Source organism: Puma concolor, chromosome A1 (assembly GCF_028749965.1).
Source record: "Puma concolor isolate L17-30 chromosome A1, mPumCon1.1.hap2, whole genome shotgun sequence".
In the NCBI taxonomy this organism is placed as follows: Eukaryota; Metazoa; Chordata; class Mammalia; order Carnivora; family Felidae; genus Puma; species Puma concolor.
Window position 1 is genome coordinate 104,128,867 of NC_141667.1, and position 144,179 is coordinate 104,273,045.

A 144,179-nucleotide genomic window follows, 5' to 3' on the forward strand; every position below is an offset into this window, starting at 1 on the left:
TAAACAAGGGGAGCCCAAAGGCTGCAACTCCGCAGCTTGATACCTGGCGGTGCTCTGGTGGGAAACGTGAATCCCCAGGAACAGAGTGGGGTCCGGGAGGTTCTTGGGCCACACGGGAAAAAGCGGTTCCATTGCTGGAAGGACATTTGGTAGAGACTGTTGAAGCCACCTGGCCCCAGCAGACCCCAGAAAGCAGCCACATTCGCTGGTGCTGGGGCAAGGTTGTTGAGGGTGATGCCTGGTGCCAGATGTGTGTTGCGATTTTCCATGGTCCCTGAAACACGGGCTACACTGTCTCGCGATTTTTTTTGGGGGGGGGGTGTGGGCTGGCACCTGGCCACAGTCTCGGGGCACCGGCAACAGCAGGGTCCAGTGGGTGTTCCTGGATGCAGCTGACATTCGGCCATTGCTCATTCGGCCATTGCTCAGTGAGACCCTCCTGCAGAGGGGCGGAGCGGGTCAAAGCCACAGTCCTTCGGAAGTAAGGGGCCAGGGAAAACAGCCGCAACTGAGATAAAACTTGGGAAAGAGGTACTGCCTGGAACCTGGTCACGGAGAATGGAAACCCGGGGAGTGGATGAGAGCTGAAGATGGAGGACTGGTGCATGATTGCTGATCCAGGAGAACAGACTGGGTGGCTGGGTAGCGCCATTTTTCACTGCTTCCACGCATGCGCACCTATAAGCACCGCAACAATCCACCCCAGTAGGCTAGCAGCGCCATGTAGTGGAGAGCAGAACTGTTACGCCAAGCCCTGCCCAACTGGGCCAACTTCGCTCTTCAAGAACACAAACCTCACCGCTGGCTTAATTTATGGACTATAAAGAGTCACATGGACTGACCTCTAGGGGAAAACGAAGCAATTTCAGTCCTACTTCAATCTGTTAGCAGGTTCATCTATTCAATTTTTTTCTGTCTCTTTTTCCTTTTTCTCTTTTTCATTCTTGAATACAGAAAGAGAAAAAACTCATTTTTATTTTCAATTTTTATTAAAAATATGTCTTTAATTTTTATTACTGTATTTTTTACTTTTGTGTAAAGTTTTTCAAATTCTACTTTACTTCCATCATTTTATTTTAGTCTCAGTGTACTCACCTTTTCAAATTTTCAAACAATTTCTTTTTTCTTTCTTTTTCTTTTTTCTCTTTTTCATTTCTTTTCTTTTTCTTGAATGCAGAAAGAGAAAAACTTCATTTTTATTTTCAATTTCTTTTAAAAATATTTTTATTTAATTTTTACTACTATATTTTTTGCTTTTATGTAATTTTTTTCAAATTCTATCTTATTCCCATCATTTTATTTCAGTCTACTACAGTGTATTCACTTTTTCAAATTTTCAAACCATTTCTTTTTTGTCTTTTCTTTTTTTTATCTTTTTTCTCGTTTTCATTTTTTTCTTAGATACAGAAACTGAAAAAATTCATATTTCCTTTTTAATTTTTATTAAAAATATTTTTCTATAATTTTTTTCTACTATATTCTCTACTTTTGTGTTTTTAGTCTAATTTAGTGTATTCATTTTTTCAAATTCTCAAACGATTTCCTTTTTTGTTTTTCTCTCCCCTCCTTTTTTTGTTTTTTTTTTTTTCTTTTTGTCTCTCTAATCTGTCAAACCACTTTTTACACCCAGACCAAAACACACCTAGGATCTAGCATCATCTGTTTGATTTTTGTGTGTGTGAATGTTTAATTTTTAATTTTAATAGTTTTTAATTTTAATTTTCTTAATTTCAATTTTTCTACCTCATTAATTCCTTTTCTCCCTTCAAAATGACAAAACGAAGGAATTCACCCCAAAAGAAAGAGCACGAAGAAACAGCAGCCAAGGATTTAACCAACATAGACACAAGCAAGATGTCTGAACCAGAATTTAGAATCACAATAGTAAGAATACTAGGGGAGTCGAAAATAGATTAGAATCCCTTTCTGCAGAGATAAAAGAAGTAAAAAATAGCCAGAATGAAATTAAAAATGCTATAACTGAGCTGCAATCACGGATGGATGCAGTGGCGGTAAGGTTGGACGAGGCAGAACAGAGAATCAGAGATATAGAGGACAAACTTATAGAGAATAATGAAGCAGGAAAAAAAGAGGGAGATTAAGGCAAAAGAGCACGATTTAAGAATTAGAGAAATCAGTGAGTCATTAAAAAGAAACAACATCAGAATCATAGGGGTCCCAGAGGAGGAAGAGAGAGAAATAGGGGTAGAGGGTTATGTGAGCAAATCATAGCAGAAAACTTTCCTAACCTGGGGAAAGACACAGACATCAAAATCTAGGAAGCACACAGGACTCCCATTAGATTCAACAAAAAACGACCATCAACAAGTCAAATTCATAGTCAAAGTCATATCATAGTCAAATTCACAAAATACTCAGGCAAGGAGAGAATCATGAAAGCAGCAAGGGAAGAAAAGTCCCTAACCTACAAGGGAAGACAAATCAGATTTGTAGCAGACCTATCCACAGAAACTTGGCAGGCCAGAAAGGAGTGGTGGGATATATTCAGTGTGCTGAATCAGAAAAATATGCAGCCAAGAATTCTTTATCAACAAGGCTGTCATTCAAAATAGGAGAGATAAAAAGGTTCCCAGACAAAAATTAAAGGAGTTTGTGACCACTAAACCAGCCCTGCAAGAAATTTTAAGGGGGACTCTCTGAGGGGAGAAAAGATGAAAAAAAAAAGTATATATATATATACTAAAAGCAACAAAAGATTAGAAAGGACCAGAGAACACCACCAGAAACTCCACTCTACAAGCATCATAATGGCAATAAATTCATATCTTTCAGTACTCACTCTAAATGTCAATGGACTCAATGCTCCAATCAAAAAACATAGGGTAACAGAATAGATAAGAAAACAAGACCCATCTATATGCTGTTTATAAGAGACGCATTTTAGACCTAACGACACCTACAGATTAAAAATAAGGGGATGGAGAACCATCCATCATACTAATGGTCAACAAAAGACAGCTGGAGTAGCCATACTGATATCAGACAATCTAGACTTTAAAATAAAGACTGTATCAAGAGATGCAGAAGGGCATTATATCATAATCAAGGGATCTATCCACGAAGAAGACCTAACAATTATAAACATTTATGCTCCAAATGTGCAAGCACCCAAATATATAAATCAATTAATCACAAACATAAAGAAACTCATCGATAGTAATACCATAATAGTAGGAGACTTCAACACCCCACTCACAACAATGGACAGATCATCTAATCAAAAAATCAACAAGGAAACAATAGCTTTGAATGACACATTGGACCAGATGGACTTAACAGATATATTCAGAACATTTCATCCTAAAGCAGAATATACATTCTTCTCCAATGCACATGGAACATTCTCCAGAATAGACCATATACTGGGACACAAATCCGCCCTAAGTAAGTACAAAAAGATCAAGATCATACCGTGCATATTTTCAGACCACAATGCTATGAAACTCAAAATCAACCACAAGAAAAAATTTGGAAAGGTAACAGATACTTGGAGACTGAAGAAAATCCTACTAAAGAATGAATGGGCTAACCAAGCAGTTAAGAAACTAAAAATTATACGGAAGTCAATGAAAATGATAGCACCACAACCCAAAACCTCTGGGACACAGCAAAGGCAGTCATAAGAGGAAAGTATATAGCAATACAGGCCTTCCTAAAAAAGGAATAAAGATTTCAGATACACAATCTAACCTTACACCTTAAGGAGCTGAAAAAGAACAGCAAATAAAACCCAAAACCAGCAAAAGACAGGAAATAATAAAGATTAGAGCAGAAATTAATGCTATCGAAACCAAAAAAACAGTAGAATAGATCAATGAAACCAGAAGCTGTTTCTTTGAAAGAATTAATAAAATCGATAAACCACTAGCCAGTTTGATCAAGAAGAAAAAGGAAAGGACCCAAATAAGTAAAATCAAGAATGAAAGAGGAGAAATCACAACCAACACAACAGAAATAAAAACAATAATAAGAGAATATTATGAGCAATTATATGCCAATAAAATGGGCAATCTGGAAGAAATGGACAAATTGCTAGAAACATATACACTACCAAAACTGAAACAGGAAGAAATAGAAAATTTGAACAGACCCATAACCAGTAAGGAAATCGAACTAGTAATAAAAAAATCTGCCAAAAAACAAGAGTCCAGGGCCAGATGGCTTTCCAGGGGAATTCTACCAAACATTTAAGGAAGAGTTAACACCTATTCTCTTGAAACTGTTCCAAAAAATAGAAATGGAAGGAAAACTTCCAAACTCTTTCTATGAAGCCAGCATTACCCTGATTCCAAAACCAGACAGAAACCCCACTAAAAAGGAGAACTATAGACCAATTTCCCTGATGAACATGGATGCAACAATCCTCAACAAGATATTAGCCAACCAGATCCAACAATACATTAAAAAAATTATTCACCACAACCAAGTGGGATTTATAACTGGGATGCAGGGCTGGCTCAATATCCGCAAAACAAGTAACGTGATTCATCACATCAATAAAAGAAAGGGCAAGAACCATATGATCCTCTCGATAGATGCAGAGAAAGCATTTGATAAAATACAGCATCCTTTCTTGATAAAAACCCTCAAGAAAGTAGGGATAGAAGGAGCATACCTTGAGATCATAAAGCCGTATATAAACGACCCAATGCTAATATCATCCTCAATGGAGAAAAACAGCTTTTCCCCTAAGGTCAGGAACAAGACAAGGATGTTCACTCTCGCCACTGTTACTCAACATAGTATTGGAAATCTTAGCCTTTGCAATCAGACAACACAAAGAAATAAAAGGCATCCAAATTGGCCAGGAAGAGGTCAAACTTTCACTCTTTGCAGATGACATGATACTCTATATGGAAAACCCGAAAGATTCCACCAAAAACTGCTAGAACTGATTCATGAATTCAGCAAAGTTGCAGGATATAAAACCAATGCAAAGAAATCGGTTGCATTCCTATTCACCAACAATGAAGGAACAGAAAGAGAAATCAAGCAATCGATCCCATTTACAGTTACACCAAAACCCATAAAATACCTATGAATAAATCTAACCAAAGAGGTGAAAAATCTATATGCTGAAAACCATAGAAAGCTTATGAAAGAAATTGAAGAAGACACAAAAAAATGGAAAAAGATTCCATGCTCCTGGATAGGAAGAACAAATATTGTTAAAATGTTGATACTACCCAAAGCAATTTACATATTTAATGCAATCCCTATCAAAGTAACACCAGCGTTCGTCACAGAGCTAGAACAAATAATCCTAAAATTTGTATGGAACCAGAAAAGACCCTGAATAGCCACAGCAATCTGGAAAAAGAAAACCAAAGCAGGAGGCATCACAATCCCAGACTTCAAGCTATACTACAAAGTTGTAATCATCAAGACAGTATGGTACTGTCACAAGAACAGACACTCAAATCAATGGAATAGAACAGAGAACCCAGAAATGGACCCACAAACATATGGGCAACTAATCTTTGACAAAGCAGGAAAGACTATCCAATGGAATAAAGACAGTCTCTTCAGCAAGTGGTACTGGGAAAACTGGACAGTGATATGCAGAAGAATGGACCTGGGCCACTTTCTTACACCATACACAAAAATAAACTCAAAGTGAATGAAAGACCTCAATGTAAGACAGGAAGCCATCAAAATCCTCGAGGAGAAAGCAGGCAAAAACCTCTTTGATCTCGGCCGCAGCAACTCCTTACTCAACGTGTCTCTGGAGGCAAGGGAAACAAAAGCAAAAATGAACTACTGGGACCTCATCAAAATAAAAAGCTTCTGCACAGTGAAGGAAACAATCAGCAAAACTAAAAGGCAACTGACGAAATGGGAGAAGATATTTGCAAATGACAAAGCATATAAAGGGTTAGTATCCAAAATCTACAAAGAACTTATCAAACTCAACACCTAAAAAACAAATAATCCAGTGAAGAAATGGGCAAAAGACATGAATAGACACTTCTCCAAAGAGCACATCAGATGGTCAACCGACACATGAAAAAATGCTCAATATCACTCATCATCAGGGAAATACAAATCAAAACCACAATGAGATACCACCTCACACATGTCAGAATGGCTAACATTAACAACTCAGGCAACAACAAATGTTGGCAAGGATGCGGAGAAAGAGGATCTCTTTTGCATTGTTGGTGGGAATGCAAGCTGGTGCAGCCACTCTGGAAAACAGTATGGAGGTTCCTCAAAAAACTAAAAATAGAATTATCTTATAACCCAGCAATTGCACTACTAGGTATTTATCCAAGGGATACAGGTGTGCTGTTTTGAAGGGACACATGCACCCTCATGTTTATAGCAGCACTATCAACAATAGCCAAAGTATGGAAAGAGCCCAAATGTCCATCGATGGATGAATGGATAAAGAAGATGTGGTATATATACACAATGGAGTATTACTTGGCAATCAAAAAGAAGGAAATCTTGTCATTTGCAACCACGTGGATGGAACTGGAGGGTATTATGCTAAGTGAAATTAGTCAGAGAAAGACAAATATCATATGACTTCACTCATATGAGGAATTTAAGAGACAAAACAGAGGAACATAAGGGAAGGGAAACAAAAATAATATAAAAACAGGGAGGGGGACAAAACAAAAGAGACTCATAAATATGGAGAACAAACTGAGGGTTGCCGGAGGGGTTGTGGGAGAGGGGATGGGCTAAATGGGTAAGGGGCATTAAGGAATCTACTCCCGAAATCATTGCTTCACTATATACTAATTTGGATGTAAATTTTAAAAAATAAAAACGTTAAATTATAAAAAAAAAAAGATCTCCTCAACTTGGAGGAGTATAAGAAGTCAGTGTGCTGCCCTTTCAGTTTTCCCAAGAGTCTCACAAAAGGTACCCATTTCTCCCCATCATTCATATTTGCAAAGCCCAGAACCCACACACATGCTTTAATTTTATTCTTTTTTTTTAATTTTTTTTTAACGTTTATTTATTTTTGAGACAGAGAGAGACAGAGCATGAACGGGGGAGGGGCAGAGAGAGAGGGAGACAGAATCGGAAGCAGGCTCCATGCTCTGAGCCATCAGCCCAGAGCCCGACGCGGGGCTCAAACTCACGGACCGCAAGATCGTGACCTGAGCTGAAGTCAGACGCTTAACCGACTGAGCCACCCAGGCGCCCCAATTTTATTCTTACCTATTAACATTTGCATTAAGATACAGCTTAAATGACATTTACTTTTAAGCCAATTTTATTAAGCTGTGCATTTTAGCGGTGTGAGATCAGAAGGAAAAAGCCAAATAAGTTAAAGCAAACACATTTACTTTCTTATGATAAAAGGGATACAGGTTCATTTTAGCAACTTCCGAAAATGCCAGTGTATGCAAAAAGAGGACATATCACTGACATACCACTGTTTACATTCCCAGGTATACTGCTCCGGAGTTATTCTATGATTAAATATACATAGAATTTGGATTAAAAAAATGACATTATATGTATATCCATGTCCAAAAACTGCCATTTTCCACCTAATAAAGACCAAACGTCTTTATTTTTTTTCCTGCATTATTTTTTGATGTTTTATTTGTTTTTGAAAGAGAAAGAAAGAGAGTCCATAAATGGGGGAGGAGCAGAGAGAAAGAGGGAGACCGAGAATGGGAAGCAGGCTCCAGGCTCTGAGCTCTGGCTGCAGAGCTCAATGTGGAGTTCGAACTCACCAACGGGGAGATCATGACCTGAGCCAAAGTCAGATGCTGAACTGACTAAGCCACCCGGGAGTCCCTATTGTATTGTATTGTATTTATTTTTATTTATTTATTTTGAGAGAGAGAGAGCACGCACGCAAGCGAGAGGGGGAGAGAGAAACAAACTCCAAGCAGGCTCTGCACTGTCAGCACTGAGCCCGATGCAGGGCTCGAACCCACAAAATGAGAACATGACATGAGCTGAAGTCGGACACTTAACCGACTGAGCCACCCAGGGGCCCCGCTGCATTATTTCAAGCAGTTGCATGTATTTCATTCTCTCAATGCACGTATTTGACCAACAGTTATTGTACAACCCCCGCCCCCCCCCCCCCCCCCCCCCGCCAACAAAGGTGAATTAAAGACATTTTCAGAAATATGAAAGCTGGGGCAATCTGTTGCTAGCAGATCTACACTACAAAAAATGTTAAAGGAAGTTCTGGGGCTGAAGGAAATCATTCCAGATCTGCACAAAGGAGTGAACAGCATCATATGGTAAATATGTGGGTAACCAGCTTTCCTGTTGTTTTTTCTTTAAGAGAAGTCTGCAAAAATAACTCATTGAAAGCCAAAAGGACTAACAATGGACTGTAGGTTTTGTAGCAAATGTAAATTTCAAAGGCATGACAGTCATAGCACAAAAGATGGCAGGAGAAAATGGAAGCAAACTGTTGTCGGGCTCTAATGTTATTCATGAAGCAGTGTAATGTGATTTGAAGGAAAATGTGATGAGATGTGCACTGTAAACTCTAGAACCATTACTTTTTTTTTTTTTTTTTTAGTGTTTATCTCTGAGAGAGAGGGGGGGGGGGAGAGAGAATGTGAGCAGGGGAGGGGCAGAGAGAGAGGGAGACACAGAATCTGAAGCAGACTCCAGGCTCTGAGCCATCAGCACAGAGCCCAAGGCGGGGCTCGAACTCACGGACTGTGACATTATGCCCCAAGCTGAAGTCGGACGCTTAACCAACTGAGCCACCCAGGTGCCCCTGACCCACTAAATATTTAAAACAAAACATATGACGGGGTGACTGGGTGGCTCAGTTAGTGAAGTGTCTGACTCTTGATTTCAGCTCAGGTCATGATCTCACGGTTCACCAGTTCGAGCCCCACATTGGTCTCTGTGCTGACAGCACAGGGCCTGCTTGGGAATCTCTCTCTCTCCCTCTCTTTCTGCCCCTCCCCTGCTCTCTGTCTCTCTCTCCCTCAAAAAATAAACTAAAAAAATTTTTTTAAACAAAAAATATGAAATGGCAGTAAATGCCCAATTCAAAGCCACAACTGGTATTTCAAGGAAGGAACGACCCATCCCTGAGAGGTTCAGGCAGACTCTTCCACTATTTCCAACTGCTGCTGTTCCAGAAATAAAAATATCATTTAACAACTTGACTCTGGTCTAATTCCTTAGTCCCACCTTTCAACTCAAAATATAGAGGCATCCAAATCCACCTGCTCAAACTGCTAAAGAAACCAGACATCGACAAATACTCCACAGAGGGAAGTGAACTAGAGAAGTTTCCTCCTCATAAACCCAAGGCCTAACCAGAGAAGCTGGGATCCTGAAGCTTTTTTTTTTTTTTTTTTTCTGAAGCTTTGACATTAATCACCCGACTTTCCATTTTACCATTATCACTATTGAAGAAATATTTTCAGAGTCACTTTTTAATACAGTTTGATGTATAATAACCACAGTGGAGCTGCACTGGCATTTTCAGTACCAAGGGATCAGTTTTTCTAAGCTCAGTTCCTTTTTGCATCTGTGTGTCCACAGAGACAAAAACACAGTGACTTGGGCTTGAATGAGCCCTTTAGGGAACATCCAGCTGTTGATGCCAAATACATATCAGGGCTCCAGTGATGGAAATCAAACAGACTTTCTGATTCATCCCATCCTGCTGCCTGGACACAGGCATAGCTCTGAGTGTCTCTGGCACATCCTTCTGCTCAGTGAGGTGCAGCCAGTTGCCACAGGCCTCTGGCAACTCGGATTTTTAAAAGTCTTTGAATCTCTAAATATATGGTTATTATCCTTAGACCCACCCCAGACTTCCTTTGTGACTGTGGGGAAGCCACCGGACCTAAAATCTTACATTAATCACCGGGTAATTATTAATATCTAACAGTTAAGGCTTACAACATGCTCTCTATGGGCTCTAAGTGACTACATATAGCATATACTTACAAAATATAATAAACAGTATGTTACAAATAAATATATAATATATACTCACTTAACGGATTATGAAACTGGGACAGAGAGAATTTGAGTGACTTGCCCCCAAATTATGAAACTAACAACTGAGGGGGACACCTGGGTGGCTCAGTTGGTTACACGTCTGTTGATTTTGGTTCAGGTCATGATCTCACGGTTCATGAGATTGAGCCCTGCATCGGCTCTGCACTGACAGCAGATTCTCTCCCTCTCTCTATGCCCCCCCACCTTCAAAATAAATAAATAAATTTTTAAAAGATAAAACTAACAAGTGAGCATGCCCAAGACTCAGCTCCAGCTCATCTCCATACCATACAACCTCAGGTAAAGGAATGGTGGGGGGTTGACATCTCACGAAATTAACTTCCTTCCAGGAACAATATCAAGGTGACAATAGACAGACTCTGGGACAAAACACAGTAACCTCACTTCGTGCTCCTGTCTCTACCATCAACCTGCTGCCCCCACAAACTCCCTTTGACTGCCCCAAAGTTTCATCTTGCAAGATCTTCGAACCAAGGGTAGTTGGAGATAAGCAGCTACCTCCCCTACAACCGCCCTGGAGAGGTTCATCTGTGGGCCCCTCCCCATGCTATGTGTGCCGGGTCCAGCCACGTCGACTTCCTTACCATTAAGGAACGCATTCACCTATTCATTCAACAGATATTTATCAAGCACCTATTTTGTGCCAGGCCAGGCACGGTGCCAGAGCCTGGGAATACAGTGATGAACAAGAGGTATGGTCCTTCCCCTGCAGAACGCACAACCAAGTAAAGAGACAGACAGTGAATTCATAATTATCAACTACCTGAAGAGAGAGGGGAAATTAAAGGAGATAGAACAGGAGCTCCCATTTGAACAGAACTTTGAAGAAGAAATGAGAGTTCGTCAGTCAGACAAGAGGAATAAAACGCCAGGCAGAGGGAGAATGTGTGCGAAGGAGGGAAGGAGGGAAACAGATCTGAGGGTTCCTTGACTGTAGGGTTACAGGCGAATACAACGGAACAGGAAATCTGGTTACAGGCATCAGGCAGGCTTCGCCTGCAGAAGGCCAGAGAAGCCAGCATAAATGCCTCCTCCTAGTCAGATGAGGAAGGAGCCCCAAAGGAAGAAACCATCAACAGCAGAGGTTGTCAGTGGATGTGCAAAAGAGCTCATGGAGCATGAAAACACTGGAAAGGATGCTGACCCATGAAGTGGAACAGAGGAAGCCACACCGTGCACAGAGTAACGGCCACTAAGGACAGAGCCCTTGACAGCCGGCTAAGGTTGGAGTTTCCCAAAGCAGACCCTGAGACAAAGACTTGTGTGCAGGTAGTTTATTGGGGGGGTGGGGGGCGCATCCCAAAAAAAGCAGAATGATGGAGAGCGCAAAGTGAGAAGGGAAAGAAAGGGAGAAAAGGCTATCAAGTGCAGGTTAATATGAAGGTTCCTGCTATGGGCAGCCAGGGCTCAATCCCGTGCGGATGTAAAACAGACCTCACAGCTAAAATATTTATAGAAAAAATTTCATTCCCCCCCCCCCCCCCCGGTGGAGGGTTGCCCCCGTGGCACTGAGTCACCAGCCCTCTCACACTGCCCGGCACACTGAGCTAACCTCTCCGGGTGTAGGAGGAAGAATACGAATGGGGCACAAATCAACTGGAAATTAACTGAAATTCAGTTCACCAAGCAGACAGTCTCCCATGCATGGTAGACTCTGCAATCAGATGATTACCGTTCTCGTGCTCTATTATCCATCCCAAACTGAAAGGTTATAAGGTAAAGGAGTAGAAACACCATGCTCAAATAGGTTCCCTCCAAAATCCCAAAGGCCTATCAGATATTGTGCCTCCTTTTATTGGTAGGCCATTAAAGATACAGCAACAAATTCTTCACATTTTAGGAGCTGCTTCAACTGGACCTCCTCCTCCCCCTGCAGAAACTTCACTAAGCAGACAGACCTTTAAATGTTCACAGGCTGCATCTCCCACCCTGTGGTCCACACAGGTTTCATTAAGGCATCTTAAGTCCTTGCTCCTTGCTGCTCATCAGCTCTAACATAGTCATCAAAAATAGGGATCCACGGTCATGTTGTATGGAGTATCAAAACGTCCAAGTCTTGTGCGGACTCACATTGTGGCAGAGAGCCGGACAGGTGGCATAGTCCTGAAGCAAGACTGAAGTATACCATTGGTTGTGCTCAGTAAAAGCAAACTGCTTCCCGGTGATACTTGCAAATTGGTAAAGAGAAAATAGCATTTTGTGAGCCAGTATCTGCATACCAGTTACCAGGGGCTGCATTAATCTATTCCAGTATGTATATCATACCCGACAAAACAGATCAAATTGAAGTGAAGTTTCCAATCGTCTATAGTCATCCTCCAAGATTCTTCCGCCTCCTGCAAAGGCCAAACAGGCAAGTTCCAGGAGGATGCAGTAAGTATCAGCACCTCACATCTTGCATCCATTCAACCATAACCCAGCAATTCCTCTGCAGGGTTAGCGATTTCCTCCCATGGCACACTTTGTGCTGGTCTCCCCAGTTATGGGTCTACTGACAAGAAGAAGAGATTGGGGCGACTCAAGGACAACAGGCATCCTCTTGTAAGGCAGCTTCCCCAAGTAAGAGGATTAGTGTCCAAGCTAGAGAAGGCTAGTCTACCCAGATGCAGAAAAACAGCCATCTTCTACCAACAAAGCAAGTTCTGAGTAACTGGGGAAGTCACCACTGTCAGTTCCATCTCATCCCATCAGATGGTCCCATTCTAAGACTTAAGGTCCTATTCCTTCTCAGTAAATGTCCTAAGTCTCCCAAGAGAGTCATGGCAAGGCCACGAATTCAGTGAAAGTTTGTGTTTCATTTTCAGCAAGATTGGCTGTGTAGCTCTAAGAAATAATTCACAGCCACCGTAGAGGCTCTCTGGTTCTCTTTAACTAGAGCTGAGAATTTAAACATCCAATCTCATCACTTTCCTTCTCTAAGTGATCTGAAAGACCCAGAAGAATCCATCCCAGGCTACTGTCCTTTTTAGTCATCACTGCTGCCACAGTGGTCAAGTACAGCAGCTACTTGTTTCCTGAAGGTATCTGCTTCAGTGGACGCTTCCTCACAATCAACCACACGCGAGATAGTTTACAGAGAGACTGGATTTACCACTAAATGGGTTTTGACACCAAACTTTCAAGAAAAAAGATACAAAAAGACTTCAGATTTCATAGCACTTAAAAATTTTAAACTGTAGATAAAAGATGAGGAAGGGTAGACAAACTATTCTGAAAGGATAAGGGGCTGTGTAAATGCGCTCAAATTCTGATTTCTTATAGCAAGAATTAAATAGACAACTTCTAAAGTTGAAAAGAAAAGAAATTGATAGGCGAGCGTATCTTTTTGGGGGGATATCACCAAAAGAACAAAACAGAATTGGCTAGAAGTGCCGGTCTCTGTGGAATAAGGATGGATGACACATGTGGACTATGATAAGCCCCTTTGTTCTATTTCTTTTTCTACCATTTGTAAATATTATTTGATTTTTTTTTTAATTTTAAAGAATTTAAGCCAGGCCCAGAACACTCAGAGATGCCAAGGAAAGACATTTAAATTTCAACCCTAAGTGACAGGGAGCCAACACAAGTACTTAAGAGAGTGGTACAATCAAAAAGTGTTTTTAGGGGCACCTGGGTGGCTCAGTTGCTTAAGCATCCGACTTTGGCCCAGGTCATGATCTCACAGGACTCTGTGCTGACAGTCCGGAGCCTGGAGCCTGCGTCACATCCTGTGTCTCCCTCTCTCTCTGCCTCTCCCTGGCTCACACTCTCTCTCTGTCTCTCTCTCTCTCTCAAAAATAAATAAATATTTTTAAAAAGGGTTTTTTAGAAAAGGTCAGGGGGATTGGCTATCTCAGGAGTGCACAGCATGATCTCATATGTGGAATCTAAACAAGTTGAACGCATAGAAACAGTTGAATAGTGGTTCCCAGGGGCTGAGGGGTAGGGGGGGAAATGGGAGATGTTGGTCAAAGGGCACAGACTTAAGTTAGAAATGAATATATTCTAGAGACCTAATGTATAGCATTGTGACTATGGTTAATAATGATGTATTGTATTCTGGAAATTTGCTACAGAGTAAATCTTAAGTGCTCTCACTACATGCAAAAGAAAAGAAAAAGGAACGTGAGGTAATGAATGTTAATTAGCTCCATTGTGGTAATCATCTCCACAGTGTACACATTTATCAAAACATGTTGTGCACCTTAAATATATATAATTTCTTGTCAACCATACTGGAAAAAAATAAAGATATTTGCTTAAAGAGCGTATCAGAGGCCTACAGGAGGGGCAGGGCACAGGGCTGTACGGAGACTGGTCAGAGGGAAACTTTCCACACTCATGGTTCCCAGAGCTGAACAGTTCAGAATCTATTTCGACTGCAATTTCGAGGTCCAGCAGTGAGGATACACACGCTAAACCCTCACACAGGCAGCACACTAATACAGGCCTTTTCTTTTATTCATTATTCCATCAGTTATCTCCATCACCTTGGGGATATAAAGACCTACATGTGGCCTCATACTACACTAAGACCCAATCTAGATGATTAGAGGAGAGGAACTTCCGCTAACAACCAAAGAGTCAGGGCAGACGCCTGGGATTTAAGAGCCGGGTAATAATGGTGTGGACAGAATGGGGATCTGAATGGCAAGTTCGCGTCTCCTCTGGCACCCTGCGGACACCTCCATGCCCCCACTTCCCTGCTGGCATGTGCACTTGACACTTGGAGGGGGTCATCAAAGTTGAACATACTCAGTCTTTGAAATGATCCTGAATTTACAAATTGTGTTTTAAAATATTCCCCGTTAAAATTTATCCCACGCGTTTATGTAGACTGTATGGATAAGAAGAAGAAGGAACAGCTTCAGAATGGTGGTTCTGTGGCTCAATGATGTGACCGAAGACCCGGACCCTTGCATCATGCTCTGGGACCCTCGATAACAGCTTCAGCCTCTCAGGGAATGCAGCAAAGCTCCACAGATCCAGAGTCACATCCCCATATGCCAAGGTCCAGAAGAAGAAAGAGATCAAATGTTCTGGCTTTTCTCTGGGACAAAGAAATATCTCCTAGAACCACCCACCCCTCCACAGATTTTCTCCCATACCAACCTCTGGGCTTGTCCCTGGAAAAGAGAACGAGAAACCCATTAAACCAGTCAAGCCCCCCAGGAGCTGAATAGGAAGCCGATAGGCTTCCCTGAAGCACATGGATGCACTTTTAAGTATGAATAACTAAAGAACAACAACAACAACAAAAATCAGAGTTCTGTACGAGAGAAAAGAGGGGGACAGATGCTGGACAAACACCCAGTAGCATCCATTTTAACGTCTAAACTGAAAATTTTCCTGACTTATAGGATCAGGAAATCAAATTATATTCAATTAATATTTCGGTCAAAAGATGTAGAGAAACTATTTAGCTCCCGACCTGGGGAGGTGAGGATAAGAAAAAAAAAAATGCCAACAGAAAAGACGTGAGACACACATAAGAAGTATTTCCAGTAATCTCACTGATATCTGGGGAGAATGCCTGTGCTCTGAGAGCTCATTGGATGCTCTACATTTGCAGAGCTCTCAGGAGGCCTCCAAAGATATAGGAGTTGTACGAAGGGTGACAATGAATGGTTAGATGAATATGTTAATAAAAATAATCATGGAGAGCACCTATCAAGCACGTGATCTACATTAAGCACTTTATATACATTAATACATGAAGTGCTCATAAAAACCTGTGAGAGGTTATTAGAAAGGAAGAAAATGAGGTTCAGGTTGTTGCTTGCCCAGATTTATTATCCTATTAATGGGGAAAGCCAGACACAAACCCAAGTTTATGTGATTCTGAAGCTGATGCTCTTGATCACTCATCTTTAATACCTAGTTTCTAGAGAAATGTAAGGGATAAATTAAAACACTTTCCACACCGTAAGTTCCGAAGGATTCCAGGGTCAGGCTGATAACTTGCTTTCTCCATCTCCAACTGATTAACCTTTACTGAATACCCACTCGGACCTGAGAGATCAACCAGTGCCAGCATCCCCTACAGCCTTCTGCCCAAGTGTGGTCCACAGACCAGAAGCACTGGCATCAGTGGAAGCCATTTGAAATGCAGAATCTCAGGCCCTACCCCAAACCTACTAGATTAGAATCTGCATTTTAATAATGCAGGTGATTCACATGCACATTAAAGTTCGAAGGGCTGCTGTAAAGCATCCCTGACACGGGGCTCCTCCTTAATCTTTCCTGGGATGGCAGATCCATAAGCACATTGCTCTCAATATGAGTAAATTATTACTAAAACTTTTCTCATCATTCTACACCTTCCCCTCCGTTTGCCATTTCAATTTACAAATGACAACCCTTCAAAGCTTGCGAACACCTATTTCGTCTTCCCATAGTCCTCTCCAAGTTAAATACCCACTTCCTTCACTATTTCCTAAATCATGCTGCTCATGTCATCCACCTCAATGGTGCCCAATCTACGATGTGCATGAGAATGACTTGGAGATATCCAAGAGTGGATCCCAGGAACCTGTACTTCTTACGTTGTCCTCAAGTACAGCCAAGGCCCAGATCTCAGGGCTCAGAACCAATGCCCTGCATGCCTTCTGGTTTGTTAATATTCTTCACAGAGTACAGCTTATAGAGCTGCAGACAAAGATCGGGCCAAATTATAAGCATTATTGTGACCAATGATCAGAACATACTATTTTAATTTGTGTAGCCTAAAATGTGGCTAGTTCTTATAAGAAAGTCTCATCACAGTTAACCTCTGTCAAGCTTGCTGATAAACAAAATTCCAGGGTCTTTTTTTTTTTTTATTCCCATAGGAGCTGCTTCAAAGCCAAGTTTCATTAGTTCTATACATAAGCTATTTTCCTGAATTTAGATGTAAGAATGTACTTTGTCCCCTTAAATTTCCACTTGTTGTTTTGAACCCTTGATTTCACCCGCAAAAAGTTTTGAATCTTTTTTCAATCCTTTATTGGAAGGCACTGAGTGGACTGGGAAAAGTTGGACTCTAGAAACAGACATGCTTGGGTAAAATCAGATTTACTGGAGATAAACGGCCCAAACGGCTATGCCCAAGACTGTAACTTAAGAGGTCAGCTCAATGCCTGACAAGAAGTGTTCATGTAATTTAATATTTGTTGAATGAATGAATAAAATTATGACTGATGGCAGTGATAACCAGGGATACCAGCTAGGAGGCTCTAACACTTATCCCCAAGCAAAAACAGATGGAGGTCTGAGTTGAAGCCAGTTGCGTGATAACAAAGGAGGATGTAGGGAGGTCTTTGAGAGGTATAAACAATAAAATTTAGGGGCACCTGGGTGGCTCAGTCGGTTGAGCATCTCACTTCGGCTCAGTTCATGATCTCATGGTTCGTGGGTTTGAGCCAGGCATTGGGCTCGCTGCTGTCAGCAAGGAGCCCGCTTCGGATCCTCAGTCCCCCTCTCTCTGCCCCTCCCCCACTCAAGCTCGCACTCTCTCTCAAAAAACAAACAATAAAATGTACTGGGCAATGGATTGTTGAGGTAAGGAAGAGGTAAGAGTGACAATGACACCCGAGTTTCCAGACTGAGCAACTAGGAGGTTGCCGTTGTTGAGAAAAGGACCAAATGCAAACCACTTCAGCTGAACCACATGAAAGTCTGAGGGCCCCAGGGAGATAGGAGCATCCTCCAACACCTGCACGTCCAAGTAAAACAGAACTGACGCCTTTATGGACCTAACTCAATTGTGATGTGGATATAGCCCATCGAAAATAATCTCTGGATGAACCTTGAAGATGTTAAGTGAAATAAACCAGACACAAATGGGTAAATATTTTCTGATTCCACTTTATAGAAGATACCTAGAATAGACAAATTCATAGAGACAGAAAGGAGAATAGTGTTGCCAGGGACTGGGGAAAGAGAAGAATGGGGAGTTAGTGTTTAATGGGCACAAAGTTTCAGTTTGGGAGGATGAAAAAGTTCTAGAGCTGGTTGGTGGTGGTAACTGCACAGCACTGTACTTAATGCCACTGAACTGTACATAAAGAATGGTTAAAATGGAAGGGCACCTGGGTGGTTCAGTCGGTTAAGCGTCCGACTTCAGCTCAGGTCATGATCTCGCAGTTCGTGAGTTCGAGCCCCACATCTGTCTCTGCTGTCAGCACAGAGCCCGTGTCAGATCCTCTGTCCCCCACTCTCTCTGCCCCTCCCCTGCTCAGGCTCTCTCTCAAAAAAAATAAATAAAATGTTGAAAAAAAAAGAATGGTTAAAATGGAAATTTCTAGGTTATATATATTTTGCCATAATAACAAAAATGCCTTAAATGTAATCTCAAGTTATCAACCATCCATGTTGATAATTATTCTCCTTTTTATCTGGTTAAGCTTGGTTGAGAGTGAGGAACTGACAGAGGTCCTCAGAGACTTCAACGCTCTGTTTAATCTGCTGAGAAGTTACAACAGAGGCACCAAGGCATAAAGAGATGATTCAGAAAACAATTCTGTGGAAGCAAAATGTCAGCTGCTGTTAGCTCCATTATGTAAAAATACTTCTGCTTCTGCTTGTTTTGTTTTGGCTCTGATTTTCTTTCTTTCCATCACTTTGGATAAATCTCAGAAACTTCTATTTAAGCACTATCAGCACTTAGCCTAAAGTGAGGTACAAGCAGAAGTCGAAATAAGGCACACCTTTATCTTGGCTGTGAACTGTACCTTAAAAAAATGTTTATGCAACCTAAAACTTAAGATTTTAAATGCATGCAAAGGTCTTGAAATGAATAGCTAGTTGCTCCATTTTGAAATCCTCTGAGGTAGCCTCACCCTATGAAGTGACTCTCAGCTTTAAATGCACGCTGGAATCATTTAAGGGAGCTTTAAAAATTATTGATGCCTGCATCCTAACCTGAAAGAGTCTTGGGGCACCTGGGTGGCTCAGTCAGTTGGGTGTCCAACTCTTGATTTTGGCTCAGGTCATGATCCGTGCTCAAAGCTTGGAGCCTGCTTGGGATCCTCTCTCTCTGCCCCTCCCCTACTTGTGCACTCTCTCTCACTCTCAAAAAATAATAAATATACTTTAAAAAGATAACCTGAAAGAGTGTGATTTACTTATCTGGAGTCTGGTGAGGGTGTCAGGATTTTTTGTAAGCAAAGTTCCTCAGGTGATTCTAATGTTCAGCCTGGACCATGAATCAGGATTTAAGAAGTTAGAACAATTCATCCCACACTGAAAATGAGGGAGAAAGAGAAATATGTAATGACCTAACCAAAAATATACAAGGGTGATAGTATCACCAAAGCAGATCGATCTTAGAATCCTACCCAAGAACCCCTGATTTAAGCATTTTTAAAAATCTCTCCAGTTGATTCTAATGTGAAACTAATCAAGTCCCATCCTGTATTAAGAGACAAGGGGGGCGCCTGGGTGGCGCCTGGGTGGCGCAGTCGGTTAAGCGTCCGACTTCAGCCAGGTCACGATCTCGCGGTCCGTGAGTTCGAGCCCCGCGTCGGGCTCTGGGCTGATGGCTCGGAGCCTGGAGCCTGTTTCCGTTTCTGTGTCTCCCTCTCTCTCTGCCGCTCCCCCGTTCATGCTCTGTCTCTCTCTGTCCCAAAAATAAATAAACGTTGAAAAAAAAAAATTAAAAAAAAAAAAAAAAAAGAGACAAGGAAAGAGGCGCCTGGTTGGTTCAGTCGGTTAAGTACCTGACCTCAGCTCAGGTCATGATCTCACAGTTTGTGCATTCGAGCCCCGTGTCAGGCTCTGTGCTGACAGCTCAGATTTAAGAGACAAGGAAATTTAAGAGACAAGGAAAGACCAGTCCAAGATTAGACAAGTAGTTAGTACTACCCTCTGAAGAAGACCCCAAATCCCTTGATTCCAAGTTGAGCTCTACGTCCAGTAAGCAATTCTAGTTCTCTTACTGGGAATGCTGAATACATTCTACTATGGATTTAAATTATGACCCAGTTCGAACACTTTACAGTGCTCTGGTCTAGGAACTTGATCCCCTGGTTGTCTTTCCTAGGTCCCTCATGGTGGATACAGAAGGTTGGAAGAAAGGCCACATCAAAATTAAGACAAAATGAAAATACCAATAGCTCCAAAATAAAAACAAGAACCTCATAAACACTTGCCAACACCCACATAATAATAGCAACCTGTTAACACTTCAAAAGAGATTATAGGCAATGTGTTTAGCATTCCTATGAGAAAAAGGCTACCCAACAGGTACCTAAAAAGCCTCTCAGTTCTTCCTTCTGGTTCTTGGAATGGCTGTTTTTAAATTATCTCCAATGGAAGACGGTCAGATTTTTTAGATTTCAATTAAAAGTAACCTAAAATCTTGCTCAGTGACACATTTTAGTGATCACAAGGTTGCAATAAATTGAGTTTCCCTTGTAGCAATTTTAATGCTTGATCCATCCTCATTGCAGTGAGAAGGCACATCCTTCCTGTGAATGCACTGCTTACTTTCAACATCCCACTGGGTTCATTTCTGAAAAGTCTTCTTTATTTTTAAAAAAATTTTTTTCAATGTTTACAATTTTTTTAAATGTTTATTTTTGAGAGAGAGAGAGTGTGTGTGGCGGGGGCGGGGCGGGGGGGGGGGTGCGGTGCGCACGCACCAGTGAGGGAAGGGCAGAGACTGAGGGAGACACAGAATCCGAAGCAGGCTCCAGTCTCTGAGCTGTCAGCACAGAGCCCAATGCAGGGCTCAAACTCATGAACCATGTGATCAATCATGACCTGAGCTGAAGTTAGTCGCTCAACTGACTGAGCCATCCAAAAAGCACCCCTGAAAAGTCTTCTTTAAAATGTAGGCAGTAAAGCTTTCATCAAAGTTGAAAACAGGAACTTATTTTAACCTTTGTTTTGCAAATACTAATGTCTTTGCTGCTACAGCACTGGAGCTGACTCTGACAAGTTTTTTTAAAAAGATTGCTGGGGGTGGGGGGTGGCCTGGGGGGCTCAGTCGGTTGAGCATGGTGTCCAACTTTGGCTTAGGTTATGATCTTGCACTTCATGGGTTTGAGCCCCATGTTGGGCTCTGCACTGACAGCTCAGAGCCTTGAGCCTGCTTGGGATTCTGCATCTCCCTCTCTCTCTCTCTCTCTCTCTCTCTCTCTCTCTCTCTCTCTGTGCCCCTCCCCTGCTTGGGCGCACGCGCTCTCTCTCTCTCTCTCAAAAATAAACAAACATTACAAAAAAAATAAAAGAAATTGCTGCAAGAAAACAGGATGCCAGGATACTTCACACCCAGAGTATTAGTAACCAGAGTGGTGCCAGTGATACAGAGCAAGAACGAACGAACAGCCTCTGTCTGACAGGCCACTGGAACAACTCAGGGCTGGTTGTCTTCCACGTTCCTCCCTCTGCTCAAGAATCCAATGGCTTAAGTCAGCTTGGCCAGGCCTCAGTGAAGTGTCCGGCTCTCGGCTAGAGACCAGGGCTCTTTGCTTGACACTTGCCAAGACAGCACAGGAGAGGGGTAGTTCCCAAAGGGATATAACAGTGCAGTTACTAAAAGACAACGGAGGGGGACTGAGCAGGTGAAAATACCCTCCCAAGTCACTGACCTATGGCTACACAAGGAAGGGGCCATGCTGTACTTACTTGTGTACGTGTATGCACTTAGACACTTATTTCTGTTAACCGCTGTGTTTACTTTGTATTCTATCCCAAAGCCAGACACACAGCAAGCCTTCAGGGAATGTTTGTTCATTTGAATAAAATAAACTCGGACAGAGCTGAAGAATGCATCCTCTTGGCAGGTGATCTCCACCTCACTCTCACCAAGTCAGCTGGCGCACACTTGGTGCAGGATAATAGTAATCAAAAAAAAGTTCTTAGCACACCCCCTTTTTCTTTTCCTCCAACTTACTTCTAACAAGTAGATCTGCTCGCGTTTTCTCTTTAAATTCTCTCTTAAATCCCCTCCTTCTAAGATCTTCCCCTGCCTCCAGTCCTCACCCCTCCCAGCCCACTTATCCTAATACTAGTAGAAGTAAAGGGGATCTAGGGAAGCAGAGAGAAAGCTTGAGCAACTGGAGAGAGAAGGAAAACAACTGCGGGATCAGAGAGACTGAGTTTGGTCGCCTCCCATCGTCCTCAAGTTCACATAATTCTTCTGTAGTGCGACTAGGACTCAAGTGGCCTTCTCCCATCTTTTCCCAGTCCTTCCACAACAATGACACCACCCGTGCATTTATGCTAAGTCTTCACAACTTGTTACTAAAGTCACATCGTTACCTAGACACAACTTTTAAAAATTAATGAAAACACTAGTTTCCTAAACAATTAAATTCTACTGGAAGTTACTTCAGCATCTGAAAGCACCAGAGTCATCACCGTGCCCAGCAATTCTTGCACCATAAATACACGTTTATAGAACAGAATTCAGCAATAGGTCCACAGACACCTGGATTCAACAACTTCACTTCTAAGAATTTATACTAATAATCACGGTTATGTAAAGAAACTGTAGGAGGGGCGCCTGGGTGGCGCAGTCGGTTAAGCGTCCGACTTCAGCCAGGTCATGATCTCGCGGTCTGGGAGTTCGAGCCCCGCGTCGGGCTCTGGGCTGATGGCTCAGAGTCTGGAGCCTGTTTCTGATTCTGTATCTCCCTCTCTCTCTGCCCCTCCCCCGTTCATGCTCTGTCTCTCTCTGTCCCAAAAATAAATAAACGTTGAAAAAAAAATTTTTTTTAAATAAAAAAAAAAAAAAGAAACTGTAGGATATTTACTGCAGCATTAGCTATATAATAGTGAGAAACCAGAAACAACCTAAGTATCCAACCATAGGGGAGTGGTTAAATCAAATAGGTGTCCATACAATGTTGTATCAGGCAACATCACAATTACTGTAGGTGAAATATTACACGACATGGAAACATGTCAATACATGTATATTGCATTCAGAGAAAATGGAAATTACAGAATAACTTCTTTGTGAAAAGAAATTCCCACAGATAGAAAAAAAGAGAATAGTACAGTCTACAAGAAATCAGTAATAACAGCAGCTATCTCTGGGTGGTGAAACTAGAGAATTTTCACTTTCCTTACTGTCCCTAAATTTTCTACAAAAAACGGTACTGGATTTTAAATTACAAATAATTTTAAAACAAATGTTATTTTCAATTATCCTACAACATAAGAGTATGATAGAGCTATCAAAAAATGTAAAATACGTTTCCTACAGAAACTTCTTGATATTAGCCCAACTATTCCAAAACTGTTACCTGTTCACTTAGTACAATCAACACTTGCTAAATTACACATTAAATCTCTACAGCTTACTTCTGACAAGTAGTTCTGATCGTTTTCTCTTCAGTCAGTTCTCTGTTAAATCACGATCTTCTAAGACTCTGTTCTCCCTCAGACACTTCTCTTCCTTAACATAAGGAGTACCACAAACCTGTGATTTGGGTCACTTTTGTGAAAGAAAAAGCCACCAGACACATTGAAATGCTGGGTGCTACAGAAAGCAAAACTGCCCCTGCCTTGTGGTCAACTCTCCTCTTGAGTCAATTAAATGCCTCTCTAGAATGCTAACACAGAGGTGTTTGATATCATACTCAAGTCTGTATTGAGGTTACAAAGCAAGGCACCTGGGTGGCTCAGTTGGTTAAACATCTGACTTCAGCTCAGATCATGACCTCATGGTTTCTGAGTTCAAGTCCCACATCGGGCTCTGTGCTGACAGCTTGGAGACTGGAGCCTGCTTCAGATTCTGTGTCTCCCTCTCTCTCCCAAAGATAAGTGAACATTAAAAAAATAAAAATAAAAACGTTACAAAGCAGGAGTGCCTGGGTGGCTCAGTCAGTTAAGGGTCCAACTTTGGCTCAGGTCATGATCTCACAGTTCGTGAGTTTGAGCCCCATGTTGGACTCTGTGCTGGCAGCTCAGAGCGAGCCTGGAGACTGATTCGGATTCTGGGTCTCCCTCTCTATCTGCCCCTCCTCCACTCGCTGTCTCTCAAATATATAAACATTAGAAAAATTAAAGTTATTTTATTTTTTTTTTTTTAATTTTTTTTTTTTTTCAACATTTATTTATTTTTGGGACAGAGAGAGACAGAGCATGAACGGGGGAGGAACAGAGAGAGAGGGAGACACAGAATCAGAAACAGGTTCCAGGCTCTGAGCCATCAGCCCAGAGCCCGACGCGGGGCTCGAACTCACGGACCGCGAGATCGTGACCTGGCTGAAGTCGGACGCTTAACCGACTGCGCCACCCAGGTGCCCCTAAAGTTATTTTAAATAAATAAATAAAAGTTTACAAAGCAGGCAGGCAGCCTTTAGAAGCTGAAAAAGGCAAGGAAATGGATTTTCCCCTCAAAGCCTGCAGAGTGAAATGCAGCCCTGTGTCCATCTGGATTTTAAACTTTTTTTTTTTTTAACGTTTATTTATTTTTGAGAGACAGAGAGAGAGCGGGGGAGGGGCAGAGGGAGAGGAAGACAGAATCTGAGTCAGGCTCCAGGTTCTGAGCTGTCAGCACAGAGGCCGACGCCGGGCTCAAACCCACAGCTCTGAGATCATGACCTGAGCCAAAGTCAGACACTAAACCGATGAGTCACTCAGGCGCCCCCTAGATTTTAAACTTCTGACCCCTGCAACTCTAACAGAATGAACTTGTATTGTTTTCAGCCACCAAAAAGTTACACAGTGGGTATCTGGAACAGTGGCTTGTAAGAAGTACCAAACCTGACAGGTAGCATCAGTACTCATTTCCATGATAATGAACTACAGAGAGAGCAACCACAGGTCCCCCATCTGCTCACACCTATATGTCAGTGTGATGATTAGTATCTGGGCCTGTTTCCTCTCAAGCGTCCCAGAGTGGATCATCAATTAGCTTGATTGCAAACATCACTTGGAATGTACATTTGCCTAGACAGGTCAAAAGTGGAGAGAATTTTCATTTAGCTCCAAAAGCAACTTGATCCTTAACATTCTGATTTCAGATGCAAGAGAATTTGAGGCACATTAAATATAAAAAAATTATTTTCAGTGTTTTGTGGTCGACTTTTTGTCAAAACAATAAAAACCATCATTATTAGTGATTGTATTTAATTTCTAACATTTATAGAGAACTGTTAGAAATACCCAGAGGCCATGATTATCATGTTCCTGCTGTTTTTCTAAATACTGAATTTCAGAACCAATAATTAAAGGATTTCTAAGAACTGGCTTTGGCCAGAACAGTAAACAATCATCCTTCCAGAACACCAACGAACACATTTCAGAATTAACAAGGACTATGTGACCTCTCCCCAAAAAGATACATTTTTTTCACTAGCACATTCAACAATGCCTTCTGGCAGTGTAAAAAAAAGCTTGACAAATTCTAATTTCAATTTTTCCTTGAAAACTGAAAAATACTTTTGTCTCTTTTATTCTTTAAGTACACAGAGGGCTAATTTAGAGATTAATTAGCTGTATATTTCTTAAAATTCTAAATTATTCATGTTATCCTAACTGCTCTTATTTATAATAACTGAAATGTAGAAAGACATTCTCCCTACAAAAAAAGTTATGTGAGGCAAACGTGTTAAGAAGCAATCACACTGGGGCGCCTGGGTGGCGCAGTCGGTTGGGCGTCCGACTTCAGCCAGGTCACGATCTCGCGGTCCCTGAGTTCGAGCCCCGCGTCGGGCTCTGGGCTGATGGCTCAGAGCCTGGAGCCTGTTTCCGATTCTGTGTCTCCCTCTCTCTCTGCCCCTCCCCCGTTCATGCTCTGTCTCTCTCTGTCCGAAAAATAAATAAACGTTGAAAAAAAAAAAAAAGCAATCACACTGTGGTAATCATTTCACAATTCACATGTATTAAATCATCATGTCGTACACCTTAAACTTACATGTTATATGTCAACTGCGTCTCCGTAAAGCTGGGAAGGGGCAGACAAAAACTGCTGCTTGTTTTGGTAAAACTGTTATTTTTACTGGATAAACTATGCAATATATTTTAATTATCTTAAGCGCGGTGTAGTGATGACTGTGATTTTTTTGAGAGGCCAAAACACTCCTAAAAAGACCATCAATCTTTGACTTGTTGATGGTTCCTAGCAAAGAAAATTACCTATTCTCGATTAAGAAAAAACTTGTTTTCTGACGCGAACATAACTTTTAACTGAAAATGTAATTCACTACTTTAAAATACTTACCGTGTTTCTTTCTTGGTTCAAAAACCAGCCCCAGTAGAGGGAGGCCGAGGGATGAGAGAAGTGGGCCAAGCCACGTTGGTAGGTGAGGGGATGTGCTCTTGGGGTGGTCAGCACCCGTCACAATACCAGGGCGTCTCCACACCAAGGTGCGGAGACGTTGTAAAGAAGGCTTGTTTATAAAGAGGCCTTAATTAGGTTCAGATGCTCTCTACAACACCTGTCCCTCAAGGCGGTGTTCTTGAAAGGACGGCCACTACAGGAACAGTACGCAGGGACGAATGTTCCAAGGAAAGGGGAGGGGTTGTGGAGCCTCCCGCTGCTGGGTCTGGTTAGCAGGTGAACCAGCAGTCACATCCTCTCAGGGACCTCCTCCAACATCCTTCTGAAAATGCAACCTACTTCCTTTTTTATTCTTTTAATGTTTATTTGTTTTTGAGAGTGAGAAAGAGACAAAGCATGAGTGGGGGAGGAGCAGAGAGAGAGGGAGACACAGAATTGGAGGCAGGCTCTAGGCTCTGAGCTGTCAGCACAGAGCCCGATGTGGGGCTCGAACTCATGAACTAAGAGATCATGACCCGAGCGAAGTCAGACACTCAACTGACTGAGCCACCCGGTGCCCAAAAATGCAACCTACTTATCTTTACTTATTTAAAGTGCAAATTTATTTAAGTAAGTCGAACACTTATCTTTACACATTTATCTGTACACATCTCAAAAAATTAAATTGACTTCTGATACACAAATGCTGCCTAAAATGAACATCACGCACAATGTTTGAAATATTAATTTTATTAGGAAACCATTTGATAGTTGTATTATATCATTTAATCATTAATTTTAATGTGGCCTGAGGACATCAATTAAAATTTGGATTTTTCAACCATTCAATAAACATGTGAGCATCTCCAAGTGCTAGGGAATGGAGATGCAGGCTAAACAGGAGATCCTTGCTCTCAGGGAGCTTACAGTCTAGCAGGAAGGCAATATTAAAGAAATATTTACGTTTCTCATAAATACCTAAGACAGAGAAAATGGTTGGTGCTTTTCAAGAGCAGATAGTGTCTAACCCAGCCCAGAGAAGTCACGGAGACAAAAGGTAAGTGCTTCAGAGAAAGTACAGGCAGAGGGAACATTAGGTGGTGGACCCTAAAGTGGGAAGGACTGTGTAGGTTCGAGGAGCTAGAAGTCTAGAACAGATGGAGCACCGTGTGTGGGAAAGAGTCAAGGAGATGAGACAGAAGAGGGGATGTGATGGTCACGATCATGGAGGGCATGAGGGGTCTAGTACTTCTACAGGGAACCTGTGAGACACTGAAGCAAGGGAGCAGCATGACCAGGTGTGCACTTAGAATGGTCATCCTACCTCACAGGGATGGAGATGCAAGACTAGCTAAGACTAGAAGCAGGTAGACCACTTCTAAGGCCTTTGGAAGTGAAAGACAAAGATAATGGGGAATTTAAGAGATAGTGAGGAGGCAAAATCAATTGACCCTGGTGCCTGAATCTGAGGTTCCTAAAAGACCACCAGTGCAGACATCCAGTAGACCCCTAAGATACACAGGTCTAGAGCTCAGGGAGAACAATGTCGACACAGGAATCATCTGCATTTAGATGGCTTCTGAAGCCATAAGAAGGGCTGATATGACCAAGAGAGAATAAACCTAACCGTGAGTAACATACACATTCAAGAATGAGCAGGGGGGCCTGGGTGGCTCAGTTGGTTGAGCGTCCGACTTCGGCTCAGGTCATGATCTCACAGCTCGGGAGTTCGAGCCCCACTTCAGGCTCTGTGCTGACAGCTCAGAGTCTGGAGCCTGCTTCGGATTCTGTCTCCCTCTCTCTCTGCCCCTCCCCTACTCGAGTGCTGTCTCTCAAAAATAAATAAAAACATTAAAAAACTAAAAAAAAAGAATGAGCAGAGTGCCAGAGGAGGGGAGCGAGGGCATGGGGAATTACTATTTAATAACAGAGTTCTGTTTGGAATGATGAAAAGTTCTGGAGATGGATGGATGGTGGTGATGGTAGCACAACCATGTGAATGGACTTAAGGCCACAGAACTGTACACCTAAAAGTGGTTAAAACGCTACATTTTATGTTCTGTGTATTTCACCACAATTTTTTAAAAAAGAACAAGGGGATACTTTCATGTTTTGCTAATGAAAAATCAGGACAAATAGTAAAGGGAGTAGGAGAGAAATCACTAGAGGAACAGGGGCAGGGCAAGGGAGACAGAACAAGAAGGGCCAAAGAGGTTGGCAGAAAACCTAAAGTTTCGATCTAGAAGCTAAGGCCAGCACTGCAGGGAGGAAGTGTTCAAGTGCACTGAATGCTTCAGAGAATTCAGTCAGATAAAGTCAGAAAAGAACCCACTGGTTTCAGCAACATGGAGGTAAACCTTGGAGAGGGTATTGGCAGGGGAAGGCAATGAGGAGAAGGATGGAGAGAGAATGGGTAGAAAAGAGAGCCCCAAATGCAGACAACAAGTGTGACTATTAAGGGAAGGAGTACTGGCTAAAAAGACGAGTAATTGATGCTTTTAAAAATTGTGTGTGTTAAAATATCATCATGTGTAATCAGCAAAACAATCATTTCAGAGGAAAAATGACTTTCTGTTAATAATCTCAAACATACCTGCAGTGAATAGGTTATGGGACTTTCATGCTACTTGTGGGTTAGAAAGGATAACTTAAGTTATTCTCTTCAGTTTATGGGTGGTAAAGCTGAGCCACAGAAAAGTTTCTCAAAGAAAACAGACAAGGAATTGAAGTTTATCAAATAAATATCTTCACTGATTTCTGTTTAATGTAGAAAAGTACGATGCACTGTGTTAAGAAAACAATTTTACCATAATAGCCACATGTTGGAAAAGTCTAAAATTTTAAGGCTACTGGTATGTCAATTTTGGTACATATCCAATGGAAGATGCTTCACACTCCAGTTACATCCTCAAGATGCTGAAGTCAGTCTTCTGGATTGGTGCATTGAGGGCTGCACTAATACTGAGACCCAGGACCAGTCTGGTGTCCACGGGATCAATAATCCCATCATCCCACAGCCTGATAAAAGAACAAAGCAAAAGTTATTAGGAATCTACCACCAAACTACCATTTATATAATTTATGCCCAGAAATGCTGAGGTTTTTCTTCAGGTACCATGGGGATCTACCAATGAGTTTCTGGGTACTACATTCTCACAACTGAAACTACATTCTTCCCAAAGAAAAATGACAGGACTTTGATCCTAGGCCCTCAAAGAATGTCAGAGTGAGCTATGGTTTTGGGAACTGCTTCCAGAAACCACAAAATAATCCTTGATTTTCAAATACTTTTACTTATTTTAGGAAAATGTTTCCTGTTCTTCTGCCCACATAAATATACAAGTTGATGTGTTCCTGTTATTAATATGGAGAGACACATGAACCCAGGTAATGATCTCAAACCAAAGTCTCTACTGGAAAAGGTGTACTCCCCCAAATTCCCAAACTTTTAAGAAACTATAAAAACGACTGAATAGACTTCACTATTTTATTAAAGTATCTGCAATGTAAGTTCTTTGTCTTTTGCTACAATAGGAAAGTAAGTAATAGCTTTAAGCTGCTTTCAAAAGAAACTCTGAAGTACAAATCTGATTTTCACTGACAACCTCAGTTTTACAAAAAAGATGAATGAGAAATACTGTTTTTTAAAGGTCATTAGTAGGTGGCTGTTTGGCTTTCTTTAAACAAACTGCTTTCAGTATCTAGACAATAGCATTAATTATTAAACCATACTTAGATCGACACACCATGAATCAAATCTTTGCTCATAAAACATTCATAATGGGGACCCTGAAGTAGCAAGAGCCAGTAGGAAGAGGCCACTCCTGTCATGTGTAACCAGGTCAGTTGATTACACCCCCTTCTGACGCCAACAGCAGAATAACGCAGCAAGCACAGCGAAGCCAGGCCTGCTTCGTGATGGTCATTAACAAGAGTGCTCCAGGTAAAAGGCCCTAATCAAATGCCTGAAAAAGTTTTGATTATAAAAAGAATTGAGCAGAAGAAACTGGCATGCTGCACACGTAACAATGAAGGACTGAGAGAAACACAGAACGTCATTATCCGTGGTAGCAGATAATGAAAGAGGTCTCTGAAAAGGCAGAGCCAACCATGGTAGAGCCAAAACAGACCGCACAAGTTTACTGGTAGGCTGAGATTCATGAAATCCAAGGAAGGTGCCATGAACTGGCTTGAAAATCCTTTCATCTTGTAAAGAAAACTGCTGACTCCACGCCACCAAGTGTTTTAGCAGAAAGGCCTAAGCATCTATGAATTAACAACAACAAAAAAAAAACACCTTAGTGTTTTTTGATATTTGTTTCCAAAGATAAATACATCTGGGCCATTTGCTCCCCTACCCTGAATACAGCCTATTAAAATAATAATACTAATGTAAGTATGAAAACAATAAACGATTCAGTCTTTCTCAAGAGATGACTTAGCCAGGGCTGAAAAACAAATGAATGGCTCACACGAGATACGTTATTTTTCAAAGTTTAATATTTCAACTGTCCTTGTGCATTTCACTCAAAATTTGATGTAGAAACAAAAACAAACAAGAAACTGTATGTGAGCCAAATGCACCAAGAAGCATAAAATACCTAGGAATAAACCTAACCAAAGATGTAAAAGATCTGTATGCTGAACACTATAGAAAGCTTATGCAGGAAATTGAAGAAGATATAAAGAAATGGAAAAACATTTTGTGCTCATGGGTTGGAAGAATAAATATTGTCAAAATGTCAATACTACCCAAAGCTATCTACACATTCAATGCAATCCCAATCAAAATTGCACTAGCATTCTTCTCGAAGCTAGAACAAGCAATCCTAAAATTCATATGGAACCACAAAAGGCCCCGAACAGCCAAAGTAATTTTGAAGAAGACCAAAGCAGGAGGCATCACAATCCCAGACTTTGGCCTCTATTACAAAGCTGTCATCATCAAGACAGCATGGTATTGGCACAAAAACAGACACATAGACCAATGGAATAGAATAGAAACTCCAGAACTAGACCCACAAAAGTATGGCCAACTCATCTTTGACAAAGCAGGAAAGAATATCCAATGGAAAAAAGACAGTCTCTAACAAATGGTGCTGGGAGAACTGGACAGCAACATGCAGAAGGTTGAAACTAGACCACTTTCTCACACCATTCACAAAAATAAACTCAAAATGGATAAAGGACCTGAATGTGAGACAGGAAACCATCAAAACCCTAGAGGAGAAAACAGGAAAAGACCTCTTTCACCTCAGCCGTAGCAATTTCTTACTCGACACATCCCCAAAGGCAAGGGAATTAAAAGCAAAAATGAGCTATTGGGACCTCATGAAGATAAAAAGCTTCTGCACAGCAAAGGAAACAACCAACAAAACTAAAAGGCAACCAATGGAATGGGAAACGATATTTGCAAATGACATATCGGGCAAAGGGCTAGTATCCAAAATCTATAAAGAGCTCACCAAACTCCACACCCGAAAAACAAATGAAGTGAAGAAATGGGCAGAAAACATGAATAGACACTTCTCTAAAGAAGACATCCGGATGGCCAACAGGCACATGAAAAGATGTTCAGCGTCACTCCTTATCAGGGAAATACAAATCAAAACCACACTCAGGTATCACCTCACGCCAGTCAGAGTGGCCAAAATGAACAAATCAGGAGACTATAGATGCTGGAGAGGATGTGGAGAAACGGGAACCCTCTTGCACTGTTGGTGGGAATGCAAATTGGTGCAGCCGCTCTGGAAAGCAGTGTGGAGGTTCCTCAGAAAATTAAAAATAGACCTACCCTATGACCCAGCAGTAGCACTGCTAGGAATTTATCCAAGGGACACAGGAGTACTGATGCATAGGGGCACTTGTACCCCAATGTTCATAGCAGCACTCTCAACAATAGCCAAATGATGGAAAGAGCCTAAATGTCCATCAACTGATGAATGGATAAAGAAATTGTGGTTTATATACACAATGGAATACTACGTGGCAATGAGAAAAAATGAAATATGGCCTTTTGTAGCAACGTGGATGGAACTGGAGAGTGTGATGCTAAGTGAAATAAGCCATACAGAGAAAGACAGATACCATATGGTTTCACTCTTATGTGGATCCTGAGAAACTTAACAGGAACCCATGGGGGAGGGGAAGGAAAAAAAAAAAAAAAGAGGTTAGAGTGGGAGAGAGCCAAAGCATAAGAGACTGTTGAGAACTGAGAACAAACTAAGGGTTGATGGGGGGTGGGAGGGAGGAGAGGGTGGGTGATGGGTATTGAGGAGGGCACCTTTTGGGATGAGCACTGGGTGTTGTATGGAAACCAATTTGACAATAAATTTCATATATTAAAAAAAAAAACAAAAAAAACTATGTGAGCTTACCATTTACTCTTTTCTCTTAAACCTTTTTTTAGGGTTTTCTATTTCCTCTATGCTTCTACTGGCTACTATCTAAGTCTGTTTAAGTGATGGTAACAAGAACATGTTTATGTCTCAAAGACTATAAAATATTTTCATCTTAATTAAATGAATCAATGACCCACAACAAAATAGCCCTGCAAATCGGCTTACAAAAATACATATTAACAAGAAGAGAAATAGGCTTTTTAAAAATGCCAAATGGTACCATTTTCATTCTGAAAGTAATTATATGCTCTTGAAAATAAGTATGTTCAGCCTCTGTACCCAAAGTGCCAGGAGCAGTACCCGCCATGAAAGATGTGCTGATGACTGAAACGGATTCTAATTTTTTTCTTTTCTCCTTCCTCTCCAGTTTGCCTTCCCCAGTAAATGACACAAATCACACCATAACCTAATTTTAAAAGACACAAATAGTTATTTTCTTTATTCCATATGCCCAAGGGATAAAAGGAAGATATTAAGCTTAGATTATTCTTCAGAATGAAGAACATTAAAGTTGCTGAAAACAGAGGTCTGAATGCACCCACGGCAGCAAGTCTGCAGCCCGGGCAGGCCACGATGATTTATGACCTCATTAAAGGCTGTAAGAAACAAACAGAACCAAGAGTTGCAATGGTGTGTGAGGTGATTACTTGGTGCTGACACGCAGACCCTGGCTGTGAGTAATCTCCTCCTCAGTGCACAAGCACACTCGTTATCAAGTGCCAAAACGTGTTCAACAGTTCAACCAAAGTTATCTTTAAAATGGGAGTAAAGACAAAATAAAGACAGGGGCATGGCAGGAATCCACGTATTTAAGCAAAAACTATAAAAGAACGAATTCCTGAAAATGATACAGCCAGGATTATAACTCTTAACTTTTTAGCCCCTGCAGGCCCAGACACCTCATTTAGAAGCAGAAGAAGGAAGGGGGCGCCTGGGTGGCTCAGTCGGTTAAGTGCCGACTTCGGCTCAGGTCATGATCTTGCAGTTCACAGTGAATTGAAGTCCTGTGTCAGGTCTGTGCTGACAGCTTAGAGGCTGGAGACTGTCTCTGATCCTGTGTCTCTCCTCTCTCTCTGCCCCTTCCCTTTTCATGTGTTCTCTATCTCTCTCTCAAAAATAAAATAAACACTAAAAAAAAGGCGTGGGGGGGTGGTGGTAGAAAGAATGGTGGAGAGTTGTGGAATCAGACCAGTGGTAATGGTCCATAGCCCAGCCTGGGAGAAGGGGTGGGATTTCCACAGCAGGTACTCCCATTATAGAGACAATGATACAAAATTATGTGCGGCCAAAAGTTGTTTTCTGGTTCCTACAAAGGCCAGACCAACCCAACTGCCTGTATCTCTGTAAAGCTGCTGCCCTTACAGCCCAGATGCACCCATCAGGAGGTATCAGAAGGTAGTTTTTCCCTGGCTCCCACCTTGCACTGGAATAGTAAGGGTTTCCTTCCTCTTCAAACTTCTTAATGATTGGCTCTTTTAAAGCTGCTTCATCCGCACTGGAGAACTGAAAGAAAAGGGACCATGAATGAATCCACTGTACTTAAGCAACAGATCCACACAAGAGAACCTCAAGAAAAAAGGGGTGAGCGTTTCTTGAGTAATAATGTCACAACCACCATCTGCACAGTGACATATATAGATGACAAGGGATACTTTAGCACACGTGATCTCACCTGAGACATGAGTAACAAACTGGTCCACCATTACATCTCCCTTGTCAGAGACAACTTCCTGAGGCGGTTTAGCGTAAGGTTCAAAACCAAGGGGATCGCAGGGCACCTGAGTGGCTCAGTTAGTTGAGCATCTAACTCTTGATTTTGGCTCAGGTTGTGATTTCACGGTTTGTGAGATCGAGCCCTGCAATGTGCTCCACGCTGACAGTGCGGATCCTGCTTGGGATTCTCTCTCTCTCTTTGTCCCTCCCCTGCCCTCTCCGCCCCTCAAAATAAGTAAATAAACTTGAAAAACAAAAACAAACCCAAGGGGATAGAGTATTCTAGCAGGGCCTAACAAGGGATGTGAATTATACAAAAAGTAACAAAAGGGCAATTTTACATTTAGCAGCTTCTGTTGGACGGGGACCAGTAGGAGGTTGTTGTGGGTTTTTTTGTTTTTTGGTTTTTTTGAAACAGAGAGTGGTGGGTATGGGCAGAGAGAAGGGGAGAGGATCCCAAGGAAGCTCCACACTGTCGGCACAGAGCCCAGAGTGGGACTCCATCTCATGACCATGAGATCAGGACCTCAGCCGAAATCAAGACTCATATGCTTAATCAACCGAGCCACCCAGGTGCCCCGTAGGGGATTTTCATTCAAAATAGCCAAATTTAAAACAATTTTAAAGTTTAAATGGGTGAAACATCAACCACCACTTGAATAAACCCAAATAGCTGAGAGATATTTTAAAAATTAATTAAAAATTTAGTGGCTTGCCCACCAGTATTGCCAGAAACAAGCAATAATTAATTCAGTTGCAAAAATCTTTATGCAGACCAATTTTGAAACCCTGGAAAGTGTTTTCAACTTAAAAAGTATTTCACACCAAAACAAATGACTTATTTCAAATAAATCCAACCTTCTTTTATGTACTTTCATAGTTTAGTATCATTTATATGTCAAGAATTTGGCGAGAGAACCACTAAAATCCTATACTTTCCTTTCATAAATGAATTCATATATTTGTATATCAATCAAAGAACAACTATTTAATAAAAGACTACCATACTGGGCTAGGGTTAAAGATAGGTCTTTAAAATATCAGGTAGAATTTCACACCTCTGATGCCTAACACACAAACACACAACAAACACAAGAGTAAACCTCTCATTTCACTTGGATACTCATCAGTACGGAAATGAATAGGAAACTTCAGTTTAAGTCTACAGAATTCCTGCTGCTTGGAAAAGACAACTGAGGATGTGAAGCATGAGTAGGATGCATTCAGGGAGGCAGGAGTCACCCCTCATGCTTATCTTATCCCCATTCCACAAGCTAGGCGGTTGACCAGATGATCCTAACTGGCAGGAATGAGAACCTTAGAAGGCAGGGCCTCCTCCATGTTATGCCCTGTTATAACATTTTTTTTTTTAATTTTTTTTTTCAACGTTTATTTATTTTTGGGACAGAGAGAGGCAGAGCATGAAAGGGGAGGGGCAGAGAGAGAGGGAGACACAGAATCGGAAACAGGCTCCAGGCTCTGAGCCATCAGCCCAGAGCCCGACGCGGGGCTCGAACTCACAGACCACGAGATCGTGACCTGTCTGAAGTCGGACGCTTAACCAACTGCGCCACCCAGGTGCCCCTGTTATGCCCTGTTATGATAAAACAGGTCACGTAAACAGTTCCAAGAACATGCATCAATCATTTTAAGGCTCGGGGCTTATGCAAAGTAGTAGTATAACTAATAAAAATTAATGCACAACTTCAGAAGAATCTCTGAGACACAAACAAAAGAATCCATTTTCAAAACAAATGCTTGCAAAGAAGAATTTGCCTTAATAAATTATTCTGTTGTTCACTCAACCCTCAGATTATAAGCTGTCCGCCCCCAGACTGTCAGCTACTCAAGGGGAAAGAACCTCACATTTTCTCCAAGTCATGTAAACCTTCTAAGGTGCTTGAGCACTCTGTACCCTGTGGAGTACTCAGTCAGTACCTTTTGTGTGATGTTGCTGTCAAGGCCTAAAAAACAATCGCTTCAAAGTACCTACTATTAACATTTAGAAAACTAAAAGCAGCCACTTGCTGACTTGCCTTTCATCAAGCTTCCAGTGACCTTTCCATTTTTCATTTATATGTGCACAGTATAATAATGTTACTCAATTCTCAATTAAAGGACCGGGCCCTCCCACTCAAGGACAATCTAAGAGAGAAACTGGAAAAAACAAAATTCTGCTGCTTTAGGTCATAAAATCAAAGAAGTAAATCGCATTTATTTAAATCTCACTAACTGCAAATGACTAAGAACCTAAGATCCTTATGCCTCAGACCAGTGTCTGAGTTTCTCGAGTATTTTCTTGGAAATTCTGAAAAATTACAACAAGCAACCTCCAATAAAGTAGCTCTAACAAGAGAGACAGAGCATATGGAAGTCCAAATTGCTGACAGTCAACATCTTCTAAGCGAAGCCAGGCCCTAACCCGTGAACACTGAGGAGTTCTGGGTGCGCTGCTCCCTGGCTCAGCCAAACCCAGAGACACAGAAAAAACAGCATTTACTTGTTTCCCTTCACGTGCTCTTTGGTCCTTTGCTACTGTGGCCAACACATTGGCTGCCTGCTCTCCTCCCATCACTGAGACACGAGCGTTTGGCCACAGGTAGAGGAATCTTGGGCTGTAGGGGGGGAAGAAAAATGATCAAATTAATTCACTGTACAACACAGAGGTTTTCACAGGCCTGTGATTACCTCCTAAATTAGTGGTTCTTCATTCCAGCTGTGTATTCCAAGGGCATTTTTTTTAAAAATCACGTTTGGAACCTACCCCAGACGAATCTCCAGAGGTGTGTGCTGAGTGTAGTCGGGTTTTTAAGTTCTCCACATGATTCTGATGTCTGTTTTGATAAATTTTATTTGTCCATTTCATGTCAACTTATTGGGCATAAAAATATTCAAAATATCCCCTTATTACCTGTGCTTATGTCCTGTTTTCCATTCCCGATATAAAGTCTTTTTGCTTTATTTTTTAGTTTTACTAGGAGACGATCAAATTTGTTAACCTTTTTAAACAAATAAGTCTGGGCTTTCCTGATTCTTTTATCTTTACGATGTTCACTCTTTATTGTGTCCTGTTTTCTATTTTCTTGTGTTTAATAAGCTGTTCTTCTTCACACTTCTTGAGCTGGCAGCCTGGCTCAGTGATTTTCAGCCTGACTTTCTTTTCCAGTCTATGTATATTTACGTCTAGTATACACCTTCCTCATAGCAAGACTTTAGCTGCATCACATAAATTACGACATTATGAGCCATCGCAAAATATTTCCTGATTCCCATTGTGGATTTCTTCCAAGTAGCACGTTTAGTCTTAAATTTCATTTCACTCCTCCAGATGATACAAATTACGGTATAACTGATCAAAATTTGTGAATGCCATTCTATGTTTCAAATAAACCTGTAACAAACTGACCATTTATAAATATACTTGAAGTGTGATTCTTTCTTCAGAGAAAACCATGACAATCACCTACCTATATGCTCTGCCACACATCCCATAGTTTCCAGCCCCATAAGATCCCCCAATGATGACAGTTATCTTAGGCACATTGGCACAGGCTACAGCAGCCACCATCTTGGCACCATCCTTGGCAATTCCTTCCGCCTCATAGTCTCTACCAACCATAAATCCTAAGGAAAAGAACAGAAAAAGAGCCTCTGGATGTAATGGAATTTATGTGCAGAAGTCAAATCCAACATCTTGTCAAATTGTATTTTACTACAAAGCCTCTCACTGTAACAAAATATTTACATGTGAAATATACACCCCCAAAAAGTTTGCTTGAAAAGATAAAATAAGGGGAGCCTGGGTGGCTCAGTCGGGTAAGTGTCCAACTTTGGCTCAGGTCATGATCTCGTGGTTTGGGGGTTTGAGCCTTGCGTCAGGCTCTGTGCTGACAGCTCAGAGCCTGGAGCCTGCTTCAGATTCTGTGTCTCTCCCTCTCTCTGCCCCTGCCTCACTCACACTCTCTCTCTCTCAAAAATAAATAAACATTAAAAAAAAAATTTTTTTAAGATAAAATAAAACTGCTCTAATCACTTCTAAAATTTTCATTTTATTGAAACCATTAAAATGGTTCATCTGGATGCACACACAGCTCTCAAACAAGATCAGGATGCCAGGAGTTTACCGTCAAAAATTCTCCCCAAACAGCAGTCTGTGATGAAGGACTGTGGCACAGCAAGCTCAGGACGAAATGCTGTAGCAAGCCGAACTACAAGGGCTTCCATATTTCCTGACCTGGTTTAATATATAAACTGTTCCTTCTGAAGCACTGCTTTAAAATTTGGATGAAATAAAAAGATAGATGTTTCAAAGATGGTAAGAGCCCCCCGCCAGTGACTCAATAGCATGGTGGAAGAATTTTTCACAGCAACTACAGCATTCCTGTGCTTCCTAAAGCTCCTGGCCATGGGAGACTGCTCTGCAGCTGCACTGGGCCCTCCAGGCCTTGGGCTCCTTCCTGCTCACCTCACAAAACCCAAGCCAGGCTTCATGCGTCTCCCTCCCCAACCGTCCACTCACTTGCCTAACTGGCTGTCACTGTTTTTGTTTTGCAAGTCCCTGGCAATCAAGTCATCCGATTCCATTCAGTTTTTATGGGACAGCTGTCCAAGCTGCAGACACAGCGGTACTGACAGGACAGCCCTCATCCTTGCCAGGCACACTGTGCTTCCCTGGGACCCCTGTGAACAGGGCCCTCTCAATAGCTCAGAGCACCTCTTCCTGCCTTGTCTTGATTTCCTGAAATATTCCACAGTAGCTAGCTCAAATATCAGCTACCTTCAAGCTCTCATCCCTCACCCAGCACCCTACCGCTTCTCTATTCCCTGGAGATGATTTTGCCTTCAAAAATAGGATTCCATGGGGTGCATGGGTGGCTCAGTCAGTTAAGTGTTTGACTCTTGGTTTTGGCTCAGGTAACGATCTCACAGTTCATGAGTTTGAGCCCCACATCAGGCTCTTAGGTGATAGCACAGAGCCTGCCTGGGATTCTCTGTTTCCCTTTCTCTCTGCCCCTCCCCTGTTCATTATCTTTCTCTCTCTCAAAATAAATACCATAAACATTAAAAAAAAAAAAAAAAAAAAAAAGATTGTGCCACCTCAATTGTCTTTCTCCTAATCCTTCCCAGCATAAAAAACAACATAATCATGCTCCCTTCCTTCCTCTCCTCTCATCTCTTTGGAAAAAATCAGAGTTCTGTCCTCAAAGACTGTCCCTGAGCCCTCTTGTCTTCTTTCGGGGGTGTTCTCATCTCTTCCCACAGTCTTAAATAACATCTACATATTCTGAGGATGCCTATATTTTTATATGCAGCCAACACACGTCCTCTGTGTTCAAGATTTTTTGAACTGCTAAGACGCCTGAGTGGCTCAGTTGGTTAAGCATCAGACTTCAGCTCAGGTCATGATCTCGTGGTCCACGGGTTTGGACCCCCATACCGGGCTCTGTGCTGACAGCTCAGAGCCTGGAGCTTGCTTCAGATTCTGTGTCTCCCTCTTTCTCTGCCCCTCCCCACTTACACTCTGTCTCTCAAAAATAAATAAATGTTAAAAATATATTTAATAATAATAAAAATAGATTTATTCAACTGCCTTTTGTATGTGTATCTCCATGGATGTCACACAGGACTGTCAAATGCAAGATTGCAAAATCAAACACAATCTCTGCACTCTGCGCCCAACCCAACCAAAAAACCAAAGAACAGAAATGTAGGTGTAACTTCCAAGAACAAGGTTTAACTTACTGGTGGTTAATAAACCATCAAATTATTAGAAACAAGGTCCCCTGAAGCTTCAGAATTCTTTTTATCTGCCTTCCACAAGGTTTGCCACAAAGTGCTCTCTCAGGCTGCTGTTGGGACATAACGCCTCTCAAAATCCATCTAATCAACTATCCTAAACTTAAGGGGAGCACCAGATCAAGATGTTTTTGCACCAGGACTGTTTAATGCCCTGCTGACTAGCGGGAGCCAAACTCCTTTTTCTTGTGAAGGCTCACCTGATTCTAATGACTAACTAAGAACCCTCCTTCCTTTGAGCTTGAGATAGCCAAGGATCATTTTGAAGACAGGAGGGGGGGGGGGGCTTTCAGCTAACCACCATATCTAAGTGCCCCCTATAGGTTAGGCACTGTTCCACAAACAAGATAAATAACAGAGAATTGTAAGAAAAAGGACTCTACAACCACAGAAGACCTTAAAAATCATTTCATCCACCCTATTAAGATCATCTATGAAACATGAAATCCAGAGAGGGGATACTGATCTTACCATTCTTTGGAGTCCAAACTCAAATCCTCAGACTATTGTTCAGGATGTACATACACCTTTTCTAGTATGTCACTTCAGGTAGAATTAACCACACAATAAAAGATGAGGAAAAGGAAGGAGCATAGCATGTGCTTGAAATCCTTTATGGAAAACAAAGTGCTAGGAAAGAGATGATGGGTCAGACAACACTCTCTGGTAGTGAGATCAGTATTTCTGGGAGAGAATAGAGCCCTGCCGGGGCGGGGGAGGAAGGGGCGTAGGTATGCGCCTGTAGGAGTAAAGGGAGGCCCTCTGACTGTGATACATGTAACTGAGAAACTGCTTTATCCAAATAGAGATAAACATCTCATTTTAGATTCATGAAGTGTTAACCCTTGAAGAAACTCTACAAAAGAGTATCCAGTTGAACTTTTTGCTATAATGGAAGTGCTCTATGTCTACACTGCCCAATATCTGAGTCCTACTGGACAGTTAATCTCTGGAATAATGCAACAAAACTGATTAAGCTATTTTCTTACCGGTAATGTTTTGAAGGAACAGCAGAGGAATACTCCTTTGGCAGCATAACTGGATGAAGTGAGCCCCCTATAAGCAAATGAGGTAATCTTTTTAAAGGGGGGTGAACAAATCTGTAGCCATCATGCATCCTACAAACACCATACCTGGGTCAGCAATAGGAAAGTGTACCCTGTGCTTGGCTAGTTTGACCTTACAGTAACAGTAACAATAATATTCCCGTGTGGACCCACGGCCAATGGGACATCGACTATGGTTTGTACTACATTTGTTTGCAGTCATGTGTGTGATCACTGGCTCACAGCTGTAGGGATGAAGTCAATCACTAACATTCTAAACAGCAAGTGAAACTCAAAAAACTAGAAGTGCTTGTCAGTGGGAATTCCTGAGCCTCACTATAATTCCTTAGTTTTCCACTTTAAAAGAAAACAGAGGGGCGCCTGGGTAGCTCAGTCAGTTAACTGCCCAACTCTTGATTTCAGCTCAGGTCATGATCTCATGGTTTGTGAGATGGGGCCCCCGGATGGGCTCTGTGCTGGGAGTGAGGGCCTGCTTGGGAATCTGTCTCTCTCTCTCTCTCTCTCTCTCTCTGCCACTCCCCCACTTGAGCTCTTTCTCTCTCTCTCTCAAAATGAATAAACATTAAGAAAAAAAACTTTTAGTAAAAATTAAAACAATATAAGCACTTTTAAAACAAGTATTCCTGGGGCGCCTGGGTGGCGCAGTCGGTTAAGCGTCCGACTTCAGCCAGGTCACGATCTCGCGGTCCGTGAGTTCAAGCCCCGCGTCGGGCTCTGGGCTGATGGCTGGGAGCCTGGAGCCTGTTTCCGATTCTGTGTCTCCCTCTCTCTCTGCCCCTCCCCCGTTCATGCTCTGTCTGTCTCTGTCCCAAAAATAAATAAACGTTAAAAAAATAAATAAATAAATAAAACAAGTATTCCTACAGCCTGAGGATACATACATGTGATCCACAGCACTTACAGTTCAAGCGTCGTGTCAAAACTTCCCTGAAACATTTCATTGTTTAAATAATGCTCTAGATAAAACATGTTAATGTAAACCCCCATATAAACGGTTTCAAACACTAACATACACACACACACGCTCACATGCACATACAGTGTTCTGCCTACTAAGGCATCTGGTTAAATATTTTAAAGTTTTCATGCAATAAACTTTCATTCATTACTTGACCTTCAAAGTTTAAAACAGAAAATCCTGAAACATGTTTAACAGTACTTGCCTTTTTTGCAGATTCAGAAAAGAGAACTCCGTTATTTCCAATGATACCTATAGGGTATCCAAATATTCTAGCAAATCCTCAAAAGAAAATTGAAAAAAGATTTATGTATTCCACAGGATTTTTAATTCACAGCTAACAGACATAGTTACACATTCTTTAATTTCAAATCAAAGTTTAAAACGTGGGGATTCTGTCTAGGGTACAGAACAGCTCGTGTCACAATTTCTTCTTTCTAAAGTACTGGAGAATCTGGGTTCTTTGCTTCCTTGAAAGGAGTGTGTTACCTGTAAAGTTATCACTTTGTCTGACTGGTTGGTTTGGTTCGATGATGGGGTAGGGTGTTGCCCATTCATTTGTGTAACACATGTCCGAGTGCCTACTAAGTACCAGACAGAGGACATTCTGAAATGGAACAAATCACAAGCGGAGAGCCATTTAAAGGCCCATGTTCAGAGCTATCTGTCATTCTCAGGTGACTGGCTTGCCTGAAAGTGCCTGTGGCAATGACAGGCCCTTGAGGTAAAGGGTATAAACTCAGCAAAGGCCAACTTTCTTTCTTTCTTTCTTTCTTTTTTAATATAATTTATTGTTAAATTGGCTTACATGTAACACCCAGGCCAACTTGCTTTCAAAAGCGGGAGCACAGTAGAGGCCGGTGGTCACACAATGAACCACTGCACTTTCATTTTCTCTAAAAGCTTCCTTTATTCCTCACCACCAGTCCCACTACCGCTGCAAACACCCACTCTCCATACACATAGACACAAAGGAAGAAGAAAAAGAGGGAAAACGATTAGTATGTGAGGGAGACACCTGAGGGGATTTCAGGAGGCTTTGTAAACCTGAAAAACTACAGAGATCTTCCCAAGAGTGAATTGCAACAAGCCTAACGGGGACTCTAAATAGGTATCAAACACTTGGAACCCAAGAGTCAACAAACAGTGCTTGTTGACAAAGCACTCTCCCAAAGTGCCTGGGGACCCCGCTCTGTCTTCAAGCTCAAGACACACCGGCTGCCAGCTGAGACGCTCGGCGGCATGTGGTGTGCGACACAAAGTGGTGTGTGACACAAAGCAGGTGCTCGAAAAATTGTTGAGGGAAAATTAATGGATAAGAGAGAGTGTCAACCTGCTGATATGCCAGAACACTGAATTTTTAAAAACTTGTTTTTGTTCTTTACTCTGGCGTTGTCTTGGTTTTCTTAATCTTTCAGTCCTAAAATCCCAGCCAAAAGCCTATGCTGCATTTCTTAAGTGGCAATGCCACTTACAGAGACAGTGCGAAGGGGTGACCTTCTCCAAAGGTCTAGCAATCCGCTTCCACTTTTGTGCCCCACCCCCACAAAACCAGCTGGGAACCTGCACATCTCTTGGCAGTGTGGTGCTGCTCCTAAGGTATACTGCCCTGTGTGAGCTATTTAGACTTTCAACCCATCCTGAGCCTGGCTTGGGATCTCCAAGCCCATGGGCACATGCCCCACTATACCAGGGACACAGAGGAAGTGCCTTCACCAACTTCCTTCGGGCCAAACAGGAAAGCAAAATGTCCAAGAAACTACTAGGGCATACCTAGGCAGGTGCAGAGGCAGGAAGAAACTCTTAAGAGCTGCCAGGGATACCTGATCCTCAGAAAAATCTGTTCTTCCTCCCCCCAGTACTTCCTCCTGTCACCAACCTCCATTCATTCCCCTCTTCTCCTTCTCACTTCTCACTTCCCCTTCCCCTTCTCCAATCTTATCTGAATTCAAGACAGAGGAATTACATATATCCTAAGTATTCTAGGGGACAAAGGTACCACAGGTCTTTGAGCAAGTAAGGGGCAAACTGGTAAAAACAGATGACAAGGACAGCCCATCCATCTTTGGAAAAGAAGCAGAAACAGCTCTGACTTGTTTCAAACCGCTGCACAGTGAGCGTTACATCCGGAACTATTTGGCCACAAATCCTGTCTATATATCAAACAAAAGTCTCTTAATCACTTAAACACCTCAATACAAAAACATAAATTCCACTCCCAGTGTGAACGCTTTTATTGCTCATAAATCACACCAGGAGAAAGTGTTGTGATTTATCCTTAAGCCTCCACGTAGATTTGCAATTTGGATTTTTTAGTTATTTTTTTTTTCGCTCTGATATGTTGCCTTCAGATTACTTACTACATTTTCTAGCTTTCATAAGACCAAATAAAATTCAGAGAATTCGTTTTGCCATTCGTCCAAGATAGATTATTATGGGTCTAGCATCTATGTTTCAAACACTTTTCTTCCAGAGCCTGCAAACTTAACACTTTAGATGAATGAATGAACTTTTATAAATAGACTTATTTGTTTTTTCAGACGTGGTTTTCTGTCCTGTATTCTCGGTCTAGTGTTTACATGATTCGATGTTAGACCCACACAGAGGCTATGAGAAGGTCCTTCTAGGAAGGACATTATATAAAACCTCCCAGTTGAATTAGAGACTAAAGAACCAAGGAAACAGTGCTGAAAATTTCAAAACAATTACAAATTATCCAAACAAGGGAAACCTGGGTGGCTCAGTTGGTTAAGTGTCCGACTTCAGCTCAGGTCATTATCTTGTGGTCTGTGAGTTTGAGCCCCACATCAGGCTCTGTGCAGACAGTTCAGACCCCGGAGCCTGCTTCGGATTCTGTGTCTCCCACTCTCTCTGCCCCTCCCCAACTCACACTCTGTCTCTCTCACTCTCAAAAATGAATAAATGTTAAAAAAAAATTTTAATTAAAAAAAAAAACCCAAATTATCCAAACAAAAAGAACTACAAATGCTCCCACTAATTTTACTGCGGTAACGGGTCTTTACACGGTGAATTCCACCAAGTCACAGACAAGGTCCTGCACCACAGCATCCAGCCATCATCATACTAAACCCTCTGGATCTACGAAGCTGTTCAGCTCCAAGTCATCTTCACAAAATAACTCCTTTTGAATACAGGCCCACATACTTGTCCTGCTCTAAATAACAAAGCTCACACCAAGTGCATCAACACCTGGAGATAAAACATCACTTATTTTCAAAGTAATAGAAAAAGTTCAGGGGCACCTGGCTGACTCAGTACAGCATGTGACTCTTGATCTCGGGATAGTGAGTTCAAGCCCCATGATGGGTGTACAGAGTGCTTAAAAATAAAATCTTTAAGGAGACGCCTGGGTGGCTCAGTCAGTTTAGCATCTGACTTCGGCTCAGGTCATGATCTCATAGTTCGGTTCGGGAGTTCGAGCCCAATACTGGGCTATGAGCTGACAGCTCAGAGCCTGGAGCTGCTTCAGATTCTATGTCTCCCTCTCTCTCTGCGCCTCCCCCACTCACTACTCTGTCTATTTCTCTCAAAAAAAAAAAAAATAAACATTAAAAAAATTTTTCGGGGCGCCTGGGTGGCGCAGTCGGTTAAGCGTCTGACTTCAGCCAGGTCACGATCTCGCGGTCCGTGAGTTCGAGCCCCGCGTCAGGCTCTGGGCTGATGGCTCAGAGCCTGGAGCCTGTTTCCGTTTCTGTGTCTCCCTCTCTCTCTGCCCCTCCCCCGTTCATGCTCTGTCTCTCTCTGTCCCAAAAATAAATAAACGTTGAAAAAAAAAAAAAAATTAAAAAAAAAAATTTTAATAAAATCTTTAAAAAAAAAAATGTTCATATTTTCAATTCTTTGCCTTTATACCTGTAACTAATGTGTCTCCATATAAGGCTTTGAACTCATTGAATCTGCTTCCATCCACGATTCTAGCAATGACCTAAGAAGAAAAATAACAGTGTCCCTGAGATATTATACTACAAAAGAATTTTTTGCATTAACGTTAGTCATAAGGAAAACAAATTCATGCTTAAGTTGTTACTTTCACAGAATTTCACCCTACACAGCAAGTCTTCTCACTAGAATTTCACTTTAGATGCATGGTTGATACCCTGAAGTCATTCTGGGCCCTGGTTTTATACTACGTGGTCAGAGCAACAGCACCATGTTACAAAGCAGAGAAGCAGAGAGACTGTAAGGGCTGCACGCTGGACTCAGAGCTCCAGGAGCTGCTCAAAAGTATCAGCTGAGGGTCAGGGATTCAACCACAAAGCACGGGATAGGCTCAGAGTCAGGAGACTTAGCCTCCAACCTAAGGGATCAATAGGACTTGCATGTCCTGGAGGGAGTCTCAGTTCTCACCTCTGCAAAGGTGGGACAAGGTTGTGAGGATGCGATGAACCTAAGCAAATAGTGCTGAGAGGAAGACCCAGCCCTGATTCCTGGCTCTATAGCTGAGAAACCAGAGTCACAGCCTGGCTACCTCAAGTCCCCTGAGCCTCACTTTTCTCATCCGGTTTAAAGAAAAACAAAAAGATAAGGGGAGCCCTCTTACACCACTGGTGGGAATGCAAACTGGTGCAGGCACTCTGGAGAACAGCATGGAGGTTCCTCAAAAAAATTAAAAGTAAAACCACCCTATGACCAAGCAATTGTACTACTAAGGTATTTATCCAAAGGATACAAAAATACTGATTTGAGGGGCACAGGCACCCCGATGTTGACAGCAATATTATCAACAATAGATAAGATATGGAGAGAGCCCAAATGTTCATCAACTGCTAAATGGATATAGTCAAGGGGAAAACTAAGGCACAGAATCTGATAGTAAGATAATTTCCTAATTTGAAAAAAAAGATAATTCCCTAATTTAAAAAATATTCTGTCAGATAGCAAACAAAATAAAAGACTACATGCTATATGCAAGCACTAAAAATTGTCAATCTAGACCAAAGAAGACCATGTCGACAATCTGTAACCATAGCAACAGCTTCAACTGTAATCAAAAGTCTAATCTCTGCTAATGTCATGTTGATTTAAAACGGTACGTTTTTGGGGCGCCTGGGTGGCGCAGTCGGTTAAGCATCCGACTTCAGCCAGGTCATGATCTCGCGGTCCGTGAGTTCGAGCCCCGCATCAGGCTCTGGGCTGATGGCTCGGAGCCTGGAGCCGGTTTCCGATTCTGTGTCTCCCTCTCTCTCTGCCCCTCCCCCGTTCATGCTCTGTCTCTCTCTGTCCCAAAAATAAATAAACGTTGAAAAAAAAAAATTTAAAAAAAAAACAAAAAAAAAACGGTACTTTTTTTCCTTTCAACAACTTACTGACATTGCATCCACTTCCCAAAATCAGAACACTAAAAAGAAACAGCTGAAAATTATGAAGTTACCTACATCATTCCTAAGTTCCACAGGAATAATGAGTCCTATTTTTGAACAAAGCAAGTTTCATCATTGTGCAATGAAAACTTCCCAACCATTAAGAGGATTTTAATCCCCCTCTCTCTTCTAGTAAGAGATCTTTCCCTTCTATGTCACTCCCTACTGAGATCTACAGTAGGCTCTAAGGCACCAACCTATCTAAACAGATTGCAGCCCTACAAATTGATATAATGAGATTGACAGCATGGTTTATAGCTCACAGTTCCACTCCACACACCTCTCGGATATCAAAGTTCCTCTTAAGGTTAGTGCCAACTATTCCATACAATTCATCAGCAGGAAACAAAGGATCTTCAGAAGGCTCAATGGAAACCTGCAGAAATATAAAACAACCACATCAACCTGTTAAAAGACATTATTCAGGGTAACATAAGTCAAAATGCTTTTCAATAAAATAAAAAACAGAAGAACATAACCAACTCACATCCAATTTCTTCTGATAATTTAGATTCCTCACAATCTTCCTAGTTATGTGAAGGGCATGAGTATCATCCAAAGCATAGTAGTCGGATACTCCAGACTTTCTACAGAGCAAAGCACACTAAAATAATCAGAACAGGGAAAAGGAAAAGAAGTATCTTAAACCCCAAATATCTTCTCTCACTTAAGGATAGCATCATTTCACTTCCAAAATACTTCAATACATGTCATCTAATTTGATTCTCACAATGGCCGTGGCAGAAAGGTATTATCCTTATTTCACAAACAGGAAAAACTGAGGTATACTTAAATTAAGTACCTTGCCCTAGGACCAGCAGTAGCTGTATAAGAATCCACACCTTCTATTTCTTAATCTTGACCTTCTTCTACTAGACCAGAGAGCCTTGCTGATGAGGACTTCTATTTAATCCTCCTCCCATGCATCTCAAACAAAGCTGTATATGATTAAAGTTCAACAACCACAGATGGCATAATGTAGTCCATAACAACAAACTGTTTGTCACTAACTAACTAAGCTCCTAACAAAGATGCCAACTATGGTCTCTCATTTCAGAGAGACAGCTGAGGAGCACCTTACAAAGTTACACCCTAAGAGTAAGCTGCTATAGGTAACATACAAAGGCTTGAAGACCCTGTCCCTTGGCTCAATGGTAAAACTGGGTATTGATAATAGAAATGTGATAAGGGCCACTGAAGTTCCCATTCAATTTCAAGTTCGGTGTGAATGATGCATGGGCTTGCTCTATTAGTTTTATTCTGATTAGATGGCTTGTTATCTCACAGGTAGATATACTATGACTCTGTAATATAATATTAAAAATAACTGTAGGGGCACCTAGCTGGCTCAGTCAGTGGAGCATGTGACTCTTGATCTGGGGGTATTAAGTTCAAGCCTCACGTTGAATGGAGAGATTAATTAAAAATAAAATCTTTTAAAAAAAAAATAAATAAGGGGTGCCTGGGTAGCTCAGTCAGTTAAGTGTCCAACTTTTGATTTTGGCTCAGGTCACAATCTCACCTCTACCCTACTCTACCCTGGCAGTGCAGAGCCTGCTTGGTATTCTCTCTCCCTCTCTATGCGCCCCTCCCCTGCTCTCTTCCAAAATAAATACATAAACTTAAAAAAAATTTTTTAAACTAAAATGATGATAAACACAGACAAAAATATGTACCTGAAAAAAATAAAATTTTTCTTCATTTTATGAGTAAGGACTAATCTGCTGCAACTAAATTGTGATAATTGTGATGTCCTGTCTAGGGAAAAATGCCAAACCCTTGATAGATATTTCTTAGAAATGGGTTCTCACGGTGGTTTCAGGGCTCTCTACCTCTGGACTGGGTGTTTCTAAATGAGCATAGAGACCGTGTTTAGTCCTACAGCCCCACACACGCTGCAAATACTAGACCCTTCAGTTTTTTTAACTTAATATGACATTTTACAACTAACCATATCTTTTAAGTGCTTCATACATAATGCCAGCTATAATTGCTGACTTCTAGCTGCACTGTAATAATTCAGTAAGCAAACAGCAGCAGAAGGAACTACTTCCAAATCAGTAAATATTTAAAATAAAATGCTTTCTTTTCAAAACTGCCTAGTATTCATGAAAACAGCAGGAAAGGGAAACCTTTGATGAGACACTATATTATGAAAGTCTTTATGTCAAATTAACTCCTCAGGATGACTAATCAAAGAGGTTTAAATATGGATTTACAAAGAGGCACCTGGGTGGCTCAGTCGGTTAAGCATCTGACTTTGGCTCAGGTCATGATCTCGTGGTTTGTGGGTTCGAGCCCTCCATCGGGCTCTGTGCTGACAGCTCAGAGCCTGGAGCCTGCTTCGGATTCTGTGTCTCCTCTCTCTCTGCCCCTCCCCCCACTTGTGCTCTGTTTCTCTCTCAAAAACAAATAAACATTAAAAAATTTTTTTAAATATATGTATTTACAAAGAGAAAACCCAAAGCAATCTATTACACTGTTAAAAAAAACAAAAACCAAGCCATCACCGCTTAATCATTGTCTCATGATTTTAAACAGGTTATTATTAATAATAATAGCTAGTAGCAATAGGGTGCTTAGCAGGCATAAGGCACTGCTAGGAGGTGGGAACTATTATTATCTTCATTTACACATGAAGACATGAGGCTCAGGGAAGTACGTAGTTGGTCTAGTCACAACAGTAGTAAGTAAGGCAAAGAGAAGATGAATTCTGGAACCTACAGCCCAACTTGGCATACTGCTACAGTGTTTATGGGCACCAGATAACTTTTTTTAAATCAAAAAAATTTTTACACTACTGCTCGTCCAATGATATCTTCATTTCCTTCTCCCGTTAAGCAACCACAAACAGTGGCAGTCCACCTTGTATTCCACCCACCTGTTCCACTGGCGTGCTCCTCCCTCCCGGCTGCCTGCCATGGCCTCCCTCCCTCCTCCTCCCACACCAACGTCTGCCTGCAACGGCCCATGCTATCGATCGGAGAGGACCACAGCAAGTCCGCTTACACGCATGTGCTCACCGTAAAGAAACGAGTGCTCTGTTCCACGCATGCAGAACACACAACTTAGGTGTCCTAAGCACAACACCCCTCCCTTAACCACTCCTCCTATTGCCTCTAGTTGGAAAGCTGGAAGCAAGCTAGCATATTCATTTTGTAATTGCTTTTTAGCTCTTTGGTTTCTCTTATCTACGTAATGAAATTATTAATCCTGAGGGGAAAGACCAGGCCTGAAATTTTTCTGTGTTACTCACAACACTGAGTGCCATCAATCTAACCACAGTAAGCTCTCAGTGAGAAGGGAATGAAGGAAAAACTGAGGCAAATGTAGCTCCTTTCCCCAACTTTTCTTAAGGCGCAGTGCTGCTATTGACAGGAAAGTAGAAATGCTGTACCTGTCTTCTTTCTCCTACCTACTAGACTGCTCCCGTAGCCTCCTGCCTCTCTGGATTTGAGGTCTGGCAGCACAAAGAGGGATTCATGCACCTGCCAAGCCAGGGAGCTTGATGACGAGGTCTACCTGCAATTTATACCTGGCTTCTTTAGGGTATGGTCCTGGGCCCTCTTCTTTATCTACACCCATCTTGGGGTGAGCTAGCTCAACTAGTCCCATGGGTTTAAATTCTACTTCTATGTTGACAACTCCCAATTAAAGATCTCCAGCGCTGATCTGCGGAGCAGACTCTTATCAATTAACTGCCTGCGCAGCCAGCATCCCTACTTGGATGTCTCAAGCGCCTCTAACTTACCCAGTCCAAGAGGAATACCCGATCCCCCTGCCCCATCCTCAGATCTCCTCCTCCTCCTCCCATCTTTCCTGTCTCAGGAATGAAACCATGTCAAGTTATCACCTATGTTACCCCACTTTCCTACACCCCTTATATGACATCCATCAGCAAGTCCCTCAGTTCTGTCTCAAGGAAGCTTGAACCTGGTCACTCCCCCTACATGCATGACCACCATAGCCACCAGCATCTCTCACCTATACTACTGATAAACCCCCCCGAATTGGTCCCTCAGGTAGACTCATGCCAAATCCCTAAATGTTCTCTGTTTTACAGCCAGGGGGAGTTTTTCTGATGAAATATTTCATAATAGCATATCTCTCCTTAAAACTCCTTAAAGTTCTCTTTTAAAAAAAGTCCAAATTCTTTAATGACAGGTTATTATATACAACAACAAAAATAGTGGCAGTTAACATTTACAGGTACTTACTTAAGGTACTATTTCAAGCAATTTATATGTATCATCTCAATCCTCACAAAACTCTAGGAGGTAGACAGTCTTCTTAGCCCTGAACTCTAACCCGAAATGACTAGACCAGTGACATGATGGAGCCAGCTCACAACTGACTCACAAGAGCCAAATGTGTGCACCTCTTCCTGATTCCACACTCAGTGGTGTCCTCTCAGGACCTTGCAATCAGCCTCGGTGGGATAATTTACACCAGGGGCATTGGCAGGTGCCACAAAGTAGGGCTTTTGCGCCCCCCCCCCCCCCCCGAGAACCAGCTGTTATGCACTTACTGCTGTTGAGAGTTTAGATAAGCTACCTCATGGTAGATGGCTGCCTCAGCATCTACTTCGTTTGACTGAGTGGTCTGCAGGAACCTTAAACTCACTCCAGCACGCTCATGCGAGCACATGCTCTGGACAGCAACCACAGAGCACAAGCACGTGTAAGTCCTGATATGACTCCCCCAGCGACCCTCGTGATCAACAGTCTCCCTGCCTCCCAGCTCCTTCCTGCATGCCTTATGTGCTCCTTAAAGAAGACCCATATGGAACTGAACGAAACTCCCATCTTTGGGTTTGAATGGACTAAACTAGCCCTAGACTGGGAACCCCAAAGTGCTCCAACATGGACCCTAAGAAAAACATGTGCTCAGGTTCTGCCTCTGTCTGCACTCTGCCAACAGCTCCCAGCGTGGTCCCTCGAGGCATGCCGTGTACTTCTTCCAGGTTCTGTGAGTAATACACTTGTCCATTTCAATTTCTCTCGTGGTCTGTTGTTGAATCACAGCTCACCATCCAGCACATTGTGCTCCACTTAACAAATATTAATTTCACAAAGTCTTAATGCCTACACAGCACTGGGTTAGATCCACCTCCTATATGCCCTTCCTATACTTCTTTGTGGACCTTATCACATGTACACATTTATATCATTTTTTGGCAATTACTTATCACCCACCTCCCTAAGATGTTAATAAGCTCTCTGAGGTCAAAGACAATGTCTACCTTATTATCTTGAATACCTGTAACAGTGTCTGGCACATAACCAGTGCTTGATGGATGTTTGTTAAAGAAATGAGAAACCTGTCTCTCCAGTCTTTCTAGGCTACAACGGAAAAGCTGATGTTCTAGCTTAGAAATGCAGCTCTACAGTTCAAAGAACTGAACCCTAAAACAGCAGCTCAAGAACCAATGGACTGTGGTCAGATCTGGCAAGTTTAACTCTTAGAAAAAATAATTAAACTTTCTCTTAAACGGACAAACAGGCAACAGTGAATCCTGGAAAGAAACAACGGCCTCTGTTTCACCTGCAGTGCAGATCGGCACCTCCAAGATCCTCAGCTGAGACCTCTTCTCCAGTCGCGGCTTTAACCTACAGCAGCAATAAAAGACAGGGGTGAGTTTTGCCCACTGGAGAAATACGAATGCTTACCTACCATGCAAGTCTTCTAACCTGACTATGGCTAACACTCTTTCTTCCACAGAGCTAATATTCTGTTTTCTTATTCCACCCACCTAGCAAACCTGCATAAAATGGTCTCTAGTCTACAGATGAAAAATCTGAACCCAGAGTCACCAGAAAATTTCCTCACAGCCCCTGAGCAAGTGACAGAACCTGAGTTGAATCGAAGTATTTCTGGCCTGAGAAAGCCCACTCTCCTTCTCCTTCTCCTATGCATGTCAAAGCATTTGTGTCTGTGCATATGCTGTTCCCACTACCTGGGCTCCCTGCTCTCTGTCACATACCTGAGGAATCCCCCTTCATTCTTTAGACCCCAGCTGCTCTATGTGGATTCTCCTGACCTGCCCAGGCCTCTTCATCATTAAGGAGTCTCCACAGCAATTAAAAGAACAATGCTTGTTCATCTGTGGTCCAAGAATACTCCACATACACCTCCAACAGGGCACCTATCAGATCGTATGTCAATAATCTGCACATGTCTCTATTGTCTTCTCTATACTGTGAGTTCCTTGATAACAGGAACTGTGATGTATTTGTCTTTGAATGCTCAATAAATTTATGAATTAATGCCATTTTTGGCTATCCTGAAAAATTCCAGTAACTATCACAAACTCTTCAATACCAAAGGTACAATACCTTTAAGATGGCGAAAAAAAAAATCTCTAAGATTACTAAGATTCAGCAGAATATGACCAAAAAGAAAGAAACTCAAGTAATAAATTACAAATGACTTAATTACAGCCTGAGAAATTCTAACAGAAAAAAAAAAAAAAAGAAAAATTATTTAGTGCTAAACGCCAACCTGATCCCTTAGGAATTGCTTATTGATTCCTACCTGTTTGGGTTGACTGGTTTCTTTTTCTTCAAATAGAAACATGTTTTTATTAGAATAATGAATATTTATCTAAACTGCAACGTAGCAAGGACTTACTCCCTACCTCAGAAGCTCTGTCTTGGCTTAGTCAGTTAAGCATCCGACTCTTGGTATTGGCTCAGGTCATGATCTCACAGTTTGTGGGATCGGGCCCTGTGTCAGGATCTGCAATGATAGCATGGGATTCTCTCTCTTCCTCTCTCTCTGCCTCACCCAGCTCATGCTCCCACACTATCTCTCTCTCAAAATAAATAAATAAACATTAAAAAAAAAAAAAAAGCTCTGTCTTAAATAAAATATTATTGCACACGGAAAAGTAACTAAAATTTTCACCTCCAATTATTCCACCCACAGGACTAAATTCTTGGTTCTCTTCTTCCCAAAATATTCATTGTAAAATAGCATTCAGCCCAGACAATAACTAATTATAAGAGGTGTCTGGATATTTAAAGTTGCAAAAAAGGAATAAACAACCATTATGTTCTATTTACTTATTTCCAGGGTTCTGACTAATATCAACTGATAAAATAAGGATTCGTCATTGGTTAATATTTACTGAACACCCACCCACAACATGTCGGATACTGTGACAGGTGCAAAGATGATAAAAATCAAAAAGAGCTCAATCTACTAAACATTAAGTTCAGAAGACCGAAGAACAAAAAGATCCTTCAAAAATTGGTCTTATTATTATGCATTTTTCCAGCCACTTTAAGTGACTAAAAGCTATAGCAACGCAACCCCACATCATGCACAAAATCTTTTTCAATTTTCAATAAAACAAGTGTCAAAATTTAGAACCCTGAAGCGGATGAGGCTGCTGCTTTTTTTTTTTTTTTTTTAACCCGTAACCATGTCTTTCAGTGGGAGACTACAGGACAGAGTCGAGTTGTCTAAGAGAACTGCTGACTTTGGCTGCCTCATTACTCCTGGCTGAGGCACAGGGTAAATCTGAACCCACCGACTGGAGGACACTGCAACTGCACATTAGAAAAAGCTTTCTCTTGAAAACAGCTAGTGTTCTTCCAGTATTCTCATGCTGCCTACAGTCCCAAAAAGGTGTCAGTCCCATCTTTACTCATTCTTTAAGGAAAAACACATACGAACTACTGAAAGTATATACCCTTCACTAGACAAAGGTAAATTTTGAATGAATTCTCTCCTCTCATTACCCAACGATAGGTATCATATATAACTAGAAAAATATTAAAGAATAATTGATATCAGAAGCCTTTTGAATAATGCCTTCAGGCTTTTATTACGTATAAAATGGCAGCTCTTCAGGCTTATCTGATCCTCAATAAAATTTATTAAAAATGAACACAACCATTTGGAAAATACACGTTTTTCACATTAAAGCAAGCATAAGCTGTTTTCAACATACTTTTTAAAATAAATTTGTGTTACTATTCCAAAACCAAAGATGATTTTTTTGACAGAATTTTAAAGCAATAAACTTACTCTCTGAGATAGAATTCACATACCACAAAATTCACACCTGAAGAATAAAATTCAGTGTTTTTTAGTGTCTTCACAAGAACGTGGAACCATCAACACCACCTAATTCTAGAAGTTTCATCACTCCCTAATGAAAGCCCATAGTCATTACAGACACTCCCCATTCTACCCTCTTCTTGGTCTCTGGCAACGACTAATCTATTTTCTGTCTCTACATATTTGCTTATTCTAAATATTTCATAGAAGCAGAACTACACAAAGCTTTTCCTTTTGTGTCTGACATAATGCTTTCATGGTTTATGTTGTAGCATGTGTCAGAACTTACTCCTTTTTATGGCTGAATAATATTCCATCATATGGATATCACAGTTCTAGAATATCCTTGACATTCTTCCTCTTACCTAATAACATTCTTAGATTTCATTTAAATAATGGGACATTTTTCTAAGATGTAGTAATCACCTGTGTCTTCACCTACCCTCCCTTTATCCCTCTGAAGTCTGCGACCAGACTGTGACACAAGCACAGCAGAGTGAAGACAGCATTACTGAACAACACTGGAATGGAGCTGAGCAAAGAGGGAATGGGGAAGAGTCTAGGATTACGTAATCCACTCCTCAGTCCTGCATCACAGGCAAGTGACCGGTAATGGTGTGCAGGAGCCCCCTCGCCGAAGGGCCCTGTGCTTTAGGGCTTAATGCTCAGTAGTTACCTATTGAACTTCTAATTTTATTTATTTATTTTTGATAGAGAGAGAGAGATACAGATATTTATTTTTGAGAGAGAGAGAGAGAGAATATGCACATGAGTAGGAGAGGGAAGAGGAAGAGAGAATCTTAAGTAGGCCCCATGACAGTGAGATCATGACATCACCTGAAATCAAGATTCAGACGCTTAACCAACTGAGCCACCCAGGTGCCCCAGATTTTCTAATTTTATCTTTGAATTTGTGTTCTGTAAATGAACAGTGATGGGGCTTATGTGCTGGGGTTCAGAACTCTTGCCTGGTCTGCCTCCCCCCACCTCGGTGGAAAGGGTTCTTGGCTCCCTGCTTTCCTGCCAACTGATGCCTGGGCACTGGGCTCTGCCCTATCTGCTCTTCCCTGCCCCCGCAAAGCAACTGCTACACCTGCCCCCAGTGGGGGCCTGGTATGGGCACAGGGAGGATCAGGAGTCAGGCATGCACCCCCTGGCATCTCAGGGTGGAGCACAGCAGCACCGGCACGATCCTGGGCTGGCAGTGCTGATGTGTATTCTCTAGCAGATGACTCAGTGGAGGTGGGAGCTAGCGGACAGCCTTTTGCCTCTGCCCATCTGGATACCAAGCACATCCTAGAGCAGAGGCTGTATACCCTTGGAGGTCATATGTCCATCAGGAGTTGAATGGTGGGCCACTGGAAGCATGAGTGCCAGGGAAAGGGTGTATTCCATGTTGGAGAGAACATGTCCTTAAATAGCAAATAAAAAACACCGTGACAGGCAAAGGTACGACAGAAGGAAAATGTTTTATATTTTAGTACCTTTAACAGTATTTTTTTCTTCCTTTTTGAACAAGGGGTCCTGTATCTTCATTTTGCACTGAGGTCTGCAAATTATATAGCTGGCCCTACAAGTGATTCATAAAGATTGCTAGTATTAGAAATTTAGAGCACCTCTCATAGCTATTCTACATTGTTCCTTTTTATAAAAACTTAACCTTTTTTTTTTTTTTAATTTTTTTTTCAACGTTTATTTATTTTTGGGACAGAGAGAGACAGAGCATGAACGGGGGAGGGTCAGAGAGAGAGGGAGACACAGAATCGGAAACAGGCTCCAGGCTCTGAGCCATCAGCCCAGAGCCCGACGCGGGGCTCGAACTCACGGACCGCGAGATCGTGACCTGGCTGAAGTCGGACGCTTAACCAACTGCACCTCCCAGGCGCCCCAAAACTTAACCTTTTTGAAAAGTAATATTTTCACAAGGCTCAGAGAGCTAAAGATCTCAAAATGTTTATGTGCAGAAAAAAAAAAGTCAAAAGTGTCTCTCCCACCCCGTTCCATCTCCTCTGCATTTAAACTATGTTTACTGTATCTTTTCTAGAGTTTCTATATGCATACACATTATATGCATATACATGCATTATATATATGCATAAATGTATAATTTCCCCATTTTACAAAAAGTGGACATATGTGCAAGCACCTTGCTATTTTTTTTCACCTAACAATTTATCGGCTTGTTATTGACCCTGAGTCAAACAGCACTGCAACTTATGTAAAAGAAAAAATAAGTAAGGCACCGGGTGGCTCGGTCAGTTATATCTCTGACTCCTGATTTGGGCTCAGGTCATGATATCACGGTTTGTGAGTTTGAGCCGCTTGTCAGGCTCCACGCTGACAATACGGAGCCTGTATGGGATTCTCTCTCTCTCCCTAGATCTCTCTGGCCCTTCCCCACTCTCTCTCTCTCTAAAAAAAAGTGTGCTCAAGAAATTCATGTTGACTGAACTGACTCAAAAAAAAAAAAAGAAAAAGAAAAAAGAAGTAAAAGTTTATTTCTTCAGCCATTCAACAAATGATCCTGTGCCAATTGTGTATCCACATACAAAACAAGATCAGACTCCTTCCTTAAATCCTACCCACATGAACTCAAAATGGATTACAAACCTAAAAGAGCTAACACTATAAAACTGAGAAGAAACTGAAGTATTAAATCTCCATGATCTTGCAATATAGGCAAAGCCGTCACATATATGACACCAAGAGCACAAGCAAAAAGAGAAAAGCAATACATAAAGTGGACTTGATCAAAATTAAAACTGTGCATGCTTCAAAGGAAGATACCATTAAGAAAGTGAAGACAATCCATAGAGAGGAAATATGTGCAAATCACATATGTGAAAAGAGACTTGTATACCGAACATATAAAGAATTCTTACAACTCAATAAAGACAACCCAATTTTACAAATGCGCAAAGGATCTTGGAGCACCTGGGTCGCTCAGCTGGTTAAGCGTCCAAATGTTGATTTCAGCTCAGGTCATGATCTCACGGTTCATGAGTTCAAGCCCCACTTTGGACTCTGCGCTGACAGGGCAGAGCCTGCTTGGATTCTCTCTCTGCCCCTCCCCCACGTGCATGTTCTCTCTCTCAAAATAAACTTAAAAAAAATAATAAAAGAATGGGCAAAGGATCTGAATAGACATTTCTCCAAAGAAGATACACAAATGACCAGCAAGTACATGAATAATGTTCAATGTCATTAACCATTAGAGAAATGCAAATCAAAACCTCAATGAGGTACCATCCACTAGGATGGCTATCATCAAACACATACACAATAACAACTGTTGGCAAGGAAATGTAAAAATCAGAACCCTCACACACTGTTGCCAAGCATATAAAATATGCCCTGGACAGGTTGGTATTTCCTCAAAATGTTAACCTCAGAGTTACCATGTGACCTAGCAACTGTACTCACAGGTATATAACCACTATAAAGGGAAACATATCCATACAAAAACCTGGATGTGGGGGCGCCCGTGTGGCTCAGTCAGTTAAGTGTCTGACTCTTGATTTCAGCTCAGGTCATAATCTCACAGTTCGTGGGCTGGAGCCCTGTGTCGGGCTCCATGCTGACGGCACACAGCCTGCTCAGGATTCTCTCTGTCCCTCTCTGCCCCTCCTCTGCTCATATGTGTGTATGTGCGCGCTCGCTCTCTCTCTCAAAATAAGTAAATAAACTTAAAAGAAGCTGGATGTGAATGTGCATGGCAGCATTATTCATAATACGCAAAAACTGGAAACAACCCACATGACTATCAGCTGATAAATGGATAAACAAAATGCAGCCTATCCATACAATGAAATATTATTCAGCAATAAAAAGAAATGATTTCTCAAAAAATTAAACACAAAATTATCACATGCTCCGGCAATCCCACTTCTGAGCATATACCCAAAAGAAATGAAAGCATGAAACTCAAATATATTTGTATACTCATGTTCACAGTAGCATTATTCACAACACCCTCAAGTGGAAGCAACCCAAAAGCCCAGTGATGGATGACTGAATAAACAAAATGGTATATACATGCAATGGACTATTACTCAGCCTTAAAAAGGAAGTTCTGACATATGCAACAACATAGTGAATCTTGAGGACCTTATCCTAAGTAAAATATGCCAATCACAAAAGGATACATACTGTATGACTGTACTTGTACAAGGTACCTACAGCAGTCAAAGTCATAGAAAAAGTAGAATTGGAGTAGCCAGGGACAGTGGAGGTTGGGGAGAATGGGGAGTTAGTGTTTAATGCGTACAGATTTTCAGTTAGAGCAGATGAGATACTGCTGGAGGTGGATGGGGGTGATGGTTGCACAACAAAGTGAATACACTTAATGCCACAAAACTGTGTCTTTAAAAATGGTTTGAATGGTAAAATTCATATTATGTATATTTTACTTCAATCAATCAATCAACCAATCAATCAAAACTATGTTCTTACCAATGGGGGTCCTCCCAAGAAAATGGTGCCCTGCTTGCGTACGATGATGTTTTCATCAGCCATTGCAGGCACATAAGCACCACCTGCCGTACAGGAGCCCATGACCACTGCTATCTGCAATGCAAGCAGACAAGAAACCCCTGAGGTAAGGCTCAAAGAGTTAATTATAGTCTCTGGATCTACAGTTCCATAAACGTTGTAGTACCAGGAGATATTACTAGCTGGTCCCTATAGTTCTTTTTAAAAATGGTCCTCCGAATGTTTGGAATAGTTTTGTAACTACTTCTATCAAAGCATTCTGAAGGGCTTAGATCACGTTTTTTACAAAACTTATGGACAGTCTCCCTGTGAGAGAGAAGACTGGCCATTTAGACCATTAGCCTGATCGACTTAATTGAGAGGAGAAACTCCACAAGCCACCCAAACATTAGCAAAACTGTGTTGAAACTAATAATAAGTCTTCTCAACAACTACCACTTACCTCACTGAAATAGTGAAATAATTCTCTGAGTGTTAATATTGTGTGTAACAATGAATATGGTATGTTCTAAATATAAAACTAATGTTAGCATCAAAGTTGAAAATCTTGCTCAAAAGAAAGTCAATTGTGTAGAACCTGGGTGATGTGTACCTGAGTATTCGCAGTATTATTTTCTCTACTTTTATGGGTATTTAAAATTTTCAATAATAAAGCTTTAGGGGCGCCTGGGTGGCGCAGTCGGTTGAGCGTCCGACTTCAGCCAGGTCACGATCTCGCGGTCTGTGAGTTCGAGCCCCGCGTCGGGCTCTGGGCTGATGGCTCAGAGCCTGGAGCCTGTTTCCGATTCTGTGTCTCCCTCTCTCTCTGCCCCTCCCCCGTTCATGCTCTGTCTCTCTCTGTCCCAAAAATAAATAAACGTTGAAAAAAAAAAAAAATTAAAAAAAAAAATAAAAAAAAATAATAAAGCTTTAAAAACAACTCTTACTTACAGATTAATAAGACACAAAGAATAATAAATATGGGTTTGGCTGATTATGTCTAAGTAGGCATAAATAATATCAGAGAAAATTTTTAAAAGTATGTAATGGCTATTTTCTTAAATTACCATATGAAAGCAGTTTTTGCTACTAATTCCAATATTCATTCTATCAGTTTTCTTACAGTCATACAAATACCCATTTTGAAATGAAAATGCTACACTAGTATCAATCCAAAGATGCAAGACAGCACGAGTTAACATTTTTCCATCTAAATGGCAGTCACAAAAAGTATTTTTCCCTATTTCATGTATGTTATTAAAAATGGCTGCAAAATTGCACTGCCAACATATTACAAGTATTTATCACGCATTGTGTTTGCTTATCAATCAGAAGTTTATTTTCGAAGTATCTATGGCTAGAAAAGTTCTTGAACAAGGAAAGAAGCACCGGAAACATTCACTGTGACAGTGTTCATGAAAACGAAGATAGCAAATAACCAACACATCCATCGACACAGCATTTTGAACCAATACACCAACTGTTAATGAGTTCTTTAAAAATCTGAGGGAAAAAAACAAATGATCTTAACACTTCATAAATCCATATGGAGGGTACATGAGTGTTCCATTCTGTTACTGTACTATTCTCTGTTCTTTCCGCATTTTTGAAATATTTTATGGGCTTTTTTTTAAGGTTCTATCAGGAGTAAAGGACACAATTTCACCTTATCAGCCTGCTCTCTGTACACGAACAGCAGATACAGTTCAAACTATTTCAGTACCAAAAAAATAAAAGTCAAGGAAGTAGAGAAGAGTCACAGTGAAGTAAAAATCTAAAAAGGGACAAATTTCAAAGCCCTGAAGAACTAAACAGGCATAGCAGGGTTCCATGAAAACAAACTGAAAGCAAAAGAAAGCAATAGCAACTGTCAGCAAATATTCAGAGACCAAGGATGAGAGGCAGGGTGGCTGGTAAACAAGGAAAGAAGAATCTGTTTGTCAAAAGGTAGTTAAGATAAAAATGAGGGAAATGAAGCTAAATGCCATCATGCCATCTCAGGGGGAGAAAAGACCTACCAGTTTGATAGAAAAGTTTCACAAGTGAATCGCTAACAAATTATTAGTGCATCTATACTAGGGAATTCTGCCATATTCCTAAGGGCACTTCAGATGCGTTTTTTTCCAAAGCATTTCCAAAGCCAAGGAAATCAACAATCCACTTCTCTTGCACGAACTGATAATGGCCTCCACCGATCCCTGACTCTTGGTATCCACGTCCTATAAAATCTGGTAACATGCTTCTAATACATAGATTATAGCAAGTGTCACTCCTGTGATCAAGTTATGAGAGACTCTGTCTTCCACCTTGCTGGCTCCCTCTCTTGCCCACCTGCCTGTTCACCCTAATGCATCTAGCTGACATGTGGTAACTTATACGGATGCCCACTTGGGAAGGAACCTAGACATGCTTCTGGCCAACAACTTACAAGAAAATGAGTGAGACCTGCAGAGAACTGAATCATGCCAACAACCACGTGAGCAAGCCGGGGCAGACCCTTACTAACGGAGACTGAAGAGGACTGCAGCCACATGAGACCCAGAGGTAGGGGATCCGGCTCAGCTGTGCTCAGAGTTGTGCCCCAGAGCAACTGTGAGGTAAAAAATGGTGCTTTCAACTACCAAGTTTTGGGGTACTCTGTTCTGCAGCAATGGATAACTATCACAGAGATCAAAAAGCATCTAAAGTAACTACAACTGAAGCACATCTGAAGCCTTGGGACGGTCTTTGCTTAGAAGTACTTTGCTGTTGGTGCACCTGAGTGGCTCAGTCGGTTGAGGGTCTGACTTGAGCTCAGGTCATGATCTCACAGTTCATGAGTTCGAGCCCCACATAGGGCTCTATGCTGACAGGTCAGAACCTGGAGTCTGCGCTTCAGACCCTGTGTCTCCCTCTCTCTCTGCCCCCCCCCACCCCCGCCACTTGTGCTCTGTCTCTGCCTCTCAAACATGAATAAACTTCAGCTCAGGTCATGAGTTCGAGCCCCCCATCAGGCTCTGGGCTGACCAGTCAGAGCCTGGAGTCTGCTTCAGATTCTGTCTCCCTCTCTCTCTGCCCCTCCCCCACCCACACTCTGTCTCTGCCTCTCAAACATGAATAAACATCAAAAACAAAACCAAAAAAACAGAAAATACTTAAAAAAAAAAAAAGTTATTTGTTGTTGCTGCCCTTCAGTAAACCATTCCCCTATTGCAGAAATGGGAGACAGTCCATAAACAGAATGCTGTACCATCCCAGAGAGTAATGAAAAACCAAAAGACATGGGTAAACATTGAAACCATTTTGCTAAATGAAAGAAACCACTTATTATATGATCCCTTTCAAATGAAATGAATAATAGGCAAATCATAGAGTCAGATGAGTGCTTGCGAGGGGCTGGAGAGACTGGAATGAAATAAGCAGTGACTGTTAATGGATATGGCATTTCCTCCTGGAGTGATGAAAATGTACTAGAATTGCCTCAACTCGGGGAATATCCTAAAAACCACTGAACTGTACATATTAAATGGGTGAATTGTATGGTATGTGAATTAGATCTTAATAAAGCTATTATAAAATTTTTAAAAAAAGAGCTGGAATTATTAAGTATATAAGAATCAAAATTCTCAAATTTTATCAATAAGAAACAGGCTAGGGGTGCCTGGGTAGGTCAGTCGGTTAAGTGTCCCACTCTTGGTTTCAGCTCAGGTCATGATCTCATGGTTTGTGGGTTTGAGCCCCATGTTGGGCTCTGTGCCAACAGTGTGGAGCCTTCTTGTGATTTTCTCTCTCTCTCCCTCTCTGCTCCTCCCCTGCTCACATGCTCTCTTTCTCTCTCAAAATAAATAAATGTAAAAAAAAAAGAAACAGGCCACGCTAGTCACAAGTATCTCATAGACATTAAACTTAGCATCTCTAAAGCAAATTCTGATAAAAGAAAAATTAAATAAAAGAACCTAGATTAGAGAAGTTACCACCGTCACAGAATCTCCTCTTCTCATCATTTAATTCTAAGCCATTCGCTTACTTGCAGAACAGGGTGAATGTCCATCAAAAAGAGCCCTGCCACTGCGTCTGCTCCTTCTTCTCACAAAGCACAGGAACCCCGGGGCCAAACAGCTCTAACGGCTTTCCCTGTCCCAAAGCATTTGTCTGTGGTACAACAACGATCTCACGCTGCCCATGCTGGACAAATGATGTAGACCCCAAGGAAGAAAATTCTGCTGCTTTCTCTATTAAGAGGACATTAAAAGGGCATAAGTAAGATGTGTGAACATAACGTATACTGAGCACACTCAGGGTATAGGCTTGTGTTGGGGGCACAACACATGCACCAAATCAGGGGAGACATTAGAGTGACTCTCATGTGCATCAGAACACAGAACAACTCCCAAGAACTCCACTGAGAGGCTACAGTCCACCCAGTCACCCATGAGGTGGGCTTCCTGCAATGTGGACAAGCCAAGAGGTCTCTCCCACAGGGTGAGGAGGTCCATGGTGACTCAAGACTTAAATCAAGACCAAGAAAGCAGCAAGAAGGCTAAGAAGGATATGTAACTGACTATAACATTGCCTGCCATCACTACCAGAGAAGGCACAAGCAGAAATTTTGAGTAACAGGAAATGAGATGCAGGGCACCTGGGTGGCTTAGTCAGTTGAGTACCTGACTCTTGATCTCAGCTCAGGTCTTGATCTCAGGATTGTGAGTTCAAGCCTCACGTTGGGCTCTGTGCTGGGCATAAAGCCTACTTAAAAAATAAAAAATAGGGCGCTGGGTGGCTCAGCTGGTCAAGCATCCAACTCTTGATTTTGGCTCAGGTCACGGTTCATGAATTCAAGCCCCACATTGGAGTCAGCACTGGTGGCAAGAGCCTGCTTGGGCTTCTCTCTCTCTCCCTCTTTCTCTGCCCCTCCCCCACTTGTGTTCTGTCTCTCTCTCTCTCTCTCTCCTCCCCTCTCTCAAAATAAACTTAAAAAAGTAGAAATAAAATAAATAAAATAAATAAAAATTAAAAACTCTTTTAAAAAAGGAAATGAGATTCTACAAAACAGAAGTAAGAGTCTGCAAAAACTTCAGACAAAATTTCATTACCCTCCAGGTCTTGCCTAAACAAAGAGAGACTGGTTCTCATTGCACCAAAACGAAATTACATATTGTAGGTCAGCAGTCTGCCCTACAGAAAGGGTCTGAGAGAGAGTCAAGAGGTTTTATACCTAATTCTGAAAGGCTGTGTGAACTCTAGACCTCTATCCTTCCACTGAGAAATTGCAGAAGACTATCCAGTTCAAAGGTACACGGTGATAAATGTAATATAACTTACAGGGGGGAAACGTTTCAGCTGCTTGATGGAAAAGCCATTAAAAGTATATGTTTTTAAAGCTCTCTTCTTTTTCAATTTCAAGTTAGTGTGGAAAGCAAATACTGCCTATATCACATTGTTTTCTTCCTCTACCTACAGAGCCTCCATTTAAAAAATAAAAGTCACATGATACTCTATATGGAAAACCCAAAAGATTCCACCAAAAAACTGCTAGAGCTGATTCATAAATTCAGCAAAGTTGCAGAATATAAAATCAATGCACAGAAATCAGTTGCATTCCTGTACACCAACAATGAAGCAACAGAAAAATAAATCAAGCAATCGATCCCATTTACAGTTGCACCAAAAACCATAAAATACCTAGGAATAAATCTAACCAAAGAGGTGAAAAATCTATACACTGAAAACTATAGAAAGCTTATAAAAGAAATTGAAGAAGACACAAGAAAATGGAAAAGATTCCATTCTCCTGGATAGGAAGAAGAAATATTGTTAAAATGTCAATACTACCCAAAGCAATCTACATATTCAATGCAATCCCTATCAAAATAACACCAGCATTCTTCACAGAGCTAGAACAAATAATCCTAAAATTTGTATGGAACCAGAAAAGACCCCGAATAGCCACAGCAATCTGGAAAAAGAAAACCAAAGCAGGAGGCATCACAATCCCAGACTTCAAGCTATACTACAAAGCTGTAATCATCAAGACAGTATGGTACTGTCACAAGAACAGACACTCAAATCAATGGAATAGAACAGAAACCCAGAAATGGACCCACAAACATATGGGCAACTAATCTTTGACAAAGCAGGAAAGACTATCCAGTGGAATAAAGACAGTCTCTTCAGCAAGTGGTATTGGGAAAACTGGACAGTGATATGCAGAAGAATGGACCTGGGCCACTTTCTTACACCATACACAAAAATAAACTCAAAGTGGATGAAAAACCTCAATGTAAGACAGAAAGTCATCAAAATCCTCGAGGAGAAAGCAGGCAAAAACCTCTTTGATCTTGGCCACAGCAATTTCTTACTCAATATGTCTCTGGAGGCAACAGAAACAAAAGCAAAAAATGAACTATTGGGACCTCATCAAAATAAAAAGCTTCTGCACAGTGAAGGAAACAATCAGCAAAACTAAAAGGCAACTGACAGAATGAAAGAAGATATTTGCAAATGATATATCAGATAACGGGTTAGTATCCAAAATCTACAAAGAACTTATCAAACTCAACACCCAAAAAGCAAATAATCCAGTGAAGAAATGGGCAAAAGACATGAATAGACACTTCTCCAAAGACATCCGGATGGCCAACCGACACATGAAAAAATGCTCCCTCCACATCAGTCATCATCAGGGAAATACAAATCAATGGCTAACATTAACAACTCAGGCAATAATAGATGTTGGAGAGGGTGTGGAAAAAGAGGATCTCTTTTGCACTGTTGGTAGGAATGAAAGCTGGTACAGCCACTCTGGAAAACAGTATGGAGGTTCCTCAAAAAACTAAAAATAGAACTACCCTACAACCCAGCAATTGCACTACCAGGTATTTATCCAGGGATAAAGGTGTGCTGTTTCGAAGGGACACAGGAACCCCCAATGTTTATAGCAGCACTATCAACAATAGCAAAAGTATGGAAAAGAACCCAAATGTCCATTGATGGATGAATGGATAAAGATGTGATATATATACACCTATATACACACAATGGAGTATTACGTGGCAATCAAAAAGAATGAAATCTGTAAAATTAAAAAAGATACAACAACAACAACAACAACAAAGAATGAAATCTTGCCATTTGCAACTACGTGGATGGAACTGGAGGGTATCATGCTAAGCGAAATTAGTCAGAGAAAGACAAATATCATATGACTTCACTCATATGAGGACTTTAAGAGATAAAACAGATGAACATAAGGGAAGGGAAACAAAAATAATATAAAAACAGGGAGGGGGACAAAACATAAGAGACTCTTAAATATGGAGCACAAACAGACGGTTCCTGGGGGGGTTATGGGAGGGGGGATGGGCTAAATGGGTAAGGGTAATTAAGGAATCGTCTCCTGAAATCATTGTTGCACTATATGCTAACTAATTTGGATGTAAATTAAAAAAAAAAATTTTTTTTAAAGTCACAAAATTCACATATCAGTTCATTAGCTCTCCAAAATTTAAATCACAATCAATTATACTGACCGATCACACCACTGATTCTAGAGTACTCATGCTTATCTGTGCTAAATAGATAGGCTAAAATGTGCACAGAAAACAAAAAGTCCACCTTATCCAGAATATCCTGTTTCTTCCTTTTTATCAGCCTCAAAGCAATCAGTGATTTTGTTCCCTAGGCCCTATGTGACAACATGGACAAGCTGAAATGCATTTTTGAAATAATGGGCAGCCCTTGGGGCACCTGGGTGGCTCAGTGGGTTATGAATCTGACTTTGGCTCAGGTCATGATCTCATGGTTTGTGGATTCAAGTCCCACATCAGGCTCTGCACTGACAGTTCACAGCCTAGAGGCTGCTTCAGGTTCTGTGTCTCCCTCTCTCATGCCCCTACCCCACTCATGCTCTCTTTCTCTCTCTCAAAAATAAATAAACATGAAAAAATAAAAATAAAAAAAATAAAATAATGGGCAGCTCTTTCTGCCCATGGGTCTTATCCGTGTTCTTTAATAAAACCGCCTTTCGGGTGCCTGGGTGGTTCAGTTGGTTAAGCATCCAAATTTGGCCCAGGTCATGATCTCATAGTTCATGGGTTCGAGCCTCGCATTGGGCTCTGTGCTGACAGCTCGGAGCCTGGAGCCTGCTTCAGATTCTGTGTCTCCTCTCTCTCTGCCCCTCCCCCACTCATGCTCTGTCTCTCTCTGTCTCTCAAAAATCAATAAACGTTAAAAAAATTTTTTTAATAAATAAATATTTAAAAAATAATAAAACCAACTTTTCTGAACGGAAAAAAAAAAATGATATACGGTGCCTGTCTTAACTAAGTCCCTCAAAACAATTACCGTGATCTGAAGCAAAGAAACTAAATTTCAAAAATAATTAGCTAAGCCAAGAGGGTGGAAGTGGGGACAGGGAAGGAGAGAAGGAAGCACGGACACCTGAAATAATTTTAAGTACATCTCCAAAAGAAGAACGAACAGGCAGACACGCGAAGGAAAAACAGGAGCTGCACCTCCACATGGCTAGATGAATAACGACTATTTCAGAAGAAATATACTGTTAGTCACAGTGGAAACATTTTGTTCCTGGTGCACTAAAGGATTACAGTCAAACAGGATGATGCAGCAGGGCAAAGATCCAGCTAAACCAGACCACCACTAAGTTTTAAATTATTTTAAATTATTATTATTTTTTTTGACAAAGAAACACGTGAGCAGGGGAGAGAGGCAGAGGGAGAGAGAATGTTAAGCAGGCTGTATGCTTAACATGGAGCCCAAGGCAGGGCTTGATCCCACGATCATGACCTGAGCCAATATCAAGAGTAGGACGCTCAACCCACGAAGCCACCCAGGCACCCCGTCCACTAATTTTAAAAATTAATGCTAATGTGAGACCTAAGAAAACAAAGATCCCACCTCTGAAGAGAATTATACGCCTCACACTTCAAAAGCCAGCAACGTGGAGCCACAATACAGAAAATAACAGAAGCAATGTTTCCAAGATCATTAAGACATCAGGCATGGGTTTAGAGAAAGCCCAGGTGAGGTATCCTCAGGACATGAGACTCCAAGTAAGACCACCAGACACCTGTATGCCAAGTCTTTAAACTTCAAAAACAAAAAAACAAGTTCTAAAATACACCAGAAAGGAGGGAAAGATGACAAGAGAATACAGATGTAGGTAGGTGTCTTATGTAACTGCCTTTTCTCCTTGAGAGCAAAAACAAAAATTTTAAACCTTCCAGGTTGGTAAAAATCTGTCTACATTTTTACCACTGCAAAGATACAGGAAATAACAGAGATATGATTGTCAAGAGACATGTATCTTAGAAATAAGTGGATAAGTGGACCTATAATGGGCAAGGTTAATAACATTAAATAAAAACCAACATTGGGGAGGAAAGAAGGAACTGAACAAATAAAGAAGCTAGAGTTCCCTATCAAAATGCACATGTAACATAACTGGAGTTAAACAAGTGATTGCTTCATGTAATAAAGTATATGGATAAAAATTTTAAAAAAATAAAGTATAAGAACTTGTTTTTATCCATCCAAGCCAAGGCCTCAGTAAATAATAAAACATACATTAAAATGTAAGATATACTCAGTACATCAGATATCACTTGAATAGTCATAAAGAGTTTCACTCTTTTTTTTTTTTTAACGTTTATTTATTTTTTAGACAGAGAGAGGCAGAGCACAAGCAGGGGAGGAACAGGGAGAGACGGAGACACAGAATCCGAAGAAGGCACCAGGCTCTGAGCTGTCAGCACAGAGCACAATGCAGGGCTCGAACTCATGAACCATGAGATCATGACCTTAGCTGACGTCGGGACGCTTAACCACTGAGCCACTCAGGCACCCCAAGAGTTTCACTTTTTAAATAAATATTGACTAAGTACCTTCTCAGGGAAATGTGTGAGGATATAAAGATTTATCTGATGGTGTCTCTTATCTCAAGAGGCTTAGAGTCTAATGAGGGAAATTAGGATATATCTAGAGAAAAGGAATAAACGTCATTATTAAGGTATAGCTCAAGGAGAAGCCTTCCTGCAAGAGATGGCATCTGAGATGCATTTGGAAAATGGACTGGAGACTTAGACTGCAAGGAATGGGGAAGAGAGGGCCCAACATGGACCTGAGCAGTCATGAAAGGCCATGGTACATATGAAGAACAGTGAGTGGTTCAGACTGACAGTGGGCAGTAAGGCCAGAACATAAGATCGGAACTAGACCACAAGGGGTCTTACGTACCAGGCTAATAAGTCTGAAGTCTGTTTTATATAAATTATGGTTTTGAGCCAGGAACCAGATAAAGAGTAATGCTACAGTAACATGTACAGTGGACAGAAAAGGAAAGACTAGGTAGTCAGGAACACAAGACAGGTGAAGCTAGTGCCATACTCTAAGTAGTAATGTAGGCCCGAACTACCCATGGTGATGGCAGTAGGAATGGAGCTGAGAGGGCCAATCCAAAGGTAAAAATCGACAGGTCTTTGTCAAAGGTTTATTATGTATTGATTATCTGTCCAGCACCAGAGGAGCTCCTGGGGATACAAAGATGAGAAATATATAGAAGACAGATTTATATATCTATATATAGATACATACATACACACACACACACACACACACACACACACACACACATACATTTTTTTTTTTTTTTTTTTTTTACCAAAATGATCAGGTAGGGGCAGGTAGGGGAAAAAGCAGGCAAGAGTCAAGGATGACACCAAGGTTTCAATCCTAGGGAAAAGTTCAAGAAGGAAGTACCATCAAGAGCAAACAGGGACACGGGTGAAAGAACCATCAGTAGAGAAGTGAATGTGCTCAATGTCTAGCTGGAGCCCCTAAGAAGCAAAGGGAAATCCACAAAGACAGCAGAACCTCCCAAGGTGCAGAGAGAGGTCAGGAAAGATCACGGATATGAAAGGGATGTCATGAGAGTTTATGAAACCATTAAGGACAAGTTCCTGGGTGGAGAGGATTAAACGGAGAGCCTGGGGGAATACGGAAAGCCAGTGGCACAAAGCCTAAGGAAGATTTCAGGAAAGGGAACAAAAGAGGTCATGTGGAGTAAGAATCTGGTCTCTAGGGGTGCCTGGGTGGCTCAGTCAGTTGAGGGTCCGACTTCAGCTCAGGTCATGATCTCACGGTCCGTGAGTACGAGCCCTGCGTCTGGCTTTGTGCTGACAGTTTGGAGCCTGGAGCCTGTTTTGGATTCTGTGTCTCCCTCTCTCTCTGCCCCTCCCCCGTTCATGCTCTCTCTCTGTCTCAAAAATAAATAAACATTAAAAAAAAAAAAAAAAAGAATCTGGTCTCTAGGAGGCTAGTAGGACTTCCAAAGGCAGTAGGTTCTATGGAGTGAGCAGTCAGGAACAAAGGTCCTAGGTCAGTTTTTAAGGAGTCTGCTGATCCAGGGAAGGAGGGAAGCTTCAGGGAACAGAAGAAGCTAGCAAAGGTCCTTTTCTTTTGTCACGGCTTTTGGTGCTTTTTCTTTTTCCTTTAAAAACAGAGGAAGTTGGGGCACATGGGGTGGCTCAGTCAGTTAAGCATCAGACCCTTGATTTCAGCTCAGGTGGTGATCTCACAGTTGGTGGGTTCAATCCCCTCTGCACTGACAGTGCAGAGCCTGGTTGGGATTCTCTGTCTCCCTCTCTCTCTGCCCCTCCCCACTTACAATCTCAATCTCTCTCTCTCTCTCAAAAGAAATAAATAAAACAAAAAAATGCAGAAGAAGTCAACACAGTTATTGACTGTGAGAAAAAAAAGTGGATGAGAAAATATTAGAGTAAGAGAGAGAAGAGGAATAAATGATGAGGCACAAAGGAGGGGCTGGCATTAGGATTATAAATGAAAAGCTTAGCCCTGGAGAGGAAGAGGGACAACTGTTTCTAGGATAAAAGAAGGCAAAGTCACAATGTTTTTAGTACAAGAGTGCTCGCACACAGCCTGACTTCTTCAGTTAAGTATGAAGCAATAGCTACAGTGCAGACATCGGGTTTAGGGCTCATTTACTGGGGAAAAGATCAGAAAAGGCACTATGGAAACTAGTACACAAGAGAAATTGGAAATTTTCCTCAAATTCCAAGAGTTCTAAGAATACAGGTAAATCTTTACCCTGAACTTCCTACTGGAGTAAAACAGAGAAAAGAAATGCTAAGAGAAGTGGCTCAAAGAAATACTGATGTTAACATTTTTAAGAAACTAAAATAGGAAAAAGGAAAGCATTCAAATGCCCTTTAGACACTTCAGATTTTTAAATCATAGGCAGGTACTACTTACTCAAAAATATATGGACACTTTTAATTTTAAAAAGACATTTTTTTAAGGTTTATTTATTTATTTTGAGACAGAGAGGGAGCAGGGGAGGGGCAGAGACAGAGGGGAGACAGAAAATCCCAAGTAGGCTCCACAATGTCAAAATGGAGCCCGAAGCGGGGTTCAAACTCACAAACCATGAGATCACGACCTAAGCTGAAATCAAGAGCTTAAGCGCCTGAGCCACCCAGGCACCCCTAAAGAGACCTGTTTTTTAAAGCACTTCAAGCTTTAGGTTCCACAGAAGAATCTATTCGCCAACAGAGCCTGGTTACAGTAGGTCCACCATAAATATTTGTTACATGTTGATTATTTACAAGCTACACGAATGGAAAGACAGGGCAAAGAATAAGCATGCCAGCTGACACGTCTACAGTGGGTTGACTGATGCCCCCACCTCCTCCAAATATGTCCACACCTGAATCTCTAGAACCTTTGATTATGACCTTATTTGGAAAAAGAGTCTTTGCAGACATAATTAAGGTAAGGAACTTGAGATGAGATCATTGTGGATGACATGGGTGGGCCCTAAATCCAATGACAAGCGTCCTTATAAGAGAGAGAAGACACAGACACACAGGGGAGAAGGCAAACAAGCCAGAGATCAGAGTCATACAGTCACAAGCCCAAGAAACACCTGGAGCCACTAGAAGCTGGCAGAGGCGAGGGACAGGATCTTCTGAGAGAGCCCAGTGAAGTTGCCCCCTTCATTTCAGACCTCTAGCCTCTAGAACTTGAGAGAACAAATTTTTGTTATTTTTCAGCCACCCAGTATGTGGTAATTTGTTATGGCAGCCCTAGGAAACTAATGTAAGATTAAGGTTGGTACAACTATACAAGTTATAATATCAGATTAGATGGGCCAATATCCCCTATAAAACAAACACCATGGTAAGAATTACATATTATGTAATGCAAGGACCCTCTGTGCACAAGTGAGCAAAGCTCAAGTTTCTATTTAGATATATAAAGCACAAAGTCACTGCATAACATAAAATATATAATAAATGCCAACAATGCACTATATCAATAGGAAATAAAGATCTGTGAGGAAAGGCTAATTCATTAGAATATTACTAAAAACACTACAAACTTAAGAAATCCAGGAACAAAACATAAACAAAGCACAAGCATCAGTGTTATGAAGTATTTCAGATTAAAGATTACAGAATAATAAATACTTTAACCTAATATCCAGTCTTAACAAATCTTGACATTTGGCCAAATTTACTTCAGATTTGTGTTAAGGAAATAAAATATTTCAGAAATAGTTGAAACCTCCTGCCTGCCCCCCTTTCTCCTCCCTCCCGCCTCAAAGGTATCCATTGTCCTAAAGCTCCGTGTATGATTCCCATGTACATTTTAAGACAAAGTAATAGATTTTTTTGATGGTTTTAACATTTACATACAAAGCAAATGACTATGCATTTATTCTATTATTTTTACAACTATTTATGTTGATGCGTGCAACTCTAGTTCAACTCTAGTTCATTCATTTTAACAGCTACAAATGGTATTATTCATCTCCCAATAATGGTCATCTAGGTCATTTGTTAACTTTTGCTAGGACAATGCTACAACAATCTTTTTTGCTCATGTCTCCTCATTCAGACACCAGAATGTCTCAAAGTGTAGTCCTAAAAAAGCAACTACTGGGGCATCTGGGTGGCTCAGTCGGTTAAGCGTCGAACTTCAGCTCCGGTCATGATCTCACAGTTTGTGGGTTTGAGCCCCGCATCAGGCTCTGTGCTAGCAGCTCAGAGCCTAGAGCCTGCTTCGGATTCCGTGTCTCCCTCCCTCTCTCTCTGTCCCTCCCCTGCTCATGCTCTGTCTCTCAAAAATAAAAAAATTTAAAAATATTTAAAAATTAAAAAAAAACAATTACACAGTGTCCTTTCTTTTGACAAACTCTTTTCCTTTAGTGAACAGCCTTTATTAAAACATAAAAGCATGCCCATAATTAAGAGAATAATCTGACCTTAAGGCACTTTCTGTGGGGGGAAAAAAAATCTACATTCTGTGTTAAATTCTGTTTTAAGTCATCTCAGGCTATCTAGCAGGCAAAGGCATTTGGAGCAAAAAAACAATACCTTTCATTAATGAGAAGTTACCTGTGCAATATTTTGAGAAGACATAATTGCCTGATTATAGAATATACGGCCAAAGTGATCTCGATCTGGAAATATTTCTGCTTGCCAAGGTAAGTTTGCGCCTCCTGAATCAACTGAAGACAAGGGAAATAACAGAAATAAGTACGTCTGAATGAACGAAACATGCTGTACACAGGAAGACGTGTACCACTGACAGCAACAGTTCTTCATCACATTCACACAAAACTTGCCCTATCACCGTTCTAAACTATTCAACAGCATCTTTCTCCAGTCCCCCAACGCAGCCAAAAAATTCACTGTTTTCATCAAATCCGTTAGGCACTCCTCCCTGTGCAAAATTCCACTTGAAATATTTAGGACATTCTCTCCTTTGAGGACCAGCTAAAGCCCCAGAAACACCGCAAATTTTTAACCAGTACAGCTAAAAAAAAAAAAAAAAAAAGTATCTTTCTTTCTTTTAAACCAATGCAAAGCCACATGCAGAATTCATGTGACAGTTTGTCACATAGTGTCTCTGGGACTGTTTATACTGCAGGGCTGAGTGGGGGATAAGAAGGTCAGCTGAATTTGGAAAAGAGCTTGGTTACTTCATATCTGTGGGATTACCGGCATGTCCTAGCCATTCTATGCTCCCTGTTCCTCACCTGTGAAATCAAAGTAACAACGGTAGCTCTCCCAGGAAGCTATTCCTGGAGTGACATGAAATAATGTATATAAAGCACTTACTTAGTTCAGCACAGAGTGAGTGCAAAAAACAATGCTGTGAAAAGTTAGCTAGTCCTATGCCCACCACTCTTGCCTACAATCATCATGTCTTTTGTTATTTACTACATGACATCCTGTCTCTGGTGCATTTAAGTTTGCCCAAGATGGGGACAACATAATACTCTTTACTCCATTACCTACAGTGTTTGGCACAGCACCTGTAAACAGTAGGGCCTCATTTGCTGTTTTCTGTATGTGCAAAACAAAGTTCACACTGTGAGTCACCCAGGTAAATGCACTTTTGCAGGGAAAAAAATCTCTAAGTCAGTACCTGTTCAAACACCTGCAAAAATGAACAATATATATATGCTGGTATTTCACCAAACTAAACCATTACCCAGGCAGTGCCAATTTTAAACTGCCTTGCTTTTATGTTCCTTTTGAAATACCCTTAGATTTAAGTGTAATTTAATTTCAAACATAAATTTACTTTCATTAAAAATTAAATTTCTTAAATTGCATTTGCTGAAAATTATATACATACTCAAAGCATTTAAATTAGTACCTAGCACTCAAGAGATCCATAAATATTTACTATTATTTTCTCACACTTTGAACTCATTAAGGTTAAGACAAAAAGAAAATATATAGAAGAAAAAAAATCTACACCCATGTAGAGAAAAAACTGGCATACATGAAAATACTGTCACAGGTTATTCCTCAGTGATGTTGTTATGGGTAGTTCTTGTTCACATTTTCTTCCTGAGTTTTCAGCAAAGAGCATGCATTTCTTTTGTAATTATGGAAGAAACCAACAGTTTTTAAAAATACCCAATGATGGGGGGTGTGGGTCGCTTAGTCAGTTAAGCCCGCCTTCAGCTCAGGTCATCATCTCCTGGCTTGGGGTTCAAGCCCCACATGGGACTCTGCTGTCAGTACAGAGACCGCTTCAAATCCTCTGTCCCACTCTCTCTCTGTCCCTCCCCCACACTCTGTCAAAAAAAAAAAAATGATGACATCATATATAACCTTGTAAACACTCTTGCATTTTACCACCTGAAAATAATTCATTTTACGACTCTTGTGACTTGCCCAAGTAGATGCAGGGGAGCCTGTTTTGCATTGCAATTTCTTGTGCCCGCAAATGCTTCTTCACAGTCACGGGATAGTAGGTCCCTCCTTTGATGGTGGCATCATTGGCAACAATTATACATTCTACTCTGAAAGACAGAAATTTCATCACAAAGAGAGTAAGAGAGACTTCTTCAAAGTTAAAAGGCCAAGTACATTTCATTGTAAGACACTCCAATGCAACCTTCAACTTCTAGTACATATCACCAATGACAGTCATTAGCAGATGATCTCATGATATGAAAGCAAGCTTTAATCAAAGTCCACATACTCATTTATATCATCACTTTTAACAAGTTTACAAACTCATACTTGACTTTTAAAGAGTCATCGGTCCTCTATTAGCAGTGAAAAACTAACAACCTCAGCCACATTTCATAATGGTTCTTTCAATGAAATGATCCTAGCAAAACAATAATAAAATATACACACAAAAATAATCCAAATCTCAAGGGTGAGAAATCTCTCATAATAAACCACCAAGTTTCCTTTTAGGACGGTAATTTGAAAAATGAAAACTGATCCATCAAGAGAATTTATTTTTCTTATTTTCAAAAGTTCTTAAATATTACTACCACACGCTTTTCAAAAAACTAAAACAAGTTTAAAACACAGTATGTATCTTGCTTAAAGTAACAATAGATGCAAACTATAAAATGGCATATTGAGAGCACCTGGGTGGCTCAGTTAGCTGAGTGTCTGACTTTTGATTTCTGCTCAGGTTGTGATCTCAGAGTTCATGAATTGGAGCCCCACGCCAGGCTCTGCACTGACAGTGTGAAGCCTGCTTGGGAGTCTCTCTCTCCCTCCCTCTCTCAAAATAAAATTTAAAAACCACACTTGAAAAAAGTAAAAAATAAGATAAAATAGTGTATTGAAAACATATTAAAGTGCATCATCAGTGGTGTCCTTTCTCACCAGAACCACTTAGCTGAGTGCTACACCCATAAGGAGGACACAAAGAGCAGAGTGGTGAGTGCAGACCACCTGTAAGGGAAACTGCTCAACCCTGCCGGGAAACCGGAAGGAAACCTGAGTGAACAACAGTGGGTTCTTTAAAAAAAATGTAATCTTGGGGCACCTGGGTGGCTCGGTCGGTTGAGTGTCCGACTTCGGCTCAGGTCTTGATCCCACAGTTCGTGAGTTCGAGCCCCGTGTCAGGCTCTGTGCTGACAGCTCAGAGCCTGGAGGCTGCTTCGGGTTCTGTGTCTCCCTCTCTCTCTGCCCCTCCCCCGTTCATGCTCTGTCTCTGTCTCAAAAATAAACATTTAAAAAAATTAAAAAATAAAAATAAAAAATGTAATCTTGTTTATATTTCTGATTTTTTTTTTAAGATTGTATTTTTAAATAATCTCTACACCCAACATGGGCTTGAACTTACAACCCCAAATACAAGAGCTGTACACTCCACCAATTGAGCCAGCCAGGCACTCCTATTCATGATATGTTTTAAAACCTCACTTTATATTCTCTAGAATTCTAAAAAGTGAGTCACTGAATCCCTGTTGAAAATAAAGTAGAGAACAGCAACTGAACAGCGGCCTCAGGTAGCAACGGACTGCTCACATTAGGGTACGTGGCCAGCAGTGCTCCCCACAAGATAAAAGCGTTCCTCTCCTTAGAGCATCTATTTTATTGATATAAAGCTTCTTTCCACATTACAGTTAGCATTTTAGAGTGGACTGCCAATTTTTCATGACTTTAGTAAACAAATTAGATTTCAAAGGAAATTTATGCTCTGGCAGGTGGTTGAGGCTATCATCTCACACCTCCAGGGTGCACTGTTCTGCCCTGCCCTGGGGGTGGTGCCCTAAAAAAGCTTAAGAAGCTGTGATTCAGGAAAGGGGCCAGACTATGGAGTCAGACAAGCTATGGTGAAATGTTGGCTCTGCCACTTGCTGAACATGTGACCCTGAACAAGAGACAGAGCCACAAGAGACAGAGCCACTCTCACTTGCTTATTAAAAGGTCACAAGGGCACCTGGGTGGTGCCAGGTTGAGCATCCAACTCTGGATTTCGACTCAGGTCATGATCTCAGCAACATGGAACCGAGCCCCACGTCACGCTCTGCACTGAACATGGAGCCTGCTTGGGATTCTCTCCCTCCCTCTGTCCCCCACCAGCTCACGTGTGTATGCTGTGCGTGCTCTTTCTCTTTCACAAACAAACCAACCAACAAACAAAAAAGGTCACAGACATGTTATGGAATAAAAAATAAAATTAGTCCACAAAAAGGCTGCATTGTACATCTACTGGTTTTGTATACCCACAATCTATTATTTTGGCAACAGAACCAAACTTTCTTTCAGACGCTGCCTCTTACCTATCATGTGGTTCAAGTGACACTGGCCCCCAAAGCCTATCTTCAAAGGTATAGAAAAGAACCAGCTCCTTCTACCCCAAGTCCACAGTGTGGCTCAGCAAGGGGCGTGGGCCCCCATTTACTTTTACTCCTGAGTGACCTCAAGAAAGCTGATTTTCATATACCTCAGTTTTCTCACTTGTACGTGATAAAAAAATTTTTAAATAGAGATAACAGTAGTATCTATTTTATAAGGATAATACTCATACTTATTTCAGTGATTTAATATTCATTTAATACTTGGGGCACCTGGGTGGCTCAGTCAGTTAAGTGTCTGACTTTGGCTCAGGTCATGATCTCACAGTTAGTGAGTTCAAGCCCCAAATTGGGCGCTGTGCTGACAGCTCAGAGCCTGGAGCCTGCTTCAGATTCTGTGTCTCCCTCTCTCTCTGACCCTCTCCTGCTCGTGCTCTCTTTCTCACTCAAGAATAAACATTAAAAAAATTTTTTTAGGGGCACCTGGGTGGCTCGGTCGGTTAAGCGTCCGACTTCGGCTCAGGTCATGATCTCACAGTCCGTGAGTTTGAGCCCCGTGTCGGGCTCTGTGCTGACAGCTCAGAGCCTGGGGCCTGTTTCAGATTCTGTGTCTCCCTCTCTCTCTGCCCCTCCCCTGTTCATACTCTGTCTCTGTCTCAAAAATAAATAAACGTTAAAAAAAATTTTTTTTTTAATAAAAAAATATTCATTTAATACTTAAAATATTCCCTGGCACATAGTGGACACTGGATAAATGTTAGCTATTGTTATTCTGGATTATCTAATTTAAGGAATTTAAGTGGGATTCTAAGAAGAGAGCTGGGTGACTGGACCCCTAACTCGAACCACAAGACAATAAGATAAACATTAAGTTCAAAAAAGTTTTCTTAAATAAATATCAGAAAAAAGGATCATTTGAACTTGAACATAAAACGTAAGTACTTAAAAAAAAAGGGGGGGAGTGCTTGGACCCCAAGCCTAACCCCTTTGGGGCTCTCCTACCTCAGCTACTGACCTTACAGAACAGAAACTGGGATGTCTCTGGCTAGCCCTGCCTCTGGGTTTAGAAAGCTTGCCTGGGAATAAAACCAAAACACACCTGTGACCTGATAACACCGTCTGAGCTCCGACATCCAGCTATGTTCACACTTATCAGCTAAGAGTCAATAAATTCTTTTTTTCTTAAACCAGTTTGGGCATCTAGCATCGGCCAGAGAAAGAGTGGTGACAATATATACAACCACACTATTTACGTAAGAAAGGTGCGTGTAAATCACAATGAACTGCTACTTTACACCTAGTAAATGAGTGAACCTTTTCAGTCATAATATCTAACACTGGCACAGCTCTAGGGAAAAGGTAAGTCTTTCCTTGGCCAGCATGGTAAGTATAGGGAAAAGGTAAGTCTTTCCTTGGCCAGCATGGTAAGTCTAGGGAAAAAGTCTTTCCTTGGCCAGCATGGTAAGTCTAGGGAAAAGGTAAGTCTTTCCTTGGCCAGACTCCCATGGAGAGGAGTCTCGTGGGGCAAAATGCATACGCTCAGTATGAAACCCTGTTGTTGATGTGCATAGAGAACGACTTGAAAGTTGGTGTCTGGGAGGATACTTCTGATTACATGGTTTAAAATGTGCAGTGGAATTAAACCAAGCTGTCTTCTGCTCCCTGTCTTTACCTACTTGAAATCACTGTAGAGTAAGGGGGATTCCACACCAAGCCCCCAAATAAAGAAAACAAAAACAGAGCATCATACTGTAAGTGTGATACAACTTCATTATCTCATTCTGGAAATAACCACAAGAGATATAACTTGGCCTATAAAATAACCCCTGATAGGGGCGCCTGGGTGGCGCAGTCGGTTAAGCGTCCGACTTCAGCCAGGTCACGATCTCGCGGTCCGTGAGTTCGAGCCCCGCGTCGGGCTCTGGGCTGATGGCTCAGAGCCTGGAGCCTGTTTCCGATTCTGTGTCTCCCTCTCTCTCTGCCCCTCCCCCGTTCATGCTCTGTCTCTCTCTGTCCCAAAAATAAATAAACGTTGAAAAAAAAATTAAAAAAAAAAAAAAAAATAACCCCTGACATCCATTCATTTATTCAACAAATATTTTTTAAGTGTGTTCTATATGCCTTGTCCTTTTCTAGAAACTAAGGACATGGAGTGAACAAGAAGGGCAAAATTCCTGATGTCACAGAGCTCCCATTGTAGTGGAAAGGATCAGTTAGGGGAAGCAAAAACACACAACAAATCTGTTAGGTAATTTCTGATTATATGTGCTATGACACTGTAATAAAACAAGGTAATTCTACACACACCAATTCTTTCTGGGTTTCCAGTCCCAATGTGCGGGGGAGGGTTCACCCACATTCAACATCAAACAATTCTCGGACACTCTGCGGGGGTATTGCTGGTGTCTGAGAATTCAACTCACTTCTGACATGATCTGCTCGGAAACAGCATCATATTCCACAGGCTAAGGGTTAGCCCTACAGGACTGCTCTCCACCCCCCACTTCAGATGGCAATCATAAGCTTAGGCTGTGACCTGTGCTTCCTGACCAACCAGCTACAGACTATAGGTTCCAACGACCTCCACCTTAGGTTCTTTTAACTTGCTAGAATGCTTAACACTTAAACACTTAAGTTCACCGTTTTATCAAAGACATGATAAAAGACACAAATTAACACTCAGTGAAGAGATGCACAGGGCAAGGTATGGGGAAAGGACGGGGAGCTTCCATGTCCTCTCTTAGGTGCACCACTCTGCCCTCATCTCCACATGCTCACTGACCAGGAAGCTCCCAGTCCTCTTGGGTTTTATGTAGGCTTTACTGCCTAGTCACAACTGAGTAATTCAGTGGCCGTTAGCTGATTCGATCTCCAGCCCCTCTCCCTTCCCCAAAGGTGGGGATTGGGGGAATAAGTACGGCAGAGAAGTTCCAACCCTCTAATCACACAGTTGGCTCTCTGAACAACTAGGCCCTGCCCTGGGGTGGGGTCCAAAAGCCACCTTCACTGATAGAACAAAGTTCACCATGACCACTCTCAGTACTTCCAAGGGTTTGGGGAGCTATGAGCCAGGAACTGTGGACAAAGACCAAATATATATGAGAAGCAAATTTTGGTCATCTGAATGCCTAAATACATCTATCTACAAATCACACTATTATAGTAATACAATATTTATTATTATTAGTTACTATAGAACATATAATAAAACAAGGTAAAATATATAATAAAACAAAGTAATTGAGATGGGGCTATGTTACGGTATAATGGTGAAGGAAGGGTAAAAATAACAGTAACAGCCCATACTGACGTGTCACTTATGATGTACGAGGTGCTCTTTCAAGGCTTTAAGTATGTGAGATATCCCACTTACAGATGAGGACACAGATACAAAAAAGTTAAGCAACTGGCCCAATGTTACCAACCAACAAGTTAAAACCAGCATTTGAGTCTAGGCAGTCTCATTCTAGAATGCACGCTCCTAAGCACTGCTCCAGGGGAAATATGAATGGAGAGCAAAAGCCACTCAAAGAATCAGGTGAAGAACACTTGATTCAGAGAAAATGGCTTGAGTATAGGCCATATATACATATATATATATATATGTTTAGCGTGTTCATGAAACAGCAAGAGCAGGATGGCCACAGTGATAGAGGTACAAAGGTAAGGTGAGGAAGGCAGGCAGGGACTGTTTCTTACAGGACCTAATAAGCCATGTAAAATATGTGAATTTGCCAGAGAAAAGGACTACAGCTCAATTATTCATCAGCCAGTTACTATTTCAGGCAAGAAATCCTTGATTCTAAGCTGGTTTATAAATAAAATTCCATACAACAAGTCTCCTCATTAAATTTCTTGGGGTCTACTTCAGAAGGTATCACGGAGCCTAGATCAATAGATGCAGCACTACTCAAAAATATATAAGAAAGCAATAAAGGTATAAAAGTTTTTAATGACCGTATGAATGGATTTGGCTCTGAAAAGCTCCAGGCTGAAGCTACCAATGACCTTGCTGCAGGGAACAGAGCTTCTACTCTCATCTACACGAGTCTGTCTACTCTCAGGGGCAAAAGTACACTTGTATTATGCATCTCTTAAGGAATAGAGGTGTTTCTCTTCCCTTTCTTGTTTCTTTCTCTTCTTCCATGACAACCCTCTACAGTAGATGGTATGATTATTCCATTTTATAAGGAATCATATTATCTTGGGGTGCCTGGGTGGCTCAGTTGATTGAATATCCGACTCCTGCTCAGGTCATAATCTTGTGGTTCATGAGTTCAAGCCCCATGTCGGGCTCCGTGTTGACAGCTCGGAGCCTGAAGCCTGCTTCAGATTCTGTGTCTCCCTCTCTCTCTATCCCTTCCCCACTCACATTCTCACTGTGTCTCAAAAATAAATAAACATTAAAAAAAAATTTATAATGAATCATATTTTCCAGATGTGAAAACCAAGGCACTGAGTGGTCAAGCAATTTGCTAAAGGTCAAACAGCTACAAAATGCTAAAGCCAGGATTCTAATGGAGGCTGACAACTCCTGAACCCACACAACTTTTAAGTGTAATTCAATTTCCTTCCAAGCTGAAAATTTGATAAAGTGAGAACAAGGCACAAAGAAAGAAAACAAAAATGAAAAATATAAAAGCACAAATAATAAGATATTAATATATGCACAGGAAAGCTGAAAGAGCATGCTCTAACCTGCTGTCATTATGACTGGAGACATAATTAACAGTAACTATCCTGCTTAATTACGTATTTCATGATTATCAATTTAGTTTAACTCTGCATGAAATTTATCCTTTTATGAAAGGTTTATTTTTAAGCGTCCCCTAAGACTACAGAAAGAAAGTGTCTCCACACTGGGTAAATATTAAGCAGACCATAACTGGCAAAGAGTGGAAGAGTTGTGGGGGTACAGGAAGGTGAAGCAACAATGGTGAATGGCTATGGCCGTACCTCCCCTGAAGGCACGAATCATGGGGAGAAGGTGGGAGAACATACACACACAATAAACCAGCATCAGAGTCAAATGCAACTGTATCAGGCTCAGAGTCCATCCACCTGAGGTCAGAGCTGGGCTTTGCCAGGGTCTTGATCTTGGGCCAGTTATGATCTTACCAAGCAGGCTTCCGTGCCTGCAGAAGAGGGATGATGACAGTAATACCCATTCTCACATAGCTGTGGTGATCATTAGAACAACTGGGGCACGTGGGTGGCTCAGCCAGTTAAGTGTCCACCTCTTGATTTGGGCTCAGGTCATGATCTCACACTTATAGAGCAGAGATAGAGCTCCTCGCTGGGCTCCATGCTGGGTGTGGAGCCTGGTTAGGATTCTCCCTCTCCCTCTGCAACTCCCCCACACGCATGTGTGCTCTAGCTCTCCTCCTCCCCCCAAAAATACATAAGTAAAATAAAACAACCAATCAGTGGGAAGTGTTTACTACAATGTCTGGCATGCTAACTTGAGATGGTAAATATGAGACCATACATAAATATACGCAAGTAAATTTAAGTTCTAGCAATCTAGATTCCCCAAGTCTAGAGTGGTTCTCAAATATTAGCATTCCAGAATCTTGGAGGGCTTGTTAAAAAACAGATTGCCAGGCCCCACCCTCAAAATTTAATTTAATACTTCTTACGAAGACCTAGTAATCTACACTTCTGTCAAGTTCTCAGGTGATGCTGATGCTACCTGAAGAGCACAATTAGAGAATGACTCCTCTAAGACAGTGGTATTCACCAGAGATGTCCAAGAGATCACCTACAGAGCCTTGGAAAACGATATAAGCGAAGCCCACGCCTGCAGATTCTGATTATGTAGGAAGATTTGGATTTGAGCCCCAGAATTTGTGCTGTTTTGTTTTGTTTTTTTTTTTCCCCTTCAGTCTTTGTCTCTAAATCTCCACAGATAAATCTAATACATGTCTGGGCAGGAAGCCTCAGCCCTACATAATATAAATAGCACAAAACTTGCAAGTTCACATGCAAAGCAGTGAGAGCTGGAAGACTGTGCCCGTCAATCTTTTCCTGCCCCACATTATGGAGTATAAGTAGAACACTCACCCTGATACTCTCCCAATGCCTGTAATAATGCCACCGGCAGGCACCTCCTCATTAGCGTATAACTGGTAACCTGCAAACTGGGAAAATTCCAGAAATGGAGACCTGCAGGGAAGAAAGGATATTACCTGAATTGAAGTTATTTTTTAAAAATGCATATTTTTTTTTTAAATTTTTTTTTTCAACGTTTATTTATTTTTGGGACAGAGAGAGACAGAGCATGAACGGGGGAGGGGCAGAGAGAGAGGGAGACACAGAATCGGAAACAGGCTCCAGGCTCTGAGCCATCAGCCCAGAGCCTGACGCGGGGCTCGAACTCACGGACCGCGAGATCGTGACCTGGCTGAAGTCGGACGCTCAACCGACTGCGCCACCCAGGCGCCCCTAAAAATGCATATTTAAAGTTATACGTGGAAAAGATTAACAAGCCAATGTTTCAAGCATGCATGTTGAACATATATAAAATCCACAAAAAAGAAAAATATTTAAACAAAATCTAGTGTGGGTAGTTTGAGGATTTACACAGTATAGCCATGAAATAGAACACTAAGTAGCTATTTTAAAGGATGTTGTACCAATGTGTTTATTAGTACAGAAAGAGAATAGCATGTAACACTTATATAAGCCCCTACCCTTTGCCCAGCTCTTTTTCAGGACCTTCAGAAACCTAACTCACTTGTACCTCAGAACTACTTCCTGAGGTGGATCCTATTATGATCCCCACTGACAGAGGAGGAAACTAAAAAAAAGAAATTGAATCACTTGTCTGAAGTCACACAACTAGTAAGTGGCAGAGCTGGGTTTTGATAAGCAATCTAACCCCAGGGACCAGGCTCCACACCACTGTAGCTATTACTCCACCTTTCACTTACTTCAATGTTCAAGATCTAGTTAAGTAGGGGAAAAAAGGGTGTTATAAAACACCACATTTAGTATGATTCCATTTTTCTTATAAAAAAAAGTGTCTATTACACATACACCTAAGAACAGTCTAGAAGGATGCACACTTGGTGTTAACAGTGTTTTTGCCTCCGGGTTGGGAATATGGGTATATGTCATAAAAAAATACTTTCGGGGGCGCCTGGGTGGCCCAGTCGGTTAAGCGTCCGACTCTTGGTTTCAGCTCAGGTCATGATCTCATGCTTCGTGAGTTGGAGCCCCACATTGGGCTCCATACTGACAGTGTGGAGCCTGCCTGGGATTCTCTCCCTCTCTCACCACCCCTCCCCTGCTTGCTCTGTCTCTCAAAAATAAATAAGTAAATAAACTTTAAAGATTAAAAAAAAAAAAAAAGGAGGACTGAGTTTTTCAGTCAGTCAGGTGTCTGACTTCTACTCAGGTCATAATCTCACAGTTCGTGGGTTTGAGCCCCACGTCAGGCTCTGCACTAACAGTGTGGAGCCCGCCTGGGATTCTCTCTCCCTCTCTGTCCCTCTCCCGCTGTGCTCCTCTTTCAAAATAAATAAAAATAAAATTAAAAAAAAAAAAAAACTTTTGAGTCCTCATTCCCTTCTCTCCACCTGCATTCCCTCCACTCCAATCCTTCAGGAAATCCCACTGGGTTAGGTCTTGACAGGCCTAGAACGTGACATTCTCATCACCTCCAGTACTACTATCCTAAGTTCAAGTCACATCATGTCTCCTTTGAATCACTGCCACAGATGTCTAACTCATCTTGGTGCTTCCAGCCTTGCTGCCCACTTTCTACTCCCCAAACAGCAGCTGGAATGACTCTTTTCAGATGTTAGTCACGTAGATCGTAATAGTTTCATATTCAAAATCCCAAGAGCCTCCTCATTCCTCTCTGGATAAAAGCCAAAACTCTTGGGGTGCCTGAGTGGCTCAGTCGGTTAAACCTCCGACTTTTGATTTTGGTTCAGGCCATGATCTCGTGGTTCATGAGTTCAACCCCACATCATGCTATGCGCTGACAGTGCAGAGCCTGCTTGGGATTCTCTCCCCAAGCACCCCACCCCTCACTCTCTCAAAATAAAAATAAACTTAAAAAAAAAAAAAGCCAAAACTTTTACACTAACCTCCAAGGTTTTATGGAATGGAACCCTACCTCCTACCACTCTCCCCTTCATGCCTTCTACCCCAAACATACTGGCATCCTCGGTTCTTGAGCGTATCAGCATATCCTGCACATTCCTACCTCAGGGCCTTTGCAATGGCTATTCCTTCTGTCTGTTAACACTCTTTCACTGTATTTCAGGGCTCTCTCTCTTCACTCCTTCAAATCTTTGCTCAGATGTCACTTTCTCAATGAGGCCTACCCTAACCACCTTATTTAAAACTACAACTTGACCCTCCTCCCTTATTCCGGTCTTTCTTTTTCCCATGACATTTATCACCTTCTAACATACTGCAGAACTTACATTTGTCATTTACTTTCTACTTCCTCCTGCTACAATGTAAACTCTAGTTGGACAAGGACCTGTGTCGGTTTTGTTCACTCATGTATCACTAGCACCTATAACAGTGCCTGACACTTAGCCTCTCAATAAACATTTGTTGTTGAATCTTAGAGTAAGAATCAGAATTTTAAATCACTTATTTATAAAACTGTTTAAGAAAGTACCACAGATTAGAGAACACTTGAGTTAGCACTTGGGCTATACCAACCCTGGATCTATAAGACTGTCCACTCTTTCTCTGGCTAAAAGTTTTCCTCTTGATACGTGGCGTTCTCGGGCTTTCTCACTGCCTCCTGCGATAAAAACATGATTAGATTAGATTGACAGCATATAAGGTCTCCCAGTAATTTAAGGCCAGAAAAACATAAAACAGCCCAAAATACAGCACTTTTAAAAGTTCAACGTATCTTTTCAGAAACAGCTAACTTTCAGATCTTCCATTCAACTCACAAGCTTTATTTTCTGAAGTAAATAAACTTGCATTAAAAAAAAAAAAAATCAGTCGATTTCTGATTTCACAGCATACCATACATTTTCTGAATTCACTGGTAATTGCTTAAAGAAATAATATAGCATCTTCTCTGCAACTCATGCATTGCCAATACTGCCTCAACTCCACATCTGTTCAATACCTACGACTACCTAGCGCTCTGCTACGTACTATGTGAAATTTGAAAAAGTCCTAGCTTCATTTGTCCCAGGCGAAAAGCACTGTTTTAGAAATGACCTCCATGATGAGTGCAGCAAGACTTACCTAAAGATAGGTGACCCATAACTTTTTACACTGTCTCCAAATGGGAGAGAGCTGCACACCTAACATGGCAACGAAGAAGTCCACTTTTGTTAGTATCTTCACTCAGAGACTGGCTTCTGTGTTTCCTCAAGTTGCTCCGGTCCAAGAAAACTACAGTAGTCAAAGAGCCCACGGAGGTAACCAGGTGAGGCTGCCTGAAGTGAACAGCACACCAACCCTCCCCAAGACTGACGGCTACCGGGCTCGGTATCTCGTGAATATCGATAACCCACTCTCAGCAACCCAAGGCATCAGACCAGAAAGGGAAGGATCATACAGTACCTTAATAGGTTTATTTTCACTGGTGCCCATGACTTTCAGCTTAATCCGCGCTGGGGCTCATGAAGTGTTCAGCTATCTAAAAAAGCTATTTCTTTGAGGGCTTTTTAGGGGAGAAAACAAGCTCTTACCTACTTCATACAAGCTTCCAAGTATTACCTTGTTTTTCAAACCAGGCCTCTTTCCTCTATCCAAGGGAATTTTTTTTTTTTCCTGAAGAGGCAGATGGCATATTTTTAAGATTAAATCTGCCTTAAAGTTACCAAGAGAACTGTATTACACGTTTAACCTTTTAAAATGAAAATAATTCTAGGAGGCAAAGATTTAGTTCCAAAATAGTGTAATGAAGTCAAACCGCTCTTCTCTTTCTCCCAACCACTCAGAGGACCTGACTTCCCCTACTAAGGTGGGTCTGGGTGTAGGAGAGTGCAGGAGAGAGGGGTTATCAAGGGGCACAGGAAATTTCTGGGACAGGCACGTTTATGATCTTGGTTGTAGTGCCGGTTTCACAAGGAATATACCTATGTCAAAACTCAAAATGTACATTTTAAATAATGCACTTTATTGTATGCCAGTTATACCTTAATAATATTGTTTAAAAATAAATATTACAAGAAAAATGCACCTGAGGCAATGAAAGGAAAGCCAGGTCTTGTGGTGAGGGTATTTGGAGAGTCAGGTGACCTAAATACTCACTAAAGGACTAGCAAGGGAGAGGTGGCCAGAGAAGGTAGAATGACAAAGAAGTGATAAGAAACACACACATTTGTTTTCCAAGTACTTAAGATAAAACCATTCTTTGTTAATTCCGCCTAGAGTATGAATTGGCAATTTGGAACAGCTGGTGACTTCCAGTTTTATTAGGAAAAATCAGAAAGAGGGCTATCCTTGAAGCAGATTTTCAGATTACAGAGCTCTGCTCCTCTGGCATTTAAACTGACTTGGGATATGTGGATAGCCATAAAAACAACATGACACAGCATCTTAGTTTTCCAAGGATTATTCTCAAAGATTCTGCACTATCTCCATTTCCACAGACTTGGAGACTGAAAAGCCTTTCTCCTAGCTCGTTTACCATATTGCATTCATTCTAATACATACATTTTGTTCACACTTTTAACATCCCTGAAATCAGGAAGCATTCTACAGTTTACAGGATGTGGCTTTTTTAATGTTTATTTTGAAAGAGAGAGAGAGAGCACATGCACGTGCAAGTGAGGGAGGGGCAGAGAGAGAAGGAGAGACAGAATTCCAAGCAGGCTCCACACTCGGCTTGATTCTACAACCAAGATCATGACCTGAGGCGCAATCAAGAGTTGGGCCAACCAGGCACCCCTATAGCATCTTTTTTTTTTTTTTTAAGTGTATTTACTTCGAGAGAGAGAGAGAGAGAGGGAGAGAGCATGAGCACCAGAAGGGGAGGGGCAGAGAGAGAGGGAGAGAGAATTCCAAGCAGGTTTCATGCTGTCAGCACGGAGCCCAATGCGGGGCTCAAACTCACAAACAATGAGTTCGTGACCTGAGCTGAAATCAAGAGTCAGATGCTTAAGTGACTGAGCCACCCAGGCGCCCCAAGCATCTTTTAATCAACACATCTGTCTGCCTCTGCCTGCACAGCACAAATGTCACTTCAACTGTGACATGCATTGTTAGAACTGTATGCATGGAGTTAACTTCCATTTTAAAAGTCTTCAAAAACCATCTTTAGGTCATTACAAGTCCCCTGTTTTAACCACCAAAACTATTTGTGCTTTTCCATATTGGTAAAGTAATTATCATGCAGCATTATAAAGCTAAGCACTTCAGAATCTATCAAAATACTTACAGTGGCACCTGCGGGGCTCAGTATGTTAAGCATCCAGCTCTTGATTTCTGCTCAGGTCATGATCTCATGGTTTGTGAGTTCAAGCCCCACGTTTGTGCTATGAGCCCAGAACCTACTTGAGAGCCTCTCTCTCTCTCTCTCTCTCTCTCTCTCTCTCTCTCTCTCTCTCTCTCTCTGCCCTATCCTGCTCGCATGTGCAAGCAGGCACACACACTCTCTCTCAAAATAAATGAATAAGCTTTAAAAAAAAAAAAACTTATTTTGGAAATAGCTTTTAGTTTCAACTCACAAAGCCTTCTAAAGTAAATTTTTGCATTGACCAATAATGGCACAGCAGAATTTGCTGTAATTGTTTATACATTAATAGTTTACATTCCCTATGATGCAATTTCTTCCAAGCAAAAGGATGTCTATTATGTCCACAATTTGAAAATAGAAAATAATAACAATTTGCCAAGTTCTTAGGAAATATCATTTATTTAATCAGCAATAAACCCACATAGACATTATTTCCAAGTTATATAACAAAGCAGAAAATTCATAATTATGCAAAATTAGTATATAGGATGAATATAACTAATGAACAGAAAAGGTTTCAGTTGCTTCAGGTAAAACAAAAATTTTAATGGATGCTGTGGCTGAAATAAACCTTTAAGCAGTAATACTTTGAAAATTAGTGAATCTGAGGGGCACCTGGGTGGCTCAGTCGTTTGAGCCTCTGACTTCGGCTCAGGTCATAATCCCCTGGTTTGTGGGTTTAAGCCCTGCATCTGGTTTGTGCTGACAGCTTAAGCCCAGAGCCTGCTTCAGATTCTGTGTCTCCCTCTCTCTCTGCCCCTTCCCTGCTCATGCTTTGTCTCTCTCAAAAATAAATAAACATAAAAAAACTTTTTAAATTGATGAATCTGAAATTTTACTTTTTCCCACATAATGGCAATGTTGTAAGAGCAAAAAAACTGACAACAGGAAAAAATGAAATGTGAGCACACCAACAAACAGTCTTGAAGAGTCAAAGCTTACTGCTACTGGTTTTTTCTAAAACCAATAACTATCAAGGAACATTTTCATTAAAAGCATAAAAGGAAGAATAAATGAGTGTTTACCTAATCTTATTTTCTGTGCTCGTTCATGGAGCTGATTTACAAGTACTTTCATCTGTTCATAGTTTTCCTAAAACAGAAGCAAAGAAAGAAAGGGAGAGTAATATTAGAAAGCAATTATCTTTTTTTTTTAACCAAAGTAAGGGCTAATGTTAACATCATGTGTCACTGCATGTGGCCTCACACCTACCCATGTGGCCTCCATGTGGTCACTCCATTGGATGGAAAGGATGACTCCTGCCTCTCCATCTCTGCCCAAGCTCCCCTTCACTACCACCTTCCCTCTCCAGTCCATCAATCCTAATATTACCCCTCTTTAGAGATCAATTCATGTTCCCTCTCATCTGTAACACCTCTCATTTCTGGTCACTCCTACTCATTTACCATCTTTCTTCCTTCAGCATTAACCAAACTTAATTCATTTCTATTTGTTTTCCTATTTTAAGGAATATAAGCCCTTTGAGAATTAAAATGCCATCTACCTTTTTCTGTCCCATCAATCACTGCCCTAAGAAGTTTCCAACCAATGCAGAAATACTTGGGGGTACCTGGGTGGTTCAGTCGGTTGAGCATCGGACTCTTGATATCAGCTCAAGGCATGATCTCACAGTTCGTGGGTTCAAGCCCCACATCACCCTCTTCACTAACTTTGCAAAAGCTGCTTGGGATTTTTGGTCTTCCTCTCTCTCTCTCTCTGCCCCTTCCCTGCTCGAATGCTCACTCTCTCTCAAAATAAATAAATAAGGGGCCCCTGGGTGGCTCAGTCGGTTAAGCGTCCAACTTCGGCTCAGGTCACGATCTCACAGTTTGAGTTCAAGCCCCGTGTCAGGCTCTGTGCTGACAGCTCAGAATCTGGAGCCTGCTTCAGATTCTGTGTCTCCTTCTTGTTCTGCCCCTCTCCTACTCTTTCTCTCTGTCTCTCAAAAATAATAAAACATTAAAAATTTTTTTTAAATAAATAAGTAAACATTAAAATAAAACACTTGCTAACTGACAAATTACACTTAAAAACAGAGCCCAGGAAACACAACAGATCCTATTTTATATTTAAAAAGGAACAAGAGCCACCTGGGTGGCTCAGTCAATTAAGCTTCTGACTTCAGCTCAGGTCATGATCTCATGGGTTCCGAGTTCGAGTGCCGTGTTGGGCTCTGGGCTGACAGCTCAGAGCCTGGAGCCTGCTTCAGATTCTGTCTCCCTCTCTCTCTGCCCCTCCCCCACTCACACACACACACACTCTCTCTCTCTATCTCTCTCTCTCTAAGGTAAACACTAAAAAAAAAATTATAAATAAATAAAAAGGAAGAAAACTCTATGTTTGCACGTCTTTAGAAATTTTCTAGAGTAACATACAAGAAAATATAAACTGTGAGAGGTGGAAAAAGGGTACAGGGCCTAATTTTTCACCTTCTGTAAATTTTGTTTGATCAGTATATTACTTTAGACCAAGAATTAAGTAGCTAGTTTTTGTTAAAATTCAGAGTTTAACCCACTAATACATTTTGCTCCCCACGATGTCTTTAACATCTCTGATGATCTAATTCCTTTTACATGATGCAATACTAAGCAGCTTGCCAGCTGTTCAAAACTGGAAGAATTTACCGTGTTTACAACAGAGCTCTATTATTTATTTTCTACAGCTCTAAGAGCTCCCAAGGTCAAGGTTTCTGCTACATTCTCTTGCTCTGCAAAATGCAGAAAATAAAAAAGGGAGAAGCAGCAGATTGTTAGGGAAAGAACCTCTGCCCTGGATCAGGGAGTTCCCAACCTCAGAACCATCTCTGCCTGCTAGCCCTGTGATGACTTCCCTGCGAGGTCTCCCAAGCCCTGTCCTACGGCAGACAACCTGTGGGAATAGAACTCCGTAACTCGCCTAGAACATTGTTTCCTAACCTTGACAGACATTGGAATCACTAGGAAGCTTTGAAAAATAAAAATAAAAACAAACCCTCAGAGATTCTGATGTCACTGGTTTCAAATATGGCCTGGGCATTAAGCACCATAAAGGTTCCCCAAGCGATTTAAATATCCAACCAAAAACAGAGGAACACTGGCCCATAGTCTCCATTTCTGAGTTACCCTCAAGGCAAATTGGAAACCTACCAAAAGAGGGGTTTGGTAATAGGTAAAGGGTTCTTTTATCACCAGAATTTTTTCAGATTACCATAGTATTTGCTGATATTAAGAGCATGAGTCAGTGGAAGCTGAGAACTTCGCTCTAATACAAAGCCTAGGTTAGAGACCCTTTTTATTCACAGTTAGCAAAGTCAGAAACTCCCAACTTCATGAATTGCCTCAGACAGAAACAAAGCTCTGCACTGGAGTGTGTCTGTTCAGCCCATCACCAAGAGATGGCATTAGAGCAACGTGTGTAATGCCACCTGACGTGTACGAGGAGACTGAGCAGCCTTTCAAAACCTAACATCCAACCTCGGTACTGACAGCCTCCTAGGCTGAGAACTACTGCTAGTAAGCAGGAGCTGCGTCCCGAACTCCTTTGTCGTCTGTGAGAGACACAGCAGAGGGAATTTGTAAGGGGAAGACCTCCTTGTATGAACAAAACAGAGTGGTAAGGAAGCTCCGGGGGACGGAGTTGGTGGCCAACTCCTATCTGTAGCTAAAGGGCATCTTCTCTATGGACTCTCTCACCCGACCCTGCGCTGCAGCTCTGTGGCTCAGGGCTGGGTGCTACTCTGGCCTCAGGCCCTGGGCACCCCCTCTGTGCTGCTGAACACACAGGGTGAGGAAAAGGTCTGATGACTATGTTGCTAAGTGGAAAAGAAAGCAGATTATTTTATTGCAACAAGTAAATATTTTTTGCTGGTTTTGTGTTTAAAGTCTAACTTGTCACTTCTACCTTTATTCTAAGGTTAAAAATCCACCTCATAAATGTCTAAGATACCTTTTTTTTTTTTAAGTAAGCTCTATGCCCAACATAGGGCCAGAACTCATGACCCCAAGATCAAGAGTCACACGCTCTACTGACTGAGCCAGCCAGCAGCCACTTAGAAACCTTGATCTCAAGAATCCCCACGGATGGTGAAGCGCCTTCATGAGGATAGGCAGCCTTCTCAAATGCTCCACTGTTTGGAATTTCACTGTCTCTCTCTGCCACTCTCAGCATGTGATTCTATGGTTATTCAACAAAAGATGTGCTCACTGTTGAGCTTAAGGAATTTCTGAAAAAGAACATCATCCAAACTGTTAACCCTTGTGTCTCTTCACTTTCTAGTAGTCAGGTTAAAAGATAATCTGAAAAATACACTGTAGGAAAGAAAAGAGAAGCCACATATATTGTTCAACATGTGACTCCAAGTTCAATAAAAGGAATTTGGTGCTAATGGGAAAAAAAAATCTGAATACCTACTGTCTCAGCAAGGTATGTGAAAAGCTAACACATTTACCTTGGAGTAAGCTTCTATTGTTAGTTTAAAATTGATAGGATGAAGAAAAAAAAGTTTTTCCAGTGACATTATTTGCAGCTAATTCTCAAACAAGTCCATCCAGTCATTATGACATACTATCTTCTGCTCAGTCCTAACTTATTTAGCTCAACAGCACTAGAAAATGAATAGACAGGTTACAGTATGGCAAAGTGAAGGGGCAGGGATTTCTCTAACATGTTCAGCTCCTCTTTAATGGGGTTTGTCATTGTTGTTAATAAAAGAAATTTAGGGCCACCTGGGTGGCTCAGTCAGTGAAGTGTCCAACTTCATCTTAGGTCATGATCTCATGGTTCGTGAGTTTGAGCCCCATGTCAGGCTCTGTGCTGACAGCTGGGAGCCTGCAGCCTGTTTCAGATTCTGTGTCTCCCTCTCTCTCTGCCCCTCCCCCACTCATGCTCTGTCTCTCTCTCTCTCTCTCTCTCTCTCTCTCTCAAAAATAAATCAACATAAAAATTAAAAATAGAAGAAACTTAACTTTGTTTCATGGAAATTTTCAAACATATACAAAAGCAAAAAAGATTAGTATAATGTAGCCAATGTCCTTCAACAATTATCCACAATGGCCCAAGCTTTTTTATTTTTGCCCCCACCCTGAATTATTTTGAAGAAAATACTAGACATAACACTTCCTCTGTAAGTATTTCCAAATCTCCAAAAGATGAGGACCATTACTGCATACCAATACTGTTAATAAAATCAAATATCCAATTAGTGAAGACACTTCCTCAGCTGTCAGAGGAAGTTTACAGTTTACAGTTTTTTACAGTTTATTTGAATAGGATTCTATGGAAGGTCTATATAGCCACAAGCGACTGATATTTCTTAAGTCTTTTCTGAAATTCTGAAATTTTCTGAAACTAAGTCTTTTCTAAGTTCGCCCATCTTTTTTTTTGCCTTGACATGTTCTCTTTGTCCCCTAGATTTTTCCCACAATGTTAAATGCATCCTCCCAGTATCCTTCAACAAGTTCTTCTTCCCTTGCAGATCTAGAGGCTGATGGGATTTTGTTGTGCCGTAGTTTCTTATTTTTCCCCCAACTCATCAAGAATTAGCTGACCTCGGGGAGCCTGGGTGGTTCAGTTGGTTGAGCATCCGACTCTTGGTTTGGGCTCAGGTCATGATCTCAGGGTTGTAGGATCAAGCCCCGAGTGGGGCTCCACTTGCCACTTAAGATTCTCCTTCTGCAGGGCATCTGGGTGGCTCAGCTGGTTGAGCATCCGTCGGACTTTGGCTCAGGTCAGGATCTCACAGTTGAGTTTGAGCTCTGTACTGCGTTCTGTGAGGACAGTTTAGAGCCTGGAGTCTGCTTTGGACTCTGTGTTTCCCTTTCTCTCTGTCCCTCCCCAACTTGCATTCTCCCTCTCTCTCTCAAAAATAAATATTTTTTAAAAAGAAAGAAAAAGATTCTCTCTCTGTCCCTCTTTCTCTAAAATTTTTTAAAGTGAAAAAAAATAATAATAATTAGCTGATGCCCCTCCACCTGCATTCTACCTCCCAGTCTTCTGTCAACTTTGCAAACCACAGGCACCAAAGTTCACAATTGATGAGTAGTTCCATACACACAGAGAAAACAAGTAATTCTCTACTAAAGTGGGCTGAAACCCAAGGTACAATTGCTATAGCCTATGACACTGACCAATTTAGAACAAAGTCAATCAAACCTAAAGCTACTTATACAAGGGATCTTTATCCTAGCTAAGCCAGTCTTCCAATTAAGAAATAAAGGAAATTGTCACCAATTGCCAAGGCTTTCTGAAGCATATGGCCATGAGAAGTGACAGCAGGCAGTTTGGATTCCTAGTCACTAGGAAAACTGGGCAGAGAGAAACCAGACTGTGGCCAGGGCTCCTAGGTGCCATCTCCCACCCAAAGCATAGCTTTATTTTTTGTTCCCCTCTTGTGGGTTTTTGTTTGCCTTAAAGTTTACCACTTGTAGCTGGTGGCCCCAGAAGACAAGGATACACCTAAGTGAAATCTTTTAACATGCAATATAAGAACACATCCACTCTCTCTCTACTGTTTATCTGTGGCAGACACGTAGAGCTGCTTATCCATATCCATTCTTCCCATCCTTCTTAATGATGAAATCCCAATTTTATTCAAGGTAACAACATGGCTGGCTGGAAAAGTAAAACACTGTAGCCTCCTTTTGTAGACAGGTGTGGCCATGTGACTAAATTCTAACCAATGAAATAGAGGCAGTTGTTAGGCATGACTTCTAGAAAGCCTTCTTAAAAAGAAAACAAACAGGTGAGGGTGTCCTTTCGCCTACTCTCCCTTCCTCCTCTTTGTCCCTGAACTCAGACATAATAGGTGGAACTTATGTGGCAACCTCTACAGCATGAGATAGAATGTATTACTTATTCAAAATTCTTTTGTCCCTCTCATCCTTGCCAAGGTTCAGTGTGAGATTATCCTTCCCCACCCACAGTCTATGAGTCTGTCCCTTTTACTTGCTTTGACCAGTGGAATGTGGGCAAGGGTGACAGTGTACCAACTGCAAGCAAAGGCTCTAAAAGGGACAGTGCTTCCATACTCCCATCTTGAATCCCAGCCTTCCATTATGAGAGAAGCATCCCTCGGCAGCCACTGCCCCTTCGGTCTGAGTTCGGGAATAAAAAACAAATACAGCAGACCTGAATCTGGTGCACTGCCCAGAGAAGAACCACCACAACCAACCCTGATCCCAGAGCAAAAAATAAATATCTGTTCTTTTGGACACAGAGATCTTGGGATTGTTTGCTATACAGCATTACTGAAGTGAAAAGCTGGCTAAACAGATCCTGAGATGACATCACGGAGGGAAGGAAAAGTTGCGAGAGCTAATACTTCTTGAGGGCTTATTATGTCCCAGGCAATGTTACAGGCAGCCACTAATTGTCCTGATGGTTCTATAAGATATGCACAGTTATTAATGCTATTATACAATTGAGGTAACTGAGGTACAGAGAGGTTAAGTAACTAGTCCAAAATCACTCAGCTAACAAGTAGTAGAGCCAGGATTTAAGCCAATGCTCACTAGTTCCAGAACCTTGCTCTTAAACCATTATGCCACACTGTCTTTGCCCACTCACAGGGCCACTGTTAACACTTTAGCTTATTTCCCTCCTGTTTTTTTTTTTTCCTCTCCATGGAAATATGTTATTTTTTAGTTTTTAACATACATGAAATACTAGACTAAGACCTTTCCCATCATACCACAACTACTTCCGTATTCTAATTACTAGTGCACAGACCGGACCAGAACATTAAACATTTTACACAGAGAAAGAAGTTATATGCTCAGGCCTATACCCCCAAACCCCTAGCTAACAGCCACCATCAAAAACATAGGCCTCGGGGCGCCTGGGTGGCTCAATCAGTTAAGCCTCCAACTTCGGCTCAGGTCATGATCATGCAGTTTGTGAGTTCGGGCTCTGTGCTGTCAGCTGAGCCTGGAGCATGCTTCAGATTCTGTCTCCCTCTCTCTCTGCCCCTTCCCCGTTCACACTCTGTCTCTGTCTCCTTCAAAAATGAATAAACATTAAAAAAGCAAAACAAAACAAAACACAGGCCTGGACCTAAAGCCAAAAAGATGGCAGACCAGGAAGCTCCAGGCCCTCATTCTCCCACAGAGACATGCCCAAACAACCAAAAACTGGCTAAAATAACCTTACAGAAACTCTGGAAAATGTCAAAAGCCTACAGCAACCAGAAGAACACCCAGCCAAGAAGTCATATTCAAAACAGAAACAAGTCTCTCCTCCATACTGCCACCACACTAATGATTCGATCACATCCCATAGGATTTTGCCACTTCCCTACTTAAATATCTTAGCAGATATTTAGCGTATCTTAGCATAGATATCTTAGCAGCTCTGACCCAACAACAATCAAGATCCAACTCACTCATTACTTTGTATCTGTGGCTTTCTGTAACCACCTTTTTCAAGTTTTAGATACCACTTACCACAATGCACTGTAAGTACATGCTTTCTTGTTCACCTTCCCCACAAAATTATGACCTATACCAAGTACCTAACATACTGCCTAAACCAAAGAAACCACTTAATATTTCTGAATTAAACAGTTCTCTCCCGACCCCAGAAAATCTAGACTTTAGGAACCCTCTCACTGGATACTGTTTGCTTCAGCCTGCTTGTTTTCTTTCGATGTAAGGAAACTGTTTAAAATGTCTTTTCTTGGGGCGCCTGGGTGGCGCAGTCGGTTAAGCGTCCGACTTCAGCCAGGTCACGATCTCGCGGTCCGTGAGTTCGAGCCCCGCGTCGGGCTCTGGGCTGATGGCTCAGAGCCTGGAGCCTGTTTCCGATTCTGTGTCTCCCTCTCTCTCTGCCCCTCCCCTGTTCATGCTCTGTCTCTCTCTGTCCCAAAAATAAATAAATGTTGAAAAAAAAAATAGCATTAAAATGTCTTTTCTGAAAGTTACTTGTACAACTTAAATGTTATCTGTATAACCTCAGAAACCATGGGATAGGGTGGAATTTCCCGGCTTTGAAATTTCACAGGCTGTTTCTGTGACACTGTTATACCTCCCAATTCCAAGAAAGGGTTATTCAAAGACAGCGTGCGATAAGTATGTTCTATTAACATAACCAACTATTTAACTAAAGTCTGGTAAGCACAACCCTATCTGTACCAGGCAAGTGGTTCCCAAAGCTGGACTTCGCCAAGCCCTCAGGACTTCACTAACAACGCAAACACCAGGATCCCACCCCAGAGACCCCAAAGATCCAGGCCGGGGCTTAACGCAGCCGTATATTCAACAAGTTCCTCGGCTGACAATGCTAAGTCAGGTTTTGAGAAGATTTCAAAGATACAAAATACAGTGACTTCACTGATTCCAAAGATACAAAATACAGTGCCAGTGCTAAAAGTGAACTAAGATATATTTTATTTGGAACTATCTTCCTCTGCAAACTTCACGACCCCTACTGTGTCCCAGAATCATGACTGGAGGCTCCAGAGAAAAGAACAGAGCTGTTAAAGTGTGTCCACAGTTCACCGGCTTCCTTGTCCGGCCAGTGTTTAGTCCTGTCCGGCCCACATTGGCGGACACAGGAAGAGGAGTCACAGGCTCAGTCAGGGGTTTCCAGGCCCGGGCCGCCGGAGCGCTCGCGCAGCCTACCTGGTAGATGGCAGAACCCGAGTCCGGCTGGGTACCCAGGGTGGCCACCGAGTCCCCGTGATAAGCGCGCGGCCCGGGTACAAGGGCGCGGGCGCACGGCCGCAGGGCTAACCTCAGGGAAGCCCACATGACAGCCGGCCCGGAGCGAAGAACTGGCGCAACAGAGCGGCCCGCGCAGGTTCAGAGTTGGTTATTTCCCAGCCGGCTTCCCTGAGTCGGTGTACAGCTCAGCTCGCGTCCTTACAGCCCAACCCGCCTGAAACACCCCAAAGTCTCAGGCCAGCCACCGCACGTGCGTGGGCTCGCCAGCCGTAAAATGTCGACGCTGCGCACCACGCCCCCCTAACTCAGCCAATAAGCGACAGAGGCGCAGCACCGCGAGGTCCTGTCCCCTCGCGAGCGCGGGAGTTCCGCGGTCCGGAGGCGGAGCCACCTTCCCCTTGCCGCCGCTCCTGTCTGCTCGCTGTGCTGGCTAGGTGAAGTTCACTGTCTTGGGAATCGTCTCTGTTGGTTTTCCTCGTGCTGTTTTCTTCTTCCCCTCTTAATAGAAAGAGGCTTGTGGGGGAGGGGAAGGAAAAAGGAAAAGAAAAAAAAAGTTAGAGAGGGAGAGAGCCAATCCATAAGAGACTCTTAAAAACTGAGAATAAGCACTGGGTTGAGCACTAGGTGTTGTATGGAAACCAATTCGACAATAAATTTCATATTTAAAAAAAAAGGGGGGGCTGGTACTTGAAAAATCTTATCCCTATAGGAGAGCTGGAAACCGAACAGGCAATTAAGCTGTCCTGAGAAACAAAACTCTTTAAAGGAGATACATATTTATTCATTCATTCAGCAAATATTTCTTCAGTGTCTCCTGTGTCCATTGCTCTTCTGGCGCTGGATCTTATAATTTCATGAGTCTTCCAGCTTTGTCTTCTCTTTCAGGTGTTTTGTTTTTGTTTTTGGCTATTTGGGGTGGGCTTCTTGAGATTCCGTATTAATTTTAGTATGGGTTTTTCTGTTTCTGAAAAAAAAAATGTCATTGGGGTTTTGATAGGGATTGCATTGAATCTGTTCACACTGGATAATATTGACATCTTAATGGGGCGCCTGGTTGGCTCAGGTCATGACCTCAAAGTCTGTGAGTTTGAGCCCTGCATCGGGCTCTGTGCTGACAGCTCAGAGCCTGGAGCCTGCTTCAGATTCTGTGTCTCCCTCGCTCTCTGCCCCTCCCCCACACATGCTAGCGCGCTCTCTCTCTGTCTCTCTCTCTCTCTCTCTCAGAAATAAACATTAAAAATTTTTTTTTTAAATATATTGACAACAGTATTAAGTTTTGCAGTCCATGGACATGGAATGTGTTACCAGGTATTTGTGTCTTTAATTTCTTTCAGCAATGTTTTGTAGTTTTCATTGGGCAAGTTTTACACCTCCTTGGTTAATTCTTATTTTATGCTTTTGGTATTTTATTATTTTTGATATTATTGTAAATGGAAATTGTCTCTGTAATTTCCTTTTCAACTTGTTCATTATTAGTGTATGAAAATCCAATTGGTCTTTGTGTGTTGACTTTGTATCCTGCTCTTTGCTGAATTCATTTATTCTAACAGTATCCTGCTACTTTGCTGAATTCATTTATTCTAACAACGTTTTTTTGGCGGGGGTGGATCTTTAGGGATATTCTACATACTTCTCATCTGCAAAGAGATCATTTTACTTCTTCCCTTCCAATTTGAATGCCTTTTATTTCTCATTTTTGCCTAATTGCTCTGGCTAGGACTTCCAGCATTATGTGAATAGCAGTGGCAAAAGTGGACCTTCTTGCCTTGTTCCTTATCTTCAGAGGAAACACTTTCAGTCTTTCATCACTGACTATGATGTTTGCTGTGCATTTTTCATATGCAGCCTTTATGATGTTAAAGTAGTTTTCTTGTATCCTTAGTTGATTGTTTTTATTATGAATGAGTGTTGAATTTTGTGAAATGTTTTTCTGCATCATTTGAAATGATCATGTGTGTCTTTTTTTCTTCTTTATTCTGTTAATGTGGTATATTTCATTGATCAGTTTTGGTATGTTGAACCATCATCTTTGCATTCCAGGAATAAGCCCCACTTGGTCATGATGTATAATCCTTTTTATTATGGTGAATTCAGTTTACCAGTATTGTATTGAGGATTTTGCATCAACATACATAAGGGTATTGGTCTGTAAGGTTCTTGTGTCGTTGTCTGGGTTTGGAATCAGGATAATGGCCTCAGAAAGCATCAGGAAGTGTTCTCATCAATTTTTTGTAGAAGTTTGAGAATGATTGGTATTAGTTCTTCTTTAAATGTTTGGTAGAATTACTGAAGCCACAAAGTCCTTTTTGTCTGGAGTTTGTTTTTGATTACTGATTCAATCTTTTTACTGTATATCTATTCAAATTTTGTCTGGAGTTTGTTTTTTTGTTGTTGTTGTTTGTTTTAAAGAGAGAGAGACACCACGAGCAGAGGAGAGGGGTAGAAGGAGAGAAAATCTTAAGCAGGCTTCACACTCAGCGCGGATCCCAACACGGGGCTTGATCCAATGACCCTGGGATCATGACCTGAGCTAAAATCAAGAGCCAGACTCTCAACTGACAGAGCCACCCAGGCACTTCTCAAGTTTTCGATTTCCTTGCAATGTAGTCTTGATAGGTTTTGTTTCTAGGGATTTGTCCCATTTCATCTAGGTTATCCAGTTTGTTGGTGTGGAGTTGTTCATAGTGTTGTTTACTTTTTTACTTTAGGGAATACGATATTTCAGCTTTCATAATGGAAATAAAGATGTTTTTACCTCTTTCTCTCATAAATGATCCCAAAGCAACAAAGGAGCACAAAAAAGAATTCATATCCCACCTTCAGTTAAACTAGGACACATGTGAAGACAGTAAGCAAAAATAGGAATGATAAATTTAGCAGAAAAAAGGAAGCTGAAATCTAAGTGCTTGCAGTGGAAGATAAAAACAAGTAACAAGTCAGTTTGCCTCCCAGAAATCCCTGCAAGGCTCAGAAATTGGTGGCACCAGCAACAGAGAAAGGTGTGGATGGATGTGGGGAGAAGCGGTGGAGACCAAGAAACAGTGGAACTACTTGGAAATCTGTATAAGAAGTAATTAGAACCCTGGGTTTCCATTCCCACTTTGCCCAGGAGAAATTTTCTGGAGAAATTGCCATCTCAGAAATTTCAAATATAGGGACATTAGACAAGAGTGAAGTGCCAGACTGAAATCAAAAAGATTAAAAGTTTGGAGGCCAAATCAAGAAAACCCTGTTCCCCACCTTCTTTTTTCCTCCAAGGTCTCAAATGCTGGCTACCAGCATTTATCTACAAGTCCATATAGAAGTTTATATAGAAGTCTAGAGAAACCTTAACACTTAACAGAAAAGATCAACAGTGACATTTGAAGTTCCCCAATGGAAAAATTCCTTAGAAAATAATGCATCTACAGTGTACCTCCAAATTGGCATGTCCTATCTATCTATAATCAATTAAGCTTGTAAAAGCTCCCAATCAACATTTTAGAAACTTTCTCTAACATATACATGGATAGCCAAGGATCAACAGGCATTTGAGAAAGTTTTCAGCATGAAAAAAAGATACCCACCTCAACCAAGAAAACCTCAGAAGAAACCAGTAGTAAAAGGAACAGAATAAACTGCAACATCCTTAGAGAAATGAAAATATATGCCATTCATGAAACAAGAACAGGATTATGAAAAAAATTTTAAAAGCTTCTGGAAATAAATATATGAAATCAAGAATTTTAATCTGTAGAAGGGAAGGAAACATGGAAGTAAAAATTTTTTTTAATGTTCATTCTGAGAGACAGAGTGAGCGAACAAGTCAGCATGAGCAAGGGAGGGGCAGAGGAAGAGCATCCCAAGCAGGCTCCCAGCTACAGCGCAAAGTCTGATGTGAGGCTTGACCTCATGACTGGCTCAATCTCATGACTGTGACATCATGACCTGAGCCAAAATCAAGAGTCAGACGCTTAACTGACTGAGCCAGCCAGGCACCCCTGGAAATAAAATTTTAAGCCTCATTTCCAATTTAAAATTTGGTAGAAATATAATCAAAGCTAGAGATTACAAGCTTTAATTAGTCACTTAATGAGAAATTATTAAGATGGGAAAACATGTCATAAGGAAACAAGATACTCTGCTAGATAAATTTATTAGATAAATGAGAGGTTAGCAATTATTTCCTGATTGGCATTTACCTTCAGTTTATTCTTAATGTTATACTTATCTAAAGTTTTAGTGGTTTATACTTGTGTATCTTACTATAATTGAGTTTTTAACTCTATTTGCTAAAGGCAAATAGCATTGCTATAATATTGAAAGGCTTCCTTTAATAGACCCAAGGGTTGCTTTTAAACCTTAAGACTATGGGGGCGCCTGGGTGGTTCAGTCGGTTGGGCGTCCGACTTCAGCTCAGGTCATGATCTCACAGTCCATGAGTTCAAGCCCCACATGAGGCTCTGTGCTGACAGCTCAGAGCCTGGAGCCTGCTTCAGATTCTGTGTCTCCCTCTCTCTCTGCCCCTCCCCTGCTCATGCTCTGTCTCTCCCAGTCTCAAAAATAAATAAAAATATTTTTTTAAAAATTAAAAAAAAATAAACCTTAAGACTATGAATGGGTGCTATAGAAAACTGTTGTTAAAATCTTTATCATAATACAAAAATCGTGTTTTAATATTTTAGCAATAAACAATTAGAAAATAAACACCATTTATAACACCATTTATAAATGGTTTTAAAAACATTTATAATGTCATCAAAGAGCATCAAGTCTTGGGGCTCCTGGCGGGCTTACTTGGTACGGCATATGACTTTTGATCTTGGGGTTGTGGGTTTGAGCCCCACGATGGGTATAGATTACATTAAAAAATCTTTTAAAAAAAAGAACATAAGTACTTAGAAATGTAACAAATGAGGTAACACTAGTATGGATTTACACAAGAGAAATAAAAACATGTCTACAAAAAGATTTGCATAAGAATATATAAACAGTCCCCTAGGAAAATGAACAGGAAATTATGGTGTATTCGTATAATGTGGTATACTCATAACATAGAATAAAACTCAGCAGCAAAAGCAAACTGCTAACAGGGATGAATCCCAAAAACATTGAGCGGAAGTAACCAGATAGAAAAAAACGGGCAGTGTGTGATTCCACAAAGTTTAAGTCCAAGCAAAACTAATCTCTAGGTGACAGAGGGGAAAGAGCTTAAGGGAACTTCCTGGCATGATGGAAATGTTTGTTTTGCAGGGTAGTTACAAAGGTGTATGCATTGTCCTTGCTCAAAGTGAATACTTCAGATCTGTGTATCTTATTAAATGTAAACTATGCCTTAAAACTGTTAACTGCAGGGGTGTCTGGGTGGTTCAGTCGGTTAAGCATCTGACTCTTGATCTTGGCTCACGTTATGATCTCATGGTTCTTCAGATCAAGACCCACGTCAGCTCTGTGCAGACAGTGCAAAGCTTCCTTGGGATTCTCTCTCCCTCTCTCTCCGCCCCTCCCGTGCGTGTACTCCCTCCCTCCCTCTCTCTCTCTCTCTCAAAACAAATAAATACATAAAAATATTTTTTTTTAATTTTTTTTTCAATGTTTATTTATTTTTGGGACAGAGAGAGACAGAGCATGAACGGGGGAGGGGCAGAGAGAGAGGGAGACACAGAATCGGAAACAGGCTCCAGGCTCCGAGCCATCAGCCCAGAGCCTGACGCGGGGCTCGAACTCACGGACTGTGAGATCGTGACCTGGCTGAAGTCGGATGCTTAACCGACTGCGCCACCCAGGCGCCCCATAAAAATATTTTTAATTAAAAAAAGATTAATAGAAACTGCAGATATGAGAACCGTGAAAATGAAAAGGACAAAATTATCAAAACAATAATATAAGAACATTTCCCAGAAGGGAAGTAAATGAAGATTCCATATTAAAAAGATCCATTAAGTTTCCAGCAGCATGAATTTAGGGGCGGGAAAGGAAGGCAAGCTTACACCAAAGTTCATTATTGTGAACAATACCAGGTCATAAAACTGTAAACAGGCAAGCCACTTTCAAAGGATAGATAGGGAATCAGAATGGAAACTGCAAACTGGAAGACAATGGAGCAGGCCTTTAAAATGACATGAAAAGCATTTTCAAATTATTCAGGATTTTTATTCATAGCCTGAGAGTAGAATAAAGAAATTTCAGACACGAAATGTCTTAAATAATATTATCACCCATGTATCCTCTTGCCGTAAACAGTGGAGGATATACCCACCAAAAAAATCAAGAAAGACAATGGCATGGGCACTACAGAGAATCTAAACCAGGAAAGAAGGGTAGGAAGTTCATAGAGAAATGGCGAAGGGCAGTACCACAATGACAGCTGTACTGCACATAAAGACCTATGAAGCCACTAGACCAGTTACAGTAGGAAGAAAGACGTCCATAAAGTTTTCCAGGAAAAAAAGCAAACTGTTTATCTGACAGTTTGGCCACGTGGAAAATTATATGGAGAGGCATTTTGAAGCAATTATTAACTACAAGAAAAACAAAAGGTTGCACCATAAATGTCACTTTAGTACATAATGTGGTACAGCATTGAATAATTACAATTAATACAGTAACAATATTGAATATGGATTAAGCCATAATTGTAACATATTAAGAGGGAAGGCATGGAAGGGAGAGTTTAAGAAAGCTAATACTCTTTTTTTTTATTTTTGAGAGAGCGTGCACACATGCGAGACAGAAGGGGAGGGGCAGAGAGAGAGGGAGAGAGAAAGACACAAAATCCAAAACAGGCTCCATGCTGTCAGTGCAAAGCCTTATTGTGGGGCTCAAACCCATGAATCATGAGATCACAACCTGAGATGAAGTCAGGCGCTCAACCAACTGAGCCACCCAGGTCCCAAGAAAGCTAAGTCAATTCACAATGCCTAATATTCATAAGTAAGAGATTAACAGAATAACCACATTTAGAAATATGTAATAACAGAAGAAATAGCTAGTTTGAAATCTAGCACTACTTTACTTTTTAAGCCATGTACAATTTTTTTAATATGAAATAATGCATATTAAAAGGTTAGTACTGTGCCTAGCATAATAAATGGTAACCTATTGTTTTAAAAAAGTGAGTTTTTAAAAATCCAGGCAGGGGGAAATGAGAGTAACAAGTCAGAATTTTAGCCACAAATTTAGCTTTGCATTGATAAAGAAAACAACATAAGGATACACACAGCCCACATAAAATATCAGACCAGTTGAACAGAAGCCCAATTATTCCTGGCACTGAAGTCAAATGTCTCCTACAGATTCTAAGTAGGATATTGGGTAATAAAACTTTTTAAAAGTCTGTAACATCATTATAGTAAAAATAACAATTTCTTTAGGCTTTTGCACTATTTGACATAATATCCCTAACCTCAAGCAGACAAAACAATGTAGGCGGCCCATATACATAGCTCTTTGATGATGTGACCAAATTCAATATAAAAATTCTATCTGGAGAAATGACTAGACTGCCCTTTAGGAAAATTTCTACAAATATTTCTCTCAGCCAAATTTTTTGACCAGCTAATATTTTGCCAATATTCACTTCAGAAGTCCAGGATTATATTATGTTCAGGACTAAAGTTTCCCATTTGTCTTTCTCTACAGAGAAAACAAAATGGGAAGAGAAAAAAGAGTGAAAGAGATTGAGAGTTCTTGTACCTAAAAATTCATTATATAAGCAAAAAAGCAACTCTCCACATGTCCTAAGTGGGAATGAGGGGAAAGGATATTCTTTATTCTTACAAGATCAAAAAAATATCCTTCACAGCAAGCGTATCAGATAAAAGATTAATTCTTCCAGGTATACCATATTTTTATGGAAGGATGAAAGCTGTAGGTGAAAAACTGACAAGTTTTGGTTAATTAAACATTAATATCTTTCAGTTATTAATAAAAACACAACCGAAATAGTATAAAATAACTTTTATTTACATAATTTATACCTATAGAACATAACTGCTTTCTTTAGAACAAGAAAATTTACAAATGACAGATATTGCTTTTTGTCAAAAACTCCTTCAAGCAAGAGAGTATACACATGGTCACTTCTATTTCAAATAATATGGTCAACAGTGGATATTCATAATTTTTTCTGTGCCTCAATCATTTACCAACAATTAGGCTTTTAAACCATCATGTTGATTGCTTGCTAAGACCTAAGTTTTCAGGAGGAAAAGTCAAGAAAACAAAACCATTATTCATACCTCTTTTAAGATTTATACAATTCTTCACAACATCATCTTTACATGAATCAGATTAAATATAGGTGTCACTAATTCTTTCCACTTTGTAAGGTAAAGACACTGATTACGTTTTCTCATTTTCCCAGATTAGTTTTAAGGATATAATAGTAGGACAATTTAGCTGGCTGACTTGATTCTCTAACACAATGAATGCCCAAAGATAAAATTATTTCTTATACAGTAAGAAATTATATCTTCCATAAAACCAATTCATTATAGATGTACAAGACAGATGTTAGCAAAGTTAAAAAATAAATATTACACAAGGGATAAAATAATAGTTTAACTGTGGCAACTTAACACTGAAACTAACATTAACTGAATGAAAGAAACTTTCAGAATATGAGACTTTAAAAAATTTTATAAAAACAGGGCATTAAAATGGCAATGTGATTTAATACCATGATTTTTTTGTGACATCTTAATCACACAAAATAAATTAATGCATACCTATTGAGAATTTCCACTCAGATTTATAGATACTCCTTTATGACAAAAAAGTTAAATTGTAAATTTCACTGTAAAGCAATGAATAAGCTGTTATTGTTGAGCCATATCCGATTTTACTAATGAACTCAAAAATTGGCCACAATTTTTTTCAATATACAGTTATCTAGACATTAAAATATTTTCCCAGCTGAAATACTGATCATTTTGTAATGCAATCAATCAACACAGTTTTAACTGTGATGTACAACTCATAACTTCAATGATGAATATTTCATAGATAAGATACAGATGTCAGCACCTTAAGGTATGAAAATTGCTGTCTAACGTAGGGGTCAAACTAAAAGCCCAATCCAGCCATGTCAATCACTTAAGTGTCCCCTGGCTATTTGCACACTGAAATAGCAGAGTTTAGTAGTTGCCACAGATTCCTTCTGGCCCACAAGTTCAAAAATATTTTCTGGAAAATATTTTGACTCCTGCTCTGAGGCTTTTCAAATAGAAGATTAAATCTGCTTTTAAGAAGTTTGATTTGAACAACCACCAAAGATTTGCTTGGGTGGATAATGGAATTACATATGTAAATAACAAAATTTCAAAATTAAAAACAACCCTTAAATTAATACTGATGATAATCACTGAACAAAATCTTATTATCTTATTTTCTGCTTTAACATCACAATTATGTTCGATGCTTAAAGGTCTGAGTGTTCCTTAAGCAAAATTTAATGGGGGGAAAAAAAACTATCAAGAAATCAGTTTTTTAAAAAAGGAATGTGTATAAGCGTATGTGTGTGTAAAGGGGATTGAGTTTTGTATGTAAATCTCCCTCATAAATTAAGGGTTTTTCCCCCAATCAAATCCTGAGATTATCCAAGAAATAACAAAAACCAAAAATTCACAGTACAAATTCAATATACTAAACTATGAGAAAATATGTATTCAAAACATATACTATCCAAATACTTTAGTGATATAACTTTAAATATCTTTAAAATTAAAGAGGGAAAAGGGACAAACATAAATTTGTCAATGCCTTCTTTACCCATAATCTGAGTGGTGAAAATAATTAAAACTGAATATTCTTTTAAATAAACAATTTAAAAATAAATAAACTTTTTGATGTTTCGTCTTTATAAATAATAAGTTTAAATACTACTTACTTGTTCAATTAGGACTAATGTTACATCAACATCAATTAGAAAAATACATATTTTCCAGTCAAATAGATGAAAATAGAAAAGTTTTTAACATTTACCATACTAAAGTGGAGTTTCACAATATGCTTTCATATACCGAGAGGCAACTGAAAAGGCCTTCAGCAAAACCAACAAAGAACAACAACAACAACAACAACAAAAAAAAACCTCCCACCCCCAAAAAAAGACCCCAGAAAAAAACCTTTACAAAAGAAGTTCACTAAGTGTTAAATACAATCCACCTCCGAATACTTGGGCACTGTGATTTATACATAAACATTTATCCAAAACACTCCAGAATGTCCATGTATGTTCAGCACAGGAAGAGTAAAAATGTAAACAAGAGAAGCTTTTCTGTCTCAGAAGCAGTCTTAATTGCTTTGTATTTCCAAAATGCTGAATCAATCAGAATGAAAGGAACCTCAGCAATGTTTTCCAATGATTATAAAAGCTTCAAATCAAGCTCATTAAATATTTAAAGTCAATCTAAAGAAAAACAGCCAGTGATGCTTTTTTCTAAATACTGCTTAGGTGATATAATTGACTCTGGAAATCCTAGACTTTGAAAAAAAAAAAAAAAACAACAAAAAAGTCTTTTATTATGTTTCATCCACTTCAATAAATATATCACTAAAAAAATATTCAGAGACTGTGGTTGGCCCCTCTTCAGGTGCCCGGGTTTGGCCAGTTTTACATTCCTCTTTTGGTAAGGGACGATCACAAGAAACCTAAAAAGATTAAAAAAAATAATAATAAGCATGCAATATAACATTTATATATTGGTAGTGGTAGTCTAAATTGATACTGCTTTTCCCTATCAGTTTAAACTACCACAAAGCAATACAGTGAGAGTTTTAAGTATGTTCATGCTCATTGACCAAATAATTTCATTTCTATGCTGTTATATTAGGGAAACAATACAAAACATAGTAAGAGTTTTATGAATAAGGTAACCTTTCAAGCATTAGTTTTAATAAAACTGGACTCAACATAAAACAGCAGGCATGATTAGATTAATTACAGTATACACGAGGTCCATTATTTTACCCTAATTTCCACAAAAAAATTTTAATATAGAAAAAACTAACATTATCAAATCTGTAATGAAAAGTTTTAATAATCTGCATAAGAAGAGACAGACCCATGGAGCGCCTGGGTGGCTCAGTTGATTAAGCAGCCAGCTTCGGCTCAGGTCATGGTCTCACGGCTTGTGAGTTTGAGGCCTGCGTTGGGCTCTGTGCTGACAGTTCAGAGCCTGGAACCTGCTTCAGATTCTGTGTCTCCCTCTCTGTCCCTCCCCAACTCGTGCTCTGTCTCTCTCAAAAATAAATAAACATTAAAAAAAAATTTTTTTTAAATAGAAAAGAATAGACCCACAAAACAGAACAGTATTCAAGGAAACATTACAAATTAAAGCAATCCTATCAAAAATTAGCATACTTAGAAATCTATGACAAATTAAGACATAGGAACAGATATATGTATCAATGAAAAAGACTAGAAATATCCCCAACACATAAAGGTGGAAATTTAGTATCTGAGAAAAGTGACATTTCAAAAAAAAAAAAAAAGAAGGAAAATTGTATTATTTTTAAAATTATGTTGGACAACTGTATAACCATCTCAGGGGAAAAAAAAAAAGTCAAACCTATATCCTCAACCAAATAAATTCTAGATTAATTAAAAGATGTAAATGTAGGGGCTCCTGGGTGGCTCAGTCAGTTAAGTGTCTGACTTCAAGTCAGATCATGATCCTGACTTCGAGCCCTGTGTCAGGGTCTGTGCTGACAGCTCAGAGCCTTGAGCCTACTTTGGATTCTGTGTCTCTCTCTCTCTGCCCCTTCCCTGCTTGCACTCTGTCTCTCTCTCAAAAATAAACATTGAAAAAAATAATCTACTCTAAAATATCATGGGAAAACACTTTCATAATCCTGGACTAAGGGAGGAGTGTCTTTTTAAATGACCAGAAAGGAAGAAGCCATAAAAGGAAAGAGTGATAAATTCATCTATGTAAAAATAAAAAAACATCTGCATGGCAAAAACTACATACACAAAATCAAAAGATAAAGGACATACAGGTTAAAAAAAAACAAAAAAACAATAAACAAAACAAAACCATGTACAACCTTTGTCACAAAAGGTTTTCTTTAAGAGCTTCTACAAATCAATATGAAAAAGACTAATAAACCAAACATACGAACAGATGGTTCAGAGAAAACAAGTGATTCAAATACATGAAGGGGTGATCAACTTCACTCATATATACTCATTAAATCTATGAAGAATGTCATAAGTGAAAAAAATTGATTATGTGCTAGCGTGAGGAAAAAGGCCCTCTCATATACTACTGATAAAAATAGAAACGGATATATTCGCTATGGAAGACAATCAAGTAATATCTGTCAAAAGAATGATCATTCCTTTTGATCAGCAATTCTATTTCTAGGAAGGAATTCAACCTATGGATAAAAGTGTAAAATCACTCATTTCTAAGTTAGATATTATCACATTATGTGAACTACCAAATCATTAGGAATAACCTAAATGGTTACCAGTGTGAGACCAATATTGCTCTATGGTACACGCAAACAATGGAGTATGATATAGTCATTAAAAATAATGAGGGCATTCTTGGGCACTTATTCCTCAAAAATGAACTTACATCCACACAAGAACTTGCATATGAATGTTCACAGCAGCTTTATCCATAATAGGCAAAAATTGAAAATAACCCAGATGTCCTTCAACTGGTGAAAGGATAAACATGAGAATTCTATTCAGCATTAAAAAGGAACAAATACATAAAACCATCTGGATGACTCTCTAGGGAACTATGCTGAGTGGGGAAAAAAGCTAATTCCAAAGGTATGATTCCATTTACACAACTGTATACAACATTCCACTTACATAACATTCTTTGAATGACAAATTTAATGGTGTAGAACAGGTTGCCAGAAGTTAAGGAGAGTAGAGGGAGTGCAATGGAAGTGTGTCTATAAATGGCAACACAAAGAATCTCTGCGGTGACAGAACTCTTTTGTAGCTTGACTGTGGCATTGTTGTTATCCTGGTTGTGATACCGTACCATACTTTTGCAAGACGTTAACATTGGGGAAAAATGGATAAAAGGTGTATGGGATCTCTGTATTGTCTTTTAAAACTGCATGTGAGTCTACAATTATCCCAAAATAAAAAGTTTAATTTAAATTAAAAAAAAAAAAAAAAAAGATGGGGTGCCTGGGTGGTCAGTTGGTTGAGCGTCCAACCCTTGATTTCAGCCCAGGTCATGATCTCAGTTGGTGGGATGGAGCTCTGCGATGGGCTATGCGCTGATAGTGGAGAGTGCTTGGGATTCTCTTTCTCTCTCCCTGTCTCTCTGCCTCTCCCCTACCCACGCTCTCTCTCAAAATAAACATTTTAAAAAAGAGAGAGAGACTGAGACAGAGAAGGAGTAAGCTCTTTATATACTGTTTTGCAAAGATCTTTAAGACAGACTGTTATGGTGAAAACAGCAAGGAAGAACAGTATGCTGCTATTTATGAAACAAAAAGAAGAAAAATGTTTATATTTGTGTACACATAAAACATCTCTGGAAAAGTAAACCAACAGCTGATTAACAGCATACACTTATAAAAAGGGGAAACAAGGAAGCTAAAGGACAGATGTCAGAAACTTTGTAAACTTTTTTTGTAGATTATGAATTTGAAAACCTGTAGAATATAGTACTTATTCACAAAAAATAATAAAATAGCAATTTGAGAATTAGTCTTGCCTCACTCTATACCAAAGTCAATAACCATGAACAGAGTTCGTTTTAAAACTGATTACTGAACATTTTATACCTTGGGGAAAAACTCACACCCCCACTCACTCTGTATCTCTCAAAAATAAATAAACGTAAAAAAAATAAAAAATAAAACTTATGCATATTAAAAAACCTCCAAAATTTTATTTATTTATTTTTTTAATGGTAGAAATTTAAAGTTTTACTGACGATATATTTTACTAAAAATGAAAATTGTATTTTAAAACAGGAAGTAGGGGTGCCTGGTTGACTCACTCGGCCAAGTGTCTGATTCTTGGTTTTGGCTCAGATCATGATCTCGTGAGTTTGAGCCCCACGTCGGGCTCCACGCCAACAGGGCTGAGCCTTGCGATTCTCTCTCTGCCTCTCTCCCACTCTCTCTCTCAAAAATAAAGTAAAAAAAAAAAAAAACCCATGAAGTAAATGAGAGTAATGATGATACTAATAGGGGATAAACCATATAACCTGGAGGCAGCTTGGTACTGCTGAAGTAGTTAAAAAGTATTTCAGTAAATTCTTAACCTAATTCATGGAAGCCGTGGAACTTGGGCCCTTCTGTCACTTAACCTTCTGGGCCTGTGGGAGTAATACCATCAATATCTATCTTACAAGGATGTTTGTGTAAAAAAGAAGGTATTTGACAAGAATCTTGAGTATAGTAAGTGCTCAGTGAGTCATTACATTTTTACACATTGCTGGGTAACATGGTAGGAACCATGAACGTGGTGTCCAAGTGCCTGGAGTTTAGTAAATGCTGCATCTGATGAAAGTCAGCCTTTCTGTCTGCTCCCAATGTCTTCTCTCTCCACCTGTCACGGCAGTTATTGAATGTGTGAATGTGTGTTTGCTTCCCCAGTATTTGACGTCATGTCCAGACTCTGAAGGCAGTGGCTTCCAGATAATTGGCACAGAAACCAACGAACATTCTTCCCATTAATCTGTCTAATGTTGCCGACCTTGCTGCCTTAGTAGAAAGTTACAGAAATGCAAAATGTGATTCCTCTTTATGTAAAATGTATTTAGAATTCATCATAAAAAACCTCCAAAATTTTAAAAAATAAATGAATTTGAAAAAATTACCTGAAGCAAAGAGCTAAAGATACGTGGCTTTGTTACCTAAGGATCTGACATAAACTGGTGAGCAAACCACTAAGATCCCAAAAGCTATAAATAAGCAAAAGATAGGAACAAAACAGGAAGAAAAAAAAAAAAAGAGCAAGAGAGAGAGAGAGAAAATGTAGTAAATGTATGGGAAACAACCAAGCCACTAATAACTAAAGAAATGCAAATTAAACAAATGAAATGTCATTTCTACCCTCTACCGTTACATAAATTAGAAAAAATTTACTTTGAAGAGTAAGATCTAATGCTGGCAAGAATGTAATTTAACTGGCATAGCTACATTGCTGGTAATTATAATAACTGTTCTCCAAAGAAATTTGGCAATAATAAAGACTCATAAAATATTAGTCTCAGAAAATAATTCTAGGAAATATAAAACATTTAAAAATTTTTTAAAGATGGTTTTTATAAAAGTACTCCTTTTGAGGCTCATGCTATCCAATAGCTTTCCTGTGTTGAGTTCATAAGTAACCAACCCCAGTATTCTTCCAAAGTTTTTGATACAAGTTCATGTATTTTTCCATCCCACTAGTTGCCATATGAACAGCTTCAGAATATAGAGAAATGAAACATACAAATTCTAATCTTACCACTTCTTGAATTTAAAAATTTTTTTTTAATGTTTATTTATTTTTGAGAGAAATAGAGTGCCGGGGAGGGACAGAGAAGGAGGGGAACAGAGAATCCAAAGCAGGCTCCGTGCTGACAGCAGCAAGACTGAAGGGGGCTCAAACACACGAACGGTGGGATCATGACCTGAGCCAAAGTCAGATGTTCAACTGACTGAGCCACCCAGCCACCGCACCATTGCTTGAATTCTTATGGGTGCCAGGACATTTCCCCAAAAGCAAACAGAATGAAACTACTGCTTTGTTTTGCTTCCACAGGTTAAAAAACTTCTTTGCATTAAAGGAGTATCAGTTAAGTGTCCATTTATGACTAGCTTAATAGATCTGTACTAAAGGAGCTGTAACTTAATTCAACACCTACCTTCTTTCCCTTATAATGAGGTATGACGGGCAGGAGATGGACAAGCGATGCTCTGACATAATTTCTGACATCGAAAAGAAAATAACAATTGCCATGTTCTTCCTAGTTGAGTCTGATATCTAACCCATTCTATACAAATAATAAAATATGACAGTTATCACATACCTGAGCTGGTGAACTGCCAATATTCTCAGATTCGGTATTAACAACAACACTTGGAGATGGAAGCAGATCAGAGGACTCTTGGGTTTTTTTCTGGCTTTCATTGAGTGGATTTGATCTTTTCAAATTCTGTCTTAGTGTAGGTATAAAAGGCTTTAGGCGTTTCTTATTATAAACATGAGTAGGTTCATCAGACTCCAAACTATTCTTTGAACATATTAAAGACAAAAATCCCAGGGGTCTTCTGCCAGGTCTAGAAATGCAAATGCAAGCATATTCAAAGATATCCAGGAAGACACATTCTTAATACCAACTTCTTTTCTTTAATGCTAAAATGGCACATGTGATATACCACCTTAGTGGCATCAGCACGTGTACTACGTGTCATTATTATTCTGATCATTATTTATTCCATCATACCAGTAGCTACCTATGCAGATTTTCTACCTAAAAGTTAGTATCAGCATCTAAAGGTAAGCTCTTGTTATACAGAATGTTGTATTTGTCTGGAGTCTTGCAAAAATGTTGACATTACTGAATTTTCTTTGACAAAACTCCTCCCCTTTACATTACTGACAGAGGAATATGTTTATAAAACATCATCCTTAGTACTGGACTTAGTCTTTATGTTATATTTGTTGTGTAGAGGTTACATTTGTCCTTTGAGAGACAGAAATGGAAAGGAGCATTTGTTAAAGAGCTTCTCATGGTACCTGGATAATGGGGTTTTTGAAGCTGCTGTGGTGCTACCCATTTGTTCAGACTTTGAAGCAGCACCAGTTCCCTCTTCCTTATCAGAGACAATCATCTCATTCTGAGGTAACTGAGGTGTACTCGTTTCTGCATGCGTGTCTATTACTTCATCAAGAGACTGAGATCCTATACACTGCAAAGTTGGTTCAAGTTGCTCTTTCTGAGGTTCTGGAGTTGTATGTGTGCTTCCTGAGGTAGGGAAGGTATCTTGTCCCTTGTAAGACTCCCCTTCAAAAAACAAAGACAAATGGTAAGCATCCATCTTGAAATTTATATATCCAGTTGAACTGCAATATTTGAAGGAAAAAAATCAGGACATTCTATCATAAACCTACCCTAATAAGAGTAAGCTAAATTATAAGTTAATATATAAGTTATCGGGACTGTTAAGAATTGTAACTGGTACAAAGCTACGGTAACAGTTTCTGTATTCAGATACAAAATAGTCATATCAACCTATTTTTACCTAGAAAAGCTTTCTCTGTATGTGTGTGTGTGTGTATATATATATATATATATATATATATATATATATATATATATATATATATATGTATGTCTTTTCTAATCTCTGGGTAAACCTAAGGAACCATAAAAACTCCTTTATGCTCAGCTTTGTAATTCCTGAAATATAGTTGTTAAGCTTTTACAGGAAATTCTGTAGCCATATGGTTTTCTGTTATTACAGGATGAAAGTAGCTTATGTCTACGAAAGTGCCAAATCCAAGATCTCAGCTAAGAAGAAAAACTTCTAATAATAAAAGCAAAATACTTAGAGAAAGTAAGCAAGACTCTTCTTCAATTCCAAATTTGAATAGATGCATCAAAAATATCCAAAAATAACAAAATGTAATCACATTAAAATTTATTTCACTCACCTGTTTCCTCAACACTTATTTCCTCTGAACACCCCTGTTTTAAAAAAAAATTACAAAAAAAATTGAATCCATGTATCAAGTCAATCTTTCTATTTTTTTCTTTAATGTTTATTTTGAGACAGTGTGCATAAATGGCAGAGAGGCGGAGAGAGAGAATCCCAAGCAGGCTCTGCACTGTCAGCACAACGCCCACCATGGGCGTTCAATCTCACCAACCATGAGATCATGACCTGAGTCAAAATTAAGAGTCAGATACTGAACCCCCGACGTGCCTCCCACCCTCTTTTCTAACTAAAGAAAGTAGGTATCTCCCAGAAAGCTCGAGGGTAAAAGCTTATGAAAACTCTACCAAACACTTATAAAAAAGACACTGCTCCTATTCTTTCAACTGTTTTAGAGCACAGTGAAAGAGGGAAAGTTTCCAAATGCTTTTTATAAATCAAGGCTAATATTGATTCAAATTAACCAGTACAAAAATATCAGATGAAATGGTATAAACATAATTCAGCAACACATCAAGAGACTAACATAATAATCAAGCAGAGTTTATTTCAGGAATGCAAAGATGATTCAATATATGAAATCTAATATAATTCAACAGAACTGAGAAGAAAAATACTATCATCATATCTCTGTTTGTAGCGAAAGTGTCCAATAATATTCATACTTGGAAAAAACTTTACATTGAATAAAAAGACATTTTCTTAACACCATAAACTATAATTACTACAATTCAAAAACCAGCATCTCACTTCATAAACACTGGAAATATTCCCATTTAAGTCAGGAGTAAGAAAAATGTATCTACTATCAAGACTATTTTATGACCTTTTTTTTAAAATTATACTAGCCAATATAGTTAGAAAAGAGAAGGAAACTAAAGTTATATAAAGTAGATGAGAAGAATTAAAATTTTATTTGCAGATAATATGACTTTACTTAGAAAACCCAACAGAAACAAAAGAAAAATTACTGTATACGATGAGGGGAATTTAGTAAGCTCTCCAGATAGAAAAGAATTCAACGATAATAGCAACAAAAGATAAAATTCTTAGGTATAACCTAATAAGAAATGGAGAATTTAAATGAAGAGGAGATGAAAATACCACTAAAAGACATAAAAGAATAATTAAACAAATGAAAAGACATACCATGTTTTTGGATAAAGAAAAAAAATTCAACATCACAATTACGACATCAATTTTCCCTATCTTAAGTGGTCAAGTTAATATGATCCTAAAACAAGCATCAATAGGATTTTTTAAAGCTCTGAACAAGCTAATTATAGAATTAATATAGACTTTAAATCATCAAAATTCTAAAAGAAAACACAGGCAGCAACCTCTTTGACATTAGCCGTAGCAACTTCTTACTAGACACAATGCTATGGGCAAGCGAACAAAAACAAAAATGAATATTGGGACCTCATCAAGATAAAAAGCTTCTGCATGAAGTAAACAATCAACAAAACTAAAAGGCAGCCTATGGAATGGGAGAAGATAATTTCAAGTAACATATCTGATAAAGTTAAAAGGTAATATGCCAGATTCTATGAAGAATATATCAAACTCAACACCCAAAAAATGAACAATCCAGTTAAGAAATGGGCAGAAGACATGAATAGAAATTTGTCCAAAGAAGACACTCAGATACCTAACAGACACATGAAATGATGCTCAATATAACTCATCATCATGGAATTACAAATCAAAACCATGACGAGATACCACCTCACACCTACCAGTAGGGCTATAATTAACGCAGTAAACAACAGATGTTGATGAGGTTGCAGAGAAAGGGGAACCCTCTTACACTGCTGGTGGGAATGCAAACTAGGGCAGCCACTCTGGAAAACAGTGTGGAGGTTCCTCAAAAATTTAAAACTAGAACTACTGCACAACTTAGCAAGTGTACTACTAGGTATTTACACAAAGGATACATACAGATTCAAAGGGGTACATGCGCCCCAATATTTACAGCACCATTATCAACAATAGCCAAACTATGCAAAGAGCCCAAATGTCCATCGACTGAAGAAGTGTATTATGCTAAGCGAGGTAAGTCAGAGGAAGAAAAATACTGTACAATTTCACTCATATGTAGAATTTAAAAAACAAAACAGATGAACATATGGGAAGGTAAAAACAGAGAGAGGGAAGCAAACCATAAGAGACTCTTTATGAAGAAGAAAAAACAGAGGGTTGACGGAGGGAGGTTGGGGGGGGGATTGGCTAAATGGGAGATGGGTATTAAGGAGGGCACTTTTTGAGATGAGCACTGAGTGTTTTATTTAAGTGATGAACCACTAAATTCTACTCCCAAAACCAGTATTACACTATACGTTAACTAAAATTTAAGTAAAATTTTGAAAAAAACCCAAACTTTAGAATATATACACACTTGAAAAGAAATATATACAAACTTGAATATAGAATATATAGAATATAGAATATATACAAACTTGAAAAGAAAAAATAAGAAAGTAGGGGCACCTGAGTGACTCAGTCTGTTAAACCCCCGACTTTGGCTCAGGTCATAATCTCACTGCTCTTAAGTTCAAGCCCGGTGTCAGGCTCTGGGGCTCTGTGCTGACAGCTCAGAGCCCGGGGCCTGCTTGAGATTCTGTGTCTCCCTCTCTTTCTGTGTCTGTCTCTCTCTCTCTCTTCCTCTCTCTGCCCCTCCCCTGCTCGTGTGCTATCTCTCTCAAAAATAAATAAACTTAAAAAAAAAAAGGAAAGAAAAGAAAAAAATAAAGCGATGTGGGAGGAGAGGGAAACCTTCCATTTAAGACAGTAAAGCATTTAAAAACTAGAGTTTTTATATAAACAGAGTTTTATATATAAAAGAGTGGGATACTGGCCCAAAAATAAATAGGTGAATCTAAAAGTAGAAGAAAAGAAAGTTTAGGAATATACACAAATACATATGGGATTTAATATGTGATAAGAATGGAATTTTAAATCAGTGGAGAAAAGATAAATTATTCAAAAAACGGTGCTGAGACAACTAGGCAGGCACCTGGGGAAAATGAAGTTGGTTTCACTCTCCTAACACCAAAATAAATTCTAAACAAATCAGTAATATTAACTCTAAGAATTTCTACTAAGTCTCAAAGTGGACTTTCAATATCTATCTAACACAGTCCCTAGAAGCCATACATAAAAATACTGATAAATATGATTACAGAAAAATTAAAATTGTTTGCATGTCTATCTGAATGCAGTATGTGTATTCCAGAATTTACAATTATGACATTTTATAAGCAATTTTTCATTGTTAAAAAGCTGAAAACAAAGGTCAAAAAACAAAAATCATGAAAAAAAAAGAAAAATCACAAATAAGTCCGAGACATTATACTGTTCTTATACAGTCACATCAACGTACATCTATCATTTTTAAATGGCATAATATAAACTGGTGGCCTGGCTTTGCACATAGCAATGTACTATGATCCTTTCCCCAAGTCATTAAATATACTTTTGAACAAAACAATGTCTGTAAGAAATGATGATAAATTGATGAAACTGGGTGACTGGTACATGGGGAGGCATTATACTACCCTGTCTACCTTTTTAAATGCTTGAAAATTTTCATATTAAAAAGCCAGGGGCACCTGGTTGGTTCAATCAGTAGAGCATGTGAATCTTGATCTCAGGGTTGTTAAGTCTGAGCCCCATGTTGGGTGTAAGGATGACTAGAAAATAAAATCTTAAAAAAAAAAGAAAAATTCAACCAAAAAATGTCTGCAAGGGAAGAAAACTCAAAAAGTAGAGTCAAAAGACACACTGGGAAAAAATATTTGCAACTCATTCATGGACATACATTACACAGAGTTCCTCCAAATCTGTAGGAAAAAGATCAACAATGCAATTAAAAAATGGCTAAAGAATATAGAATCATTTCACAGAGAAAAGAATACAAATGGCTCTAAGCATATGAAACATGTTCAACCTTACTTGTAATAAGAGAAATGAAAAACATTCTAGGATACCATCTTCCACCTATCAGATATAAAAGAATACATTGCCTCTGTTGTCTGCTATCTAAGGATGATTGGTCTTCAACTGTCCCATTGAGAATATACATTCTAAATTAACTTTTCCAAAGTGTAGCTACATAGTGAGATAAATTATCATGAGTATCAGAAACAAAAACAAGAGGGTGCCAAGAAACCTTTAACATAGTGGCTGGTGATCAAATGTGCATAGTGTCTTCAGGCTTCCCTGAGGTAGTGATGATGGAGGCTAAAGAAGTGTGTATGTCTGGCAAGGCAATGTTTCATATAGAGGAGATAATAAAACAAATGCCCTGGGATATGAAGAAGTATGATGCATTCAAGAACCTGAAAGACGGCCAATATAGTCAGAGAGTAAGGGAGAGACAAACACAAGGTGAGGCCAGAGACAGAAATGGACCAGACAAATAGAGGGCCTTCGAGGTCCTGGGTCTTCTTCTTAAGAGCAATGGATAGCTTTAAGCATTATGATCCTGGTAGTGATGATATTACTGTAATAATTTTACACAATAGGAAACTCATTCACAGAGATGACCTATTTTGACTCAGGTCCCACAGCTGTTAAATGGTAGAGGCAGGATCCAGATCTACAGGAGGCTTTTGGCCTTATTTTTAGCCAATGACACACAACTGGGAATGGGTTTCCTGATGAATGTCCATCAATTTTCACCTAGAACTGGTTAAAAGTGATTATCTAAAACCAGTTTTAGCTGGGTTATTTATGGTGAAAACTATTAGAACTATCTTTATTTAAAGAGTTTAAAGGAAACAAATGGATCCGTTGTAATATGGCCATCTTATGTGCTTGATAATTCTATCTTACCTCAGAGGTATAATTTTGACAATCATCTCTTGAAGTGAGTGAACTTTTTTTGGCAGGAGGAACATGGTCACTTTCATCAAGCGTACAATGAAATCTCTTCCTAGTTATAAGATCCAAATTAGCAGGAAGCTTTTCAGAATCCTCTCTTCCAGAATCAGATATACACATGGCATCCTGACCAACTGAAGTTACTGGAAAACTCATACTGCATAGGAAATGCATACATGTTAAATCAGCAAATTAGAAGTTACTTAATGAGGTTAAAGGCTCAGGTATCCTGATGACAGCTGCCAAAAAACTTTCAAGTAACTAATATTTACATGGCCAAGCTCACAAAAATGTTAGTTTTGATGTCTATTCGTATTTAAAAACTCACAACTCTATAAAACTCACAAATTCTCTAATGCTGAATTAAATCTAAGGTACAAAAATAGTGTTTTCTTTGTCTGTAAAGTTAAAATTTCAATCTAAAATCCTTCTTCCTTTTTTTAAGTAGGAGCCAGCGTGGAGCCAAATGCAGGGCTTCAACTCACATCCCTGAGATCAAGACCTGAGGTGAGATCAAAAGTCGGATGCTTAACTGACTGAGCCACCCAGGCACCCCTAAAATCCCTCTTCCAAATATGAAAGGCTTCAACATCTAATGCTACTTGACCATGAAGTGCCTTAACCAATGACCGTTAAAATACAAAAATTCTATAGAAAAGAATTAACAGTATTAAAAACATACAAAAATGTCATCTCTCTGTACTATTTTTGCAACTTCTATGAATGTATTTATTTCAGAATTTAAAATATATATGCTTACAAAGTAACCACACCTTTAACAGACGGCATTTTATAACCCAAACTGCTACATTTTTTTTAGCTTTCAAAATACTTAAGATACGAAACAAGTTTCATACAAAAGTATTACACACTTAAATGGCAGCTTTATCAGATATAAAATCAATGATATCTTCTCTAACTTATCACATAATTACTAAATAAGGACAAATACAAATAATGTTGGTGAATGGCTTATTCAGTCAATACTATCTGAGTAATAAAGCACCTTTCCTCCTAGCAAAAATAGTTTAGCTTCTGGGTGCTATATGGAAGTGCTGAATCACCATACACCTGAAACTATACTGTATGTTAAATAACGGGAATTTAAACAAAAAAGAAAACAGTTGAGGTCATTCATTACCTCATGTCACTCCTTCCTTCTGTATTCACGGACTTGATCAATATGGGCGCTGGCAGTAAAGGGTTTGGCATTAACTGGGCAGTGGTATCAGTATATTCTTCTATGGCATTGGTTGGGATTTCCACCAGAGTTAAAATGAATGCTTGTTCATCTTCACCACCTTGATGTACGTTAGCAACTAGATTCACTATCAAAGTTTAAAAGTTAGTAATGAACAGCTGAACCATGAAACAACGGAAAATCATTAATTTATTACATTTCTAAAGTCTCAAGACAACTTATACACAAGAATAAAAAGTAAATTACACCCACAAAAATAAAAAGGAATTTCAGAAAGGATAAAGATGGTTCACTATAGAGGAGATGTATAATTCTGAATAAAAAAACTTACACCTAAAATACTTCAAGTGTTTGGGACACATGGATGGCTCAGTTAAGCATCTGACTTCAGCTCTGGACATGATCTCACAGTTCGTGAGTTCAAGCCCCACATCAGACTAGCTACTGTCAGCACAGAGCCCACTTCGGATCCTCTGTGTTCCTCTCTCTCTGCCCCTCCCCCAATCATGCTCTCTCTCTCTCAAAAATAAATAAACCATTAAAAAAATACTTCATATTTTAAGGCCATTGCAGACTTAAAAACTCTTTTAGTTTTTTTCATAATCAAATGGGATATGGAAGTAAAAGCCATACTATTTAGTTTGATGATGATTTATCAAAGCAGATTATCATACCTGTTAAATCTTGAGAATTGATTACATTCTCCTGTTGAACTTCTGGCATACTACTTGGTGTACACTAAAAAAAATTTAATTAAAATTCAAGAATGAGATCAACCAAATTTTAGTTTTAAAAAGCTTTCCAGACAATTGGATACAGGAAGAGTGACTGCTTCAAAATTCAACTATTTAACCATATATAATTTTCCAAATGTTTTGAAACCAGTAGTACCAGTAACTTTTGATTCCTTTAAATAAACATACATATACACAAAGAAATTCCCAGTAAATTGTTAAATATGAGAATTTCATCAAATTATTTTTGAAGCAACAGGAAAGAGAGATTCAAATCCTTCAACCTTCTCTCTTTCCCCACTATAATAGCAGCCATTGTGCTATTAGATAACATCTGAATGGAAGCAAAATGTTTCCTTGCCTCCAACACAGCTCCTTCCAATCTGTTTTCCACAAAACTGCCAACAACTTAATCTCTAAAATACAATTCTTACTATAATTCTCTACTGCTTAAAATCTTAAAACTTAAACGTTTTGTAACCAACAATGTCAATAATTGATTCAGGTAAGCATCAACTGATACTAAAACTACTAGGTAGAAGTCTGTTGGGTGTCATATGAAAAATTACTAACACTATGTGGAAAAGATGCTGTTATATGGAGAAATCTAGCAGGCACCATTCTAGCCAAGTAATTAGTCAACATCATCAATAATGGGACAAACTGACATTACATGTCTAATAAAGGTATACAAAAGGAAGAACACGTTACCTAGGTAATAATCATGCCAAAAAATATTTAACCTGAATCTAATAATAGGGAACAACAACAAAAACCCTGATTGTAAATTAGCCTGGAATGTCAAATTCACAAAAGAGGAAAAAGGGCAGGAGGGCTACTCTAGATTAAAAGAGAATAAGGAGGGGTGCCTGGGTGGCTCAGTCAGTTAAGCATCTGACTCTTGATTTCAGCTCAAGTCATGATCTCACGGTTATGAGATCCAGTCCCACATCAGGCTCTGCGCTGACAGCATGGAGCCTGCTTGGGATTCTTTTTCTTCCTCTCCCCTGTCCCTCCTGCACATGTGCGCACAGGTGCACATGCTCTCTCTCTCAAAAAAAAAAAAAAAAAGGATAAGGAGAGGGGTGCCTGGGAGGCTTAGTCAGTTAAGCGCCCTCCAACTCTCGATTTCAGCTCAGATCATGATCTCATAGTTCATGGGATCGAACCCCATGTTTGGCTCTGTCTGCACTGACATCAAGGAGCCTACTTGGAATTCTGTCTTCGTCTCTCTCTGCCCCTCCCCTGCTCTATCAAAATAAATAAATAAACACTGAAAGACAGTGAGAGAATAAGGAGAATCACAACTAAATGCAATGTGAGAGCGTTGACTGGAACTATGTATTACATATTGTTATTAAATCAATATTAGATAGTATGGTAATACTGAGTATGACAAGAGTATCATTTCTCTATAAGAAACGTCCTCGTTCATATCAGATATAAGCTGCAGTATTTATGGGTGAAGTCTCACATCTGCAACTTTCAAATGGTTCAGTTTTTTAAAAGTATGTATCTATAGAGATGGAGAACAAGACAGAAAAAAAGCAAATGAAGCAAAATGTTTATAACTAATGAATCTAAGTAAAGATTCTATGTAAGAATTCTATGTAAGATCTTTGAAACTTTTCAACAAGCTTGAAATTATTTCAAAATATGAAGTAAAAACAAACACGTTGGGGGGGTAGGGAAAATCCCTTAACTTTGGATATAATCCAAACTCCTTAACAAGCCATAAAAATTTCTTTTTATGATCTGTTCCCAGGCTGCCAACCTCACTCTAACTACTTCTTCATTTATATTCCACTCATAACTAATTATACTCCCTGAATATGACATGCTGTTTCACACCTGTTCTTTACACATGTTCCTCTCCCTTTAACTGGCTAATTCATACCCGTTCTTCTAGATCCAGGATTTTTTTTTTCTTGTAAGTTTATTTATTTATTTTGAGACCAGGGGCCAGGGGGAGGGAGTGGGAGATAATCCCAAGCAGGCTCGGCACTATCAGCATGGAGCAGAATGTGGGGCTTGAACTCACAAACCACAAGATCATGACCTGAGCTGAAATCAAGAGTCAGACACTTACTAACTAAGCCACCCACGTGGATTCTTTCAGTCCCAGCTACACATTAGAATAACTTAAGAACCTTTAACAGCAACAAAAAAACAAAATCCTGCAAATGCCTACACCTTATTTCCAGATACTGATTTTACTGGATTGGATTGAGGACCACTCCTTTAAGAGTCTTGTGCAACTTGCTTTCATAGCACCCATCAGAGCCTAAGCATTCACTCATATGAGTCCCCTAACTTTGTCTGTCCAATACCTCACACAGCAATGAACATATAATAATATCTCAAGGAAACACCTGCAACGTATTTCTCAGACTCAGAGGCCAGCAAGCAAGAGGTAAATAGTCTGTATACAAAACACTTCCTTTTTCCAAATTTTTATGGCAAAGCTATGTATTGGCTATTTTATCTATGCTCCAAAGACTAAAAATACACTTAATAAAAAAATATATCACAATACATTCTTGCGAAGACAAAACTATAGGGAAAGAAAACAGATCAGTGATCACCAAGTAGTGAGGGTGGTAAAAGGGGGTGACTAAAAAAGGGCCCTGGGAAATGTGGGGAATGATGGAACCGTTCATGTGTTCACACAACTATATATGTTTGCCAAAACTTGCAGAAGTGCACATAAAAGGGTGAAGGTTATTCTATGTAAATTACACCTTAATTTTTTTTTAAGTGGGGAATACACACCCAGCCCCCCCATGATATATTTTACATTCTTTTACCTCTGACACATTAAGTGTAAGCACAGTGTCTCCATTAGAGTCCTCTCTCTCGGGCTCTTTGATACAAATCTCACTGAGACCCATATCTGAACCAAGCGTATGGGGCTTTGTTTCAGAGCAAACAATTGGATCAACTGAAGATAACTGAACCTTTTGAGATTCCTCTTCTTGATCATCATTTCTGAAAGAGAAATTAGTATATATTAGAGCTTCAGAGTATGTATTACAGTTTTGAATGTGAAACCAAGTGGACAACCACAGAGTAATGTTTAGAGCTAAATGAGTCAAAGATTATTTAATGGTGTCCAAATTTTTAAAATACATTTAATGCAACAGAACCCCCCCTTTTGCCAATCAAATTCCTAAAGCTATAGCTAATTACTGTAGCTGAAAGAGAATATAAACAAAATTCCGGAATCTCCTCCCTCTTACCTTTCAGTTAGGTTTGCTTCTTGAGAAATAGTCATCTCTTCAATACCATGTTCACATGCCAAGATGTTCTGCTCCTTATTCAGTGCTGTTGTAAGTGATTCAAATTTTTTATCTTGTAATTCCTCCATTGCTTCAGAACCATTTTTCTCAGTTTCTTAAACAAAAAACAAACTTAAGATACAGTCCAAAACAGTACAGCTAAAACCTCCACATTAGAAATATGTTCTCTCCTCAAAGACAGATCAGTATATAGCAACTCTTCCAAATTTCTCTTAATCCAAAAATTAAGCTTATTCACATGGCAGAAGAGTGATCCTGGCCAGTGAGATTTTTGAAACAGAGGATTAATGAATGCTACACTACACATTTTTCACTCGTGGTTGTCACAGCAATTTTAGGTCCACCCTATGATGACAGCAATATAATCACAAACCCACATACAAAAGAAGTTTAGAGGTGGGTACATGTGAGGTCTAGCTCCACCTTGGGGGAAATGTTGGGGAGGGAGCTGCTCCACAAAGAAGAATAAAATGACTTCTATATAAAAGAGTTACGTTCAAATCCCTATCAAAATACCAACAGCATTTTTCACAAAACTAGACCAAATAATACTAAAATTTCTGTGGAATCACACGACTGAATAGTCAAAGCAATCTTGAGAAAGAAAGACAAAGGTGGAGGTATCATATTCCCACATCTCAAGATATACTACAAAGCTGTAATTATCAAAACGGTATGGTCTGGCCCACACACAAAAAAGTAGATGAATGGAAGACACCAGAGAGTCTAGAAATAAATCCACATTTATATGGTCCATTTATGACAAAGGCAGCAAGAATATACAATGGGGAAAAGACAGCCTCTTCAATAAATGTTACTGAGAAAACTGGACAGCTGCATACAAAAGAATGAAACTGGACCACTTTCTACTATACACAAAAATAAACTCAGGATGTAGAGAAAAAGGAATCTTTGTGTACTAGTGGTGGGAATGTAAACTGATACAGGCATGATGGAAAACAGTATGGATATTGCTCTAAAAATGAAATTTAGAATTACCATATCATTCAATAAATTCCATTAGTAGGTATTCAAAGAAAATGAAAACACTAATTCAAAGGATATGTGCAGCAACTCTATGTTTACTGCAGCACTGTTTACAAAAGCCAAGATACCGAAGTAACCTAAGTGTCCATCAATACATGAACAGATAAGATGTGGCATGCACACACAACAGAATGTTACACAGCCATTAAAGGACGACACGGGGGGCGCCTGGGTGGCTCAGTCGGTTAAGTGGCCGACTTCGGCTCAGGTCATGATCTCACAGTCCGTGAGTTCGAGCCCCACATCAGTCTCTGTGCTGACAGCTCAGAGCCTGGAGCCTGCTTCACATTCTGTGTCTCCCTCTCTCTCTGACCCGCCCCCCGTTCATGCTCTGTCTCTCTCTGTCTCAAAAATAAATAAACATTAAAAAAAATTTAAAAAAAAAAAAGGACGACACCAGGCCATCTGCGACAACGTGGACAGATCTAGAGGGTATTATGCTAAGTGAAATAAGTCAGACTGAGAGAGACAAACAACAAATGATTTCACTCATCTATGGAATCTTTAAAAAGCCAATGAATAAACAAAGAGCATAATCAGACCTATAAATACCAAGTAAAAATTGATGCCAGAGGGAAGTAGGTGGATGGGCAAAGTGGATGAAGGGGAGTGGGAGATACAGGCTTCCAATTATGGAATGAATAAATCATGGGAATAAAAGGCACAGCATAAGGAATATAATCAATGGTACTGTAATTGTACTGTATGGTGAGAGATGGTAGGTATGCTTCTGGAGAGCAGAACATGATGTACAAACTTGTTGAATCACTACGTACTATGACTGGAACTAATGTCTGTGTGTCAACCACAGTCAAAAAATTTTTAGGGGCAGCTGGGTGGCTCAGTGAGTTAAGCATCCGAATTAGACTCAGGTCATGATCTCACGGTTCATGAGTTCAAGCCCCATGTCAGGCTTTGTGCTGACAGGACAGAACCTGCTTGAGATTCTGTCTCCTTCTCTCTCTGCCCCTCCCCTGCTCACGTTCTCTCTCAAAAATAAACAAACATTTAAATAAAATTTTTTTAGGGGCCCCTGGGTGGCTCAGTCAGTTAACTGTCTGACTTCGGCTCAGGTCCTAATCTCACAGTTCATGGGTTTGAGCCCCGCTTCAGGCTCTGTACTGACAGCTCAGAGCCCGGATCCTGCTTCGGATTCTGTGTCTGTTTCTCTCCCTCTCTCTGTCTCTCTCTCTGCTCCTCCCCCACTTGCACTCTCTCAAAAATAAACATTAAAAAAAAATTTAATAAAACATTAAACATTTTTAAATAAAAATAAAATAAATAAGTAAGTAAGGTAACCTCACCCTGCATACTGAAACAGCTTCTGGGTATTCCTGAACGCAGAGTAAGTAATGAATTAACTAACTGAACCATAGGCACTGCTGGTTGAAAGGAAATACCAAAAACCAGGAACCCCCAAACAGGGAAAAGATGTTGCTAACCATCCAGATCTTCTACCTATAGGATTTTATACAATCTAGACAGCTTACTGCATGCATTTTTTCCTGCTCTCACTAGCACCTAAAGGGGTTGGGCCTTTGGTAGGGAGGGGAGGTGGAAAAAGAAGTGGCAGTAGGATTCAACATGTACATCACAAAGTAGTAAGGTCATTAAAAAAATAAAAGAGCCCTATGTGACCCTATAGACAGATTTTTTTCAATACACTAATCTTTAAAAAGAATGCTACCATATAAAGAACTCTTAATATTAAAAAGAGAAAAATCCCATGGGGCACCTGGGTGGCTTAGTTGGTTAAGCATCTGATTTCGGCTCAGGTCATGATCTCAGTTTGTGAGTTCGAGACCCATATCCGGCTCTCCACTCTCAGAACACAGCCTACTTCAGATCCTCTCTCTATGTGCCCCTCCCCTGCTCACATTCTCTCTCTCAAAAAATAAACATAAAAAAAAAAAAAGATTTTAAAAAGACAAATATCCCAATTTAAAAATGAGCACAGATCTGAATAGACATGTCTCTAAAAAAAAGATACATAAATAAGCACATGAAAAGATACTCAATATCAATGGTCATCAAGTAAACACAAATCAAAACTACAATGAGATACTACTTCACGATAACTAGAATATCTAATAACAAGGGTCTGAGAGAATAGAAACTGAAACCCTCACAGAATATTGGTGAAAATACAAAATGTTGGGGTGTGTGGCTGGCTCAGTCAGTAGAGCATGTAAGTCTTGATCTTGGGGGTTACAAATTCAAGCCCCATGTTGGGGGTAGAGATTACTTAAAAATAAAACAAAAAATCTAAAATAAGCAAAAAAATTAAAAAATGCTGCTACCACTTTTGAAACAGTTTGACTGTTTCTCAAAAGGTTAAACATAGAACTACTATATTATCCAGCAATTCTACTTGTAGATGTAAATCCAAGTGAAATGAAAACTATGTCCACACAAAAATTTATACATGAATGTTCTTAGCAGCGTCACTTACAAGAGCCAAAAAACAGAAAACAACCCAAAAGCCCAACAACAGATAAATGAATAAACAAAATGTAATATAGCTATACAATGGAATACTTGACAAGAAAAAGAAATGAAGTATTTGACGTATACTACAACATAGATGAACTGTGAAAACATGCTAAGTAAAAGACATCCACACAAAAGACCACTTATGTGATTCCACTCATACAAAACATCAAAACTAAGCAAATCTACAGAGACAGAAAAAGATTAGTGATTGCCTAGAACTTGGGGAAATGGGAGTGCCTGCTAACAGTGATGGTTACATAACTTGGTGAATATATGAAAACCACTGAATTGTACCCTTCAAAGGGTTTAACTGTATTACATAGAATTATCTCAGTAAAATTGTTTTTTTCCTAAGGGCTGAACACTATATATGATATAGTATGCTTAGATTTTTATTCTTTCTGAAAGGAATATACATGTGTTTATGTACATATATGTGTATACATATGTGGATGCACGTATGTACACACACACAGCCTCACATTTAGATGCTTGTGTGTATAATACACTCCTGGAAGTCTACAAACTTAATGGCAGTTTACCACTGCAAGTGAGATTAGGGGACTGGGAACCAAGGAAGAAGTTTTTTAAATTTTGTACCTTATAGACACGGTCTTATTTTTTTGCCACATCATGTATATCTGCCTTTAAAAATGTTTATTTGATTATTCCATGTGCACACATACAAAAAATGTCTGATCAAATACATACAGTTGACCCTTGAATAACATGGGGGGATCGGGGTATAAACCTCCCATGCAGTCAAAAATCTGCATATTAACTACTGACTTCCAAAAAACCTAACTACTAATAGTCTACTGTTGACCAGATGCTTTATCAGTAACATAAATGGTCAATTAACATATTTTGTATATGTATTATATACCAAATTCTTACAATAAAACTAGAATAAAATATTAAGAAAATCCTAAGGAAGAGAAAATATATTTATAGTACTATACTGTTTATCAAAAAAATCCATGTATAGTAGACCTATGCAATTCAAACCTGTGTTAGTAAGGGTCATCTATAGAGCAAAGGGTAATAATTACTGAAGCCAGTTGATGGGTTTATTGGTATTTATTTTATAAGTCATTCTACTTTTTGAAACTTTTTAATAGTAAATTAAAATAATTTTAACAACCAAATATTCTACTTGAAATGTTAATGCAAATTCTCCTATAAAAGTAATTTTGTAGCTGTTTAAGGGAAACACATTTACCTCTTTGACTTTCTACTACTTCTCCTTGGCTTGCAAACAAATTGGGAACTTCCTGATGAACGCCAAACCTGCTGGTCCTTAAAGTCTTAAGATTTGGCTTAGGCTTGGCAAATCTACTTCTCATTCTCAAATTACTGGTCACATCAGAGGTTGTATTCCTAGAAAAAAAAAGATGGGAAGAGAGAGAAATTCATCAACTGTGTCAGAATTAGCTCTCTCACCTTCTTCACTACTCTTATATAGTTACGTGTCACCTTCTCAGGTGCCACAATCTCTGTTAAGTGTTCATTTTTTAATGTTAAAGTTACTTTACTGAAAGTGTGGAGAAGGAAAGAGAATCTGGACCATGTCTGTAAAACAGAGACTATAGTTACATAAAACTATCTCATTAAAGCTTCAAAGATGCACATATTGCATTAACTTTAATATGCAAACCATTAAGGGTCGCTGGCTGGCTCAGTCAGTAGAGCATGCAGCTCTTGATCTCAGGTCCATGAGTTCAAGCCCCACATTGGGTGTGGAGCCTACTTAAAATACATAAATAAATAGAAATATTCAAACCATTAAAGTCAAACCAGCCAATCCTCACTTTAAAGGCTGAAAAATTAGCAGTGAAATTTACACTTACACAAGTATTACTCAAAAGCTATTATAAATTAATCGATAGTTGACTTAAATATATTTATTATAATAAATTTCTTCATAATTTTTTTAAATGCTTATTTATTTTTGAGAGAGAGTGCAAGCAGGGGAGAGGCAGAGAGGGGAGACAGAGGATCCAAAGTGGGCTCTGTGCTGACAGCAGAGAGCCTGATGCAGGGCTTGAACTCACAAACCATGAGATCATGACCTGAGCTAACGTCAGATGCTTAATCAACTGAGCCAACCCGGCACTCTTATTTTCTAGTAAAACTCAAGAGTTTAATAAAGCAAAGTAGGGGCATCTGGGCTGGGTGGCTCAGTCAGTTAAGTATCCAACTCTTGATCTCAGCTCAGGTCTTGATCTCAGGGACATGAGTTCAAGCCTTGCACTGGGCTCCACACCGGGCATGAAGCCTACTTAAAAAAAAAAAAAAAAAAGAAAAGAAAAAAAAAGGAAAAAAAATAAAGCAAATTAAACCTGGTTGATATAGCATTTTCCTTTACTTCCTCCACTAAACCAATTTCTTCTTTAGTACTTTGCTCTTCCAATACAATCTTGTTTTCTTCTAATGGTGAAGGAGATGTACTACTGACAGGTGAAGAAAGCTCCTGACATTCACGAACAATTTTGTGATTTACATTATCTGGGCTAAAAGGAACACAGCTTTTATCCTTTGAATGAACATCAAGAAGTACACATACTCCTATTACAGAAAAGAACAGAAAATTAAAATTGACCCAACACAAGTAGATATCCAAAGAAAGTAAATCCTTCAACATTAAACAACTATAGGCTTAATAATTCTCACACACTAAAATTTTTGTGCTATTATAAGTAAAAATGAATCTTTTTGCCTTCAGTAACTACATAGCCTCAAATAAGTTTCAAGATATTATCACCTTCATTTACAATTTTTAAAAACCTGTATTTTAGGTTCTAGAGATTTGTGACAGGCTCCAAAGCAATGCTCTATCACTGAGAAAGGAGCCATATAGGGGTGCCCGGCTGGCTCAGTCAGTAGAGCATGTGACTCTTGATCTCAGGGTCGTGAATTTGAGCCCCACGATGGGTGTACAGTTTACTTAAAAAAAAAAAAAAAAAAGAGACAGAGAGAGAGAGAATGAGCCATGTAAGAAACACAGACCAGAGAATTCGTTGATAAATATATAGTTATAGGCCCTGAATAATATATAGTAAAAATGGCAACCCACTCATGTCCAGGCACAATAATTAACAGGAAAATAATTAATGTAACTATCCATTTAATGTACTTAAAATAGAAGGTGCTTAGAGAGTAAAGACCATAGCTTCTCCATTAAGGCCAGCCTAAAATATTAAAAATCTGGGTGGACATATATTTTGGCTCAGTTCAAACTAACGAAACAGTCCAAACTAAATTATGTCATTGACTGTTATTGTCCCTTGATACGGTATTCCACTGTCAGGTAATTGTGAAGACTATCCAAAGCAGGAGCTCCTTTGGCTAAAGAAACCTGTATAAAGTGATCAGTGATCTCAATTAACCAATGTTTATGATGAGAAAGGTGGAGGACTCACTGGATTATTCCAGAAATACAACCTTTTTTCAATAAACCAAGTGTACTATCTTGAAATGGTGGCCACTACATCTAAATGGGCTGAGGTGGGTGCATCAATGCACACATATTACTTACTTCTGGAAAAACAACAAAATTATACCAACTTCAAATGTAAAAGTACTGACTTATTACTCAACTGTGGGTATAATTTCTTAGAAGTTGGATTTTAAAAGGTTTTTTTCAGTAGGCCTTATCTTTCATTCTTACCATCACTCTGTTCTGTACCAATCTCTGACTGCAACACTAGATCTCCCATTGTAAGTAAAGTTATAGCAGCTTCAGTGCTTCCATCATTGGTACCTTGTGAGAAAATGTAACAACATTAAAACAGAAGGATGAATCTGGAAATTTACGATTGTTTGCTTAGAAAACATTTTTAATTCAGGTGTTTATCCTCTAGCAACAAGTTTCAATATCTTCCATACCACTAATTCCTTACTAGGGTAGTATTTTATTACTACAAAAAAAAGAAATCATGCATTATTAGCTTTTATTCATTGAAAATGCCTCCCTCCCATTAAATAACTTAAGTTACCTTCGAAGAAAGTAAACCTGTGCAGATCAGAGGAAATAATACTTCTTTATTAAACATTTAACTCACTTCATAAAGTAATTATTCCAAGAATCCAAGTTTCTCCTGGAGATAAAACATTCAACAGTGGAAACTTTTTGTTCAACTCCCAGCAAGGACCCATTTACTAACCAATACCAATACTAGGGGTGCCTGGGCAGCTCAGTCTGTTAAGCAGCTTCCAAGTCTTGATTTGGGCTCAGGTCATGATCTCACAGTTCATAAGATCGAGTCCCATGTCAGGCTCTGTACTGACAGCGTGGAGTCTGCTTGGAATTCTCTCTCTCCCTCTTTCACTGCCCCTTCCTCACTCACACTCTCAAAATAAATAAATCACCATTTAAAAAACAAAACAAAAAAAGATTCTCTCTTCCTCTCTCTCTCTGTCCCTCACCCACTTGCACATGCACACTCATATGCTCTCTCCCTCTAAAAAAAATTAAGTTAAAATTAAAAAAAAAAAATTTTAAATCACCCTGCTAGTGTTAACCAGGTAGTTTTGGCAGTTTCCTTATTAACAGTTACCTGTTTCATCTTGGGTATGTTCACCTGTGGTCATTTCCTAGAAGAGGAAAAGATAAGCAATGCCTTATGTATTTTCCCAAATATATGTTCTATGTCTCAAAAAGCACTATGCTTTTACAGTTCTTCTATGCTTCTGATTACAAAGGAGAGGAAACTGTGCTTTCCCTTTATAATTATTCAGAATATTTCATCAACAGAAGTAATTTAAAAGCCAAATTCTTTTGTCTCTTGCTACTTATTTTACTTTTTCTTTTTAACTTTAATCATATTCCATCTACCATGTGCATTTACTAGGCTTACTTCACTTCTTCACTTTCATAATCTTTCAACTTCAGCCATATTTGTCACTGGTTTTAATCCAATGGAAACCAGAGTCTGACGAATCTCACCAATTTTTTTTAACTAGGTGGCTTAAAACTTAAATGAATTTTAATAAATTAAAAAGTTACAAGATCTGGGCACCTGAGTGGCTCAGTTAAGCATCTGACTCTTGATTTCAGCTCAGGTCATGTTTTCACACTTCATGAGTTCAAGCCCCTTGTTGGGCTCCACACTGTCATGTGAAGCTTCCTTGTGATTCTGTCTCCATTTCTCTCTGCCTCTCCCCCACTTTCTCTTTCCCTTTCAAAATAAATAAACTTAAAAAAAAAAATAAAAAGGTTACAAGATCTATGTCCAGCATGACATCATAAGGCTCTGCTGACCCTCTCCCCAGTGAAACTGGCAAAATTTAATAAAACCAAATATTTAAAGCCTCTGGAAATGGTCATAAAGGCAACAGAAACCTCTTTTTGAGCAACTGATGAAAACAAGGTAACAAAGTAAGAGCCTGTGGTATCTCAACTAAGACTCTCTCCCCGCTCCTTCTTCCCAGCTCAATAAACCAGAGACTCCACCTCAGACATTTGCAGCCAAGAAAATAAGGCCCCTTTCTCCTTGCAAGTCCCTGCAGAAGACCTTTCTTTCTAAGAGGATCAGGACTTTAGCTCCTGACCCAAGAATCTGGGGTCAGATTCATAGCAGAAAACAGAAGAATTATCTATTATGAATTTGCACATAAAAATCCTTAATAAAATACCAGCAAGCCAAATCCAGCAACATAAAATTGCATGCCATGACCAAGTAGGATGCAATTTTTGATTTGACATCCTGTTATAATGAATGTAATACATCATATCAGTACAAAAAAAAAGCAAAAATCACATGATCTCCAAAGATGCATAAAAAGCATATGAAAACTGCCAACATCCTTTCCTAAGAATCCTCTCACACAAACCAAGGATAGACTGAAACTTCAATTTGATAAAAAAAAAAAAAAAACCTATGAAAAATCCAGAGCTAACATCAAACTTGATGGTGAAAGACTGGATGCTTTCCCTTAAGACCAAGAATGAGACAAAAGTATGCGTTCTTGCCATTTTTTTGTTCAATATGTATTGGAGGTTCTAGCAAGGGAAACTAGGCAAGCAATAGAAATAAAAGATATCCAGACGGAGAAGTGTTAAGTCAAATTCTGTTTCTGAGAAAGATATGTTGAAGTCCTAAGCTGAGTAACATGAATGTAACTTTATTTGGAAACAGGGCTTTTTCAGATGTTATCAGGCTAATATGAGGTCATATTGTATTAGGGCTGGCCCTATCCAATACAACAGGTGTCTTTAGAAGAAAAGTCAGGACACACATACAGAAAGAACACCATGTGGCAATGGAGGCAGAAGTTGGAAATGTGCTGCCATAAAGCCAAGCAATGACAAGGATCTCTGGCAATTGTCAGAGGGTAGGAGAAAGGCCTGAATAGTTTTTCCCTCAGAGTCTTCAGAAGGGGGATGGTGATTCTGGAATTCTAGCCTCCAAAACTGAGAAAATAACTTTCTGTAGTTTTGAACCACCTAGTTGATAGCATTTTGTTATAGAAGCACTGAGAAACTAATACAGAAGGGCAGAAGTAGAACTATCTCTATTCACATGTCATGATCTTGTAAATAGAAAATCCTAAGGAATCCACTAAAAATCTATTAGAACTAATTAGTTCAGCAAAGTTGCAAAATACAAGACCAACATACAAAAATCAATTGTATTTCTATATACACTTGCAATGAAAAACCTGAAAGTGAAATTGAGAAGACCAATCCATTCACAAGAGCCTCAGATACAACATACTTGAAAATAAATTTAACAAAGGAAGTGCAAAGCTTATACCCTGCAAACTACAAAATGCTATTGAAAGAAATCAAAGAAGATCTAAGTAAATGGACAAATATCCATGTTCATGAATTAGAAAACTGTTAATATGGGACTAGCCCCCCCAAAGTGATCCCCAGATTCAATGCAATCCCAATCACAATCTTAGATTATGTCGAGTAGAAAATAACAAGATGATTTTAAAATTCATATGGAATTACAAGAGACCCACAATAGCTAAAACAATCCTAAAAAAAGAATAAAGTAGGATGGCTTACACTTCCTAATTCCAAAACTTACCACAAAGCAACAGTAATCAATCGAGCATCACTGGTACAAGAAGAGACAGGAAATGGAATAGAACCGAGAATCCAGAAAAAAAAATCCATACATCTACAGCCAATTGATTTTTGACAAGAATGCAAGAGAATTCAATAAAGAAATAATGGTCTTTTCAAAGAAATAGTGTGACAACTGTATTGTCATGTGCAAAGAATGAAGAACTCTAACCGCATACCATATAAAAAATTAACTCAAAATGGATTAAAGCCTTAAATGTAATACTACAGTAAAATCTGTAAACCTATTAGAAGAAAAAGTGGAGTAAATCTTCAAGATCTTGGCTTTCACAAAGATATCTTAAATATTACAACAAAAGCCTGAGCAACAAAAGAAAAAAGACATAAAACGATCTTTATCACATTTAAAAACGTCTGCACTTAAAGGGAACCATCAAGAAAATGAAAAGACAGGGGCATCTGGGTGGCTCAGTCACTTGAGCATCTGACACTGGATTTTGGCTCAGGTCACGATCCTAGGGTTGTGGGATAAAACACTGCACTGTGCTCCACACTGAGCATGGAGCCTGCTTGGAATTCTCTCTCTCTCCCTCTGCCCTTCTCCACTATTCATGCTCTAATTAAAAAAAAATTGAAAAGATAACTCACGGAACAGGAGAAAATATTTGGAAATCGTATATCTGATAAGGAACTTATATCCTTACTATTTAAAAATTTCTTACAACTCAACAAAAAGACACACAGACCAGTAATTTAAAAAATGTGAAAAGGTGAGGGCACTTGGGTGGCTCAGTTGGTTAAGTGTCCGACTCTTGATTTCAGCTCAGGTCATGATCTCAAGGTTTGTGAGACTGAGCCCAGCATCGGGCTCTGCACTAACATTGTGGAGCCTGCTTGGGATTCACTCTCTGCCTCTCTGTTTGTCCCTCCCCTGCTAGCACATTCTCTCTCTCAAAATAAATAAACTGTAAAAAAAAATTTTTAATAAATAATTCCCAGACTTGATTTGCAAAAACAAGGAAGAGTATCAAACAAAAAGGAACTAAATATATTTTAAATAATTTATATTGAATACAGATTTAATGCAACAGAACTTTAATTTAAGTTTATGAGGATATTAAGAGTGACTCACACAAACATACACAAATCAATGCTTTGTGAGTGAAATATAAAATCTTTGGATTATTTACCAGTTTCTACTATTCATACTTATAGCTCCCTGCATGAGAGAAATTAGTAAGAATGGCTTATAAACTCAAAACTTTCAAAATAAACTTCTATTTTTTTTTAAAGTAAACAGAGTTAAAGACAAAACATATTAGAATGGATGCTTACCATAGATAATGCCTTCAAATTTTCTTCTTGTTTCATTTGCTGAGTAGTCACATCTGTGGAGACTGGATGCTCAACAACAGCTATACATCCTACATCAGGTGCATTCACAGTTATTTCAAGCTATCAAAATGAAATTTCATTATTTCATTTTGGCATACTATACTCAGCAAAACAAACAACTAAAATAAAGTGTGTTAAACTGAAGAAATAATCCACGTTCATACACAATTAAAAAATACAGCAATTCTTAAAATGACGACATCAACTTGGCAAAAGTAAAACATTTAAGATTTTTGAGATGTCTGGGGCGCATGAGCGGCTCAGTCGGTTAAGCATCCGATGTACAATTTAGCATGTTATTCAGTGATTCCACTTCTAGGTATATCCCCCCAAAAAATGGAGAACAGGGATTAGAAGACGTATTTGTACACCCATGTTCATAGCAGCATTCTTTGCAATAGCCAAAAGGTAGAAGTAACCCAACTGTCCACTGACAGATGAAAAGATAAAAGATATCAGCCTTAAAAAAAGAACATTCTGGAGGCCCCTGGGTGGCTCAGTCGGTTGAGCATCTGACTTCAGCTCAAGTAATAATCGCATGGCTTTTTGAATTCAAGCCCCACATCGAGCTCTGCGCTGACAGGGTGGAGCCTGCTTGGGATTCTCTGTCTCCCTCTCTCTCTGCCCCTCCCCTGCTTCTGCTCTCTCAAAAATTAAAAAAAAAAAAAAAAAAAAAAGAAAGAAAAAAGAAGAAAAATTGTTTTAATCTTTAAAAAAAAAAGGGCATTCTGATACATGTACACTATATCAATCTGAATGACCACTAAAAACTTTATACTACATGAAATAAGCCAATCACAATGAAAACAGATACTGTTATGATTCCAGTTATGTGAAGTACCTAGAGTCAAGTCACAGAGACAAAAGTAGAATGGTGCTTACCATAAATGAGAGGAGAGGAGGTAATGGGGAATTATTGTTTAATGAGTACAGGTTTAGTTTCGCAAGACGAAAAAAGCTCTGTGGATGGATGGTGGTGATGGTGTAGCACGACAATATGAATACACTTAATACCAATGAACTATATACACTTTAAAATGGCTAAGATAAATTTTAGGGTATGTGTATTTTACAATTTTTTCATAATTTTATTTTTTTATTTTGAGAGAGAGCAGGAGTAAGTACAAGGCGGGGAGGGACAAAGGGAGGGAGAAAGTGAATCTCAAGCAGGCTCCATGCCTAGCAAAGAGGCTGATGTGGGGCTCAATCTCACGACTGTGAGATCACGACATAAGCCAAAACCAAGAGTCTCACACCCAACCAATTAAGCCACTCAGGGGTCCTTTACCACATTTAAAAGAAAAAGAAAAGAAAAAAAAGGTGTCCCTTCTACCTTGTCTACCAACCAGAGCTTAACCTGAGCCTACCAGAGAGTTAAAACATCTGCCAAAATGAAAAGGAAAAATTAATCAGAAAGTAGATTTAGTAGCCTCCACATTCAAGTGAAATCAGATTTCTATCATTATTACACTGGCCACCTCATGGCAGGCCTAGATTATAGAGGTTCAGTAATACAGGAGCCTCCTTCTATTGATTCCTTCAAATATCTACCAGGGCTTAAACAAATTACATACGGCAGGGTTTATTTAGCAAATGAACTGTTCAAACCCTAATAATCACTAAGAAGAAATAATGATACACTAAAAGAAAAAAACAAGTAAGACAAAGTTCCAAGATTCAAAAAACAAAATACCTCTTCCATCGTTTCCTCAATTTGAGCAGTAACAGGTTCGGGAGATCTGAGACCAATGGGAACAAACACTGGAGCTTTGTTTACTTCTTCTGGAGCAAGATGGTAACTGTCTTCTTCATAATCAGGCTCAAAATCTTCAGCATCATCTTCATCTTCTTCCTGAGAAGCCCGAAGAGTCACCAGCGTGGACTTGGAAGCACGAGGTTCCTTCCTAGAGGTCTTACTTCGCATTCGTTTTGATCCACGGCCCCTAGTGACATTTGGTTTGATCTTTCGATGCATTCTCCTTCCACCATGATCCACCTCGTTCTCAGAAGCAGAAGAGATCGTTGTTCTTCGATCCAGAGCAATTTTAGAGTAACTTGATTCTTTCAATAGTTGTGGAGGGCTGGATGTATGATCAAAATAACAATAAAGTCATTACACGCACAAGGATAAAGATAATTTTAACGGAAACCAAATTTAAGAATGAAATCCCAGTTCAAGGCATTAAAATGAAAACTCCCACAACCCATTACGTCAAAAATTTATGCCGTGAAATAAAGAAATTTACTATTACTACTAGTTCCTTATTCAGAGTTTGTTCTTCGTTTATCTACCTACACATTTTTCATGGTAAGTTTTTAATTCTGGACCATTTTTTCCTTGCTATTTAAGTGATAATTTCTAGAAATTATTAGAAAAAAATGAGAAAAAGAAAATGGTCCAATAAAACAGAATATAGGATCAAAAAGTGATACTGGTATACAGTACTGGGTAAACAGACTAGGTAAAAAGAAAAAAGAGAAGGCAGAAAACCCATGGAACGATGTTGTTTTTTAGAACTTAAGTTCCTTTCCACTTTCCCTGTAAACTGTAGAACATGAGTACCCTTCACTTTAGTTTGCGACCCCATTCAAACCAGCACCTTAATTATTTAGGTAAGACACACTATTCTTTTATCAGACTTCTGCTCATGTCTAATATACTCAACATTCAGAAATTTTAAACATAGGAAAGAAAAGTCTTCCTAAGAACATCAAAAAAAGATAAACTTTAGTAAATAAAAATCATAGGTAGGGACACCTGGGTGGCTCAGTCGGGTGAGCATTCAACTCTTGATTTTGGCTGTGGTCATGGGATCGAGGACCACATCAGGATCTGTGCTGAGTGTGGAGCCTGCTTAAGATTCTCTCTATCTCCTTCTGCCCCTATACCTTGCTTACATGTGTGCACTCTCTCTCTTAACTTAAGTGGTTAAGAAACAGATCTGTCAATAAAAAATTATCTACACTTCTGTTAACAAGCCATCTTTTTTCACTCTACCGTTAAGGTAGGACAGCCATAAAGAGTAAGTTACTTTTATTTCCTATTCTGAAGATATTTGTTAAATAAAACTTTACCTTGTTAGTTTACTGACACACTGCTCTTCAACAACTGAAGACACAGAATTATCCACTATAGTTTTTTCTCCAACACTTCCTGATGGTCCAACTTCTGAAAGGGCATCTTTTTTAGCCAAAATAGCCTCTTTGGAATCTATACAATCTTTTCTTGCTGAAACCTCCAATGATGTCAGAAACTCAGCCTTTTCCTTAAATTTAAGAACAGCTAATGTTACCATGCAAACAATCTCTATCGTAATTTGGTTTGGGGGTTGGACCTAAAGCTCTAAGCTTACACACACACACACACACACACACACACACACGATGGCTAGCTTCTAAATTTTTTAATATTGGAAAGTAGCTCAATTTTTATAAAATTGGTTACAGTACAAAAGACAAAACTGTATTTTTTTATAAATTCTCTCCGTCACGATCTTGACAACACAGAGCGAATGATAAAAAGTATTTTTTTCAAACTTACTTTTTGAAGGAGCTGGGTATCATCTCCTGGCTGCAGCAAATTATCTTCTGGCTTCCTTGCCTCACTCTGATCTGTTCTGTCTTTTTCTATACCTAGTTCCTTGTTCTTACCATGTGCTCTTCCCAAATTTGGCTTAGCCTTTTGGAATTGCCTTCTTGTCAACTGTGTTGGACTAGGAACATACCTTTTAGGTTCAGGTCTAGAACGAAGTACATATCATGTTGAAAAACCAAAATCACAATTCCTTGTTGATTTAACAGCTGCTATGTCAAACACTTTTCAACACAAGCCAATTCTATGTTCGAAGGACTATATATAAATTGGCTCTAAAACCAAGCACACATGATGATATAAAGAACATAAAAGCTTTTACAACTTGCAGTTTCTGTATCATCTGGAAAATACTTTTAAAATAACAATCTTGGGGCACCTGGGTGGCTCAGTCGGTTAAGCGGCCGACTTCGGCTCAGGTCATGATCTCGCGGTCCGTGAGTTCGAGCCCCGCATCAGGCTCTGTGCTGATAGCTCAGAGCCTGGAGCCTGTTTCCGATTCTGTGTCTCCCTCTCTCTGACCCTCCCCCGTTCATGCTCTGTCTCTCTCTGTCTCAAAAATAAACATTAAAAAATAAATAAATAAATAAATAAATAAATAAATAAATAAAATAACAATCTTTTCTTACTTTCATTCATTGATTCTGATGTGTAGTGTCATGGTACTTTAAGTAATTTTCAGAGAAATAACCAAATACAAAAAAAAAAAAAAAAAAGCCAGTACTTGAACATGGACAAATGTACAATGGTTACATCCTTGGTCCTTCTGGCCCAAGACCAGGCTTGAAAGCCAGAGTCCACTCTCCTATCAGAAACCTATCAGCTAATGGAAAAGGATTTACTAAGAGTCAGATTCATATGATCTCAATATAACCCATGTGTATCTGCCAAATCAGACAAAGACAAGGTTTTAACATTCAATAGAGTACGAATAGCTCCCAAGACAATCCCTAAACACCTATCCTAGGTTTTCCTGGAAAATATTTTAATAACTAGCAAGGATCTGAATTCTGAACTGGGAAGTTTAAAATTAACATAAACCTAGATATTATAAAGAAAATTAAGTATCAGGAGTTCTCTGAAAGATCTGTATTAAAGACTAATTTTGAGTAATACTTATACTAAATTATCTAGAAGAGTAAGTAGTTAACTACATTTCTAAATGTTC

The 144,179-nt window shown here is 39.8% G+C and overlaps 2 protein-coding genes across 7 annotated transcripts in view; both read right to left on the bottom strand.

The window, feature by feature from the left end:
* Window positions 1-26,918: 26,918 nt before the first annotated feature.
* Window positions 26,919-99,996, bottom strand: MCCC2 (methylcrotonyl-CoA carboxylase subunit 2). The gene is made up of 17 exons (XM_025924524.2): window positions 99,670-99,996; window positions 91,102-91,168; window positions 87,310-87,394; window positions 84,688-84,789; window positions 76,247-76,374; window positions 74,450-74,562; window positions 60,018-60,131; window positions 53,043-53,107; window positions 47,986-48,085; window positions 47,779-47,874; window positions 45,991-46,063; window positions 42,323-42,399; window positions 41,082-41,148; window positions 37,764-37,920; window positions 36,797-36,911; window positions 34,001-34,086; window positions 26,919-29,200 (listed from the first exon to the last, which is right to left on the bottom strand). The coding sequence occupies exons 1-17, from the start codon at window positions 99,796-99,798 to the stop codon at window positions 29,083-29,085; spliced, it is 1,692 nt and encodes a 563-aa protein (XP_025780309.2). The 5' UTR covers window positions 99,799-99,996; the 3' UTR covers window positions 26,919-29,082.
* Window positions 99,997-100,568: 572 nt separating this feature from the next.
* Window positions 100,569-144,179, bottom strand: part of BDP1 (BDP1 general transcription factor IIIB subunit) — a 95,153-nt gene continuing 51,542 nt past the window's right edge. For 2 of the 6 annotated variants that reach the window (XM_086699335.1, XM_086699328.1), the window contains exons 23-39: window positions 142,961-143,159; window positions 142,495-142,685; window positions 141,113-141,500; window positions 139,360-139,479; window positions 135,545-135,581; window positions 134,656-134,748; window positions 133,328-133,553; window positions 132,208-132,365; window positions 127,386-127,539; window positions 126,954-127,134; window positions 124,087-124,150; window positions 123,353-123,539; window positions 122,164-122,368; window positions 117,326-117,359; window positions 116,408-116,675; window positions 115,698-115,947; window positions 107,635-110,343 (exon numbers count right to left, since the gene is read on the bottom strand). In XM_086699335.1, the coding sequence (XP_086555461.1) occupies window positions 110,215-110,343; window positions 115,698-115,947; window positions 116,408-116,675; window positions 117,326-117,359; window positions 122,164-122,368; window positions 123,353-123,539; window positions 124,087-124,150; window positions 126,954-127,134; window positions 127,386-127,539; window positions 132,208-132,365; window positions 133,328-133,553; window positions 134,656-134,748; window positions 135,545-135,581; window positions 139,360-139,479; window positions 141,113-141,500; window positions 142,495-142,685; window positions 142,961-143,159 (2,884 nt within the window). In that variant the 3' untranslated portion in view covers window positions 107,635-110,214. Of the gene's footprint in view, window positions 100,676-107,634; window positions 110,344-115,697; window positions 115,948-116,407; window positions 116,676-117,325; window positions 117,360-122,163; window positions 122,369-123,352; window positions 123,540-124,086; window positions 124,151-126,953; window positions 127,135-127,385; window positions 127,540-132,207; window positions 132,366-133,327; window positions 133,554-134,655; window positions 134,749-135,544; window positions 135,582-139,359; window positions 139,480-141,112; window positions 141,501-142,494; window positions 142,686-142,960; window positions 143,160-144,179 lie in introns of those variants that run through there. The other 4 variants (XM_086699352.1, XM_086699345.1, XM_086699361.1 and 1 more) reach the window with 4 other exon arrangements.

Excerpts from the sequence above, each read along its gene's own strand:
- MCCC2 (XM_025924524.2), bottom strand. The coding sequence starts at position 99,798 with ATGTGGGCTTCCCTGAGGTTAGCCCTGCGGCCGTGCGCCCGCGCCCTT. Across the intron at positions 37,921-41,081 it reads GTTCCTTCAAAACATTACCG|GATTTATGGTTGGTAGAGAC; the intron begins GTAAGAAAATAG and ends TCTTTTCCTTAG. Across the intron at positions 36,912-37,763 it reads ATGTGTGGCAGAGCATATAG|CCCAAGATTCCTCTACCTGT; the intron begins GTAGGTGATTGT and ends CCCCCCCTACAG.